Source organism: Bradysia coprophila, unplaced genomic scaffold, assembly GCF_014529535.1.
Source record: "Bradysia coprophila strain Holo2 unplaced genomic scaffold, BU_Bcop_v1 contig_24, whole genome shotgun sequence".
Classification (NCBI taxonomy): Eukaryota; Metazoa; Arthropoda; class Insecta; order Diptera; family Sciaridae; genus Bradysia; species Bradysia coprophila.
Genome location: NW_023503501.1, coordinates 2,983,103 through 3,090,569, shown reverse-complemented (window position 1 = coordinate 3,090,569; position 107,467 = coordinate 2,983,103). Strand labels below are relative to the sequence as shown.

Genomic DNA, 107,467 nt, shown 5'->3' with positions numbered 1-107,467 from the left:
CGTTACAGTAGCTTACGATTTGGCTGAGATATTGAATTTCAAAATTTTGATTTTTTTATGAAAATAAGCAAAATTTTGTTTTTTCAGATAACTGAAATCGCCTACGATAGCTAGTTAGTTCCTATGGAAAAATGGATCCAGCAACTCCTAAACGTTTCTATAGATTTTCCTGAAATTTTGGTTATACAGGCTTTAACATTTCAAATGTCTCACTGTCATTTTTTTCAAAGAATGTCATTGTGAATTCGCAATGACACCGTGACCGTGACCGTGACATATCAAGAGCTGGTGCCTGTGCACATAACCAGTAGAGTTTGAACGTTGAATCACTTACAGTGGGAGTTATCCACTTGGATCCCCCTTTTTACTCTCCGGTTCATAGTAAGTGTGCATTGTATATTAAACAAATCACGTTTACTGTGAACAGCGCTGGATCGCTACTCGAGGTATGTTGAAACTTAATCTAACAACAATCACCGTCGCTCGACAAAGTGATCGGACTATCTACGCGGCAGTGGGGAGATGAACCGACCACCTGAGCTCTTTCATTGCTCGAAAAACATTGAGTTATAATACAATACAATGTGACACAATATAATGCCACAAGGAGAAATCAATTACCTGATAACGAACTAGTTGTCCGAATCTCACCTGTTATAACTTTACAATTACCTGTCTTATGGAGACTCTCACTAATCTCACCATTGTCCATTCCGTTTGTTCAGCTCAGTATTTAGATTTCCATAACAGGACCTTCAACAGTCTCAAATTCGTGCACCTCCAACGGTCAATCAATCCTCGAACGTTCTTCGCAGCAATCGAATCAGAGTTCTCCAGGAAGTCATTAGGTCAAAGTACATACGATGGAGATAGTATTAAATTAGATGCGTATATCTTCATATCTTTCTCTGAGTGAACGAAGGTTCAGAAAGCGGTTGACGAGGCAAGAGTTGAAGGGTGAAAGCGAAGACTAAGACAACGAACGTAATCCGGTGTAGAAAAGCGGACGAAAGTCGGCTACTATCGAACGGCTTTTTTTGTCCTAGGGACTTCTCCTTCTACGAAAGGTAACGCAAAGGCTTTTCTAGTCCTAGAGAACTCATCCTTATACGAAAGATCAGCTTGATCCTACGGAACCTATCTTCCTACCAAAGGCTACGGAAAGGCACCTCGCTCGACCCTAGGGAATTTCTCCTTTTACAAAAAGAATCAGAAAGGCGTTTCCCGGTCCTAGCGAATTAATTACCTCACGAAACGCAACTCAAAGGCAAAAGAAACGACACAGCGAGTTCAACCAAGTGGTCGACTTAAGGTTAAGCCCGCTAAAACAACCATTAAAAAATTCGGAGCAAAATTCTTTGCTACTTGCCACTTCCAAGGCACATGTGAACTCAACAGAAGATTCACCCTTTCATGTAACACTTCCACTCTCTCGCGTCACTTCCAGTGCATCAGTCTACACATTCCACTAATCAGGGTCACACAACGAGTTAGAGACCAGCAAGTCCTTCTTCAACTTCTGTTGACTTAACAGACGTCGACAACAACTAAAATCAACAACAGACTGAAACTCGAAGCGCGCAACATTACGGAAAGAAAAAACTCTAGAGCAATCACAAACAAATGCAAACCGTGTACAGTTGCGCACGAATGTAGAGCGTAAACAAGACTAAGGCTTCTAATCGTACCGGATTATCCGTGAAGGATCTGATTGACAAAGCTGGCAAAACATCACATCAAGTCTAAAAGCGCAAATGCTCCTCATAAGAAATGACAAAGAAAAATTGTGAGAAACGACGCATTCAGAGAATGGAAATTGGGAAGCATCAACAATTCACACACCAAGTTACATCACACGTACCGAAACCGTTAACAATTACAAACCGTATCTGCTTCAACTAGAGTCAGAGTTTTCTCCGAACCGTGCTGCACTGTGTCCCGAACGTATCAGTTCAGTATCATATGCGGTACAACCCGTATTTGCAACATATTGATACTAGAATCAGAGCCTTTGTTCATCATTGAGTTTCACTGTTTGATCTGGATACAGTTCATTTCGATATCCATCCTGTTAGTTTCCACTTTAGTTTCCACATTGGCATTCGGCCCCTATTTCTTGCCATTTCCCTCAAATTCATGAATTCCATTGAACAGCTTGTTGACCAAAAAATGCTGGTTACCGTCCTGTTTCACCGCCCATGAGCCTACGTCTCCGTCCGTCGTAAATTTCATTCGGGAAAAACCACAATCGCTCGCGAAAAAAATCGGACAACCGTAAACAACTTTGGAAGCAATCCACGAAAACCAATAAATAACTTGCAAAATTAAGACAAATTCGGCGAGCGAAAAATTTTCACGTCCAGCCATTTTCACGGCGCCTACTATTATTCTAGGCATCCACACGAGTTCAACGAGCTATCACACGTTACAGTAGCTTACGATTTGGCTGAGATATTGAATTTCAAAATTTTGATTTTTTTATGAAAATAAGCAAAATTTTGTTTTTTCAGATAACTGAAATCGCCTACGATAGCTAGTTAGTTCCTATGGAAAAATGGATCCAGCAACTCCTAAACGTTTCTATAGATTTTCCTGAAATTTTGGTTATACAGGCTTTAACATTTCAAATGTCTCACTGTCATTTTTTTCAAAGAATGTCATTGTGAATTCGCAATGACACAATGAAATTCTCAGAAAAATTTGACATGGGATGACAGATGATGCCTCTCTTCCGTCTGTTTTTTCGATGGATTTGGGCTATTTTCGACATGAGTGATGTGTTACAAGGTTGGTTCCTAAATTTTGGGATGACAGATGATTCCTCTGGCGCTTCCCAACTCCATCAGATTTTTCGTTGGTTTTGAGTTATTTTCGATATAAGTGAGGTGTTCCAAGATGGTTTCTAGATTTTGGGATTCAGACTGATTTCTCTAGAATTTTTCTATTTTCATAAGGATTTTTGATGTTGTCAAGTATTCATCTTAAAAATTGCACATAGCGTAATTACGAAAGTCAGTGTGAAGTACCCAAATTTGAAACTTTTTTTTATGTCCATATGAGGGATTCTTGTAAAAAAACGACCTGCCTTAAATCGGTCGCATTTTAAAGTAGACTTTTTGATATGTGCCTAGATAGATACTGGTCCCTAGAAGCCAAAAATATTTTTTTTGAAAATTCTTCGATTCTTCTTTGGTGATCGAAAACAGAAAACATGCACTTTTCATATGGAAATTTCTCCGGCTACATGACAGCCTCATGAAGGTGTGGGGTGTCATTGAAAGGTAATTGAATGTTTCTTCGGGACAAATGGTCGAATGGATTGAGTCGAAAAGCCACAAAAACCACAAAAAAATGGTTCTCCTAATTCTTACAAGTTTTAGCTTTCGAATGACACCACACATTCAAGGGTACTGGTCTGATGACCGCAAGCTTGACGTGCAAATACAGCACTAATCTTTTCACACGTGATTTTCATACATCTAAGTAAAAGAAATCGATCTTTTAACACATTGAACATTGTTTATTTATTGACTTCTTTGTTCAAACAAACTACTAAAGCTCAACGGCAGCAAGCCAAAGATGCTGTTGATCAGAGGCTCAACGGCAGCAAGCCAACGATGCTGTTGATCAGAGGCTCAACGGCAGCAAGCCAAAGATGCTGTTGATCAGAGGCTCAACGGCAGCAAGCCAACGATGCTGTTGATCAGAGGCTCAACGGCAGCAAGCCAAAGATGCTGTTGATCAGAGGATCATCGACGTGCACTGCAATGAACTTGATCTTGATGGATGGTGAAGTGATCGAAATGGTTGAAGAACTGAAATATCTGGGAGTTATAATAGACAACAGACTAACGTCGATTATGTGTGCAAAAAAGTTTCAAAAAAGGTGGGAGTGCTATCACGACTGGCTAAATTTATTACATTGGATGGTCGAATCAACACATACAAATCAAAAATCGCTCGACATTTCGATTATTGTGCAACTATACTTTAACTCCTCTGTGACGAAACATCATTCACCCGGATGCAAAGGCTAAAAAAACCGTGCAATGAGATCTATCCTGATATGCAAAAAAAAAACTGACATCAGTACGTGCGATGCTAGACGCTAGAGTCACTGAACCTATTGAATATTAGGCAGCGAGTGCATGAAACGGGGTAGGGTAGTCTCGCACACCACACAAATTCATGGTGTGCGAGACTCACCTCTAAGTAGTGAATCTCGCACAATCATGACTTTTCGTTACATGTCGTATAAGGACGCATACTATGATTCGCGTGTGCGAGATTCCCCGACACCCATGAAACTACCTTGAAATTCATTCACAAGCTGAAGTTTGGTGTCCTACCCATTTATCTGAGCGAGATGGTGACATTAAACCAGTCGTGTCATCATTCTTTAGGACACGGCCTACCCGCATCTCGTTCTGTATAATAAAAAAAAGCAATAAATTCGCCTTCCACAGAGAGTATTTGTTCAGGAGCACTTTCCCCCTCATAACTTGAGTATTCCTTACTTTTATCTGAAGAGGAGAACTGATTTACTACCATGTTCGGCCATTCAACGGAAGGTGTGAATGAATGTGAGGAACGACTGCATGGAATGAGTTTGGCATTTTCATATCTTTGATGTAAATTCACCTCCGCTGCGATGGCTTTTATTCCTTCCTTAGAGTCTTATAAACACACAGCAATTTCAATTTATCCGATGCAAACTTTTGGTTACAAAATTCGTAGAACTCGAATGGAGTTGTTATTTTTTCGCTCATTTCCGGCAGGACAATGAATGTTAACAAATTTAAAATATTCTCGCTGCATTTCAACTGGTACAAAACAGCACCGCTGTAACAACCGAATCAAAACGATCACGACTATCACAATGGGAAGAAGAAGAACAACAAAATATGTACATTTTTCCATACGTTTTACTTTTGTAAAATTTTCACATTAAAAGGATTTTCTTTCGGGAAAAATTCAGCTTTATATTGGTATATAATTTATGAAAAGTGAGCGTTTAGTTCTCTTTTTTGCAATAACAAACATAGCTGTACAAAGTAAGGTGAAACATTTATATTAACTCGATGAAGGCAAAATGTACGGAAATGTATGGGAATCACCAGAATTGGAAGTGACTTTTCTGCGGTTCTAATGCACAGTTTTTAGTGATAAATATAGCTTGTTGAACTCGCATTGATTTTATTTATTTTCAAATGGAATTTTTTAGATTTTGGACAATTTGGAAAAGTAAAAATGTGCGCCTAGTTGCCTTGTTCGTAGCGCTGGTCGCTTCCTTCTTTTAGGTACAAACTGCATCAACTAAGTTCATAATCTAAGCGTTTAACTGATTCAAGTAGAAGAATGAACATACGGAGCTGAAATATAAAAACAAATTGGAGTGGCATAAACACTTAGGGTTGCTAAATTAGACTCGCACATAAATTAATGTCGCCATTTTTTTACTAACTCAATTGCAATCTAAAAATTGATCTAAGTTAATAAAGTGCTAGAATTCCGACCGATAACTTGTTAAAGTTAACTTGCTAAACTTCGCAAATAGAACATTCGATATTTTAACGTTGCGAATTGATAGGTGTTACATGGAACACGAAGGCTCTACACATACTTGTATGAATCTTACGATTCATTAGTTTCATGCGAGTCTAAAAATCAATGCTAATTTATGTGAACAAAAATATCCCAGACATACCATTCCTTCGAAAGCTTCATCAGATGATGCGTCCTTTGTAAATTTTGACATCATACTGCTTACTTCTTCAGCAACTTCTGATGGAATAACGGCTGTTAGTTCTGTTTTCAATTTTTCAATATCTTGAAGTGTGACGTCGTTCTTGTCCGGCCAAATCTGGCAGATTTGTTCCAGCCTTTCATCAAAATTTCGGATACACTTGATTTTTGAGCTTCAGTCAAAGTGATTGTCTTTTTCACAGCAATATTTTCGATCACCAGTGTGAATATTTGGGGCTGCAAAAGTTAATTTTTAACCTAATTTGGTTCTTCGAATTCTGTTGTTCAGGATAAACTAACGAGGAAAATATTTTTCTTACTGCTGCTGCTTGAATCATTGGTATCGGCGTCACGTGGCAAGCGAGCTGAAAGGGAAACCTGGAACATAAAACATGAAGTTCACCTTTTGCAACGAACAGCAAAATTCAAGCAAAGTATTAACTTTCTCAATGGCATAACTTTATGTAATTCTTCGTCGCTTAGTGATAAGAAGTACATCTCAGCATATCAATGCAATTTTGCTTAAAAAAGTGTTTTTTCGAAAGCGGTGTGTCAACGTGTTGCATAATATAGTTATTTATGACACCGAGTGCAAAGTACATCATTAGGCTCTGCAATTTAGTCCTTTCCACAAACAATATTCAATCAACAGATTTCATGAGGACATTATTTATTTTCGTCACTTTCACGTACCTAGTGAAAATGTGTGGAAATCGATGAAACAAACATAATTTTTTACAGTAGCGCCACCCTCATTCGAACGAAAATTGTTTGATGACTAGGGATGAGCGGGTTGAGGTTTTTTCAAAACCTGACCCGAGCCGTTATCCATTTCTGAAACCCGCCCGAAAATCGGCCCACCCAGTAAAATCTGTATAAAAAATTTCTGTCGGCGCTGACAGACTTCACACTATTGAAATAAAGTTAGATCGCTGAACGTATTAACGACTCAGTTTTGTGGTTAGTTTTTCGCCAATTGATCAGAGATAAATTTATGAGTATCATCAAATATTGACAGAATTACACCTAACTTTAATATATATTCACGCCATAGGCTCAAAATGCCGTTCAAAATGTCAACCGTCATCCACAGAGAAGCCAACACAACCTCACTTTGAAGTTTTAGCTAACAAATTTGTTTAAGTTGCGGTTATGTTTGCTTCTGTGGATGACGGTCGGCTGTTTTCGGCCTGTCAAAATTCGTTTTTACCGTACGATGGAAGAAACCTACAAGTGTGACTTCTATTTCAAAACGTACCGCATGGCGGGGTCATTTTAACGCTTAGTGTTTGACATATTTATTAGACATAAGCGGAACATCGTCCAACTGTCCTGTCACTTATAAATATTTACATTTTTAGCGCCCTAATGGCGTGAATAATAAGGGTATTCCCAACCCGAGTTTAGTTGTTATACACAAGTATACAAGGTTAAAAAATGAAAGTTTCTGAATTTGACAGATGTGTCGACTGTCACCGCAAACAAACTGCTAATATTTAGCTCGTGATCTCAGGACTTCGGTAAGGTAATTAATTTTTCAATTGGACCAATATTTTTTGCGCTTAAAGACTGAGATTCGACGGATTTCGACATCATCTACCCAACACACAAACAAAAGCATAGCTAACGCCGACCCGTACGAAACACCTATTCGTATCAAAAGCCTTTAATGTGAAACTCTTCATTTCTCTTACTTCATTTTCTTCTCTACTGAAAAACTATTCTTCCTTTTAAATCACTTACATTATCCACTCTTTGCCTTGTTATCATATACAATTAAATTGCCGGAGGCAATATAGACAGCCCCGTACGAAGTCAAATTTCATAAATTCCTATTTAAACAGCTATATACCGCTATATTTACCTATATTTCACTGTAAATAAACATTTCACAGAGGAATATGCTATTATATAGCTCTATATGCCTGTATATAGCTCAATATAGCTGTATATAGGTATATATGGATGTCCATATATGGAATCCCTGAAACCCCTCACACTTAACACATTATTTCCATGTTAACAGAAACTCTCTTAGTACCATTTTCCCCAAGATACTTCAATTTTACTAAAATCCAATATGGCCGCCGGCAGCCATTTTGTTAGGAGACCGGAAATAGTACCGACGCTTTACATTCGTTAATACCTTTCAAACAAAAAAAAATTCATGAAATTCGGTCAAAATTTACTTGAGATATTGTCAAAATACACCACTTTCACTGTACTTCCGAGTAGCCAGATAAGAGCTCACTCCAAGAGACCTAGCTCACGCTCCGGAGAACATAATTTCATAAAAAAAAATTTCCCTGATTGGTACGGTCAATACCTATCTAATAAAGCTAAAACAGACGAAATATGTTCAAATGTGGCCGACCTACAAGCAAAAACTGCTTGCCGCCCTGTGCCTGTTCCACACCAAGGGGTCTAACTCACGAGTCGGTCATCCGATTTCCATAAACTTTTTTTTTGTCGATCGGTATTGTAAATACCTTTTATTTGACGTATCACTTACAAGTTTAACGTTTAAATGTCCGGAGATATCTTCGAAAAACCGTAAAGCACTTATTGGGCCACAGCTCGGGAGGGGTCGATCCAAAATCACTCATCTTCGAACTTAGCCTGTCTTTTGACATTACCAAACGGGAAAAAAAAGAATTTTCAAAATCGGATGCGTTTTACTCAAGTTATCGTGCAGACAGACAGACGGACAGACAGACGGACAGACGGACATTTTTTTTTCGTGGATTTGGCATCTCTAGACAACCACAATAGGTTTCCCCTTACTCAGGGAGTCCAATTCGACGTGTTACAAACGTATGCGTAAACCTATAAGACCCCAGTACTTCGTACGGGTCTAAAAAGAAAACAATGTTTGATCCAATGCCAAAACTTTCACAGGGATGAAACCGTTCGCCTACTTTTTTCCTTCTTTAGGCCTAAAATGATCAGGAGATCATTACAAATAATAATTAAGAAAAAAATTACTTGGCATTATACTTTGTTCAACCACACAGTGCAGTTGCAAAAGTAAAAGTGCAATTCAAGGACCCACATTAAAATGAGGCCGCTCAATAAATTAAAAGTTTAGGTCAATTTTAAGTTTGTGTTAGATTGGAAGTACGAGTATTACATTTACACATTTCATAATAATTTTATTGCCTGCCCCATGCGAAAATTGACTATTACACGGCTGTTTACCCCCTGCGAAAGTGATCCATTACACTAGGGATATTTGGGGTTTATTTCAAGTTGACAGTTCTTTCAAGTAAAATTTGCCTTGCTTTCATTTTATCTTTTTTGTTGAATGAATCTATCGATCGAAAAAGAATGTAAGAAATATCGCTAAAATAACATTTTTTTGATAAAAATATTGATCGATGAACACAGTTATTTCAGAAAAACTTGTTACGCAAGTAATCTGGTTACAACATACTTTTAGAAGAATTCGCAACACAGAATTGTCGGCCATATTTATTGTAACAATAATTTTGATGTTCCGAAGTAACACTTTATGGCCACACATTTCGTTGTATTTTCCACTTGTAACACTAATTGCTTTTGCTTATAGTACAAACACTACACTTTGTTGCACATTTTTTTGAAAACATCAAAAAGGACTAACAAAATGCACAAACAATGCGTCTTCATCGATACTATAACTGCGAAAAACTATTCAATGTCAACATGTCACCAACGCAATTGTAACTACTGTTGCGACAATACTAATGTAACATGGGTGCTGTTTTCGGGATCAATTTTTTAGTAGACGTGTAGCGTGTGAGCCGATTTCGTCAGTACACTAGATTTGTTTGTAAACGTTTTATCGGAAGAACAGATTTATTTTTGTTTTGTTGGTGTTGGTTTATTGAGGTACTGAATTTATGTAGAATTTCTGCAGAACAGCCGTGTAATAGTCAATTTTCGCATGAGCAGGCAATAAACCAGAATACGTTGGATGCTGCGACGTAATTCATTGCTCTCGGACACAATTTTGTAGAACTCGCGAACTCACTCGTGTTTTCGAGCAACAAGCTTCGGTAACTGTTTTCTCGACAAGTGTAGTTGCATACCTCGCCTTCTCTACACTTGCCTCGAAAACAGTTACCGAAGCTTGTTGCTCAAAAACGTACTCGTGAGTTTGCTCGTATCACAAAATTGTGTCCTTGTGTAATGAATTACTTACGGTCAAAGTAGGTTGACAGACCCACTAGGGTCACGTAAGCCATAGAGTTATTCGTGTTCGTACGGGTCTCAGTCACAGCAAACGCTCCGACTATTCTGATGGCTCGTTTTTATTAAGTTGACATTTCAAACAATCTGTATTGAGTGTGTTCAACAAAATGTATGTAATTGTCATTTCGTGATTTATACACAGACGTATCTTAATCCGTTTCTTTCAGAACCTTGACTATTAGCCGTATATTAACAAAATTCAACTTGCACGCACTATCTAAATTTTTGGCCGTATCACAAATAGACAAACATTAAACGATAAAAATGTCCAGGGATATTTCTGACTCACTTTTCTAAATTTTTCCAACTATTTAGAAAATATGAAAAAGTGAGCAACTTATTGCACTTAAAATCGTAAAATCATATTTTTTCAAATTATTAGGCGTATATTTTTACGTAAGTACGTAAAATTTGTGGTCCCGACATGAAATACGTAATATTTGATAGTGTGAGTTTTTCTCTACTAAATATTATATTTATTTTCAATTAGTTTTGCTATTTAAATCGTTTCTACAAGATTACAGAATTTGAACTTTAGGTACTCAGTTTAGTTCTATGTATTCAAGTAAAAAATGCACAAACTAGTAACATCAACACGTTGCTGAACACATTTTCCACTTAACTATGCTCCTTGTACTTAACATTTGAACATTTCTCGTCAATATTCCTTATTAACAATTGTATTTTGAGTGAGCAAAATTTCAAAATCGCGACACTCGATTTGCAAAATTGAAACTTGACAACTTATTAATATTTTCAAAGCCTACGTGGGTTGGTGAAAAACTCTGCATAAAATTGTACGAAATACCACTCTAGGTATGATTTCTCTAGTGTAGAGATTGCGATTTTATTAGGATCAAAATGTTTCGAATTTGGTCATTGCAAGGCACAAAATGTAGAAGAACTATTCAATAGGTATTTTGCTAACTATTTAGTAAATGGGGTTGTTTTTGCGTACTAGATGTGGAGTTTACAATAGGCAAAATGTAGTTCCGTTATTACATTGAATAAACAGCCTATGGCAAAAATCGCGAGCACTTTGTTCATTTTCCTTGATACTTTTGTTTTGTTACACACGGTTTTTAATTCTATTTTTACTGAACTGAACAAAATTACCAGTTGAGATTGCAGTTTATATAGCCGTTCTAAATCAAATAAAATTTCGGGTTATCGCCTTACGGGTGCGAATCTTAAAATAATTTTGCGATACGAAGTAATGATGATGGGAATGGGAGAATATTCAGCTGGTTGCTAAAAATTTCGCGCCGCGTCATTCACAATAATTGACAAAATGGCTGTATAAGGAAAATGTCACTTTGTGGCTTATTCTGAATGACACGGCGCGAAATTCCTCAACACCACGTCCTGTAAACTGTCTACAGCTGCCAAAAATTTAATATAACATTTAAATCTGAGCAAAAATTGTTCTACTGCAGCTGTAGTACAGCTGCTGTACGAGGGTTAATCCACTTATAAAAAACTGTTCATTTTCGACGCACATCGTAGAACAACTTTTTGCTAAGATTTTCTTATTATGCCATTATAAAAATATAAAAAAGTCGGTTTCCCGGTCCATTAAGTGATACCGTGCATGTCAATTGCGTAACCACCAGTCTTACTTTTTATTTCATTTTTTTTTGTTCGTTGGTCACTCAATAATTACTTTTAGCAAATTTCGTTATCGTCTTAGGGTATTTCCGCCAGTTAAGGTTTCAAAATAGAAGCTAAGAATTAATAAATTTCTTCAATGTTATTCTCATGGTTTTGTTCTTAAGAGACATCTAGAGGTGAGTGGGCTAAACCGAAGTTGACCAAAAACCCGGCCCGATCCGAACCAGTACCCGATTAAATTTTAACGGGCTTCCGGTTATCTGGTTTCAGTGTCTTTCGGGCTATCGGGTGTCAGTATCTGTCTGGTTTCGGGTTATCGGGCCTCAAAAATTTAATTCTGGTCTGATTCGGGTTTCAGTATCTGTCGGGTTTTGGGTTCTCGGGTTGAATAATCGATTCGGGTCGGGTTGGGTTTTGAAAAAACCTCGGCCCTCACACCTCTAGACGCATTGATGCTTAGCCAAAATTGTAGCCTACATTCGCGTGTATCGTATTTTATTTGTGATTTTATTTATTTATCGTATGGCGTATATATACTAGGGTGTAGCGTTTTGACGAAAGTATTTTGTTTTTTAAGGCCTGCGGGTAAGTTCGATGCAGAATGGCTCCCTGATCACGAAAGCAACAAAAAAAATTTGAAGTTCGAAGCTCCCGACTTTTTGGTCCCAAGGCCATAGTGAGATCAATTATGCCGACTGTGTGGAAAAAAATTTGTTAAGTGTGCATGATAATTACTCGTAGAGACCGTGACTTCAATTTGGCATACTTAAAAAAAAAGACTCACCGATGAAAAAGTACAAAAAGTGCTCCCGACCATGAATTTTTCAGATTTTTTTTTGGATGTAAACCTTTCTAAAATCTATGACTGGAAAGCAATCTAGTCGTAGCTCATTTTAGAGGGAATTTCAAGAGCTTTCGAACGAAAATAGACGTAAAGTTTCACTGGGTTGCAGATTCGGTGACCTTCTAGTGTGTAAGAAATGGTACTAGAAAAACCATATTTTTTAATTTTTCACAGAATTTATGCAAGAACGGTTCCAAATTCTTCTCAGTATTGCTGGCGATAATAATGCAGCAACTGTCGAATCTTTATGAAAATTTAAAAATCATCAAAACGACATTTTTTTTAATCTCTTTACATGGCTCATTTATTTTCTATTCGACGAATTACCGATGAAGCAACGAAGGTTGACAAAAAGTGATAAGCCTAACTTTTAACTTAATTTTGACTGCGACATTTTTTGTTATCGATTGAAGAATTGACTTCACTTTTATTTGCAGTTTATCACAATTTGCGTTTATTATTTGAGTTACGTAAATTTGTATTAGATTAAGGCTAGGAATAAGGTCATTAAGGTTGGGAAGAGTTTTCTGATTTGGGAGTTGTTGTGAAATGCGGCAGGAAGTTAGAATCATCCTCCTTTTACGAAATCGTTAGGACAAACTGGAAATACCCGAATGTGAATCCTCTGAAACGTCGTTGACAAGGCGAATTAGTTATAGTATTGACATGGATCTGCCCAAAACATTTAGAAGCCAAGAATGATTAGGCAGGACAATTTGAATTAGTGTTTCAGCTGGTTCTGCTCATACAAATAAAGTGCTGATGTGTACGCTTATATCGTCCGGTGAAAGTTTCAATCATATGAAGAAACTGCTGATGTTTCTTTAAACTTGTGGAATAATAACACGCGCGCGCGTTGGGCTTGTTAAAGTGCATAAGGACGAAGTAGTTTTGTATGTACGAGTGGAAGCAGCTGGAAAACAGCTGAAGCAAATTCACGAATTTTGACTGGCCTTCGCTGTATGTTTGATTTTAGGCATTTTTGAAAGCGAAATCGCCTAAAAACATCCATGTGAAACAAATACTACTGCAACCGACTTTTGGCTTCCGATCTTTTATGAGATTTGATTCGTTTGTAGCGACTTTTAAATTTTGTAATTGACCCGTCATCAATACGACCAGTCGTCCGCCGAAAAGAGTCGGCTACGTCTTAGCTGCCAACTGTCCATCGACTGAACGGCGCAGTGCTCTAGATTTGGGATTGATATAAGTGAGGTGTTCCAAGGTTGGTTCCTAAATTTTGGAATTACAGATTATTCACCGGCACTTCTTAGTTTCCATCGGATTTTTTGATGGATTTGGGTTATTTTCGATATAAGTGAGGTGTTCCAAATATTGGAATGACAGAATATTCTTCTGCTACTTCATAACTTCAATCTGTTTTTTTTTTTTGGTAAATTTGAGCTGTTGTCGACATGAGGTACTTACAAAACTGAGAAATATAGACGATGAAACGAAAGATCTCTTTTTATGGTTGATACCGTTGATACTGAACAGGCGAATCTTTATTGAAGTAAGCTTAACCGTGGCTTTCACAGGACTGACTGTAACAAGAGCAAAAGGCCCTTGTGTATGTGTTTGACTCTACGTTATACAAACATGCGATGTTTATAAATCCCGTTCAACAAAAACTAGTGACCCCTTACCCCAAAACTTCCAAAAGAACTGATATTAGTCAAAAACCATGAGGGTAAAAGTGACGCAAGTCCAAATACTGCGTCACAAAGTGGCAGATGTTTGAGGACATATTTTTCTCTATTTTAACTATTTTCCTAACAGTAGTTTCCTCCACATCTGCCACTTGTAACGCATTTTTTTTGTAAAATTTTCTTTCTTAAATTTTTTGGGTCAATTTTTTGTTGCTAAAACTTTTACGAGGCGCAGAATGCGTCATCCTTTGCGACATCAGTTATATTGTAAGTCTACCCAAGGACTTGCGTCACTTTTACCCTCAGAGTTTTATGACTGATTTTATTTAAGAATAAAATTGTTGTTGCTGTTTTTCTGCGTTCAGGTACAGATATTATACAACCAACTATATATGGTACCTCCTGCTGTGCCACAGGACATGTTTATTAACCATTTCACGCTATTTGGCAGATATTATGTTGTGTGTGCATGATATGCAAAGAATATGAAGAAAAAGAGTGAAAAAAACGGCAAATAAAATCAAATAAATAAATAAATATCAATTTGCGACATATTTCATTAGCGCAAATTTGTTGTAATTTTGGTGACAATTTTACGAGTTCGTGTTTGTATTTATGGGCAGTCGTATTTCATTTAAAGGTTTATTTAATTGGAATGATTTTATTATTTAATCTAAATAAGTGCTAAATGGATTTGGACGAGAACAATTTATTCAATTTTTAAATATTTGCGTTAATTGAAAGGAATGGAGAAGTGGGAGGGTTTTGCATTCACAGAACTGAATTGGTTTTACGGAATCGAATACGCTAAAAAAGACTTTAGTCCGTGGTTCGAATAATACTTTATTGGAATTCAATCGAATGTTTCAAAAGTTTTTCAGTTGCGCTGTTCTGATTGTATAATACATAAAATTACACTCGAGAGATGGCATGGTGGCTCTGTCTTTTTTACACATGTCTGGATGCCGATTTGTATCAGCTCCACCATGTCCGAGTATAACTATATTGTATAATACATTTAACCTTGCAAAATCAGTTACGTCTACTATGAGTTGCGGGAAATGGCAAAGCTGTAGAAGTTGAAATGTTCAGGTGTACATATTTCATCATAGATGCATTCAAACTTCATAAGACCCTAATTGGCCCAAAAGCACATTAAATTACCTTTCAAATGATACCCCACACGACCATGTACGTTTTGTGTACTTCGAGAAATTTCAGTAAGAACAGTGTGAGTCTTCGGTTGAAAACTTCAACTGCACATATTTCAGTGTCGATGAATTTTAAACACAACAAGTCCCTATTCGGCTCAATAGTACGTGCGATTACCTTTCTAATGACACCCCACAAGACCCTGTACGGCTCGTGTAACTGGAGAAATTTTTGTAAGAAAAGTGCAAGTTTTCGGTTTTTGATTACCGTTCACCAGCCACACAAACTTCGAAGAATTTTTTTGAAAGTGGTTTTGGCTTCTAGGGTCGAATACCTTTCTAGGCACATATAAAAAAGTCCACTGGAAGATGCGTCCGATTTCGGTAGGCTGTTTTTCAAAGGAATCCCTCCGCATTTAAGATCATCACGTGAATCAAACATAACTTTGTCAATTATTTTTGGAGTCATTTCGATAACGTGATGGCACTTCGAAAGATTATTCGATGGAGCGAAAGTATATGAATAAAGAGGACTTGTCACATTAGCGAATTATAAGAAAAATGAAAGTTGATTTTTGACTGCTGTCGGCACAGGTACTTCATTTTTTCTTTTCAATCAATAATACCGAACGACATTTACATTGCGTATTGTTCAAAAGAAGCAAAAATATTTAATTTTCGTTTTCCTTATAGTTCGCTAAATTTATTGATGTAAAAACGATGTAACTGATGGCAGTGAGGCATTCCGGTGAGTGTCTCTAAAAAAAATTCTCCTACGTTTCGGTCAGGGCCTATTTTAAGTAATTACTTAAAATAGGCCCTGGTTTCGGTAGTTTCTCTTGAAAAACTATTTTCATTTGATAGTCGCTAAAACTATGAAAGCCTCAAGTGTGACAAAGTTGCGTTTACCTAGAGAAAAAGTAGAAAATTGTATTTTTCCGGGTCACTTGTACGTTAAGAGCGCAGCGAGGTGCACCGTCGAAATACCATTTTCATTTTTTTTTCTTGGTGAACAAGTAGCTACGTGGATATCAGGAATTTGACTTTGTTGTAGATTTGATTTTGAAATGCCGTCTCTGCTTTGCATTTACAATTAAATAAATATTTCAATAAAATCGAACGGACGTAATGACTTTGAATGAATTCTCGTCGATTTCTTTTATCCATTAAATCAAGTCCAATTGCGAGTAGAAATGTCCATTCAGTTAATATATATTCAATTTCATGCTTCATTTATTGCTAAATAAACACACCATTTAAATAAACTAATCGCAGCTTCCTAACAAACTATATAGTATACATCCAGCCGAGTGCATAATATACACCTAAAACAACGAACGCCTAACAACATCAATAATTTCAATATTTACTTTTATCCTTCTTTTTCCAATTCTTTTCCTCTCATCGACATGCACGAACTGAAACACTGATTGAATATTCTTTGCTCGCAGTGTGGCCAATGAGCTTCTTAGCGCCGCCTTCGCATTCATTTGATTCATTTCGAAAACGGTTTTGTGTGGTCCACGAGCAATGAACGCATTGATGGAACTTCATCTTTTTACATTTTTTTAGTGCTCTGCGAGACTTTATACCGTTGTGAATGAGTTTATTGGATGTGAAACGATAGTTGCGCGCACTATTCGCTTCTGATGTTTATGAATATTGAACACACGGCCGGTGGTGTTACCATATCCATAAAGCAAAAGTTTTATGTACAAAATTGTAAGATTTTATTTATATTGCTGATAGGATTTGTGTGAAATTAGTGATTTGTGATTATTATTATTGTCTTAGTGATGACGAAGTATTGTTTGTGACCATTTGGACGGTTGTAGCTAAAAAGTGATTTAAGGCTTGTCCTTTCAATGAAGGATTTTTACAGAAGGTTCTGCACCAAAATCGGTCTTCAGTTATTCTATTTAATTTATATCAAAGCGCCTAGGACAGTGGAGAGTATTACCTCTTTTAACTTAACATTGTAAAGTAGGGCAGTTTTTAGTCGAGTCGAGCTTCACCTGTTATCCTTTGCAAAAACCAACGAAATAGTTATTTGTTTACCGAGTGATGAAAATTGGAAATTCCAACAAGCCAAAACAAACGAGAGCATCCACAGAGCTATAACTTCAACGCTTTAGCGAACATTCCTTCATCAGACAAAACATGAACAAAACGCAATTTTGTTAATGTTGATGAAGATTAATTGACCAACGCACTTCAAGCTAAAGTGCTATTAATGATAGCTGTCAAATGTAGTACTATTTTATATGAAAAAATTACCCGACATTGACAAATTACCCGATTACATTGGCAAAATTTGTTCGATACACTGTCCAAATTCAGTACCCTATTTAGAGTACCACTCATGCTTGAAGGAAGTTGAATTTACACAATTTAGCGTTGTGTATATTCGTCTGAATAAAATACAATAAGGTTAATTACACCGGAAGTGTGAAACAGTACTTTGTTCCCCTGTCAAAACAAGAGTGTAGAAAATAGACATTTTCTCAATGCAGTGGCGAAATGATAAACTTTCGTTGCGTTTTTTGAAGAGCGGTGGTAAATGAATTTTTAGACTCACGGTGTGTATTGCCTAGAAAAGCATTTATCAATCAGTTCCGTAAATTACTATTTCTCCCCCGAACTGTCATCAGACAAATCATCAACAAAACGTCATTTTCTCATGGACAACGAAATTTTCATAAACTGCTCACGTTTCTCCGAGCCGGTCAAACTGCTACAACCAAATGTATTTTCTGTTGAAAGCTACCACATTCGTGGTCGGAATTGCGGTTGTACATTTTTCAAAAAGAATTCTGATGGAAATCTTTCAAAAGCAAACTAAAATCGCCCTAATGTATGCTTTTCAGCAAAGCACCGATGCCTCTTAGAACTACTGAAAATTAGGTTTATTTTGGGATTAGTAGTGCACATTATGTCATAATGTCTACAACAGGCGAATATTCTTTAAGGCTCGACGTTCGATACTACTCACTAGATGTTTTGATCGAAAAGAATTTTCACGGAGACCAACCTAGTTCCGATAACTTTAGGCTGAGACCACTCCAAAGAATTTGACAAGTTTTCCTTAGGGCTTGAGCGGAGTACACTTAATCTTGGAGTTTGGAGTAATCAAGTCCTCAAACTTACTGGGTAGGGAACTGGAAGTGATATATACCTTATACCTCTGATATTTAGTATTTAGCGTAAAATTATCATTTCTTTCATCGATAAATCGGCCTTCGACTTTCAAGCCACAGAAAACCAAATATAAATAATTGAATCTATAAGATAACTTGTATAGATTCTGATGAATTCAATTGCGAAATTGTTGAATAACTTACGGTTCCTTTCCATCGATCTTTCTTTATGCTGGGCCAAAAAATAAACTTCATGCATGCACCAATGAAATGGATTCATCTCTATCTACACACTCTGTCTGTTCAGTTCCCAAACAGCGTGTTATTTACGAAAAACAGAACAAAACAACAACAACAGGCATCAGTTGTATCGATTGTATTATATAAACAATTTAGAGAGAAAAGCCACACACAAAATAAAATTAATCTAATCGCTTAATCTCATCTCACAATTTATCAAACGTTAATTATTTTAACCTTATGATTTTCTAATTTCAAATTCAAATACATTTTTATTAATAATTATCCCATAAACGAAATACGTACGCGACCTAATAGACTATATTGGTACGCAGCAATTGATGGAGCTTGAGAACTCAAATCATAATCTTTACATACAAAAAGTTTACGATTTACGATTTACAATACATCGAAAAAACAACAACCAGTCTTCATCGGCATTCTAGCTTCCACACCGGACAATTGCGAAACTTTTATACGAGCTTTATTGCTGAAAACGATTAAACATCCTAGAGAGATATGTTCCGTTCGCTTGAAGATTTTTTTTGGAGGAGATTAGTAAATCAGTTCAAATTTTTTTGAGCTGTTTTAGGATTTTTAGTACACAACGCCTGGGGAATCATGTATAGGCACAAGGTTAAGTAAGGCTCAAACTGGTCAGGTTGATCGGAAACCTGAAATTGCGAAAACAGCGAACCATATTCGCCGAATAATTTTAGTTTCACTCTAATTTAACCATCCGGGGAATTTTTTAGAGGAAAACAGAGTGTCCGCAGCGGACCTCTGCTACACAGTATTTTCCTTTCATATCAGGGCTTATTAATCGCAATTTCATTTCTACAAAATTACTGAAAATTCTTAAAATTTTCCAACGATTCTTAAATTTATGAATTTTAACCTGTCACCGACGACAAGCATATTAACAGTTTTACTATCTTATCTATTACTTCATTTGATCGAATATTTTCAAAGATTGATTTCGGAAATCTTTTACTTCGTTTGAACACGCTTTTTGCTTTATAAGACCTCATTAGTTGAAGCTTGTCGTTTATTATTGTCGCGTCGATAGCAGATGACAGGTTAAAGAATTTCAAGAACTGATTTCTAAAAAAAAATGTTTTGAAAATTCCTAAGAATTCCCGAAAAGATTCCGAAAAACAAGCTCGGTTTAATATATAATTGTTTTGACTTTATGACCTTTTACACTTCGCCTTCAAAATATCACCATGTGACCAATGTGATATTACCCACCCTTCTAGAGTCTCGACATTTGATTGTAGAAATTATCCAAGACGATCGAAATCTTAAAAATGAATAATAATGCAGTTACACGTACAAATGGTCTTCAATAATTCATCACTAAACAAATAAATTTAAAATGTTCATTATCTCTCTGATGAATCAGACAAATAAAGTCCAAGACGAGGTCCAAGAAGTAAAAAAGAAAGAATCGTTCTAAATCAATACATTAGCCTAAGACATCGTTGAACTATAACCGGAGAAGTGGAATAAATTTGATTGAACACAAATTACCAGTGGATTGTAATAAATTATGGCAAAAATTCAATAATAAAAACGTAAACGGACAAAGTTGAAATGTGTGCATATTAATAACAAATAATAAAACCCACAAATGATTTCTCATAAATAACAATAAAACAACGAGTAAAAGGGATAAAAAAGAGAAGAAAGAAAAAAATTGAACACTAAATTCTTACAAGAGTATAACGCACAACATAAAGCGCGCGAGTGATTTCAAAACAAAATTATATTTTAAGATGGATTACTCAACACTCAGAAATATAAAAGCTGAGTTGAAAACGCCACAGGAACATGTTGCCGACGGTATTGATTTATCGAATAATTATGCTAATGATAACGATCAACGAAAATTTTATTCAAAATATTTAAACAATCACAAAATCAATAACAACTGTGCCAGCGATTGTGATGAAGATCAGAAAAATGTGACTGACCTGGCCAAACAGACCAAAATCAAATTGAATTTCAGTGTTGATAGAATTCTGGGCAATAGCCATGTGGATCATTGCAGTGATGGCTGTTCCAACGACAAAGCGGTCGTGGATCGAAATGGAATGTTTGCAGATAAATTCAATCAGAATTGTTTGGACTGTAGCACCGTGCCGAATATTCCGTCAGCAGTGAACAGTCCGTATTTTTCGGTACCATTTTCGATGGCAGCTTTACTAAATTTGAATAAATCAATCGTTCGACCGATGCCAGTGAGATATATGACCCGGTCACCCACAGGTAAATTAAGTTTCAGTTACTCTATTTAGATGTCGCATGTACAAACACTATTTCCCATTATTCCATTTTCAACAATAGTACATCAATGTCTTGCTGAGATATTTCTTGTTGAGGGGTGTGGAGAGGTTGTATTTCGAGCTGAAGGCGAGGAATGCATCCCACACGCCTCAAAAAAATTCCCAGCAAGAGAGTATGGTGCTTTGATGTCTTGTGTCCAGAAAATGCGAATAACCAAGTTTTGCTATTTGTTTACAGAGGGATAATACAATAAGAGCGAAGTCTTGCGGCCAGATGCGAAGCGATTCCCTCAAGTAGGAATTTCCCATTTTTTCCTGATCTGAACACAACGTTTTTTATGTATGAGCGTGATGTGACGAATCGAAAACACCAATTCGTTGTAATAGTTCACCGGAAGAAAAGTAGGAAAATGCATTTCGAGGGTGTTGTTTATGACAATGCAATTTCCTACTTTTTTTCCTAGGTCACAACGTTTTTCACAACAAAAACTTTCGAAGTTTCAACGGAGGAAAAAAACAAAGTGACAATTCGGGGGAGAAAATTTCTGTTTTGAAAATACTTATTTCATCATCGAAGGGCAAAAAAGTTGGAAATTTCATTTCGAATGAGGGGTAGGGAGGGTTTCAAATCAATTTAAAAAAATACATTTTCCCGAGGTCAATACAACGTTTTTCTCAACTAACCCTTCCAAGGTTTCAGCTGAGGTGAGAAAATGACTATTTTCGGGCATCGGGCCTGCCTGCGTTGTGAAAAAAAACTTTGCCATTAGTTCTTGAATTCTAGATTTTTAGAAATTGATTTGGAGTTATTCCTTCACTATTTAAGTAGAGTCCAAGGTGCCGAAAGTTGACGAGTTGTAATTACTTTGAATGTGTTAATGTCCGTATCAAATATGAACTATTTCAGGCGGGTAACTTTCTACGTTATGTGCAGTTTGTTTAGCTGCAAGTAATCTTCAGCGAAAACATTTGTTGCATCAGGTACTGTCGTACTATATATGAATGACTTTAATCATCAAGTAAATGAACTAACTAACTAAGTTAAGATAATTGACCATGATTGGAGGTACTGTGATTTTTTTTTTGACTTTATACATCATTTTCTTTGGTCCTTTTGATATCAAAGAGCAACACTGAATAAGAAAGAGTTGAAAGTCTTACCTATTGCAGGTAACTTTGTCTCCAGGTAACCTACAATAGCTGGCACATCTGTAGCTTTACAAACACCAAATACAACTGTAGCAGATAATGTAGATTACCTACTTGGAGACAAAGTTACCTGCAACAGAACGTTTCTCGTTTGCTAAACTTTGGAAAAAAAATAAAGAGTTTGCGCAAATGACGTATAACTTAGATGTTTACAATAAATAAAAATCATCAATTCTGTTACGTCCCAAGGTCCCTAAAATGCAACTAGAATTTCTTCGTTGAATCGCAATGGAAACCTTCTGTAGCAGGTAGTCCATAGAGCGCGGTTCCCCAGAAGCCTTTTGCATTAATGATCCCAATTTCTTTATAAATGTCTTTGTCTCAGGACCCATGCTACCTAGTGATTCAAAAGCAATAGATGTGAATAAATAATTATCTTTTAAACAAATGTAATGATTGTGCTTAAATCTTTCGACATTATCAGCAATCGAACCAGCTTTTTTGGATGACTGATTAACATAAGAAGGGATCAAAAGATCTGTGTTTCGAGATCTTAAATGATCGTCCCAAACTGATAAATCTAAAACATAAGAAGGGGCTAGGTGGTCTCTAATGGTTACATCCCACAAAATAGGTCTACCGTGACTCCATGGAATTAGAGTCATACCATACGGTCTTTTCTACTAAATTCGGAAACCCTGCAGAAGAAAATGCATGAGAAAAGATTTTGTTAACTTCATCATGTCCAGGAATCCATCCTCCGCTTTTATAGCGAGATAAACCATGTACGCCATCCTTCTTAACGTTTTTACCGCAAAGACATTTATGTTCTTCGCATAATTGACAACCTAGACGAAGACCGACAGCAATTCGTGCAGAATTGTTATCTAATAATAAGCCTAACTGACTCTACTTGATAAACCTACTTGCAGCCACTTTGAAGATTCTTTAGTCATTAATTAGAAACTTAGATCTCAACTTATAAGTTGGAAATTATCAGTAACATTCGAGAACGTTTTGTATGAAGGTGGGACATATAAGTTATACGTCATTTGCGCAAACTTTCTAGTGTCTGTAGCAGGTAAGCCTGCGAAATATTGTACAATTGACAGAAAATCGTTTAAACTTTGAATTATATTTGTAATTATCGCTCTAATATGCAGATTTTTATAAAAATAATAGAAGTAAAAGGTGCAGATTATAACCGACTTGTTTTCATTAATATGAGAGATGATTTGTTAAATATGGCAGTATCACGCTCAACTGAATTCATTCTCTCCAATTTGTAACCAATCTAGAATCCACTTAAACTCAATTTTATTTACGACTATTTACCTAATAAACAACATCTTTCTGAGCCCATAACCAATATAGTTCAACCGAATTATATCAATTTCTAAAAGCATTTAGAAAAAATAACATTTAAATCTAATGAAACTCAATATACAAAATAATCGAAATGTATACAAGATTTTCAACATTTTTATATATAAATTTTCTACAAGTTTTTGTAAACATTTTAATGATGGAAAATATAAATAAAAAATAAAACCGGGTGGAAGAAGTATAGACAAGAGAGGAAAAAAAACCTAAATAAAAACATCTCGATGAGATTATTTCATGTAAACAATTTGCATCCTAAACACAAAGTTATGGTGATGATAACATGATACATATGGGCCAGTTACAATATTATATGAGTGTGGTAAATGTCATTGAGAACGGTTTTGGATATTTAAATGTTTCAAAGGAACTTTTTACCGAGATTTATTTATTTATATTCATATTTATACCCTTGTATAAATACCCTATCGTCGTATAATATGGTGAGTGGTGCAGTATACTTGTTACTTCCTCAATATGATTGAGTTTATTGTATTTATGATATTCTCGGATAGGGTGGCTCGATTTCAGGTGGCAGGAAGACCTGTTTCTCTGTTTTTCTTACTTAAAAAAAAAGTTTTTAGTTTCAATCTGTACATGTTAACAACTGAAAAAATTGACCTTATTTACAGTGGGTTGTTCTGAACATATTTGAGATTTTTTAAACTTGTTAAAGATGTTCCCAGTCAATAAAGCGTTTCCAAGCTATGATATTTTGACCCAAAAATTTGAAAGTCCAGTAGCGAATTCAAATTTAGTGTCAAAATATCAATCACTTAACTGACTGGGAACGTAGATGACTTTTAAAACTCTAATTAATCTAAAATTGTGTTTCCTAAAGGTGAACAAACTGTATTGTGTGTTGCTATAAATCATCAAAAGAAAAAGTCATCAGCATTACAATGAAACGCAGAGGTATTGGGGAGGTTTCGACGTTCACTTATAATTATAAGTTGACGAAAAACCTTTGATTCGCCATATATTTTGTATTGACCAGTTACTTTACAGTTTCCAAGTAGTTTTACGTCAACGTTTTGAAAATCGCAATTTCGCTATTGGTGTGCACTGTGTTGTGTAAACTGGATCTTTTTGCAGCTCAAGTTATATGTCTTACATACAAGCGAAGCGAGAATGAAATTTTTACATTTGCAATAGGGGTGGGTCGTCCACAAGCAATTCTAGTGGTTCATACGTCGAAAAACTATTTTTCACAACGCAGGCGAGAAAATAGTCATTTTCTCCCCTCAGCTGAAACTACGTTGTGAAAAACGTTGTTTTTACATCAGCAAAAAAAAATGGAAATTGCATTTTCTCGGGTGACTTGTGGCCCTCGCTTTTTTTCCCTCATCTGAGGGAATAACTATTTCATACTATAGTCTGGGCAACGCACTTCAAGCAAAAGTGATCATAGTTGACAACTGTCAAATAGAGTACTATTTTGTATGAAATTATTTTTACAAGGTTTTACAGTTTTATGACACACTGTCAAGTTTCAGTACACCATTTGGAGTAACGCTCATGCTTAAAGTGCGTTGGTCTGGGCCAAATTCAGGTGACAAAAAATCAAAACCTGATTGTTTTCTAGTAACTGTACATTGGACCATAACGGTACATTGGACCATTTCCACCTTCACCAAAAAAGCTTTACGATGCTTTCGTCCGGTTTTTTGTTATTTCTCCTCTGTACAGTCGACACTATCATAATATACAATGAAAAAAGTTTAAAAAAACGTAAAAACTTGACTTTGGTATGTGACCAACGTTCCCGATGGTATATTTTTAGAGCAAATCGGAAACTTAAATAATTTTAAAATGTAGTCGAAAATAAGTGGAAATTTTGGTGTGATAAAAGTAAAAGTTTAAGTTCGCATCAGTTTCGCGTCTAACCAAACCTGAAGTCGAAAATGTCAGTTTCAAATGGTAGTTCGGGTGGCATTTGACTTATGTACTATTATCCAAACAAATCATACCCTCTTAGAATAGCGACACATTTCCTTTTCACATTCAATTTGTAAAAAAATCCATCAAAACAGGATGAATTAGTAAATTATATTTATCTAGATATTTGATTAAATTGAAAATTCCTGCCTGGCTAAATTTATGACCGTTTTAACACTGTTTTTTGTTTTAGAATGAGTCTGTTAATTTATTTATCAAATTCTTAAAATTTACATTACCAGCAGCTAAATGTGTACATATATTTCACAGATCAATTCGCTAATATAAATTATTCAATTTTGCTCGCAGATGGTTTCTGTAAATGCAGTTAAAACATCAATAATATACCGTAATTAATTGATATATAAACAACTTTACGAAAATAAAATTGCATGCATTGCATACCGATATCCGTTTCAAGAAATGAACGATGAAGCATCACACCAAAATGCAAAGACAATATCGGAAAATGAGTTGATGATGTGTAACCAACACAATTTATGTATTTTGTACTAAATTATCGTTGCTAGGCAGGTGGAGCTCCTAGAACTTTTACTCCGAAGATAAGTAAATTTAAAGCCTGGGTCGAAGATTCTTCGTGTTTCTTCACAATATCTCTGCGATTCTGCTTGCTTCAAAAAATTACTGTTCTGTACTACCTAATAGTTACTCTAAGGTTCTGTACTACCTTTATTGCAAAAAAGTTGGAATCTCAGTGATCCTTTGTGAGATTTTGTAGAAACTGCTTTCATAAGATCAATAATGAGGAATAGAGGAAGATTCTCGACTTTTTAGCAATATCGCGGTGTTGGTAGGTTGATTCCTAAAATTCCATGGTCCACCATGTGCGAGAATTGAAGGACTTTTGAGATTATTGGGGTGGTGATTCCATGGTAAGGTACGTTTGGTATGATAAAGAAATCAATGAACGACTGGATTAGGTGCTCGTCAGCAAAGAGTGTTGTTTTCATTGTAACTTCGTAATCAGTCAAAAAAACGTTGAAGGTGACGCAAGTCCTGCTGTCTTTACTTATACATTAAATGATTCGTTGATGGTGACGAATTCTGCGTTGGTTACCAAAAAAAATTGTAACAAAGAAAATTTTCACAAAAGACGTTGCGCCACAAGTGGCAGATGTTGAGAAGGATATGAAAATAGAAAAAAAAATAAAAAAATAATAAATTTTTTAAGATTGAAGCCGAACTATCTGCCACTTGTACTTGTGACGCCGTTTTTTGTTAAAATTTGTGAGTTCTAACGAAGAATGCGACACCATTATCGATATCAGTTATTTTGTAAGAACACAAGAACCTGCGTCACCCTCACTGGTTAAGTTTTTTTTGAGTAATTCTAAATTTCAGTGAAACCGGAATCGGAAGCTGTTATAAAACCACCCTACGTTGCGATATAACTATTTTGAAATCCGATCTGTCAAACAAATTTGCATGAGAAAACCCAAATCGATTTGTGAAATTTCTTTTCCAATTTTCACTACAATTAAATAAAATATAAAAATTCTATTTATTTTCACTTAAAATTTTAAGTGGAATTTTTATTATGTTCGTATTCTGTTATAAAATAAACATCGAAAAAAAAATTGTTAAAACGGAATCCAATAAAAATTTATTTCGTAACTATACCCAAACAAATACGCGCCTCTCATTATTAACATACAATTAACGATGGAAAATATATAATAAAATCGCTTAATCAAAGATTTTTCATTTGGAAAATTTTTATTAGAAAATCGTCTGGTATTTTATAGTTTTCACTCTGATTTAGAGGATAGAAATGAAGAATAAAAAAAATAGGCGAGAAGAAGAAGAAGTAATTCGTTCCTACTTAATTCTGTTTATAATATGAATTTATACTTTTCTAAATATTTAGGTTTTCTTCAAAGAAAATTTGGAAAAATCGTTCATCGTGATAATGTGTTCGAATAGCTCAATTTAAAATGAAAATGGAAAAATAATTTTTTTTTTCGCTCAGATCGATGTTGATAGATTTTTTTTTCAAATTTTCAATTGTTTACATTCGTTCTGTTGTTTTAAGAATTCATTGTGTATAATGTGTATGTGTGTATAGTTAAGACACAATAAATTATTTTTGTTACCTAATTAAAGATGGTAGAAACACAAAAAAAATTGATTCAATGCATTTGGATAAAAATATATGGAATTTGCCACTTGTACAGTATTTTCTGTAGAAATGGATCCAACAAAAATTAATGATCGCTCAACATGAAACCAAACACAAAATAGTAAAACAGAAGCTCTTTCGTTGTAAATATTTGGCATTGTGTTATTAACCTGGGCAATTGTTTTCTTTCTTACATTTTCATTTTGAAAAATAAAAACATCCAAAAAGCTTAGTGTTGTCTGTTTAAGCACTGTACTACTTCATTGATAAAATCATTTTTTTACATGCTTCACGTGTCGAAAACCGTACTTTTCATGCTTCAAGCACTGCTTTCGACGCCCCCAGCACTGAGCTTGTAATAATTATTTTCCTGACGGATGCTAAAATGTTTTTTAGCCAATTAGAGGTTTCCAGCTCGAGCCGGAGGCGAGTACTGAAATCGAATTTGCTAAAAATTCCTTTTAGCATAACTTAGGAACAACGTTTTACTTTACTAGTGAGGTAATATGGCTATTCCCACACTAGTGAAAACCTTTTCGCTCGTAAAGTAAAACGTTATACTTTACACGTGAAATAATTTGATATCTTGTATCACGATGAGTAACAGTACCTCGGATCGGATACTTTTACTCATCTGGATACAAGATATCAAATTACTTCACCGCTATAGTAATGTACTATTTCCTAAACGACGTGCGAAATAAGCGACTAAGTTGCGATATTTTAACACTAGTTAGGAAAAATCCATATTCCATAACTAGGGATAAAAATAAGTATCGATCTTCGATCATTGCTGACATTTGTATTACGGGGAGCCTACTCCTCCTTGATTCCTTAAATCTCCTTGATTTTCAAAAATCCTCCTGAAACCTCCTTAATCTCCTCAAACTCCTTATTTTTAGTTTCCCTTTAGTTAAAACATCTAATATTTTAATTCTGACTATGGAACCATATGGGTAATTCCAGCTAATTTGTGACTGTTCGAAATATTTTCACCAATTGAAATGCGATTTCGGCAAACTTATTTTTCCTTGAAAGCTGTTGACCAGACGCGTCGTTTAAGCCCCATATTAGGTTGGTGGCCAAAAATCTCGGGGAGAAAGTTCGTGAGTAATGGCTATTTCGTAGACTTTTATACATAGGAGAAATGTCAAATACGAAAGATGACCAATACACAGCAATTTACCCCCTGCGAAAATGTTCCATTACATGTGGACTATTTTCAACTCATTTCTTTGGTTTTCCTATGTCGAAATCAACTTTCACATGGGGCACATGGGGAATACATTGGCTGCGGCTACGTACTTTATTACTTTGGAAACAACTTTGTGAAACTCCCAAACTCAGTCGTGTGCTTTATTGAGCAATATGCGCGTTGGCAACTGTTTTGAGACACTTATCGAAAAGGCAACTGCCGCAGCTTATTGATCATGTAATGAACTACTTTCGCAGCATCCATTGGAACCTACTTTAGTTGTTTTATTGTTACACACAACGTTGTTGTGAATGTATCAGCCGTTAAGAAACGTTTTAGAGAAAAAATAAATCAAATTACCACAAACGGATAGTCCAAGATAAACGTGTGGGACTAGTTCAAACACTTCCTAGTCTACCACGTAGACTCTACGTGTAAAACTATGAAGACACGAAAAGCCTTCTAGGAAGAATTCTCCACATTACGTCAATCGGCTGGAATATCTCATTAGCAAAATATGTTTGAAGCCGATCTCAACGGATTTTCTCCGGTCGACTATCGATTTATGCTTGCGGCTTTATTATCGATAACTAATCATCGAAACGTGCTACCGCCTAGAAAATTATAACTGAAACATAAACCCGAAACTATAACCGAAAACCTTAATTTCAACATAACACACAGATTTACTCTATAATAACACACAGGAAAGTCATTCTTAAGTATGTTTATTAGTCCTCACGGTAAATTTGTTTACACAATCGTTCTGTATGAACACATTTTTGTGCTACATAACGAAAACCATACTTTTTCATTCATTTTAAAGTGATTTTTTATTTTCTTACAAATTCCTTTCGATATCTCTCCGACTTTTGCCACGATACATGGGAGGAACGTTCAAGTGTTAGATTTGGGTGCCGATTGATATGTATATCGTAGAACAATTTTTTTTTTGTATAATAAACACATCTTCGATTCGAAAATGTTCATAATAATATTGGAAATTAATAATGGTTATTTCGTTTCGTCGGGTAATGTAATCACATCGAAAATTTATGAAGATTTAATTAGGAAAAATGTTTTTTCACGCATGTGGTTAATTAAGTTGAATATATTTTACCTACTGCGCTTCGAAATACATTAATTTAGTGGAAAGGAGATGAGTAACATTGCGAAAATAAAACCTTTCTTAACGAAGTTATTTACTTTTACAATAAACGAAATGCCGAATGGTTGGTAACGGAATGATTAGTTTAGCAAACATACCAATACATCCCGTTGTGAATCTTATTGGTTCGATCGAAATGTTCAGATGTTGAGAGTCAATAGTGTTGCTAGTGATGATAATAACGTGATGAATCAATGGTACCTTCACGACGGAGGAAGAAGAACAATAGAGAAGTTCCATTTCTCCTTTCGTTTTCCACTTGCGAGTTGGCTCAGTGGTAGCGTACTAGCCTTCCACCAAGAAATCCCGGGCTCAAATTTTATATAGGATTTTACTTCAATGTATAGCATGAAACTAACGTTCCCATGCCCACCAAGCCTCATAGTGTACAAATATCTGAGTCTAATTTTAGGCGGAGATATAATTAGCACTAGCAATAGGCGTAGTTCGGAATTCATGTTAAGGTTAAGCGTGTGGTCCATCAACCATGATCTCATCCAAATGTCCTACTAGCGTAAGTACACACCCCACACACGAGCTTGTTCAGAATGTGTATGGTTCTAATCACCAGAAGAGCTAGAAGATGCATCGTACGTGTGTGTATGTGTGCTGTCGAAGAGGGTTCACTAAGTACAAGTACAATACCTTCGTTGGGATAGTTGCAGGTGATCGAAAACGTTTCTTATGGGTGTTTCTCCAAGTACACGAAACGTAGAAGGTCGTGTGGGGTGTCATTAAGAAGATAATTACATGTAGTTTTGTGACAATTATAGACTTATTGGGCTAAAAATTCATCCAAACTGAGTTATGAGCAGTTGAAAAAATGTCTAAAAGTTTGACTATTTCGGTGGGTTTCTAACTGTTCCTCCGAATCCGAAACCTTACTAAAAAAAACTTTCTTCCTCAGTCACTACTGGTCTTAGCTGTGCAATAACACATGGGTGTGTTACGATGAATGTGCCTTTGCGAAAATTTGTGACTACGTCCGATTTTGGTAGGCTGTTCTTTCCTTTTCTGAACTTGGACTGAATCTTGATTTTTGTTTGAAAAGCTAAAGAAATCAAGTTCTTGTTATTACTACCACACTCTCTAAACTACATTCTCTAAAATTACAGTTCATTCAACATCAAACATACCCTCCCAATCACCATTCGTTAAATTTCACCAGCACAATACCAATTCATCGCATCAACAGTGCACTTACAGCAATGGAAAACCACAAACCAATCCGAACAGCCTACAACGTCCGCACATATCGATGGCAGACAATCAAACAATGCAAACGAATAGTGGAAATTCGAAGCGAAAGCGTTCGTGGTCCCGTGCAGTTTTCAGCCAACTGCAACGGAAAGGTCTGGAAATCCAATTTCAAATTCAAAAGTACATCACAAAACCAGATCGACGAAAACTGGCTGCACGGTTAGGTCTAACGGATGCACAGGTAGCGTGACTTAATACTTTAGATTTAGCAAACGGACGACTAATTTGGATCGTATGTTTTAGGTGAAGGTTTGGTTTCAGAATCGTCGAATGAAATGGCGACACACCAGAGAAGCAAAATTGAATCAAGATAAATCGGCAAACGGTTCGAAGAAGTGCGAGGATCAACTTAATGACAATGAGACCAGTAGCAGCAGCGATGAGGACGAAATCGATGTAGTTGCTGAATGACATTCTTCTGCGTATTACTAACGACCAACGGTTGGACAACGGCAGTCACAGAGAACGGACGTGTTTATGCGTTGCTCTCTAAAAGTGTTTCTTTTGTGTGGCTGTGTGTGAATTCATTTTCGATTTTGTCTAATTTCTGTGCCAACTTTTACGGCTTTGGTGTTTTTATTTTGCTGTAATGTTTAAATGGTGAAATTATTTTAAAGGTTTTATTAACGAAGTCAAAGTGTTGTTCTCGTAGGTCATTTTCTCTTTGATCAATAAAGTCGTTCTCGCCTCATTGTGCGATATCAACAATTGTGTTATTTCCTTTGTTATTTAACATGTGCTTCGTGGCGTCGGTTTACGGATTAACAATCGACTCTACCAGAAGCTAATGCTAAATTACGTGCTCGATTAATGTACGAAAATGACACATTGCCGTATGGCATCTGGCAGTCAATTTTAGTGCAGGTAAGGTACAAACGCTTCGGGTTCTCATTTGACACCCCAAAACCACATAGCAAATTTTTACAAATTTGCTGTGGTACAATCCCAAGATACAGAAACTATCTTGTACTCCAAAATGACCGCGAGGTTTAACAGATCTATTGATTGATACGTTGTATGGATGTCAAGGGATATGACGAAATACGAATCATTCAGACGCTACAACCTGCAACGCCAGAACGAGTTCAGTCACATGGTGGCATGGCGATTTATACGAAGAGGCAACTCATGGCCTATGGTGATTAGACACTTGCTATTACCTAAAACTAATAGCCGTAACCGTAACAAAGTCGGAAATATCAAAAAACCCAACATTCGCTTTCTCCATAAAAGAAACCATATCGACATAATGTCAATAGTAGAAAGAGCTACAACATGACAATGTTGATAGCGCCATCTTTGGGAAAATGTACAGGTCAATTAGTGATGGTTGTGGTATTCGCATACCACCCACGGCTTGGAGAATTCACAACGTATGGGACGTTAACACACGGTCGATTTGTGAACAATCTAAGTCGGGAGAGATATGATGTAAAATCACAGTCCATATGATCAAGAGACTTGTACAATAGCACAACAGGCCCATCTGAGGCTTAGGTGCTGGGCTTACACCCTCCCATCTAATCTAATCTATTACTAACGACCCACCTTACTCATTACATGTTCTAATTGTAACAGAAAAGTTACGAAGAAATTAAAACGAAAAAATTGTTATATTCAGCGTCATTGTTTCTCTTGGTTCCATATCTTCTCAAGAACATATTTTCCACATATTTGTCCAATAGGGTTGAACGACGACATCATCACAAAATAGGTAAAACATTATTATCGTTGAATGGTAAAATACAATTCACGCGAGATGGTAACAACAAGCATGCATGAGAGTAAGTGATAAAACACTACGTTGCGAGAGTAAAATGATAATGCGAGAGTACACAGACAAAAAATCGGATCAAACGCTTTAAGTGGACTTTCAAATCTTTTCAGTGGTTTTGTCTTTTCAAATAAAGATCAGTTGAAGTTGCGAAGAAGCACGTTTTTATGACAAATGTGTCGAAATTGCTCCATTGTTGCGGAAAGATTTTTGGCCTGTTTTGGTGATTATTTGGTATCGCAAACAATTTCAACAATAAGTGACAAGCACTGAATAATGCGGTTCATACAGCAGAACCTGGTCGTAGAAATGAAGTAAAAGATTTGAAATCAATATCTCAGAAAGACTTGGAGCACCTGAAGCGATAGATCCGATTTTAAAATTACTGATATATTTGTCGTCTGTTAAAGGTTAATACCAATAAAAATTGTTTCATTTTGTATTACACCAGTCTAATTCATACATGCAACATATACTATACTGAATTGAAATTAAATGATTTGAATATACTTGAAATACTCGGTAACCCATATCCGTCCAAATCACCTTACTCGTTTTTGAATTTTACATGCTTCTGCACGGTCAAGTGCACTTTAGATCACTGTTTGCGACAGGGAAAATGCACTTACCGTCCACAAACATGTAAAATGTGTCACGTCACTGCTTGTAAATGCTTGTTTAGGCACGTGTGATCACTCCACTCGCCTTCGGCTCGTTCCGCAAACCTCACACTTGCCTAAACAAATATTTACAAACAGTGACGTAACATACTATGAATACACTTCAAGCATGACTGGTACTCTAAATAAAGTAAAGACCCGACCTGAACCAATTTTTTGGTAAGACTGTCAGGTCAGGTTAACTGAAATTTTCATACAAATTTTTCAGGTAACTCAAAACCTGACTTGGTGAAACCTGATATTTCCTGACAGGTTTCAGTTCAATTCAGTTGAGACTACGCGGAATATTTTGTAATGCAATTAATTATTATCTTGAAATGAGTAAATACATATACCGGTCAGGTCGAACTGAAACCTGAAGCTCAGATTATCTGAATCTGATTAGAACTGTAAATTTTTACTCGCCTTTAATTTACCTGAAATCAGGAAAAGTTCAGGTAAGTCCAATCAGACTTCAGGTATCCTTGAAAAAATCCCAGACACACATGAAATCTGACTTGATTTATCTGATCTGACTTTACTTGATTTTCAAATTTCAGGTAAGTTCAGGTCAGTTTAGAATCAAATATTCAGGATCAAAGGTAACCTAATTACATATTATATTCCGATTCTTAATGAAGGTCAGGTCGACTTCCACCTGACCTGACTCCAAGCCTTACTAAATAGATTGTGACGCTGTTACGTTAGGGAAGCCCAATTTAAATTTGTTTTCCCGAAAATGTCGTTCCCCCTTCGAAAGTCGAAAACTAATAAAAATGAAAGAGAAGAGAACTATAAAGACAACAGTTTATTACCATACAGGTTACAGGTGTACACTGTACACATTATCTAATTTTTCCTATGATTTTCTTTAGTATTTTTTTGTTGTTGATTTTCTCCGATTTTCTACAGTACATTGATCTTCAGGCGAAATCTCCGTCATCTTTTGCACGAGTTGATAAGATGGGAAAAAAATGACAAACTATCAGAAATAAATTTTCCTCTGTGTATACCAATAACTTCATGTTAATATAGAAATTGTTATCAATATCCCGAAACAACGTGATTGTGTCAAAGGTTGTAAAGAAAAGATTAACAACACATTCATAAAATTGTTTCTTTTCTAGGTTAGATTCGAGATTATCATTTCTCGAGTAAAAAAGTTTTCGACATTTTGCTGCGCTTATCAAGTGAAGTGTATGGCATTATAAATATCCCATTCAAAGTAATCCAGCGAACACTTCTAGTCAGTAACTTAGAAAGAGCTGATACCAATCGAGTGAGCGGATTATTGTATAAAAGACGGATATTCTGTTGTTGTGGCATCAAGCGTTGCTAGAAGAGTTAACTAATTTTCAGTTTATTTGAATATTTGAGTGAAAAAATAAAAGTGCAAAATGCGACTTCTCGATCAGGTGAGAGTGTGAGTTACACATTAAAAAGGAAAAAATTGAAGAAAATTGTAATTTTCAATTAGAAATCAAGTGTCAACTGCATCGACCCATCTGAATTGATGCGACCGGAACCAGCATTTGCCGATAAAGAAATATCAAAGTTTCGTGATTACACCATCGATCCTACAGATCCATTAAAAGATCGCGTACAGCGTACTTATCGCGAAATGCATCTAAATCAGACTGTGGATTTTGTTAAAGGTTGGTATGTGTGTTCGACGTTCACTAACGATTCGTCTCACTATTGCTCCGTTATGTCGAGTCGTCCTTTTCTTATAATTTTTCGCTTTTCCGTAAATTTCTAAGCGGTCCGTCTCTTGACCTTGATCTTGCCACATACGAACTTTCCCGAGAGCTCGAACGTGCAAATACTAATAATGAAATTAGCACTGATATGCAAGGGCCGTATTGGCTTGAAGGAGCCTCTCGGAGTTACAAACAGCTCATTTGTAAAATGCACGGCAGAGTAAAATAAACCAGGCAGGAGCGGTTCATTTTCGAAACGTCAAATAAGGGACCTAATACACTGGATGAAAATGAACTCAAATGAACACTGACATAAATTGAAAAATTTTATTCGCAAAATATCAAGGGCTACTGGATTATTCAGGTCCCCAGTCAAACAAGCGCTCCTGCCTGGTTAACTTTACTCTGTCGTGGTAAAATGGCTAAAAATTAAAAATTTTCATACAAAATCCACAAGGTCCTTCGGGAATCGCCCAAATTCACAGAATGACCAGTTCGGGCCTGCTCATATGTACCTTTGTAGAAATTTATAATTTGTATATTATTGTGGGCCATTAAATTGAGTGGTATATCACATTTTCAATAGTCTCTATCGGTAGAAGATAAAATAGCCGCAACACACACCCTTCAAATTGTTATCAGACGAACGAACTTCTTAATGATAATTGGTTGAGAGTTTTATTGCCGACGAAATTAGTTATTGTTTTGGTAATTTATTATTAGCTGCTTAATGGCTTGATCATTTTTTGATTCGATTAAATGTTTTCGTTTTGCGTTCAGCAAATATTATAAATTTGTTACATGAAATGGAGACACAAATACAGAGACCCGATATACAGAATTGCATTCAAAGTGGAGAAGTCGTAACTTTTATGAATCGTATATCTCGCATAGTTTCATTAGAAATTGTTTGACGAACACAACTACCCTACAACGCATAAAAAACTAAGTTCAAAAGAGATGCAAAATCTTGCGAGAGTAAACGTATGAAATTCTCTCACAAAATCGTGCTTGAAATCGAATTTGTTCTAAGTTTTTTATGCGTTGTACGGCAGACGACACCACCTAATATACAGGAAGTACTAAGTGTTATGCAGTAAATTACTTCTTGCACCATCGAACAGTTGTTTAAGTTACACAAAAACCATAAAGTATAGTTTCCACTTAAAAAGAGCACTCCGTTTAGCCTCCGTTTTCATGACAGTTGTAAAATAGAACAAAGGAACTGTCACGTAAACGGAGTACAAAATTGAAATAAATTCAATTTCCACTCCGTTTGCGTGACAGTTCTTTTGTTCTATTTTACAACTGTCATGTAAACGGAGGCTAAACGGAGGCTAAACGGAGTGCTCTTTTTAAGTGGAAACTATACTTAAGTAAAAGGGCACTTTTGGTGAAAGCTCCCAGGCTCCTTTTTGTTCGAAAAATCACGTTATTTTCCAGAGAGATTCATCTCCCATGATTGAAAATAGTTATCCAGATTGGAATTGTTTTTTACCTGGAGCGGTATTACGGAATGAGTTTTATATTCTAATCTCTTTTCTATTTCTGTTCTACCGTCGATTCGCTATTTCAAGCAAAAAAGCTATAAATCGAAACAGGCATGGATTATGTCCTATACTATTTCGTAAAGAAATAGTATAGGGATGTTACCGTCCGGGATACCATGGCTGCATCATATATTAATGATTCATCAAAGAAAGCACGGTCCATTGCTGAAAAAGCAGAGAGACATAAGCATAACCATTACGTTTCGTTGAAACAAAACTATTTGCTAACCCCACTTGCTTTCGAGACTTTAGGTTGCATGGGTCCGGAAACGAAGAAATTTATTGATAAATTGGGCTCTTTAATGAAAAAGGCAACGGGTGAGGTAAAATCAAAAGAATACCTTCTGCAAAGAATTTCCATCGCAATTCAACGTGGTAACGCTGCTTGTATTTTGGGAACATTAGGGAAGAAGAAGAAGATCGATGATATTTATTTACTGTAGTTTTTAATTTTTGAGAAAAGATCGATGTTTTACCGGCTGCGCCATAATTGTGAGCAGTCTTTTTTGTCGCATTTAAAATAAATATCACAATCTTGGCTAAATTTCGTAAAGCTTCTGAAATATTTTTTTTTTAACTTTAAAAATCCACCGGTTTCGAACCCGTATGAAGAAAAATAAATTCAGACAAGTTGCGCATTAAACTTTTGATGCCAAAGGTGCCAAAAATGCGCTTCTGACGAGAGAGCTTATCATAGTTTTGTTGACGAAATTCACTTTAATCTACATTACAGATACCAGATTCACTTACACTAGCTATTTTATTAAAAAAATATTTTATCAAGTTCAATGAGTTGATAATTGACGTAAATTACCAGCTTATAATCAGTTTGATTTTATTTTTAACGTAAACATAAACAAAATTGAGCCATAACACTTTTTATAATCTCATCTCTGATTATTGGCATGTTATAAGCACAATTGTTTTTATTGGCGCTGTAAACGAAAGTACTGCGCCATTTTATTTGGAGATGCGCATCGCCAGTGCCTCTTATCAGAATTTATTTCTACAATTATTAAAAAGGATCCTTAAAATGGAAAATATCTTTCAACAAAGAATTTCTGGATTTACCAATTTTGATTTTTCCTTTTAAAAATAATTTGAAGCACCTTACCCGTTACCATCCGTTCTTACGTACCAACATTTCTTAAAATTATTAATCTTAGAACGGGCGTAGAATGTCCTCTTTTGCCTTTTTTTAGTAAACCAATCACTATTAATCCCTGACTCCCGAACATCCAACAGGAAGACATGCCGATTGGCTCCAGTTCAATCATTTCACAGCAACAATACGCGAAGCATTGGAAAAACTAAACGATTTGGTGGACGAATCCGATCCGGATTTGGATTTGCCCAATATCGTTCATGCATTCCAGGCTGCCGAAAGGGCACGTGAAGAATATCCCGATGATGATTGGCTTCATTTGACTGGATTGATTCACGATCTTGGCAAAGTGATGGCATTTTACGGTGAGCCTCAATGGGCTGTTGTGGGCGATACGTTCCCGGTTGGGTGTCTCTGGTCCGACAATATTGTCTATCGAGACACCAGCTTCGCTGGTAATGTCGATGGAGATAATCCAAAGTACAAGTTAGTATTGAGGAAAATATTATTTGATTTTCGATCTGAGTCTAATCGGATGTACTAAAATTTTTAGCACCAAATATGGAATGTACAAACCGAATTGTGGTATTACCAATATAACAATGAGTTGGGGTCATGACGAATACTTGTATAATGTCTTGAAGCATAATAAATCAACCCTACCAAATGAGGCTCTGTACATTATCGTGAGTGAACGATAATATAGACTCACGTAGCACCCGTAACGAGAACGTTTTTTTTTTACAGAGATACCATTCATTCTACCCTTGGCATACATCTCGCGATTATACGCATCTCGAGGCACCCGGCGATGAAAACATAATGAAATGGGTCAACATATTCAAGTAAGTGCTTAGTACAACAGTGATAATTATTCCTAAAAATGCCGGCAATTTTAGCTGACTCATTTTGATGATAACAAACATTTCTTTTTGCAGTCGCTATGATTTGTACAGCAAGAGCGCGAAGATACCAAACATCGATGAACTTTGGCCATATTATCAAAATCTTATCGACAAATACTGTCCTGGTGAATTACAGTTTTGAAGAAAAAAAAAGGTGTCTGCCGACGTCTCTACTACACTCAATTATATTATGAGATTTGACTTTTTATCTGCATTAATCGGTTGTATATTGGAATTTATTGTTTTTTTATTTCATTGTGGTGGGGTCTATATGATTATTGAATAAATAATGTTGTTACAAGAAAAAGAAGAGAAGAAGCTGGAAGTGATCAATGTTTTCTAGATGTTCCTACATTTTTATATGTCATGACTAATCCAATACAAGGCCTAGATACTATGACGATCACAGCTAAAAGCAAAGTCATAATAATTCATTATTTATTAAGACAACAAATGCGTCTGGCACATCGTCAATGGTTAAGTCAATTGACCCAATTTACGTTCATCGATGAAATATCAGGACACTTGCATTTCGTATTTAAATTGGTAGTTGCTTATTGCACCCGGGTGCAAATAGTCTTCATTACACTATTTGCACCCGATTGAGCTTAATTAAAGATGTAAAATAGTACAGCACTGCTCCTAGCATGAACACTGAATTGACAAGTGTGAAATTTAAAGGATTTAGTGATAGTACTTTTAACTCGTACAATGAATACAAGTCATCTATCTTAACAAAAGAGTTGCAGTGCCCACTGTAATTTCATCAGCCTCTGAATATGTTCATGCTAGCTAAGAGCAGTGCTGCGGAAATAGTCATGATCCAACTAAAAAATTAAAATTTTTCTGTATACGCGAGAGTATATTGGTGAGCTATGATATGAATCGGTCGGGCTTCGCCCGCGCGTGCACACACACCTTGTGTGTATTGGGGTATGTTGAAATATACTATTTCTGTAATAGTGAGAGTGTGTTGGTGCATTCCTTCCCAACCGTTACTTTCCTTCTCGACCGTTTACTTTCCCTACCGACCGATTCATATCATAGCTCACCAATACACTCTCACGTATACAGAAATAGTATATTTCAACATACCCCAATACACACAAGATGTGATTGCACGCGCGAGCGAAGGCCAAGCGAAAACACACATCGAGTATGTATTGGGGTATTTTGAAAGATATTTTTCTGAAATAGTGACAGTGTGTTGGTGCATTCCTTCCCAACCGTTACTTTCCTCTCGACCGTTTAGCGCGTGTGCAAATTATGTGTATCCGCGGTATCCAGGATACCGGGAAATTTTTCCGGAAAAAATTCGGATACCGGGAAATCGAATGATAGCTGAACAAACCAGCGGGAAATGTATGTGCGGGAAGTCACTTTTACATTTTTGGATACCGGGAAATTTCGACTCGGATACCGCAAACATAAGAAAACATAACTTGCATACGCGCCATTTAGTTTCCCTGCCGACCAATTCATATCATAGCTCACCAATACACTCTCACGTATACAGAAAAATCAATTACCCTAACTTTGTCAGGCTAAGTTATAGAAGAAAAAATCAAGCCCAAGCAAAATGATAACCATTACCCCTTTGCCGTAACAACTATATGTCACTTTGCCTTTGTCGTAACACCTAATTGGCATTGGCAAGCTAAATTGAAAATGTAAAGACTTTTACTGTGATGGAACACGGCATTTTTGACAAGGGTGCGAATAGTGTACAATAGACTATTTGCACCCGGGTGCAAATAATGGCTTCGTTTTAGAGAAGAAGAAAATATTTTGATGATAAAATTTATGCTAATTTAAAGCAACTCATCGTTATTTGTTCAGCTGAATTTTGATCCCGCGAAAGCAAAGCATCTACTCATCTCTATTTTTTAGCCTCATTATTTACGTCACAATTGCATCAGTTTGTCATCGCTGTGATAATTTTAAGATATAAAAGGAAAAGAAGACTGGGAAATCACAACAAAATACTTTCTCAACTGAAAGAAACCACTAGATTTGCAATAATTCAAATTACCAATCAATTATAAAATGCATATTTTCATTGCTTTGCTGTGCATTGCTGCCGCTACGATCGTCGTAAGTGATACTCCACCGGAGAAACCTGAAACCGATCCAGATGAGCCGTCAGCTGAGCCAACCAAAGAAGAGAAAGAGAAGGCAATCAAAGAAGTGACAGCTGCTGTTAATAAAGCCAAAGAGGAAGCAAAAGATGAAAAACAAAAGAAAGAATTAGATGAGTTTCTAGCTAAATTAATCAAAGAAATTGAAAATGGTAAATTACCCAGCAAGCCACCAAATCCACCTAAAGGAAAAGGAAAAGGAAAAGGAGATTAAAATACGGAATCTAAAATGACTCCTCTCATTCTTCCGCTCATGGAGATTTAATGTACTTACGACAATTTTGTTTTCTTCCTTTTTTTAAATAAATTTGAACTCTAACACCTGCGTTGTTTTATATGCTACAGTCGGAGAAATATAGATTTCGGCTTTTTTAGAGATGTCATCATTTCTCTAATTCTCTCAATTGCCATTTGAAATAACATGCGAAATGAGAGAATACAGAAAAACGATGATGTCTCTTTAAATCCCAAAATCTATCTTTCTCCGAATGTATTGAAATACTTTCATTTAAAAGTCAATGATGAGAAGGTTCCCGTTATATCAATTGTTTTGCAACAATCTTGATTGAAATTGAAATTGAGACTGAAATTTGGATATTTGGCGTGGGGTAATTTGGCACACGGTGCTACAACAACGCATTTTTCAACTACGTAAAAGGTGAACTCGCACACGATTTTTCGATACCAAAATTTTGTAAAAGGAGTCGTTACATCAATGCCATGGCTAAAAGCATTTGCGGCAATATACTTGCGTGTGCGAGTTCCCTTTTTACACAGTTTAAAAGTGCGTTCTTTTGGCACAGTGTGCCAGATTCCCCGATACCGGATATTTGTCCACATGTAATGCATCATTTTCGCAGGAGGGAAAGTACTATGTAATGGTCAACTTTCGCATGGGACAGGTAATAAAATCTCTTTTTTCTTTATCTATTTCACTCTATTTTATGATGGGTTACAAAAGTAGACTATAATAGGGTAGGTCCCGAATTTTGTAATGTCTGAACACAAATTTTCAATATTTCAGTAGGTCTGATTTTGTTTATACGAATGGAATTCTATTTCACATTTTCTATTTTGTGGTTGAATGGTTTTTTAAATGAATTTTGGATGTTTGGAGAAGTGCAAAAACTCTTAGAACAGAAAGTGTGTCGGCTTCAAAATTCCATCCTTGTATAAATGTCGCTTCTTCTTACATTAGAAAATTTGCCTTTTTGCGTTTTATTTCAGTTCAAAATAAAATACAGTTTTAACACATAAGTCAAACCGAGAATCTTTAATTTTCTGAACTAAGTTGAATCTGAACCCTTGTACATTACTGTCTCTAACTGCAACTGCAAGATTCTTGCGACCCTGGATATCCGTCTCCCTTGTTAATTGGCCTATTCACATGGAAGGTGTCACAATGCTCCTTACTGTTACTCTGTAAGCAACAAACGATGTAAGGCCAGATATCTGCGTTGAAGTTGTCCTTGTACGAATTGAACTTATTGAAATAGTTCAGCCAGCCAGCTTGATATGGTGATGTGACTGCAAGATCTCCAGTCGAAAGGATATATGAGCAAGTCTGTGCGTGTGCTGTTCTGGTAGAGACCTCCTCATAAAAGAGCACGTGATCATTCAGTGCACCATTTGCCAACTTAACAATTTGTGAATCGTAATTCGTCTGAACAAAGTTTGCATCTAATTCAGCCTGGCATAAGCAAGGTGGACATGGAATAATTTCCGCCGGAGTAGGAATTTTTGCGAGCTGACTCCAAGTGGAACACGTCTCCTGAGCCAACGAATCAGTCATCCCTAGCGTGGGTGCGAATAGAACCGAAGACAAATAAATACTTAATTTTGTCCCTACCGTCTTTAAAACATAGAAGTATGGATAACGAACATTAGAAAGCCTCTCTAAGTTGGGTGCCGAAATTGAGACCGTTGCAGTGCCAGAATTGAGTCCCACGAGTTGAACGATCTGCGACGCAGTGAAGACTGGCTCGAAACCTTCCGAAACGTACACAACCAATTGTATCATAAAGCTTTGACCTGGGTCGAAAAACTTTGCGAAGTATTCGTCATCCCAAATAAAAGCGATCTGATTTGTATCCCAGTTCTCGTCCACTTTAACTTCAGTTCGTGTGGTTCGTGCTCCTGAATTGATGAACAAGGTTTCGGTTAATATCGTTGTGTTGGTCGTGATTTGTCCTTCATCCATTACATACTCGATAGCCTTAGTGGTTCTTATCACGTTTGCGTTTCCACCATACCAAGTCAATAGGACCAGTAGGAGTAATGACTGCATTTTTACTATTCGTTAAACAAGTTGCCGTATTCAAAAGTTAAATTTAAACTAAGTCACGGGGAATAGAGTAAGTGTAATTTATAGTCTAGCTTTAGACTCAGCTTTATCTACGGTTTTTCACAATTTATTTTTCGATCATTTTATCGTTGTTGTGATCAATGATTAAATGATAATACGTAATTGCAACATTTTTATTTTGTAAGCACAGTCGCACCCCGAACTGCCAAAACTTGAAATAGTCAGTGTCAAACAATTACGACACTGAGAATAATGAAATATAGAAAGACATGTTCTGTTCAAGCTCGTTTTATTTTTGCACATATTTTTGACGTATCGTGATATTTGCTAATGGTGCTTTAAGCTTGGACCTAAAATGCCAGGTAAGAGAATTTAGTTTTTCATGCTATCGATACGAAAATCCTTATTTTGTCCACACTGAAGCGTTGGTGAAAATGGTCATTCTAAAGCGCATTTTAGGTGAGAAAATAATCAGCCACATTGAGTGAGAAATAAATATTTCTTAACACACACTGACAAAAAAGTTTTCAGATTATTACCTGTGACAGATAATCTTTCCCCAGGTAATGTAATTTCTCATACAAAAACAGAATTACCTGTCACAGATAATGTGATTTTTATATGAAAAATTACATTACCTGGGGACGGAACTGTCACCTTCTTTCTCAAGACACACTGGAAAATGAAATTTCCGACTCTTCTTCCCTAAGTCAACACCGTTTTCACAACAAAGGGTTCGAAAATTTCAGATGAGTGGTGAAAATGAAAATTTTCTCACCTGCGTTGTGAAATTAATTAATTTCTCACCTAAAACGGCTGAACACCAAAACACGCTAAATATTTTATTTTATTCAAAGTGGAAAAAAATGGGGTAGGGTAATCTCGCACACCACACAAATTCATGGTGTGCGAGATTCACATCTAAGTGGTGAATCTCGCACAGTCATGACTTTTCGTTACATGTCGTAAAAGGACGCATACTATGATCGCGTGTGCGAGATTCCCCGACACCAAAAAAATGCGGATTTTCGCAAAACGCAAGCATGAAATACGTTGTGTTCACCTAGGGGAGAATTAGGAAATTTCACCTTGAGCAAAATTACGGCACTCGCTTCGCTCTGGTCGTAAAGGGATCGTTCGTAAAGTATGTCTTATTACTCGAATGTCATGGTTGTACAATGCACAATTGTGCAAAATTGAACCCGATGACCGAGTTTACGGGTGTTAATTAAACATCAAATTCTTATCATGAATTAGATTTTCATCGCGGTTTTTTGGAACGAGCAATGTTATCTTCCTATCATTGTTTAATTGCAATTTGTTGCTTCTATAATAGACACAACATTTAAACTTAGACTTGAAAATTGCGCTCAAGTAAAATGTCGAATTACTCACTATTATGTTGGGTCTATTCTTTTTTGTAATATGACCAGGCGAACATGGCGATCGAAGGTGTAGATTAGGACATGAAGTGTGCAAGCATCCAAAAATGATTGGCATTTTTAACTCTCTTGTAAAACAGAAAGTGTTGCATTTTGACTACTGATGGAAAGTTAATGACTTAAATTGTATAAGCTCAAATTGATAACTAAGTTAAAATCACAATTCAGTCAAGGGACCTCACCCACCCATGTTGAAAACCTAGTATGGCAAGATTTAAAAAGTTTCTGTTGAAGGTAGCTCCTTTGAATTGTCAATGTACACGGTTCATTGTATTAGGTTACTTTTTATCAGAAATAAATGAAATGAGTTAATCATAATGAATTGCATTCTTCAGGGATTAGAAAAAAGTGCTGGAAAATCGGGCGAAAACTCTTCCGGTAATGACTCCCTGAACCTCTGTAAACTCTTGAACTCAACTGTGAGCCAGATCTCATGAATTTGATTCTTCAACAAAAGAAACAAATGTATTACAGATCGATTCAGAGCTAACCAAGTCTCATCAAATTTAAAAAAAAAACGGTAAAAATTCGTATCCTCCGAGATCTTTACACCGATATTTTCCATCTACTAACTTTACCTAAAAGATGTTACATCCATGCCTTGGCAGTACCCTCTCTATATAGAAACCTAACTACATTTATTAAGATGGTAAAGCCTTTGCCTTTTACATGTAAAATTAGAATCCAACAGTGTACGGTTCTACAACCAAAGGAATAAGGTGGTATTTTGACAGCGTCAAAACGAAGTTTGCTTGCTAGAGAGAGTATTGCTCTTGGGCAGAAATTTCAGTTGTGTACGTATCTGTTGTGGACGGTAGATCTGAGGCACTTTTGAATGACGCCCTCAATTCGTTCGGGCTAAAACTCGCTAAATTACTCGAGGCCGACCACAGCACATATCTGCTAATTATTCTCGTATAAAAAACAGCCAGTTATGTGTATGTCGAGTTAATGTTTTAATAAAATTATGAAAATTAATCAGACCACAAAATACGTTTTGTTTTCTCAACAAGACTTTGTTTAGACAATACTCTCTCTCTAGTAAGCAAATGCACACCTTATTTCTTTGAATTCTACAAACAATATTCTACATTTTGACTGACTACCCTGTAATTTACATGTAAATTCTAAAGGTTGCTTGACACTTTCACCACCTTAATGAAAGTAGTTTGTTTGCCAGAGAGAGTCAGAGTATTGACTGAAACCATTATGAAATCATTTACTGCGAAAAATATATTTTGATTAATGAAATACGAAATTTCCCGCCTCACTCCATATAAATATCAATGAATCATTCACAACAAAAAATTCTACAAAATTCATTGAAACGCGGAATAAAACAATAGACATACCGAACAGCTGATATGATATTTGACAAGCACATGACTCCCCTTCACACATATCCAACTTCATTCCACTCTTTCATAATCTTTCATGTGTGCAAAAATCATGGCCGCTTTTATTCGTAAAATTGTAAGAGACTTTTTCATATTGAAATTTCACTGGGTGATTTGATAATTCCGTTTTGTCAGCTGTGTTTGACTATTCGATAAAATTGACGGTGTTCGTGTGACAAATTGTTGTTTCATTGCATCCTAAGTTATCCCTTTATTTTCCGTGTGTTTGCTAAACTGAAAATCCAAATTTCGCATGAAAGATGTCTCAAAGCATTCGCGAACTATTTCAAATTGTTGCTAAAATTTTCAACCAAGTAATGTTGTTATGTAACTGATAATGAGTAGTTGATTAGACCGTTTTCTTGTTATTGTTTTCTGTTTTTCAATGTGCTAGAGTACCATTCAAACGAACAATCAATTTGTTATTGAATGGGAAATTGTCTATGAAGGACATTTGGGGTCGACGATGATTTACATAACCTCGAAGGGAAATTGAAATTGATTTTTCCGTACTTTGATTTGAGACTTGGAATGTTTCAGTCGCCCTAAGCCATTCATGAATATTGATTTCAGATTCAATTAACCGTTCCATTCCGCACAATTTTCTCATTCATAATTTGTTTGCTGTTACGTAATGGATGTCAACCTTGGTAATAAACGTTTTCCATACGAAATTTCCAGGTCAGCTCACCAGCAATTGCTCCAGCAATCACTACCAGAAACTATGCTTCTGATGTACGCAAAATTACGCTAATTCCTGGCGATGGTATCGGTCCAGAAATTTCAGCTGCAGTGCAGAAAATCTTCCAAACTGCTGGAGTTCCAATCGAATGGGAAACGGTTGACGTAACGCCAGTTAGAGTACGTAAAACATATTCAAGTTCGAGTGAGACCATTCACGTAATAACGTTTCCCTTCTCAGTATCCAGATGGCAAATTTGGTATACCTCCAGCTGCTGTCGCATCGGTCAACCGAAATAAAGTCGGTTTGAAGGGGCCGCTGATGACACCAATCGGCAAGGGTCACAGATCGTTGAATCTTCAACTGAGAAAGGAATTCAATTTGTATGCGAACGTTCGACCGTGTCGCAGCCTCGAAGGTTACAAAACATTGTACGATAATGTTGACGTGGTGACCATTCGGGAAAACACCGAAGGTGAATACTCGGGTATCGAACACGAAATCGTTGACGGTGTTGTGCAGAGTATCAAATTGATCACCGAAGAGGCGTCCACTCGGGTAGCTGAATATGCCTTCCAGTATGCTAAGGACAATGGACGTAGGAAGGTGACGGCAGTGCATAAAGCTAATATCATGAGAATGTCCGATGGCCTGTTTTTGCGTTGTTGTCGCGACATGGCCGAGAAATTCCCGGAAATTCAATTTGAGGAGAAATACTTGGACACCGTCTGTTTGAACATGGTACAGAATCCGAACAAATATGATGTGTTGGTAAGTTGAACGGGATTGGATCGCCAGTGATGAGAGTGTTAAGAGGAAAATTTTTATCGAAATTACCTTCCAGGTCATGCCTAACTTATACGGTGATATTTTGTCTGATATGTGTGCCGGTTTGGTTGGTGGCTTAGGTCTAACACCATCTGGTAATATGGGACTGAACGGAGCTCTTTTCGAATCGGTAAGTGGACCTTCACTATTATCAATTGTAATGATTCATGGTTTTGAATGACCAACTCAACACAATCACGTGCATGTAAACAACGCCTCTCGTATCGACCTTGGTTGCTTGTCAAACACTGACACATGATGACGTATCTCAACGAACAATCTATTTTGGATTGAACGTTACGAATCCAGACTTAAATCGGACATTTCACATAAATGTTAGACGATTTTATCGCATGCGGTGTGTATGTGTGTGTTGATGCCTATACACGACGTAAATGAGAGTAAACAAATTTACCCTGGAATGCTAAAGGTTTTGAAAGTGAAATGTTTGCTCACTGTGATAAACTATCTCACTGATTTAAGGATGCACATAAGAAGAGCCTGGTACTAATAATCGCGCAAGCTCATGTATGCGTACACGACTCGTATATACATCCTTACAGCAGTGTATATTGTTATCATTGGTCCCATTCATTCGACTGTGTGAAATTAATTTGAATTATTTTCTGATTGCAGGTTCATGGCACCGCTCCTGACATAGCCGGTAAAGATCTAGCAAATCCGACTGCTCTGTTACTATCGGCCGTTATGATGTTGAGACACTTGAAACTAACATCGCATGCGGATAAGATCCAGCAAGCTTGTTTCGCTGTTATCAAAGAAGCCAAATACTTGACCGGCGATCTGGGTGGTAAAGCGAAATGCTCAGAATACACAAATGAAATATGCCAAAGGGTTGCCTAAATGAACGTCCGATATTAATATACTTAAATATCGTCAGGCAGTCTTACGAGCGAGAAAAAATTTTATTGTTGATTTGCGCGACAACCACAATGCATTGATTACCACATTATACGTTTAGGTCTGTTAAAATAGTCGAAATCTCTTTCTATGTCATTTTGTTTCTCTTACATTATGTTACTAACCACCTCACACTATGAGCGGGAAATAATTTTTAATTTTTTTTTAAATTGTCACTCGGTTCGTTATGGCTGGCTTAAGATTCACTTCGGACTGGTTTGGTTTAGCGAAATTTCTCGGTTTTAGCAATCCGAATTTAATTCAGAGTGTGCGTGTGAGAGTGTCATTGTAATTAATTTATTTATTTATTGTACCTTCATTTCATCCAGCAAAACAGATATGTAGTAAACACCAAATAAGAAACGTAGACAAAATTCGTATTAACCGGAACGAAAAGGGAGTCAATTGACGCCATTTCCTTTTTGATTCATTTTTCTTTCTTTCATTACCGTCCGTTGATTTAGTATTTAGCATTTTTGTTGTGTTTTAGAATTTAACATTTACCTCAAAAGTATCGCTTACCCGAGTAACGTGCTTTGGTGTAAATATATTGATTTGTCGAACTTTTGTTACCATAATTTACTCTCACGATTAATTGACTCCTTTACCTAATATCACTCGAATACCGCACTATCAGCGATTTGTTCTATTAGATTTTCGAATCGTTTGTATAGCACGTTGTAAAGTCATTAATCGGATATCATAACCAGAATTATTGTAGGTTATCCGAAGCAATTTAAATAATAACAAAGAGCAAAGGTTGCAACAATAAAAAAAGAAACATTTGAATAAACTTCTTGAGACAATACAACCATCTTTTCTCTTTTATCTTCTGTTCAGTAAATGAAGACGGAATTTTTCATTTGGCTCGAAATGCACAGAAGCTTAGTAGCAACACAACGCCTTAAATTGAGAAATTGAGATTGTATTTACCGACGTCGGTAAATTTTCGGTAAATAGCATCTGTAGGTCAGAGTATGAAAATTATTCCATTTACCAAAATTACCGAAATTTACCAAAATTACCGAAAATTTATCAAAGTTTAACGAAAATTTCCGAAGTTTTCGGATAAATTCCGGTAATCTATGGCTCAAAATCGGTAAATGAATAATAGGTCCCGGGTCAGAGCATATAAATTAACGTCACATTGATCATCAAATTGTCATCAGCTTAATAACATCTTTCGTTAGTCATTGTCGTAAGAAATTCTTATCAAAATTACTGCAAAATTTACGATAATTTTTCAGCAAATTCCGCAGTAGTTTTGACCACAAAATGTCTCACGACCATGACTCCACCGAACGATATTAGTAATATGATGCATGATGGATGACACTTGTATTATAGCAAAACGCGTAAATGTATATGATCTGACCGGCAGATGCTATATATCGAAAATTTACCGAAGTCGTTCAATGCAATCACTAATCAGAAGACTAATGGGAAGACTAATAAATATCAAGTCTGCCTTTTGATTTTTGACTACCTAGTTTACGTTATTAGCACTTCCAGTTGAGCGGACAGCGGATTAACACTTCACGGAATTTATGGTTATTATTAGTGTAACAACATGTAACCTCTCGGCAACGTCTACCAACAACTATATATAGCATCTGGGGCTCTGACAAGACAAGGCTCGTCACTTGATTCATCACATTTCGCCTGAAAGACGACAAAAACTCAAACCTATTCACTCTACGGAAGCTGTGCACTATCCGCTATGCGGGAGCGGATTTATAATAATTTGGAGACACTTTTAATGGGATTAAAATCTGAAGCCAGATCAGGTCCGATTTTTGAGAATTAAATTCCTACAAAATCCTACATTAAACTCCTCTTAAAAAATTCCAAAAATAAAAAAAATCCTAAAACTGAAGATGTTCAGGAACTTTGACAATTTTAAAAATTTTGAGGATTTAAAGTCTAAAAATTCCAAAATTCTTTCTTTTTAATCGTAAAAATAGGTCCTGAATTCCTTCAATCTAAGCAATGTTGTCGTCAGAATTACATTAACTAAATTACTGTCAATTGCACTCCAAAGGACGAATCAATTTAGTATTTAGTCTAAACGCAACTAAAGTGCCGAGAGGTATCACACAGCTCAATTCATCACTACTTATAATAAGTAATAGTAAAGACACTTCGGACGTAACTTCAATTTTACTTTAATCGATCATTTTCCGTATAATTCATCCAACACATTCTTAACCATCGGAAGTATTTGCTTCCTTGATGCTTTCACATTCTTTTGAGCATAAAATTTCCCATCCAAGAAATCCACACTCTCGTCTGCTACCAACGATAACGTTGATGTTTCATCAATAAGTCGCTCAACAATTTTATCGAATAAATGATGATCTTTAAAATTAACAATTCCCAAGTCACGTGACACCTGGCCATCGACAACTTTCATTCCCATCAGTACGATGACATCGCATCGATGAATATCGGAAAATTTTAATAGATTTTCTTTGGCATTTAACATGTTCGTGTACTCGAGCACAGATATTGGATAGCCGGGAATGGCGATAACTCGACGACCATCAACGCTATAAATTATTTTCAAATCCTTCGACAGTATCTGAAGAGAGTCTAGCGAACTGACATCAGCTCTAGCTTCAACCAATTCATTGAATAAATGGTTACGATTTTCTGCGTCAATGTCGAGCAGTCCTTCGATTTTATCACATATCGATTGATCTAACGGTTTAGCTTTATCGGCATCCTTTGAGAAATTGACTGTGTCGAGGACTATCGGTGCGTGTAGCATTCTTAGTGTTTCTCTTATCTGATCGCAATTGGTATCGACATTCGATGCGAATATCAAATCGGCAATTAAAGTTGCACAAGAACCCACTTCACTTATATTCACTTGACAGTCGGCAGGCAGATTCGATCCAGAATAAAAGGGGCGATGATCGATGACCTTAATTGTTTGTTTGTTGAATGGACTGAGATGATGGTCCACTAGAATAAATTTTGATGTGTCCAATAAACTAGCAGCCACTTCATCACTAAAATGTTGATTTTATGATGACTATGTCTGCGACTTTGTTTCAAGCAATTTCAGACTTTACCTGCAAATGACATCTTCCTGGGAGATTTTATTTTTGTTGAGAAAATAAGTGACTTCAGTCTTCAATGGCAAATTTGTACGTGAAGTGTTCAACACGGGTACGATGGGAATTTCTACTGGAACCAATTCGTCAATTAATTTCGGATACTTTGTGTAGAAAAATGCCAGGGTTAAGGCACAGACGGCTGAATCGAGGTCACAACTATCATTGCCGATTATTATGCATAATGGTTTCTGTAAGAGAAGAGATGGTTTCAAGGGATAGGTCGACAAACAGGATGATGTTGTACAGAACATTCGTTCCGCCGGTGCAACTCGTTTATTTGATATTCTATAGAAATACTAACTTTGAGTGTCAGACACTTTCGTGCCTCTGACAGAAACTTATTCATTTCACTTTGCGAAAAAGTTTACGGAGAAAACAATAAATGAACCGTCGCTTTACCCGCTGATTTCGCCAGAAATGTTTTATTTGCAGATCCCAACAGCTGTCAACTGTCAACGAAACATCTTTCCACTCTTTGACGTTTTTTCACCAAATTGAACACTTTCTCGCCTCTCCCCTCTTGTCACGATTATTTTTGTTTTCATCAACCATTTGTGACATTCACAGAAAGATCCATTCAAAACAGTGAAAAAATGTATTTAAATTGGATCAAAATAACTGAAAGGTGTTTGAAACTCATAACATCCTGGCTAGACAACTTTGCTAAACATTGAAATCTTTTCCAGAGCTGCCGAGGGAATAAAAATCATAAATAAATTGGATGACGAGGTGTTTACGACGGTAATCAGTTATGTCCACAAAAATATGTCTCCTGATGAAACGGATGATGATAACCGTGGTCTGGAGGAGCTGGAACAATTGGTGAAGGTGGATCGGCAAGATTTCTTGCTGCTAATCAAAACACTGTCCTACATTTTGAAGCGAGCCTCCACATTCATCATGAATCCGTCAAAGTTTCAGCAGGAACTGAAACACAAACTCAAACTGCAGGACAGTAAAATCGATGTCATCATGAAGTTGTGGATCAAAAATTTGAAACCGATATTGGATAATTTGGAAATTGAAGGCGGCGGATCAAGGGAATTGGACGATGTGAATTGGGAGTTAAAGGTGCAATTGTCGTCGGAGGCTCAACAAAAAGAAAAAACTCCCATTGCTATGCTGCAGCTGGGAATGAATGCAGGTGAGCCAGTAAACCTAGAAATTAATCATTCCGAACTGCTTAATCTATACAATCAATTGGAAACGATACAGAATGAATTAGATTCGTTGCGAAGCAAGTAATGTTAATGAGAAAATTGGAATTGAATAAACAAGACAGTAGTTTAAATGAAACCTCTAGATTTGCGATTTGCGACTACTTTTCTGACCAAACCAAACAAAATGAAACGATACGGTGTTTAAGTAGAGCGATATGGAAAATCAACTCGGGGTCTGCTGTCATAGATAATACAAGAGAATCTCACAGCAGACCCCGAGATGGAACAATATCGTTTCGCCATCTCTCTCACTTAAACACTCTGTAAGCAAAATACACGATCTGTTTGCTCGATGCAGTTGATTTGAATCGCGAAGATGTGCGCTAGGGTGGTCCAAATTTTATGATTTTTTTAAATTGCTGGTTTGGCAGCCCTAGCAATTATGTCACTTAATTTAGTTTTTAACTTTGTTAAATGGTCTTAAATTATGTAAAGGGGCCAAGAACGACGTGCTAAGGTCAAGATTTTTTTTGACAAAAATGTACAGTAAGGCGGTTGTTGTTATTACCGGAAATAATAGAGGCTGTAAAGACACATGCCAAATTTGTTTATCCTATGCAGACATACAGTTAGTTTTTCTTAGTTTCGTACCCAGTCACAACCGGCTTACCGATTCGGGTGAGTCATATTTTCCATTTTATTTTATTTTGAAACTCCTCTGGTTGCATTCAGGATGTTCCAGAGAATATTTTATGGAAGAAACTTTTTTTTTAAATATGATCACACTTCAGTGACAGGTTCGGCTACCAATGCTGCTATAGCTAATGAAGGCATTTTGCATACATGGTATTGTATGACCTATCATTGGGGACCAAATGCTTAATGTGTATTCCGAACAAAGTATTTAAAGCATACGTCGCTAAATGGTTTTTATGACATATGACGGCAATTTGTAGACTCTTTATGCTCCCTCGAGGAGCAAGACGAGAGCGATGATGATGTAAGATGTAGGCATTACTATTGACTGGAGTTAATAGCTGAAGAATTAGCTTTAAAATGACACTAGCATGTTGCAGATCGAAGTCTGAATTCAGCAATTGTAAGCAGGATTTTTTTCAGAATGTTATTTCTGAAAGTTCCAATAAAGTCTCGAAAAATTTCAAAATTTAAATTCACAAAAATAGGAACAGTCAGTTTTCTCAACAATGACGTTTCGACAGAAAATTTCGAATTTACTTGCGGATAAAGTCGACAAATCTCATAGAGATCATAAGACAGGTAAGATTTTCGAATTTGTTTAAAAATACTCGGGTGATTGCTTCTTTCTCCTTGCACATAACGTAAGCCCGTTTAACGAACACAAAGTGTTTTTTGGACCACCCTAATGTGCACTTCTGAACAAATGGAGAAAAGCAAGGTAAATATAGTGAGGAGGTAATGCCATATATAACCAAATGAGATGTGCGATGGCTCGAAAGTTCGGTACAAACACCATCTCATACCTTCGTTGAAAGCAAAAAAAGGGAATAGAAAGTCGGGACATCTGTTGTGAGGTAGCGAAAATATTTTTGTGAAATACAAGTAAATCGTAGTCAACCATTTAAAAAAAAAAAGATGTCAGTGGCATCGAACTTATATGCCAGGACGCACGTCTGAATGGCATTACCTCCTCACTATATTTACCTTGGAGAAAAGTAAGTCCCTGCTCGGCAATAATAGCACTTTAAAAGACGCAAAATGAGAAGGTAAACCGCAGTTCAACGAATTTATTGTGAAATTGAGACGTAAGTACATTGAGTTTTTAGATGATCCATGATGAATATCTGTAATCAAATCAGCTAATTTGAATGAATCCACCACGCCAAGCCGCATGGTATAACAGTTTTTAGTAGGAAGAATAATGAAAGTTAGTTACTGTCGAACGACGACTACCCTCACGTCCTGGGAGGGCCTATTTTAGCGAATTAAATTCCCAAAAATTCTGGAATTCCGGTCTCTCTTAAATATTACTACATAAAAACAACGGAGGAACATCTATCTATTGGTATTTTCGAAGAACAGGGAAATTAGGGAATTTTCGGGAATAGTTCTTCTAAAATAAACTCTTAGACCTTCTCTTCCTCTTTCATGCTGACGATTGTTATCCGAACGTTTTCAATTCACTGCGACAAATTGTTTACATTAAGGCCAGTTCATGGTCGCATATATCGCAAAAATCTATGCGAGTATGAACTGGCCTTAACTGAGAACTTTTGATTTTTATTGTTTGTTTTTTTCTTTATTGCTTTTTATTAACAGAAACAAATAAATACAAATTACAACAATGGAGTTTTTGCTTGAGAGTACAAAATGAATCTCGTTCACTTAACGTTGACTTAATATCATGTTAGTTAAGTGGTCAGGTTTTCGATTCATTTTTCAAGTCTTTTTTGAAGCAATCAAAGTTAATCGTACATTTAGGACCTTGTGCGGAAAGAAAATGATTAGAAAATGTAAAATTAGACACACTGTAAAGGAGCGCCACAATCCAAAAAGAATTGACGTCGAAATTGACTCGATAAAGTATATAGTCTGAGCATAAATACAGTTAGAGGCAGTGAAATTACAGCATGAATTCCCTTCAGCTGTTTTTCGGCTGATCCACACAAACAATCAAAACTGTTTACATGTCTTTATACGGTTTTACCACTACCACTCGCGTGTAGCACCTTCAACCGTATAAACAGTTTTGATTGTGTGGATCAGCTGAAAAACATCTGAAGCAAATTCATGCTTAAATTTCACTGCCTCTGACTGTACACTCGTTAGTATAAATGGAAGTTGTTTTGTTTTTCACCGATACGACAACAAACTACGTTCATCCTGTTTGTGTCGCGTTGCCTGATACGATTCTCGCTCTTTGTCCGGATATTTTGTTGGTAAGTTTGGAGAATGTAAATTGACTTTTGCAGGATATCTTTAAGAGAACTCAGTGTCAGCATAACACAAACTTTTCTCAAAACATAAACAAAATCGGTTTTACTTACTTGATGCCCGCTATTTCAACCTCATAGTCACCGCTCAGAACGTATTCATTAGTCACCTTCTGCGATACACCATTTCTGTCAATGTTTTTGACAAATCCCAGGCACACTTGCTTCTTAAACGTGTATCCATATCCGGTCGTTGTTGTCTGTCCGCAGTAGTAACCATTTCGATAGATTGGTTCATCACCCCAGCTCCACAGATCGATGTCTGGATCGTGATCGTTCAGTAGAAGTTGAACGTACATTCGACGAACGCCATTTTCGCGTTGCTCCAGCAGTGCATCACGTCCAATAAAGTCAATATTTTTCTGATGAAAAAAACAAGAATTTCGCCGATTCAAATCCGTTGTTCCATTCTACTCTCAATCAAGACTTACGTTAAATTTGACGCGCCAGCTGCGGCCGCACTCCAACGGTGTGGTAAATGTATCTAGATCCTGTCCCCAGTACGCATAAAACTTTTCAATTCTCAATGTTCGTGTGGCATAGTGACCAGCATGTTGAATACCAAACTTCTGGCCCGCATCCCACAATTTACCATAAACATGCAATGCAAATTCATTCGGAATGTAGAGGACATAGCCCAGTTCCCCGGTATGCGTCAAATTCATAGCCCGTATGCCGTTCGCCAATCCTACGTCCAGTTCTTTGAAAGTGAAGAATGGAAAATTTTTCGGCGACAGATCCGTATCGGTAAGTTCGGCCAGCAAACTTCTGGAAAATGGACCCAAAACGCAAATTGCTGTGTACATGGACGTCACATCCGAAACGTTCACTCTTGCACCACGTAAATTTTTCAAAATCCAGCTTCTGCATCGCGTCTGCTGAATGGTCGGCGCTATCATCATAAAGTGATTCGGTGCTAATCTTGCCAACGAGCAATCATTCTCGTAGCCACCGTGATGATTCTGCATGCCGGTGTGGATAATCGAGCCCACTGGCACATCAACATCATTTGAGCATAGATATTGCAGGCAGTCTACAACCTCATCGCCCTTTGACCATAGATCCAATTTTGTGAATGAACTGTAATCGGCAAGACCGACCTTTTCTCTGCAAGCATCGTACTCAACCGATACAAAGTCGAACCAATGAGGTTTGCCAAACGTTTTCGTATCCGATATACGAAAGGAAAGATTTTCCGGATCATTTAGGCCTTGTTTGTCGAAGTAGTTGGGTCTTTCGTAGCCCATCGTCTGTCCGAAAACCGCGCCTTGTGACTGAAGTGCGGGGAATATTGGCGACATTCGAAGGGAGCGTCCAGTTGAAAATTCCTGGAAAGGATATGGAAGACCGTAGTGCAAACCTTAAAAGAGGACGAAAGAATACTTCAAAAAATTGTTAAATTTGCAAGATAAAATTAGAGATTCACCTGGAACCTCTCTGACTCGATCCATTAGAAACCGCCGGTTGTTATGTAGTCCCAAGAAACGTGAAACATCCAAGTCATATAAATCAACAGACGAATATCCTTTGAGTATAATGTCGCATATTGCACGCCCCACTCCTCCAACGGCTGAAATACCGACAGTCTTCATTCCAACGGCAATTAAATAGTTTTGGATCTGTGGAGGAATCCATCAAAAAAGATTGTCAATCTCACAGAGGACCACACTCACTTCAGGACTTTCGCCTAATATCCATTTACAATCCGGTGAAAATGCTTCGGGACCATTGCACAAACGTTCCAGGGAAGCATCTTTTAGGCTCGGTACACGTTTCAGTAGCTGTTCTGTAATGAATCGTGTTTGATCAGAATAACGAATTAATCAGCAAGATATTTGTAACACCAACGAACCAAATAGAACGTGGAAATGATCCCAGTCAGCTGGTTGTTCTCGTTCGTTTATTGAATCTTCAAATTAAGTAGTAATTCAGACTGTGCCAAGAAGCAGATAATGATGATTTCACTTACCGGGAATAGTTCCGCTATCGAATGCCGGTTTGGCTTCCAATTCAAATCCGCCGCACAGGATTCGTCCATCATTTTCGCGGAAATAAATCTGTCCATCTAAATCCCGGACAACTGGTGTCATTGGATCCAATCCTTCAATGACCTTTGTGTGCAAATAGTAATGATCGGCTGCATGTAGCGGTACTTTCACAATCGGATCGGATAGTTGGCCAATGTTACGAGCCCAAAATCCCGAACAATTCACAAAATATTCACAGTCGATGCGGCCGTTTTTCGTTTCGACCGCCTTTATTTTACCGTTTTCCTGAATAACCTTTGTTACTGGATTGAATTCGACGACATTGACGCCCATTCGCTGAGATTCTGAAATTAACGACTTGCAAACCAGATGCGGATCACTGGAACCATCTTGTGGTATCCAAAAACCTATTTTTTGATAAACGTTAAACGATCAAGTTCCTAGCTGTACATTCGAATATGTCTTCTGAAACATTACCACCGAGCACGTCCTTCACTTCCAACAAAGGGCATTTCTCTTTACACTGCGCTGCTGTAAGTAGTTCACATTCAATGCCCCAACCACTTTAACAACGGGAAAAGAAGGTTTTTATCATATTAGATCGCTATCAAGTCAATTCATTCTACTTACACACTTTGAGACTTCATTCGTCGAAAATGAGTCATTCGATCCCGATTCCGAGCTAAATGCAATGATCCACACTGCTTCCAACCAGTTGGCAAGCCTTTATCGGTCAAACTTTTCAGCAATTCAATGGACTGCTGAGCTAACTTCACCTGCGAATGGGTCGGTTTGAAGGTGGCTACCAGTCCACTTGACCGCCACGTAGTTCCTCCTCCAATACTAAAATATCAGATAATCAAGATGACAAATAGAGACAGATACAACTAAGTCAATCACGTACGCTGCCTGCTCTACGATAACGGTTTCGCTTCCTAATCCGCTATTAGCCAATTGGTATGCAACCGCTGCTCCCATCACACCACCGCCACAAATAACCACTTTTGCTTTTCTCGGTGGGATTCGTAACATCTTAGTACCTGAGTTGTCGAGACTGTCCACATCCGAAGCAGTGATATTTAAGTGCCGAGAAGAGCTCGACATTATCTTCCAACGACATGGCAGTGTCAAATAGCTTTTGGTTTTCAAGGATGACAACATTTTGTAATTGTCAGTCTTTGGAGATCATCAAGTCGACTTGAATCCAAAAATGTCATCAGCAAATTTTCTTGAGCAACAATCCTGACTTAATGGCAGAAATTCGTAGATTTGGGATAATGAGAATGAGTGTGATGATTAGTAATGATTGTCAGATGCCCAGATAGGGGAAAAGTAAACACTAAGCTGGATTACCATGACAGCGATGACAGCAGAAGAACCTTCCTTATCCGACGTTTTGTTGAGCTGGTTCACCTCGTTCACCTAGAGAAATGAAAAGCTGGTAACGCCCAAGGTAAATATAGTGAGGAGGTAATGTCATTCAGACGCGCGGCCTAGCACATAAGTTCGATGCCAATGACATCTTTTTTTAAAACGGTTGACTACGATTTACTTGTATTTCACAAAAATATTTTCGCTATCTCACTACAGATGGCCCGACTTTCTATTCCATTTTTTGCTTTCCACGAAGGGATGAGATGGCGTTTGTATCGAACTTTCGTGCCACCGCACATCTGATTCGGTTATATATGGCATTACCTCCTCACTATATTTACCTTGGTAACGCCTGCGACGAGTTAGAATGTAAACATGTAAATGGACAGCTGAATCAGGGCCTATTTTACGGAAACATGTTTCTCAAGTTTTTGAAAGTTTCCAAAATGTTTCTGAAAAGTTTCTTAAAGTTTCTGAAGTTTGTTAAAGTTTCTAGAAACGTTTCCTTAAAAAACTTTAAGAAACTTTAAGAAACATTTCGGAAACTTTAAGAAACATTTTCGAAACTTTCAGAAACTTGAGAAACATGTTTCCGTAAAATAGGTCCTGCAGCTGATACTTATTGGAGAGAATGGAACCAATTTTGTACGAAATTCTCTCGCATTCTATTCAGAGAAATGTTAAGTTGGTAGGCATGTAGCGAGATAGAAGGAACATGTGAGTGACAGCTGACACCTATCAGAGACAATTTAACCAATTTTGTGTGAAATTCTCTCGCACGTTTCTCGTATTTTCTCCCATAGGTGTCATTTTTTCTGTCTTCTACATGCGTACCAACTTAACATTTCTGTTATTCTCTTGCCAGCTGTCATTCACATTATGTCCTTTATGTTTATTCTATCTCGGTACAGGGGTCACCAAATTATCAATTCTCTGAGTTCGCCACGTTCGCCTCATTCACCTCGGTAAAACAGTTTTTAGGAAAAATGGCTGCCGATGACTGCATTTCGACTCGAAACTAAACGTCAGATGACTGATACTTATTCTCCTTCCAAAATGTCTGCACTAAACTTGACGGTGCGTGTTCATCCGCTGGTTTTATTTCAAGTTGTTGACGCCTTTGAACGTCGGAATGCTGATTCGCAGCGTGTAATTGGAACGCTTCTCGGTAATTGACATAAATCATCCATTATTTCCGAGCAAAACGCTCACTAACATGCACTTTTCAGGATCTGTTGACAAAGGGGTCGTTGAGGTTACGAATTGTTTCTGCGTGCCACATAAGGAACACGATGATCAAGTCGAAGCTGAACTCAGCTATGCGCTGGACGTGTACGAATTGAACAGAAGAGTTAATTCGTCGGAGAACATTGTTGGTACGTGCACAGTCAGGTGTGGTTGCTGTCAATTTCTTATGCTACGTGTGTTATTTTAGGTTGGTGGGCCACCGGTCATGAAGTCACCAATCACAGTTCTGTCATACACGAATACTATGCTCGCGAATGCAACAATCCGGTCCATTTGACTGTTGACACGTCGCTCCAAGGTAACCGGATGGGCTTGAAGGCATACGTTTGTGTTAATCTTGGCATTCCGGGTGGCAAAAGCGGTTGTATGTTTACACCGATCAACAGTGAAGTGACGTGCTACGAACCGGAGGTACGATTTATTTACATTGAATAAGAGATTCCAATTCTAAAAATGCTTGGTGATTGCAGGTTGTGGGTCTGCAATTGTGCGAGAAGACCATTGCCGTCCAAAGTCGTCATCAGCCCAAAACCGTGTCGCCAATGTTGGATCTGGCCCAAGTAGCTGAGGCATCAACGAAACTGTTGGCATTGCTCGATCAAGTGGTGGCTTACGTTGAGGACGTCATAAATGGCAAACAGCAACCCGATAACTCTGTCGGCCGATCGTTGTTGGATTTGATCAATTCCGTTCCGCATATGTCAACCGACCAATTTGCTGCTATGTTCAACTCGAACGTCAAAGATTTGCTTATGGTGGTCACGCTGTCTCAGCTAATTAAAACTCAACTTCAATTGAACGAAAAACTAACATTCTTAACAACAAATTAAGCTGCACAAGATGTCAACGCATTTTCAAATTGTAATAAAATTTAAATTCAGACAGATCGATGGTTTTCTGGAGGACTATGCTACGATCATACTAGTAGCAACCGATGCCACAAGTGCAAAACCTCAAATAAATTCAAATTTTAGAATTTATTCATTGTGCAGGATAGAGCTTCCTGTTACTGGCTCTCAGAGCCTTTCTAAAACTTCAGTTTTTTTTCTCGAGGCTTTTCACCGGGCGATAACTTTTGGTGGACAGTCGACAATTTGAGTCTCATGGAGATTTATAATCGTACACAGTTTGTGTTTAATCAGACTGCGGGAGTTGATAAAAAATAACTTTTTTCGCGACGGCAGTACATTTTTCTCTGACTCAAACCCATCAAGATTCGAGAAAAAAATGTTGTCCCACGAAATTCTCACAGTGAAACGATGATTCATTTAAGCCATAAGTCATTGCTGATGGCTTGAATTTCAATTCTTCGAAGATTTTTGCGACTTCACCAATAAGTGGATGCAATCAATTGAAAAAGGTTTTTCTCAGAGAGAACCTTGCAGTATAAAACGATCAGTTAAGCGATTCCATCTCCTTTGACTTACCAATTTCTATTTTGCATAACCGTCACTCATTTAAGCAAGGCTGCAGAATTTACTGGCGCAGGGGGTTTTGCAGCCGGAGTTGTTAATGTACAGAAAAAGAAGTTGAATCTCTAAGGATTTGGTACTGGATCAATTCACGCCGTAAGTGTGCCTAAAATTTGCCAACTGGCTGATCTTTGCAGATTGAGTGCTGGCGAGTCATTCCCTGCAAATGGAGTTTCGTCATCCAGAATTGTTTGCCACACTTCACTCACTAAGAGATTTTCTTTTACTGATTTTGCTCAGTATTATTACTTCACAGAAGGCTAAAAAACATTTTCAGTCAAATTGACTTCGATCGAAGTTTTTTCGCGATACTTTCGCGTTGTTTTTCCGTTTCGTTGTTTGTGGATTGTGTAGTTTTCGCTGGCTGGACCGGTATTGTGAATGAGTGTATCGGACGGTTGGTGACTGGATGGATAGCGTGGAAATCGTGAGTACGGTGCTTTTGGAGCTCAGGCTCAATTCTTTTCTTTTCTTTGCTGCATTTTTTTGGGTGATTTCTTAGCATGCATTCTTGGGTTCATGGAAAGTTTTGCTGCTGTCTTGTGTAAGAGGCTAGCGGAAGCAACTGAAGATGGTCAGTCCACTCTGACCTGTGACCGCCGCTAGTTCTCGAGGTCGAAACATCTTTTCTTTTTTATTTTTCGCCACTTTACGTGATGTGCGGGAAAGGAAAGAGCTATAGCTTAATTGAATGTGAAAAGGAGTCTTGTTTTTGTTTTTCTGTGTACGGAAATTCGGTTCTTGCAATTTGCGCCCCTGAGCTTTTCGTCTGAAAGCAAAATTGGTATGTACGAGAAAGATTTTGAATTTCGACCGCACTTACGGCGTGAATTGATTTTTTGACGAGTTCACTGTTTATATCCTAGTAATTTTAGCTCATAATTCACCTATTACAAGACGGCCAACTTGAGATGCCTTGGTTGTCGTCAGGCCATTTTCTGTTTCTGTGTTTTACTTGAGTTTTTGTCTGATAAAACAGGCCCTGGTATATATCGAAATCGGACGCAATTTCCGAGGGACGTTTTTATATGCACTCTGAAATGGAATGTGTATGTTCGAGATTTTCAAGAATTGCATCTACAGATAGTCTATCATCACATCGATGATCGTTTCATCGTTGGTTCTCTAATCGAATTTATCTCCTTGCACGCGCACCAGGAATGAGATGTCTGTTTTGCTTCAACGTTGTCGCAGAAATTTGCGTCAAAGATATTTTCGGTTTCCAATAGCTTGGTTGTTAGTTACTGATCAATAAACCATTGTAAACTTGCTACGCTGCAACATTACAGAAGATCACACCATTCTTACAAACTTCTCTACGTAAACTGGAAGACGTAACAAATTTCGCATCCGATGAGATAACTGCTGTTAATGGTGAGATGACCTTTCACGAATAAACCGAAACCAGAATAGAAAAAGGACATCCGGCAATTAATACAAGAAATAAGAGGAGATTGTGGAGAGATGTGCCAGCAGACGGAGAGATGTTGATGGATGGGAGAGAATCTGTTGTTGAAGGAGATAACGAAAAATTAGGAAAGGAAGATGAAGGTGTTGGCGGACGAGAATTAGGCGTTGATGGAACAGCTGGCAGAAATGAAGAAACTGATAAAAGAAATAAGAAAAAACGTCGAAGAAGAAGAAGAAGAAGAAGAAAATGGTACGAGCCGGGGATTTTGATGGGTTATAAGACTAGGTTAAGGGTAGGATGTCTGTTACCATATGCCCACAACCAGTTATTTTAGTGCAGAGTTTTTCAACTCGCTAAGTTATACACTTCCCTCTTGCCTCTCGCTTATTCTGTAGACTCTAGTTCGTTAGTTCACATTCAAATTTCATATTCCAGAATGAGTTTCCTTAGCGTGTAATGCTAGGAAAGGCTCGGGAAGTTTCCCCCTCTAACTACTGTGAGGCCGAGTACAATTGAATTCATAGAAAATCAGCAATTACTTAAAACAAAAATATATTTTCTCTCAACTTTCAATATCACACAAAATATGCTGCAAAAGCATCAACCTACCGTGCAACAATACAATTACTTCACTCCTAAACAACACTGTGGATCCAATTCAACGCATTCCGTATGTACTGTAGACGGGCTCGCATCAAAAAACTCGAAATTAGTAAATACTCTGTATAAGTACGACGACCGATCTGATAGCCGAACGCATCCTTGCCGCTACCATCAACACCGCCCATTAATCGATCGTCGACCAATACTTTTGTGGTCAATGATAGAAGCCATTGTAAGATATCGGACGTATTTGGTGTCGTTCCTTTGCGGATCCAAGACGTTGGCGCCCATAGAAACAGTTGCATTACATTGGCGGCAATGTCTATAATGTTTTACGCGAGAAAATCAATGCTATAACGAGCCGGATTCATCGAGCATTCTGATTTTTACCTGGATTGAGACGTTTGTTGGGATTTCTTTGTAAAATATTTTCGATCAAACGTTGAACGATGATGGGAACATTTGATCCCAATGCTGGCAGTTGGTTGTCTTTGTAGGATGCATTCTTCAATTCATAGAACGGATTGGATTGACCGAATATCTCATAAGCTATGGCTCCGCAAGCCCATAAATCGGATTTTGTATAATTCAAAATCGAAAATGTTCCCGGAGTTTTGGTTATGATTTCTGCAATCGGAGACAGTTAACGTCTTTAAGTGTTCAACGGTTCAATTTCTAAAAAAAAGTGGAAAATACCTGGAGCCATTAGGGCAGTATTTCCACCCTTGTCGGTGTCGATCGACGTATAAGGCAATTGCAAACCATTCGTTTTGTCAGCCAGACTACAACCGAAATCGGACAAAACGAGAATGGGATGAACGTCGTTGTTTAAATCGATCAAACTATTGAAACGAAAATCAGAATTTCATTAAAACGTAACTGGCGTCACTTGGCACATTACAACTTACATATTGTCGGACTTAAGATCACGATGTGCCACCCCTGAAAGCGATTAAATTGGTACAGATTAAGTCTCATCGTCCATGTCATTAAAATTAATCAAAATCACCGTATCGATACAGATGCGCTACAGCCTCCAGAAGCTGTGCGAACAGCAACAGTCGAGTTCGCATCGATACACTGTTTTCTTCCAGATAATCACACAAACGGCTGTTGTAGCGTTTCATCAACAAGAAAAGGCTCATGTTACGACCGTATCCGTTCGGGTTGATACGCAACGGAAGAGCCATCGGATAGAGAGTATCGGACAGTGGTAGATTCGGAATTTGATCGCAAAAAACGCCGTACATGGTTACAATGTTTGGATGAGGTGGAAGATGAACAGTTTGTTCGCGCAATCTAAGCAACGGGAAATTTGGTTTATATTAACGCTGCGGCTGAATCATTAATCAAAGAGTACGACCAACAACGATCACATTAAAATGAGTCTAAATTGTACGAGGCCTTACAGTTTCTCCCATCCATCGACATCTTCGTTCGAATGTTTACGTCGGGCCGGAATGGTCTCCTTGTACATAGCTTTGAGTATGGCCATGGCATTGCTTTGGATATCGTAGTTGAACATCATTTTCAAAGCCAAGGGATATTGCGCCAAATCGGTTGACTGCGGAGTCAGCTGGAGCAAAAGATTCAAATTCAATGAATTCCCTTGTGAAACCATCTTATCGCATGGACAAACCTCAACTGGCGATTCCTCGTCGGAAGACGATAAACTTTCGTTTCGCTTCGAGTGGATAACATTTGATGCGGTATCAAATCGGACTGACTTGACCCCATGGATGCTGGACACTTTAGTTGAATTGGTTTCGTTGCTGGTTTGGCTTGTTGGCGTCACGAATTCATTGTCAACATTCGGTCGATTGAAAGACAGATTGTCGACGCTTCCTCCGAAATTGTGTACGAATCGACTTGTGTTTTGAATAGGTGACATCATTTCGTTCCGCGGTGACAGTGGCAATGTTCGTGGTTTAACTTCGGTCACATTCAATGGTTCAATGTTCGTTTGGTCGCTTCTCTTTAGTGCAGCTGCGTAGACAACAGCCGCACAACCTTTAGCTATAGGGGGTCCGATGTCAATAAGAGACAAATTGAATTCGTCGTTGATTTTCTGCGTGATGTCCTCTTCATCGCAATGCGACTGATAGCGAGACACTGCTTCCTGGAACGCAATGTGACTACAGTTTAGATTAGTTAACATTAGTCAAGAGCCTACCCTGATTTCATAGCAGACGCCTTCGAGTTCATCATCCTTTGTTAAAATTCCGGATCCAGTCGCAAGACTTACACCAATCAAAGCAAACAGAGGAGTCGAATCGCCGTAAAGGAATCTGTGGAGTGAGACGATATTCTTATCTGAGTCTGACCAAATACCTACAATGATATCCGCAACGGGACTCACTTCTTCAATGCGTCAGTTCTCAGATCCGAAGAATATGTGGTGGTCACCCGATTAAGAATGTTATCGACGAAAAGACGACGGGCATGTTGACCGAATCGAAATAAAGTTGTATTTTTGAAGACTGGATTGGTAGCGGCCTTTGTCACACTAACCGCAGTAGCACCTGGTTGTAATCGTGTTCTCGGTCGTTCCAAAATGTTGTTGTGTATGTTTCGCTTACAGTAACGTTTGACAAAATATCGACCATGGCTGAATAGTCGATTGGTAAGGAAACGAAAAGACATCGTTTTGGGGGCTTATTTTGCAAGACAACTATAGATTGTAGGTCTCTACAGCATCGATTAACTTTCAAACGTATTTTATGCAATATATTTCAGGCCTGAGCCGGTGGATCAGATAAGTTTTCAATTTTTATTTCACTTTTTATTGCGTATTTTCTCTCGACTTTTGATGTCTATTTTGAACAGCTGACGTAATTGCTTTGTAGTAGATTTTATCGAACCGTACTGGAATGAACATAATTTACCGCTGAAAGTTTTGAAATATTTTTTTAGAAAATATTTAGATGTTTTCATTCATTTCACGGCTTATAAACGATCAACGCTTACAGAGATCATCAAGTACCGAGATCTCCATTCATACATATTGCTAGCAAAAATACAATTTTATGCCGCGATGACTTTAAAGTTTCAATACTTTGATGAAATGTCCTTCAGCGGTAACGAATACTTCTAAGAACTCTACATGAATCAAGACCCTATTCCAGGGAAAGACATTAAATAGTTGTTTGACCACATAGCCTAAACAAAGAGCAAGATTTTTTTTGACATTTCTCATAAAGGGGTTCATATGAAAGTGTACCAAAAACCAAGGTACATATATTGTTGGACCCTAAAGTTTACAGCCTTGCCCAAAAAAGTCACATTCTTTTCACCAGATAGATAGCTAAAACGGAAACATTTTTTCCGACTTTTTCGTCTCAGCTTTTGTGTGAAATGCGCAATGTGACTTTGAGGCGCCTGAATATAAAATAGTATTGTGTTAGTCGGACCTAAATGGCGTAATTTTTAGGTCTTTTTTCCATAGGAAAAAAAGACCTATTGTGGGCACTTCATCTGTCCGTCCGTCCGTCCGTCCGTCCGTCTGTGTCACAAATAAAATGTGATTGATAAAAGTTAAAATTGCAATGCTACTATGAACAAACCAACACCAGGCAAATCAATTATTATTTGTTATCTGGTAACCAATCGCTCATAGCAGATATAGCAATTTGAAAGTTTGGTAGTTGTTGGTAGTTGGACCCCCAAAATATTTTGCAGCAAAGATGTTTACCGTTTGAGAGCTACGCACCGAATGACGAAATTATTCTGCCTGCTTGCCTTTTTATAACTCAAATATTTGGTAGTTGACTACCACGTTGGTAAATTGCAATGCTACTATGAGCAAACCAACACCAGGCAAATCAATTATTATTTGTTATCTGGTAACCGATCGCTCATAGCAGACATCGCAATTTGAAAGTTTGGTAGTTGTTGGTAGTTGGACCCCCAAAATATTTAGTAGCAAAGATGTTTCTTCCTCGAAAGATGCACACCGACTGATGAAATTATTCTGCCTGCTGGTCTATTTGTAAATCGAGTATTTGGTAGTTGACTACCAAAGTGGTAGTTGACTACCAAAGTGGTAGTTGATTACCAAAGTGGTAGTTGACTACCAAAGTGGTAGTTGACTACCAAAGTGGTAGTTGACTACCAAAGTGGTAGTTGACTACCAAAGTGATAGTTGACTACCAAAGTGGTAGTTGACTACCAAAGTGGTAGTTGACTACCAAACTCATACGGAGGTTGTAGAGATGTTTAATGTTTGAAAGCTGCACACCGACTGATGATATTAATCGGCTCGCTTGCTTATTTATAAATCGAAAATTTGCTAGTTGAATACCGAAGTGGTACTTGAATAAATACCAAGCTGGCAATAAACAGAAACCATACTTAATGCTCTTAATCTATACTTAATGCGAGACCCGACCTATTTTCATAATTTATTGCTCGAAAGTAGTGACATTTAGTCTTTAGGAAAGTTTCGATTAGGGATAGGTGGTTGGGAATGATGGTTAGATTCAAAAACGATGGTGAGATTCAAAAACGATGGTGAGGTTCAAAAAGAAAAAGAAAAAAGACTCACTAGGCGTTAGCCGGTACTATTCTTGTTAATAACATTAGTGAAGATATCTGGGTCACCTGGGTCAAAAATTCACCTTTTTGGTCCTAGTGAGAAAATACACTAATGATGTAATATCAGCAAATTTTCTCAACTGAATGCAGCGCTATTGTAGCAAAAGTTCACGAAACGTCCGTATTCAGCTATAGGCTGACGGGGAAAACTTTGAAGGGGAACTGTGGTTTGAACAAAGAACTAGCGGGAAGTATCAAATGGTTATTTGTGTACCTGTTTTGGACGATTGATTTTAGGCAATTTCGCGGATTGTAGGCCGAACGAAGTGAGTAGTTAGTGTAATGAAAATTCTTTTTCATGCTTCGGGGCCGAAAATGAGGGCAGTTTTTCGAATTTTCTCGGGTTTCCGGCCCTCTGCATGAAAACTTACATGTGCACCTGTTTGGGACGGTTGATTTAAGGCACTTTCGATTGTAAGCCTCACTTCGTTCGGCCTACAATCCGCGAAATTGACTAAAATCAATCGTCCAAAACAGGTACACAAATAACGATTGTGTAAGCGTTTGAAAGTTCCCGCAAGTTTTTTGTTTTAATCAAATTTCCCCTTTAAAACACTTTCCCCGCATAATGGTCTATAAACTGTTTCGAGGGGGAAATTGATTGGTGTAAGTGTTTTGACAGCTTCTGAAAGTTCTTTATTTTCTTCAAAATATTTTCCCATTATGACGGGAAGTGGTTTGAGGGAGAAATTAAGTTTGAACAAAGAACTTGCGGGAGCTGTAAAACGTTTACACAAAAGAATTTCTCATCCGTTTGACACTTCCCGCAAGTTCGAACAAAAAAAGATTTCCCCGTCGTAACAGTATAGAAAATATGTAGAGGTATCGCTTTTGTAGTTTTTAAGTATAAACTAGTACTAAGTGTCATGCGCTGTTCACCCTAAATTATTAGCTCCTTTAAAAGCACACAGATCGGAGGGATTCTTTTGAAAAACAGCCTACCGAAATCGGACGCATTTTCCAGTGGACTTTTTTATATGTGCGTAGAACGGACTTCGACCCTAGGAACCAAAACCACTTTCAAAAAAATTCTTCGAAGTTTGTGTGGCTGGTGAACGGTAATCAAAAACTGAAAACTTGCACTTTTTTTACCAAAATTTCTCCGGGTACACGAGCCGTACATGGTCGTGTGGGGTGTCATTAGAAAGGTAATCACATGTACTATTGAGCCAAATAGAGACTCATTGGTTTTAAAATTAATCCACACTGAAATATGTGCAGTTGAAGTTTTCAATCGAAAACTTGCACTTTTCTTACCAATATTTCTCCAGTTACACTAGCCGTACATGGTGGTGTGGGGTATCATTTGAAAGGTAATTTTATGTGCTTTTGGGCCAAATAGAGTCTTATGGGGGTCTGAAAGCATCTACGATGAAATATGAGAAGTTGAAATGTTTAAGTGCCCATATCTCATCGCATATGCATCCAAACCCCATAAGACCCTATTTGGCCCAAAAGCACATAAAATTACCTTTCAAATGATACCCCACACCACCATGTACGGCTCGTGTAACTAGAGAAATTTTGGTATGAAAAGTGCAAGTTTTCTGTTGAAAACTTCAACTGCACATATTTCAGTGTGGATTAATTTTAAAACCAATGAGTCTCTATTCGGCTCAATAGTACATGTGATTACCTTTCTAATGACACTTCACACGACCCTGTACGGCTCGTGTACCTGGTGAAATTTTTGGCTTTCGATCACCTTTCACCAGCCATAAAAGCTTCGAAGAATTTTTTTGAGAGTGGTTTTGGCTTCTAGGGTCGAAGTCCTTTCTAGGTACCTATACAAAGTTCCACTAGAAAACACGACCGATTTCGGTAGGCTGTTTTTCAAAAGAATCCCTCTCGGCAAATATCTCGTGCAGATCTGTTAATGTTAGGAACCGAATTCTGTGATCATTAGATAAAATTGTCAATTACACTTTAGGGAAATGCTGTTGAGAAACTAAAGTTCAAGTTGGGACAAGTGGGTTGGCCTATAGAGGCGCCACATTTTTTTCATACTACTTCATTCTCTGCGGCTTATTTTCATGTGAACCAACTTCACATTTGTCATTACAGAACAAATGTCACCATATGAAAAGCATATGAAGTTGGTTCACATGAAAATAAGCGCAGTGACAGCAGTAATTCTATGACAAAATGTACTAAAATATGGGAAAACTCCATTTCACTTCTTCTTCTTCTTCTAAGTTTCTAAACATCATTCTCCTACATGGATGTTTCACAAGAAAATAGAGCGCAAAGAATGAAGTACCGAAACAAATTGCGGCTCCTCTAACGGCCAATAGAGATTTACTCTAGAAATTCATACATATATTTGAAATAGAACAGAAGAAATTCGATACGTATAACGTATGCACGTCTCTGTATGCTAGGTTCTGAAAGAACAGGCTAAGACCAAGGTTCTGGAAGAACAGGTAAAGACCAAGGTTCTGGAAGAACAGGTTAAGAGTCGATGACGAAGGCGGTGACACACAAATTTCGTCAGTGGCTACGAAGTTTATATGAAAAAAGCAATTTAAAAGAAAAAACATTTACCTAACTACGCCAAAAAAAAACTTTGAACCTTTACCGTTAAAATCAACTATCACACGTATCTCTCCGTTTCACACAGCCCTGTTAATAATTCGACAAAGACACCTCTGCACTTAAACTTTGAAGGAGTGGAGGAGGGAAGGGTGAGGTGGAATTTTTTGTCTCTTTTTCAGAAAACTATTTCTTCGATGTCCACAACAACCTCCAATCACTCGTTTGTCGGAACTCGCTCGGTAAACGTTCCTTAACAAAATTTGCGTTATTGACTACACTACAAGTTGATTTCACACACAATCTGTACTGAGTGAGTTTATCAATTTCGGTGTCACCCAACTTCGTGGCTGTCTTAACCTGTTCTTTCAGAACCTTGGCTATGGGAAGCTACGGTAAGGTTGTTATTAAGAACGTGATGATTCGCAAACATTCAAATTCAAAAGGACGAATTTAAAAAAAAAATCTTTGTAGACCCTAATGAAATTGCCATGCACATTTGTTATACTAAAAACTCGAATCATCAGAACTATAATTCGAAAAAAAAACATTTGGGGGAATTTATAATTCAAGAAATTGTTGAAACTACCTCTTTTATGCCGAAATTATACGGTCGATCTTATTAGATCATCTATTAATAGTCAAAAAATAGATCCGAAAATTTGCATGCTTAAGAGAACTGAATATGCAATTGCTTACTGGTATGAATAAAGCTTCCTAGCTCTAGCTGAAATTAAAATGTTCTGACTAAAAAAATATTTGCTGGATTCAAATGACTGTTTCTCCACACTAGTCTGCATAAAATTCAGTGATCACGAGCGCTCAATTACATTTTGATAAAAAAAAAATTAATAAAGTGGTCAGGCCGTTGTTCTCTGGTACCTATTCTGTAGCAACAAGCGAACTGTATTTTTCTCATCAAGATACTCACATTGAAATTGAAATGAGACAAGTGTTTCTCTAGATGTTGTTTATCATGTTATTTATGCAGTATTAGCATTCGATTTGCATTGCATACGTACAACGGAATTGAATAATTCCAGTACAATTCTGCTATAAAAGCCATCGGCCTGGAAATTTATTAGCCACATTGTGTGAGAAAGTGTACCCCGAAATGAAAACCTTTGCCGTTTTATTATTGGTTGCCGTTTTGGCTGTAAAATTGATTCGAATCGATTGTTGTTTCCAATTCTAAATTTATCTTGTTATCCTTCAGCCGCAATGCTTTGCAACATGCGTTAAGAGTTACCCACCCAGCTGTGCGTACATTGACACTTACTCTGGAACCGCCAAATTCCCGTTGTGCTTCAGACAGGGATGGCCAGCAGGTTGTGCCGTACCCGCTTGTGGTTGTTACGTTCCTGGTTGGCAGGGCAGTCATTGCGATCTAAATACGCCATGCCTTCCACCAATCATTAATGGCAGACTAGTACCACCATGTCAAGGCCAATTTTTGGTTGTCCAACAAAGTCACATCGCTAACACTTATTACTAAACATTGAATTGCAAAAAATTCTTTCAATAAAAACGTTGTTTCATTAGACCTTTCGTTCGTCTTATGCGTATACATCAGATTCGCACATTATTATGGCCAGACCAGTGTTCGTCTGTTCCTCTCTATCGCTACGAATTTAATGCTGTTCTACAGAATGAAAAACTTATTTCCGAGTAGTCCATTTTGTCGATTAAAAATGTATTTGATCTAAATGACGTCAGTTTTATAAACGTTTCTTGGTTTAGGCTTGGGTGGTCCGCGCAATTGCTTTTCCATTTCACAGAGAAGTTCACCTTTTCCGCCGCAAGTGATCTCGAATTTCTTAATCGCAATTGGCAGCAGCACGCTGCTTAAATAACTCTTGTTCCTGGTCACAAAGTTGGGCTGCACAGAGAACGACATTATCAAAAAAAAATCCAAAAAAAATCCACTTTATACACTCACATCGACTGAAGTTGTTCCAGACGGCTTACATTCATATTGTGCCAGAAACATATCTCGCAGCAACATCTCAACATTGATCTTCAACGTTTCATTTTTCGCCAAGCATCCACAACTCTCTGTAACACTGAGAAAATGTCGACAGAAATTGACGGTTGTTTGTGTTAAATTGATCCAAGTGTCGCCAGTGACCTGTGATTGCAGGTCGATGCCAACAGCATCGAGCTCACGCAACAACGATTTGAGATGCGATTTGGTTTGCAAATTGTACGGTTGCCACAAATCTTCGGTGCGTCCGATTGTTTCCACTAATCGAATGCGAGACTCTTCGACCAACTTTTCGAGAGTGTTTCGCAGCAAGCCTTCCATGTGATAGGATAGATCTAATCCGATTTCTGTCAGCTATTCAAATTTTTGTTTAAAATATGTTTTTCTTGATCGAATTAACAATCCTGTACCTGTGCACAGGGCTTCCGCACGCCTTCAACGCATTTAGCCACTGTCTCCAGTTGAGTTCCCTTGGTTAGGTAATGTTTTATAAGTTGAGAGGCAAAGTATTGCAATTCGGTGTTACACCAAACGACAAGAGCTAGCAAATGGGAAGTAAGCATCCAGTTTCAATGCAAACAAAAACGGAGTGTTAACTGAGGAACTTACTGCTGATGCACGCTCCTTTGCTTCGGAAAGCGTTCAGGAACTCGCTGCTGACTTGGGCCAAGTCACAGAAGAAGAGTTCGGAAATGGCAAGATTATTTCGTCTAGCTTGCCGTTGTGCTGTTCTGTTTGTGAAAGAGAATTATTTGATTGGGTTTGTTGTTGTACTATTGAGCCCAGGGTATGGCAATTATACCCGAGACTGATTGGTGTCGATTAGAATTGATCACCCGGGGAATTTTGAGGATTATGGGAATTACTTAGTGAGGGCGAACAATTCGGATTCAATTGTTCGATGTGTATGCAACAGGACAGCAATGCATTCTTACCTAATTGCAGCACTGCAAACTTTCAGCAATGTGCCGCAGGCTTCACGCTCTTTTCCCATTTCAGCCAACAGTTTCAATGGTCGTCTGGACGATCGTAGCGCTGCATGCAAACTACGACTCTGACAATTGGACAATTCCAGTAACAAAACGTTTGCGAGATTTAGCTTCAACTGCTTGATCTACATCAAAAGTTAAATTTCGTTCATTTTGACTTCGAATTCCATTTCAACGCATCCTACCTTCTCGATGACTTCAACGGAATTATGGAATGTCGAATCACGCGCGAAATATTCTTCACATTTTATGATCATTGCCAGCGAATCTTCGAAATGTCGTTGAGCAATCATGGCCAGTATCTCTTCCGGTGCCATCAACAGCCAGTCCGGTCCCCAGTTGATTTTTACTGACTGAGAATCTGGACTGAGAGTCAAGTCACTGGCAATGGATTTGGTTTCCACCAGCGATTTTTGTTGTTGCAATTGAGTGGGCGGCTTCGGTGCCGGTCCCTTTTTCGGTTTCAATTGATGGAATTTTATGCACATTTCGAATTTTTCGATCCATTCGGTCTGTCGGTTCAATTAAAACGTTAGGTCGATTAAATGTTACGCTCGGCAATGTTACCTTCGTTGATGGACTGATGCATTGGAATATCTTCGCACCGTCCGGTGTGATGATGTTGATAGCATTTTTCACGCCGTCCAAATCACGAATATTGATCACAGCAATTTTGGACGAGGCATACTGGGTGCTGAATTCCAATTTTCTAAGCTCGATAACATCGCGATTAAAGTCATTTCCAACTGAAATCATCTGCGTACACTTACTTGTCATGCTTGACCTTTGCGATGATCAACAAATCATTCAAGAGAAACAAATAGACCCGACAGATCGGTCGATAACTGTCGGGATCTAATTCGATTACGCCACCTTCGTGTAGTAATGTCTTATTGTCGAGACTATCCGTATAGTTTTTCATCGAATCCTTAACCGTTTGAATGGCTTTCTTGTTTTGTTCTTCTTCGTTCACGGGTTCATCTAAGGAAAAAATCCGAATTTTATTCGCTAAACATTGCACCCGTTCCAACCATTATCGTACCCTCATTCCCAATCACATTCTTCTGATCGTTCAGACTCTCTTCTTTCAATGTGGCCAATATATTCCTCTGTTCGATGAGAAGATGCGACAGCTGATACATCTCGGACTCAAGATCTAAAAGTCACGATCAAAATGTGTTTCTAGTGGTCACAGAATCTGATTTGGAATATTTACGTGATATTTCCTTGGCTGTCTCAATGAATTGCATGTAATTTGCGTAGACATGTTTCTTGAGTTGAGTGGACGTTTGGTCACTGAAATTTTGAATTTTTGATTTTCTGTGCTGAAGCTCCGAACCACCAACACATTCCTGTACTAGATCTTTGACATCTGAAATTAATTGCGTTTCATGAAGCATCATAGGCCATTAACCTCAGCGAACTGAGCCACAATGACATCATTTTGAACAAGGCAACTTATTGGTTTGAAGTAGGGCCTAATAAGGCAAGTGCAAATAATGGGAAATTTCTCTCCCGTAAGGCAAATGCTCTCATCTATCTGGCTCAAACTCTCGTGTAAGGCAAATGACGTTGTTTGATTGAATTGTTTATTCTCTTTTGCTCTCTGCACCTACTTTATATTGAGAAATGTTTTACTATATTTCAACAAATTTAACTAAAAAAAACTCACCAAATTTGGTGCATCTTTTAGTGAAATTTGGTAAAATACATTCTCAACATTAGGCCCTGGTTTGAATCACAAATGTTCAAAGAAAACAAAACAAAATCTCTACGCCCCTTCATCAACATTGGATTTGGACATTGGGCATTCAGTACTTACAGTCATCACATTTGAAATTCTTTGCATCAAATCCATTAATGCTGGGCTCCGTCATTTTTAAGGACTTTGTGACTCGATTAAGGACTTGACTCAATAAAAATAATTTGAACAAGTCTTTGGATGATAATTTATAGGTGAAACAGATGAAACTTTAACTCAAATGTCATAATATTTCATTGGGCGAAGTTTGCGCATGTATGTGTGTGTGAGTGTCAAAAAAGTGTCAATTTCACTCATTCACCTCATTCACACAAAATCGTCAAAGTGAACTACTGCATTAGTTTCGCCGCAAAACACATCTAAATTCGCCGTAAAAACAGCTGAGCTGCACAACTGTCATTCGCACGTTTCTCTACCTGTTTACAGATCCAACAATTTCATTCAATAATTTGTTGTTCTTTTTAGAAAACCATAAGAAACATGACTGAGAAACGAGATTTAAATAATGAGGTGAGCCAGGCGTTACGTATTCCTTAACAACAAATACTAAACCAATTTGTGTTGCAGTTGATTTTGATGAAAAAGACCATTCAGCAAGCAAAAGTGTGTGTCATCGGAAAATTGGTACGAAAATTGAAAAATCTTACCAACCGTCCCGGCAAAGAAGTGACTGGTTTAAAGTTGATTGTGAAAAGGAAACGATTGACCGAACAAATCAATTATTTGAAGGTATTGGTGTCCTTGGTTGATTGTATCGTGACTTCGATTAACGATTGTTTCTTCTTCCAGAAAACTCCAAACTTCGAGCTTGCCACCTTAGCTTTAACGTTCGACAAAAATCCTGCGAAAATTATCACCAGCCAATTATCGTCCATCGAAGATGCATCGTTGGCCATCATTGTGACATACAAAACGGTTTGCGCCAAGGTAAACGAAATTAAAACCAAATTCGGTCTGAACGATGGCGGTGAAGAGTGGCGACAAACAGTCGGTGAAATCGGCAAAAAGAAGAAAAAGAAAATGGACCGCGAAACGAATAAGGTACAGAACAAGGAACGGAAAGAGGCGCACAAGAAGCACAATGAATTAGTTAAGAAACGCGATGAATGGCTGGGCGAAAATATGGAAGCTAACGGCGACACATCCGGTACTGACGATGAGGAAAATGTGTTGCCAAGCCCAAAAGTTAAGCGCGAGAAGCGAAAAGCAACCGATTTCATCGTCACAGACATCAAAACCAAAACTCCGGCGAAAAAGAAACCAGCTCCAGATAACCTTAAGACAGCCGATCCATTTTTCCTCACAGGAACCGGTGAAACGTATCTAGCGACGAAAATAGTCGATCGTATACAGCCGCATGGACCAAATGATGGTTTGGATCGAAAGGAACGTCGTGCACAACAGTTCGGTGGAGCGCCGAAAACCATTCCGAAAAGACATGGTGTCCCGGCAGGACCGAGTACATCACAGAAATCTGTCATAACGCCAGACAATCTGCATCCGTCATGGGCGGCGAAGATGAAATCCAAAGGCATCGATAAGTTTGAAGGCAAAAAAATGAAATTCGACGACGATGAAACGTCCAATGTAGTTAGGAAAAGTGTAGCTCCTCAGCCCAGTCAACCGAAAGAAGATCAAGAGAAAATTCATCCGTCGTGGGCGGCCAAACAGAAACTGAAACCGGTCATATCCGAATTTAAGGGAAACAAAATCGTGTTCGATGATTAAATGTTTGTTCAAACTCAAGTACAAAACGTGTTACATTTCACAATTACTACTCTGGTGCATAAGAGCCACGTTCACTAGGTGTTTCACTTGATTCATGTCTGAAAAGGTCAAGCGAAAATACCGTTGGCACATATCTGTTTGCATTAAGATCAAGAAGAACTTACTCCTTCGTGTCGCTCTTCTTGGCACGAAGACCCTAATCAACCAAATCGTGAAAATTGAAATCATTCAAAAGTAGGGATGGGAGGCGTTCAAAATTATCGATAATATCAATCGAAAGAAATTATCGATAATCGATTAATCATATCGTTATCGATAATTTAATAATTATCGATAATTATCAAAATATCGAAATTCGATAATTATCGAAATATCGATATTTTGATATTTATCTGAAAATTCATGATAATATACCGATATATCGGAATATATCGATAAATATCGGATTTTCGGACCGAAATATCGATATATCGAATTATCGATATCTTGATAATTATCAAAATATCAATAATTATCGATTATCGATATTTTTTTTGATAATTTTCGATAAAAAAAGTCAATAATTATCGATTATCGATAATTGATAATTATCGATAATCATTTTCATTATCGCCCATGCCTATTCAAAAGTTCTCTGGCACTATCAAAGCAACGCCAGCCAATATAATCGTATCTCTCGTGACGTCTGTTCGCATTTTCAGCATACAAAGTAGGTGCTCACGCGACGAGTTCGAATACAGTGGCAATTCAATCACATCTTTCTCGTGGACGTCACTGTTAACATTGAAGTTTATGGAGAAATCCGGTATAATATTCGATTGGGACGACGCGAGTTCATCGGCCATGACCACCTTGTTGTTCCTGAACGAAGCGCCGTCAATCTGTAAGTAGACAATGATCTCTTTGATGAATTTGAGCGTTTGTTTCGAACGGTCCTGATGTAAGATTTTCAGTGCTGCCAGCAAATTTAAATCAGGGAAAACTCGCTAAATATGCAATGAGTGTTCCGGCCGTTCTGACTCACAAAAATGCATATTTACCGAGTTATTAATGATTTAAAACTGCTGGCAGCACTGCAAAAACGGATGTTATTTTTGAATGATCCTTGCACCTACCGCTATGGAACCGATTTTCGGACTGACTAAGTTAGCAGTTTCAATTCTACCCAACAAAGTAGATCTTAGATCGATGTCACAGGTAGACAATCCCAATTCCCTGGAAAATAGGAAAATCTTAGTCCTAATATCGTATGAATATGAAGCGCAACGAAACGCACTTAGCATTGGTCAACTTCAATGCAGCCAGATACGATTCAATATTGAACACGTCAACGAAATTAATTTCATCACCAAAGTCCAGATGCATCATTGTCTTGTATCGCCGTTCGGCTTCAATCGATCGCGAAACAACTCCTTTCATGTACTCCGTCAATGCTCGCGATCCCGTCCACAATTGTCGCCACTTCAATGGGACAAGATTCTCGCAAATTGAATCCATCAGCTGCACATCGTCCACATGCAATGAAGTGTTGTCTCTGGCTATGGCATGCAAATGTGCCAAAGTATTGTGAATCGATTCGAATAGTCGACCAGCCAGACGGATTTCCGATAGAATAAAGGATGTCCACGGTGTGTTTGGAGATTCGTTTGGTATGGATTTGTACGACTGGATTATCGATGAGCCCTGAAACAGGTTGCGGTAAGACAAATTCGAAAAGAATGATAAAATCACCCAGTGTTACCGATGTTAGCTTTTTCCACAAGTGTAAAATAGGTTTTAGTCTCTTGTCATAGGCTCCGTTGTCTTTAGTGGAGAATAAATTGCCTGAGAAAGCAAAGACGAAAGATCATCAAACCTCTCTTCCGAGTTCCTTTCTCGAACTTACTTTTTAGCCGCTTCAGCAGATTCCTGCAAAAAAGTAGCTCCTTCGATGTGTTCGTTGATGTTGGCATGCCGAAAATATTGGGCAGTTCAACGTCGGCAAGCCGTGATATGGCATTCGAATAGTCCATAATATTAGACGATTGAGGAATCGAAATTTTAAATTGCAACGGTGACCAGTTGTTGCTGAGTACTTGCTCGTCAAAGAACTGCTGTAAATGAACCAGAAGCAATTGAAGATCGTGCTGATTGTCGATTCGTCCTCCATATGCGATGTGTTGACACAGTCCTCTTATTACCGACCAATCGATCTTATTGTTCGTCGACTTCTCCATCCAGCTAATGATCGACATCCCCGTTCGCAAATCAGATTCCGAAAAATCGTACCATTTGGACCAGCCTTGCGGTATGTAGGATCTGCGTTCTTGCAACACCGAGTTCAGAATGAAGACAATGACGTAGAGCTTCACAATTTTCGGTTCTCTTTTCTGCGCCAACAAGTGCGTCCATTGTTGCATAAGTCGGAGCAGCTTATTTTTTACGCCATTGGGTGATTCGTACATGATCTGATTGCATTTCACTAATAAAGATTCCGGGAAGTTGGCAATGGAATCGCAAACCAACCACAGGCGAAAATCTTTATTTAATTCTAAGACATCCAGTTCTTGACTGAGACTATCCAACCAATGTGGCACAAGATGAACGTTTTTTATACATAGCCACAGACCCTCTGTGGCTGCTTTTTTCAATAGTGCCAATGATGTACTCTCCTGTCCCTTTCCTATCGATATTTCCAGAAATTTATTCGTTCCCCACTTCTGGATTGCATAATCCTGGATTTCTTTAGCCGGATCCATGCCACCAGTGGCAATGAACAAAAGTGGATTTTCGTTTTGACTTTCTGCGGCCAGTTGTTGAATTGTTGGCTTGGTAGCGAATGAATTATTGATCTGCAGTAACTTGGCCACACTCGTTGAAATGACGTTGATCAACCGATTGGGATGGAAAATTTGCGTCACCAAGATCTTTTGAAACTCGGTGACATTCGACGACGGAATGGCCATTTCGTTCGAATCACTGGCATATTTCAACCACACAGAATCGTTGTCGAGTCGAAGCGTTTCGAAAAATTCTGGATAGGCTGTTATGAGACAGGAGATTTTCGGATGCAATTCCTTCTTGATCCAGGACGGTATGGTTTGCGAACTGTCTTCACTTGACATAAAATTCGTGATGAACAGTTCCCATTCCTTGTCGGGAACCTTCTGCGGATATGCAAACTTGCATATATGCAGACCCAACATCAATTGATCCGATGTGGAAATGGCTCTGCTTAACATCGAATAGCAAAGCTGAATCAAATGTGTGTAAGAATTGTCTGCAGCGAATGTCTGTAAAAGAAGAGTTAAAAGAAGAATATGATTCCAACGTTCGATACGGTTGTCATTTCCGAGAACTCACATCATGATGGGAAATGCTCTTCAGAAACAGATTGGTGAACACCGTCACTGTGATTTTATAAATTTTGTTTATTCCCTCAAAGAATTTGGCAGCATTCTCACAAACGGTCCGGTATTGATCGTACTCGAGCATCAATTTACGGCGAATCTGTCCCGATTCTATTAACGACAGATCAATTGAAGCGCTGCTTTCCTTCACTTCGTTTAACGTTTTCAAAAGTAACTGGAAATTCAGAATTTTCATGAACTTTCTCGCGAATTTCCTTCAGATAAGGCGCGGAATCAGGTCAGGTTGTTATCAACGAAGCAAGGTTACCTGAACCCTGACCTGATCTGACATGACCTGGCCTGATTTTTGAAGTAAAAAGTTTCCGAATTCTAATCAAAATTTACCTCAGATCAAGGCAGTTCAGGTTAGATCAAGTCAACCGGCCAGGTCACGTAAGATCTGGTCCAGGTAATTTTCGTAAGGTTTCACGTTCAGGTCAAAATCGACCTGTTCCAAGTCTTCCTTTCAGTCAATCACTTACCTCATTCTTCAGAATATCTCCTGTCGCCGACGATAACTCAACAAGTAATTTGTCTTGCAGTTCCAGTTTCTGTTTACCGAGTTGTCCTTCATTTTGCAAGAGTTGCAATCGCTTTTCTTCTAATTCTGGTTGCTTGAGCTGTATGGATTTGGCCATCAATTGGTCTGTAATGAAGGATTCGAGAAAAAAATCCATCAGAAAGAGCGGAGGCAGTCGATCAAACATTGAATATTGACTGAGTAAAGCTTACCGGGAAAAAAGCTTACCGAGAAAGCTCAAAAATAAATAAATATTTTGCTCACCCGTATACCCAGATACAGTTGTTGTAAACGGTATATTTGTCACAAAGGCGCCAACTTCCATTCCCACATATACGTTACTCAAACGGCTCACCAGCACCAATTTAAAGTCTTCATGAAAATCGACCAATTTACTGCCCACTTGCAAATACTTCTTATTGAACCGGCATTTCAGTTCACCGTAAAGCATCGACAGTAGTGGTGGTTTCATCAATTGGACATCTTGAATAATCAAACATTTTCCGAAACGAACAGCCAGCTCCAATGTGTACGTGAACCGATCGTTATTCTGACTACACATCTCATGAGGTATTGACTGACTGGACAGGTATTTGCTGAGCCAGCGATGTGCGCAGCCAGTGGGGTCGGTCAGTAATGGGATTGGTGCGGAACCGAATGGTAATTTTAGAATCTAATGTGAACATGAACAAGGAAGTGGATGAAAACTGTTAGGCATTCAACTGTTTCGATCTAACTTACTTGCGACAATAAGGCTGCATTTTCCATTGATTGAATATCAGCTGTTAATCCCATACTTTCCCACATAATGATTTCTTGATCTGTGATCAGGTTTTTCATCACATTGAATTCACTGATGCCCAATTCGTCGATGATTTTTTTCATAAAGGACCTAGAACGAATTTTGAATTGATCAAGATTCAGACTCCACGCACAATGTATTTTGCTGTGTGAAAGAAAAGAGCTTTCCCGAGAGCTTGACACTGTATTCAGTAGTCGGATTGTGAATTCCATGCTCAGAGAGAGTAGAGAGACATTGTCCAAATGAACCCACAGCACTTAATAAACTTAAAAACTTACATTCGATTTTCATGTGTGTACTGAGACAAGTAAGTTATGTTCAGCGCGATAAGATAAGCCTTTTTAACCAGGTTTTCCAGTTCACTATTTAATGCATCTAACTGAGCCGACCAACTGGAATATTCGGAGTTGAGCTTTTGCACTAGCACTTCAGCCGCTTGCAGAGTGTTCCTACAAAAATTTTTTGGGTCATATCATATCCCGACCCCTGTATTCAACATTCATCTCACCTGGCCTCATTCAATTTAATCTCCAGAACGGCCGCTTCTTGGGTGTACAAATTCAATTGTCCCGATAATTCTTTGACCCTCGCATCGACGTCATCCAACCCAGATGTCAGCGACACAATTTGTCCCTCAGCCTCTTCCAAATTCCTCTTTAACAAATTTTGTTCTCTCTCCAACGGTTTAATACTCTGGACCACCTTCGAATACTTAACGTTTGCGATAACCCATGTCGCTAATGGTGCTGCTGCTACCGATGCCCGTTTAGCGTTTTTTTGCTCGAATGAGTCAGCTTTGCTCAGCAGTAATTTTTCAACGGCTGCACAGTTCTCCGAACTAATTCTAGCTGGATCCAATGAACGGATATCTTCTTTAACGCCACGCTTAGCCAGGAAGGATTTCATGCTGTTCCATGACGTATCCCGAATTCCCATTAATCGTAAAACGCCTTCCAAAATATCACGGATCACATCCGGCGGAGCTCTCAACGAACGAATCTCCGACAGAGCTTCGCCTTTGATTTGACCAACAGCAGCACTGGCTTCCTTTAGAATCGGCTCGACATCTTTTAACTCAATTTCGATGGCTTTTTTCCGTTCCATTAATTTTTGACTACTTTCTTGCGTCTGCTGCTTTAAGGCGAGCAGATCGGTACGTTGATCGGTGGCATTTCTCATCGTTGTCGATATCATTTCCAACGCCTGATTTGCCAATTTTCGTTTTTCCGCTAGTGCGGTTTCTTGTTCCTGTGCTTCAGCCTTCAACGTTTCAACGACAGAATGGGCTGACGAAAGCTTATCAACACCGGCTTGCAGTTTCAGTTTTTCTTCCTGCATTTTTTTGAAATAATGAACATAGGTGTGACCATAGCACCTAATTAGTTGATTATATCTTAACGGCGACGATTTCCAAATGCCAATCGTTGTGAAGCTCGTCAGTGGAATGTCAACGCGTTGTTGTGTCGACATTGATTGAAGTATGGTTTTTGGTATCAGTTCCTGACCATGCAACTGCCTTAAATAAATCATTTCCGTGTTCCGATATAAAGACGGATATTGGCTGAAGAGTTCGTTCAAATTTTTGGTGGACGTCTCCAACGTAATGACAACGTGAACATTGCGTTTCACTCCTGAAATGGAAAGTTGACTGTAGTTAGGTTCACACAAAAGCCGGAGCTCAGAATCCCTTACTTTTCCAAAAATACGACGCAATAGATTCCTGGTGACCATCCAATTGGGCGGCATTTCGCAAAGGATTTGCAATCGTTTCGATCTCATCACCAAACAGTTCTGGTATTTCGCTTCCTTCTAAGATAGCTTCGATGGGCTTCATAATTTCGGGCAGATAGCTGATCCAACCGTGATCAATGTGGAAAACCGTTACTTGATCGTCCAAGGCGGATGATTGCATGACCTTAGTTAACGGAATAGGAATAATGTAAAGATTAATTAGGGTCTATGTCCCAAGAAGAGCGACACGAAGAAGTTTTTCTTTTAAACTTAAAGCTCTGATAAGGTCGAGTGTGGTCAAAAGATTGTATGACTCGGAATTTCAGGTCAGGTCAGGTTTTTGCTTTGAAGCAACCTGATTGACCTGATCCTGCATTTCTCAATTTTTCATACAAACTTGTCAAAAATTTTGGGTAAACCTGGAATGTCGGACCCGAAACAGATTCCAGGTCTTTTCCGGTCAGGTCAAAATTCATTGAATCAGGTTTCAAATCAATCCAGGTAAAATTCATGTTGACCTGACCTGTTCCGAGCCTTAAATAAGTTTTTGTACTTCGACCAAAAGAACTGATCGAGCTATTCATACCGTGCGAAGATCGTTGTAAAAATCTTCAATTTTGTAGTTCTTAATCGGAATCGGAGAAAATATTTTGATTTGCAGAAATGTGCACCCAATGTGCAATGATTCCTTGCGACCGGACCCATTCAGTCCACACAGCAAAAGGTTTTTCCCGGGTTGAGACAATACATCACACACGTACGACGTCATACGAAGTATATCTTTTGTGATCGGTATTTCTATGCAAACATCGTCAGAGCCTGGAATCAATTGGCAAAAATTTGTATCTGGAGCAGTTCAACTAATTTGCCTTTTTGCTATATTACAACAAACAGCCACATTTCTGGTGACTATATCGTTCCATTCCTCCTCGGTCGTCAGAGCAAAAGATGTTGATTTCGGACCCGACGGAACAAAGTACGAAATTGGACTATCGATGTCAACAGATTTCTGAAATTGACCGCGAACAATTTCGTTGAACTGCTCCACATTACTTTCGTCGACTAAACGATTGCCAAATGTGTTGGTCAGTTCGGTGATGAGCGCTTCCCTGAAATCTTCTTTCGGGTAATTCACTAAGTTAACAATGCATTCGGTTAGCATCTTGGGTGTAAACACGTAGTGACCGTATTGGGATGAAGTGAATCGTTCAGAAATCTGAAGAGGAAAATTACATTTTCCAACGTTCACAGATCGTAAGTGGATTGACTTACATTTGAATGTACTGTTATCAGTGCCTTAACGGCATCATTTATCGGCATCTTCTTAGAGTCAATAGTAAATGAATTGTACACCGGCATCAGTTGACTCTTGATGATCGCATGCATATCATCCTCTTTGGGGTAATCCATAACCAGTAACTGGACAATGGCCTTGAATCGTGGTGATAGAGTCGCTTTGATGCCGCTCGTCAGCGAACATCCAATTTGCAGATCATTTACACTTATCCATTCTAATGTATCGGTGGCGTAGAATCCTTTGCGATGTATCAGTTGCAGTAACAATTCGACAACTTCACTGGTTCCATAGTTGTCGATGTAACAAAGATTGATGTTTTTGAGGTACAATATTAGTTTCGTCAATTTTGGCTTATATTCTCGTCCTCGTATGCCCGAAATGACCAGGCAATTCTGATAAATGAAACAAAGGGCAAAATGATTCAATTGGATATCTACTGTACCATAGCACTGCTACGCTAGTAGCAGAGCTGTGAATGTACTCTTAAGCGCGTACCTGTTGTAATGAATGTAAAACCGACTCAGCTGTTAACTGAGCGCTACAATTGATCGTAATCAGCTGTGTTCCGGAAAATTCACTTGATACCGTTGAGACCAGTAGGCTAAGGACCAAACTTACAATAAAATCTTCTTACCACTTCCGCCAGAGCCAGTTGACTTACCTTCTACCACATCCAGAAGGACCAACAATCATAAATGGTAGATTTTTCTGATTCTTCATAAATTGCCTCACAACGTCAGCATACATTTTCATATGACCCGTCTTAATAAGCAGGTAGCCGGGCTTGTTCATTTGATCATTATCTGAACCATGATCTGTGCTGTAGTAGTCGATTTTGTTCTGGAATGTGTTATAGGTGCAGAGATCTGCTTCGTGTTTGTTTGGAACATAAATGTCGGCAGATTCGAAGAGCTGCAGACGATTAACTGGTAGAGTGAAAATCGAAACAGTTTCGGGAATTCCTACTCACATTCAAACAAAATGCGTTGCGGTCCTCCTGTCGTAAAGTACTTCCCAATCCGTGAGCGAGACCAACACAAAACTGCTCCTTATTCGTACAGTTGCTGACAAATTCTAAACCAGCCCTGATCAGACCCACTTTTGACGACATTACAGCTTTGTCCTTCAGCTTTTCAACATAATCAATTGATCGATGAAAATCATCCATCAAATATCGAATTCCATCCGGATTCGCTTGTTTCGTCAGCCAAGCTTCGACGATGATCGAAGCGTCCAGATCGGCTTCGCTCAAATTGACAATACCCATACGGGAGATTGTTGCCGGTGAGGCATATGATAAGTCATGGGTTTCAAAGACAAAATTCACGTTGTTTCCAAACTGAATTCGCCATCCAGACGGGAGCGTTAGAAGTCTGGGGAAGAGGTTAACTTTGTAGATGAAAATGATTTTTTCTCTTCAAAATTATTGGCTCTACTTATTGTCATCTAGCACAGAATTCAGTGCTTCTATCCATTCTGGATCAACGTCTCCATCACATATAAACATATGAGCCACAGACGCTAGAATGATAAGAAAACCTTTTGTTGGTTATTGGTCGGTTGGTAGATTCTTTAAGCAAGAGCACCTGATTTCTCAGCATTTATTGCTATTGCTGTCGTCGTCAAAACACCGTCATGCCATTGCCTGGTGTCTGGATCTAATCTGCCAAGAAGTTGTGTTCTTGTCATGGACTTTGGAGCTATCGTATAAGTTCTTATCGTTTTCGACATGGATGTTAGAGCCTACGCGCAGACAGGATTAAAATTGCATAACGAAATCTGCTCCCCTCATCAGATCTATTTACCTGTTTCAGCACCGAAATAATGGTGGACTTTCCACTCCGTGGAGGTCCCAACACAACAACTCCCATACGCTTTTCCAATTGCTCGTGAAGTTGAATGCATTTTTCAATCTGCTTGTCATTGCTCAGCAGGTCCATGCTGGAAAACGCTTCGTCGATGCATTTTCTCAGCTGTTCTTGAGACGACACAATTTTATTTGTTCCCGGAAACACCTGGCCGATCAACATGTCGAACAATTTGCAATCGGATTCCACCAATTTTGACATCGTATTCGAACGCAGAGCTTCTACAGCCAATTCCATCTCATTGTCGCTTTGCAGATTTCTCTTATTTTCTCTCAACGATTTACCGCACGCATACAATACGGTTTTCATTTCACGCAATCCCCATTCATAGTGACGTTGAGGTGATAACATATTTCCTGCCAAACGGAACAATTCAACCATCCTGTTGCCTATTACATCACCGGTCTTAAATCCTTCAACGAAGAGCATTACTCTAGCAATGTCTTTCGGTTCGGGTTGTTGCATAACAATAGGGCGAAATAGCGCTTGAAGATTGTGTGGTAGATTCTGTCGGCCACCGTAATCTTTTCCGGCAGGATTCAACGTCACGAACATACCACAGTGATGATTAAGTGGTATCGATTCGTCCAATATTGTGACGGTTTTTTGTGTTTCTTTGATTGCGGTCTGCAATGGCTGAATTATCATTGAAATAGCAGACAGAGTTTCCTCTTTCAGGCGATTAAATTCGTCAAAACATCCCCATGCTCCGCATTGCGCTAAGCCGGAAAGAATTAGGCCGATAGCGTTGGTGTCAACGTTCTGTGAAAGATTATAAAGAAGCAGAGCGGTATGAACATCTAAGCTTATAAGATCATAGTTTGCGTGGTCATACCTCGCTACAATTAAATACGAGAACGAGTCGTCCTAGCATAGCCCCTAAAGACTTCACACACTCAGTTTTTCCAGTCCCAGCTGGTCCAAAAGGGTTTCCTAAAATTACAGAATTCGCAAAACCGTTTCCAATAATCTCTCGAATCTCACTCACCGCCCAGCCCCAAATGCATGGCTTGCGTTAATGTCAGATAACAATTGTGGGTCAATTTCGTGTTCACCAATTTGTTGGGATTGCCCAGAAATTCGTAAGAATATTCGAACTCGGCGTAGACCATTTTAACAACCACCGTTTGAGTTGAGTTCATGTAATACTTGATTTGTTGCAACCAACACCAGTCCTGGACATTTGTCACATTATTCGCAATCAAATGTTCAACGATTGATACGTGATGCACTAAATCAATTAAAATCGATCGAATTTTCAAACAAAACAGAGCATCGGTCGCTTCAATCAGCATGGCAGAATATGATTCCACTTCATTTTTTACGGTTTTCAAATGCGATTGCAGGGTCATGGCAGCAATACTTTTTTCCGTAATTCTGGTAAACGACAAAGCTTTCACGGTGCATAAAACTTGGATCGGATAACGTTGAATGTGTTCTTGCCCTAGGTATTCTACTTGCGAACATGTTTTAATTGCGTCCATCAGAGTCACTCGTATTTCCACCACTAATCGATTGAGCCAATCCTCTACCAATCCGTTGATTTCTACTTTGTTCTTCAGAACCACTTCGTCTCCTTCAGCGCTGAATATTTTTTCAATAAAAGACTTTTCATTCGTCACACAAACGCCGATTTCTTGAATGCCTGGCACGATTTTCTTGATATGTTTTTGAATGATTTCGATTTTAGTCGATTGGCCCAGCATTTCCAGCAGGTCATCATCAGCAAGGAAATAAAATCGCGGAAAACTGTTCCGTTTCGTCTGTAAAAATTCGATCAAGTCCACTAAGTACTAAAATTTCAGTTTAATCGTGTTTTACCAGTATGAATGACTTCAGTGTAGACTGGCATTTAGATAGTTGATTTTCGAGTGATTCGATTATGGTAGAGAGGTTACTGATTTTCGTTATTGATAAAATACGAAGGTCATTTGATATGTCTCGCATGATGTATCGAAAGTCCTTGTCAATCCGTTGGAATGCCGCCATTTCCGATTTCAATGTACCAATGCCAAAAATGGGCTCCAAATAGATCCACCTTGAACAACGTTGAAAATGAATGATCGGTGGACACACAGTCTAATTAGAAACGAGTGGTCAATGGTCTTCAATGGCTTTAGCGGGCCTGGAAATAATTTTTCTTCCCGGAAACCAAGTCAAAACTTCCCGGTATCCAAAAATTAGGACCAAAATTTCCTGGTGATTTGCAACCAACTTCCCGGTGGCGTCAATATGATTTCACTGGCCTTTTCGTTACTTTTAGTGAAGACTTTAGTGTGAATCTTGGTATGACTATATTGACTTTAGCGTTGCAATCTTTCTAATTGTGGCTTTTCAACTTGCACTCTTCAATTTGTATCAGAGAAACTTGGCTAAGGAGCTAATTACAAATCGTTAAAAGTTCTGTCTTAACTCACTTAAATGTTAATTTAGGGAAAAGCGAGGTGTGACGCAGTTCTGGATTAAATGATATTAAATGTAAGCGAGTGGTGACCCCTTGGGAAAGTTCAATTCGCGAGCGAAATTGATTTTCTGAAGATTGGTTCTTGATGATTTATCCCCATTTGAAACTACACAAACATCAAGTAAGAAATACGCCGCAAGCTAATAAAGACTTCACAAGTTATTTTCGCTGACAAAGACTTCCCTAAAAGTTCTTCCCGCTCAAACTTCCCAATAATGAGTTCTTCCCGTCGATAGAGTGAAAAAAAATGAAATTTCCAATTTTGTACATGCCCGGACTTTAGTCATGTGCTTCCTTTACTTACTTTCTTTGAATTTGATTTAGACTGGTCAGGTTACGATCTAGTAGTGTTAGTCTATTCTCCCAAATATTTGCTTGATCTGAAAATTCATCAGATGCAGCGGAATTCATGGCAGACTGTAAAAGACATTGATGGTCTCCAATTTTGTTTAACACGTCCTGGAAATCTCTGATCAGTATTAGCGATCCGCTTTTCGTGTCCGTATGTGTAATCGTTTTGAATGTTGCAGTCGCTCCCCATTGATCGAGTTCGGTCAGAGCTGCTCGGATTATTTGCTCGGATGACGCTTGCCGAACCATATTTACGATTGCCGTTTCGTTTTTTATCAAGGCTGGGACATTGTTGAACAGGTGTTTCAAACAAATGTCGTGGTATGGTATCGGGCTCTGATCGGTTAAATTTAGTATGCGGCTCCAGTGCTTCTCAGTAAGTCCATCTGATTGCAGATTTTGAATTATTGGCAACGCTGACTGATAAGCATCCAGTTGTAACTGGATTCGATTTGATGCAGTGGTCTTGGTGCCGTTGGTCAAACTGGTCCACTTCGATAGAAAATCGGTGAGAATGTATGGGCGACGTCGATAAATGCTTAGCTCTTCATTTGAAACACTTTCGAAATCTTTCTCAAAACTTTCAAACATCTCCCACTGCTCTCCGTTCACCTTGACATCGGAATCGATTTTGTCAAATGTTTCTGTAAGTTCCCCGGGGAAAGTTATGTTGTATTTCAGAGCGTCGGCTTCCAACAAATTCCGTTTCTCTTTCAATCCATTCCAAGTGAGCTGACGATCTTTAAAGACCTGCAAGTTTACCGTTTCGTTTATCTCGAGATCCTTAATCGTTGACTCCCAACGAATGTGAAACTTTTCCGCTTCTTCTTGCAGATTACTCATTTGAGACTCGATGTAGTCTCTCATGATACCAATTTGTCGTTGCAGAACGGCGCTATGATTTTCAATCAATGGTTGTAGTTGATCCCATTGTAATAGGATGTTAGATAATGAGCTCACACGCTCTTTACACCATCCAGCAAGGCAGGTGTCTTTGCCTTCGACAGTTTTGAGAAGTTCGCTCATCTGAAAAGATTTTTCGTTTTATTGAAGCGAAATTAATCAGCAAGTGCAGTACCTTTGGTAGCTCAGTCACGATTCTATCATACTTCGCACCCGCTTCGGCTATACCGGTGTCATCGAGAACTACATTTTGTAGGACTTGCAACGCATTGTGTAGGAAATCTTGCAGTACCGAAATGTCCTTCAAAATTGATGCTCTAAGGGTGCTCACTAACGTCTCCCAGTATTTTCTCCCGATGAATTCGATGTCCGATCTTAATGGTAGCAAATCAATAACGAAACAATCTAACCGATCCTCTGAACTGTGGAGATAGAATACGTTTGTCTGTTATCGGTTTTTTTGAATTTTTTGTCAATTTACTTTTGAATTTTAGCAATTTGTTGACTGAAATGCTTGCATGCCTTAAAGTTCTTATCCCAATCGTTCCAAGTGATCAGATGTATCTCACATAAGTCCTCCAAATTTATTTGCCCGAGGGCAATCCAAGGCATCCAGACATCTAATACGGCATTGAGCTGGGAAAATAAGTTCTCCGACTTTTGATACAATCCAACGAAACGGTGCCGATTTCTGTTCATCTTTGAAATTTGAATTTTGTCCACTAAACAGAACATGTTGGAACTTACCTTTCGACCATAACCTTAAATATCTTTGAACTTTGATCCGAAAAGCCTCTGAAGCGCAATGGACGTTCCAGAAATTTTCTTAGTTGGGAATAATATTTGGATTTGATCTCTTCGATCGGTGGTCGAAATTGAAGCTTCTGCTGTCTGTGATAATATGTCTATAGTCTGTCATTAACTGCCTGGCTTTCAGTGTATTTCTTACCTGAAAACTATCTCGATATTGATGTCTGGAAGTCTAGTGTTGAGATCTGTTAGCCCTTCCAAATATTGCTGTTCGAGAACTTTATACAACTGATGGTCCCAATGGAGCTTAAACGCTTGCAAATTGGTATAACCTTTAGCTTCCAAATTGGCAATTATTTCTCGAAGACGTCTCATTTCGTCTTTCCATATTTCACCTTGCCGCAGCAGATCAACGTTCATCAGCTTAATAATCTGAAACCCGTCATTTCGTTACTTAGAGTCAAAAGCTCCGATTGATTTCTATCTTACAATTCTCTTAGTGTCTTCATGTTGCCCCGCCAAGTAAGTATTATCCCTGGACAAATTACTCACAGCATTTTGAAGTACGGTCACATATCGATTAGTAGATTCTTCGTCATTCCATGCCACCGACTCACTACGCACTAACTTACTCAATTCCATTGCATTTTTAAGCAAAATTGGCCTCTGGCACGGAATAATTCGATCGCCGATTGTATTGTGAAAAGTGGCAATTTGTTGTAATCGTCGCGCACAGGCCATAAACCTTGTGGCATGTTTGGCCGTGTCACGAAGCTCGATTGGTATTCGAAAGCCAAGCGTTTCGAACTCACGTACATCGTGACAGAATGTGATAAGCTTCGGTTTGAAGGTGACTTGCATCAATTGACGCCCATCCCGTTCAAATTCAACCACCGGTTTGTCGTCTTTGAGACTATACAGATGAAAGGAAATTTTGTTTTTTGATCAGACTTTTCTTTTCGTAAATCGACAGTATCGTAATCTTACCTCAGCTCTCCATTTTTAACATTACCTGCTGACTCTTCACGCCAAAGTTCAAAATTATTTTTCAATAAATTTTCCGTTTCCTCTTTGGTTCCATTCAACATTTTCTTCAGTTCTTCATAGCCATGCCTTTCCTCAATCAGATGACTGACTTTAATGATCTCATTAATCTGAAGACCGAAGTTCTTTAAGTCAGAAACTGTTCAAGACAGTAAAACGTAGTAGGTCTTCATACCTGATGTAAGACTACCCTCAACCATCGACATTCCCAGCATATTGGTGACAGATTGACATTGCTTTGAAAAGAGGTCTTCTGATGCAGCGATGATTTTATTTCTTTGACGTAGTCGTTTATTGATTGAAAAAACAACTCCCTTTCGGCTGTTAGCAAGACCATCACGGATGGTCGTCGAAGAATGGAGTCATATTGTGAGAAAATATGAATTATCTGTAAATAGGTTCAAATAAAATTTGGATTTTCCAGTGCGTTTCGTCTGTTGCTCGAGCACGGGCTTATTATATTGGAAATTTTAATCCTTTTAAATTCTTAAAACTTCTAAAAAACAAAATTCTGAAAGTCTTAAAACTCTTGAATTTCAAAAATTTATCCTCAAAAATTCTTTAAATTCTTAAAATTTCTAAAAGTTCTTAAATACAATTGTTAAAAGTTTCCTGTGTGCAGAATAACACACATCGTATGATAAACCAAGGTAAATATAGTGAGGAGGTACTGCTATATATAACCGAATCAGATGTGCGGTGGTACGAAAGTTCGATACAAACGCCATCTCATCCCTTCGTTGAAAGCAAAAAATGGAATAGAAAGTCGGGCCATCTGTAGTGAGATAGCGAAAATATTTTTGTGAAATACAAGTAAATCGTAGTCAACCATTTTAAAAAAAGATGTCATTGGCATCGAACTTATGTGCTAGGTCGCGCGTTTGAATGACATTACCTCTTCACTATATTTACCTTGTGATAAACAATCAAAACACATTCTGAACAATTTGCTTACTTCAATCATACATGTTATGTGCGCGCACAGATGACGTTAACGTAGAAATGCACTGTGTAGGCTGTCTTTGAATTGTTTACAATACAAAGTGTTTTTGTGTGTACACCAGCTGGTGATATTCAGCTGGTGCTTATTCAGCACATAGTAAACTTTTAACAATTGTATTCCCAAAAATTTCTTAAATTTATTAATTTTAGAGAATTTTCAGAATTTCATTCCTTAAAATTCTAGAAATTTTCTACCAAAAAACCCATAAAAATTCTTAAGGCCAAGTAAGGTGTTTATTATCGCACAATCTTTACTTTGTAAGCACCTTCACCTGGCCCTAAAAGTTAAAAAAAAAAATCGGAATAATAAACTCTGTGCTTGAGTGGACCGTAGACTATAGACAATGCCCATTAGACCCACCTGTCTCGGATTGCTTAAATGATTATTAAGTTTCGGTTTCAACAATGATGCCATTTTTTCATCGACTGGTTGAAGCTTAGCTTCAAATTGACCAACGGCTTTCTGCCATCGTTTTGCACCGAACGGACTTACATCAAGGATATTTATATCTAAAAGGAATATGAATCAGCAAGCCACATTTTTAATAACAAAAAGTAAAGGAAACGTACCAGCAAATGGATGAAACATGGCCATGATAACTTTATCCATACGATCATCCTCATTAAAGATCGTTGCTATTTGCATATACAAATTTTTGATAACTTTAATCTCATTAAGACGTTCTCGAAACAACTTAGCATTCTTCGGTATATGTGGACCACCTGCCCATGGATTTGCAGCATTGTTCGGCCAAAACAGACGAGTCAGCGAGTCGCAGATGTGTATCCACGAATCAATTGTGTCCATACTCTCACTAAGAACTTGACTTGTATGAACGGAATTTATGTTCCAAATATCAACCGTACTGAGGCCATCGATGCAAGCATCAATCACAATCGATGATAGTATGTTCATTAGGTCAACCATTCGGTTTTGAGGATATGAATGCGGCAGACGCCATAATTCGTCTAATGTTGTGTGAACGGAGTCCAGAAATTCGTCTAGGCATTTTGTTGAGTTCACTTGAACAGATCTGATGTACGGAAAGTTGTAAAACATTTACTGTAATTGCAGATCAACGATCATACCCAATTTGAACATTTAGATGTTCGACGATGTCAACGATAGCTTTGGCCTTATCCTTATCAGTCTTGGTCGGCGAGTTTAATAGATTCTGTTTCCAAAAGTTGATTTCATCCTGAACTGTGTGAATTCCTATTAGAGACAAATCGTTCGATATACAGCGTCTAATAATAGGTTTCAAATAAATGTTACCAGAATGTGATAAGCCCAAAGATGCTCCAAGGGTGGTGTGTAAATTATCGATAATTTTTTCTATGTCCGATGAATAGTCGACTTTTTGCTAGAACATAAATGAAGGTAGATGGAAAAAGTGAGCACTTGCAATAAATCTCGGTATTTGAGTACAAGGTAATCAGAGCTTATTTTAGTGAAATAGTTTCTCTAATTTCGCTAAGTTTCACGAATTTTTATTTCCGGAAGTTTTGGTAAATCCATAATTTAAAGAAGTTCAGTAAGATTCAGATAACAAATTTCTACCAAAAGTCGAATTAACTCAACATAAAATTGATAAATAATTTATCAAAATTGTAGAAATTTAAGCGAAACTTGGTGAAACTCCACAAATATTTTTTCTAAATTTCATCTAAAAATTGTCTAAAATATGCTCTGAAGTTAACTGATGCTATGATGTAAATAAAGCAGAAATATGAAACCTAAGTTCCAACTGAACTAGAAGTACCTACTCCAACTCAAGAAATAAAGTTTTACGACAGAGTTCATTCTGAAAGCCTGTACCTTTGTAACATTTGGAGCGTATACTCTCGACACCGAATTGTATATTGATTTCACTAAACCACCTTCCAATGTCAGTATGCCAATCGGCACCTCTACATTCGCTTGCATCGCGCCCAGTTGCGGAATCTTGTAGAATAATATCGAGTTTTCGTCTGTTGGTACGGTATGATGGAAACGTAACGCATTTTCTGAATGTGTGATTGCTAGAACATTAATTTCGTCATTCTGGAGGAATTCCTGAATTGAACCGTCGTCACTGGGTTGAGTTGCCGAATTGTGTGAGAAGTATTCGGCTTTTAAAAATAAAATCGAAGGTTCTTCAGTTAGTATGTGGCTTAGGATAATTTTAGAGCATACAAACCCGATGTGTTTAAAATGAATTTAAGTTTAGTTCGATCGGACATTTTTGCACTTTACTAAAAATAACACATTTTATGCAGCACTTGGAGGAACCTTTTTTGTTTGTGTGGCGTTACCAAGGGTTTCCAATTTGGTTTTGACAAATCTATATCGATCGAATGTTTTCGTTATTGGTCATGCATAACATGTGGACTCTAAATAACTCGTTGGCAAGGAAAACAAAGTTCGTTTGTGATCCATAAATTCGGACCATAATTTACGTAAAGCACCACAAGCGCTACAATTCAGCTGGTTCCATTCAAATGTTGAATGTTTTTGCTGAATATTTTGCTTACATGATTTCAAACAGTGCACAGTTGCCAGGCAGGAGCAATCTTTTTGACGATGGGCCTAAATGCATGAGTAGAGTAGGTCTGATTTTCTGCGAAACGCTTGAGTAATCGATTTTAACGGGATTTGGGGAGGTTCGCGGTATTCTAATTAGTCATAATCAAAATTTTGAACCACATTCGTACTGTGCTTTACTTGATTAGGCAATGTAAATGCATATTCCAAATCAGCCATTTATATTGCCGTAACACGAGAATGTACTTGTGTTCTCTGCTCCTGCCTGGTTTACTTTACTCTGCCCAAAGCACTGTGCTCTGCCCCGTGTTTCAAAATAATAATAAATAAACTTGAACGTGAACTTGAGAATTGGTACAGTGTGCACAATTAAAAGGATCAAAGCAACGCACTTCGTTGATCAAAGCCTATAAATTCAAAAATTTTGAAAATATTTAATCTGCTACTTCTTTTGATGTAAGGATTTTCAACGTATCAATCCTTTAACGTAAAGTATGGTTTCAACTCAACAAAATATTCAATTTTGCCTCTCACACGGAGTACTTTTTTGGTAAATGAAATTTCAACGGTGGAAAACAAGCCTAACTATATTTTTACCATATTTTGTGTTATAGCGCAATCTCCGCTGCCGCTAACAGATGACTGTAGTCATTGCTCATGCCTTATCATTGATTTCAAAATAAAGTTCCTTTTGATCCGTAGAAAAATGTACTATGGAAAACTGATACTAGGGTGTTTCTCAAATGGAATTGGTTCTCTGAGAGAATTTCTTTCATATCCTCGTAAATCCCTCCGATATCTTAAAAAAATCCGATTTTCTTTATGGCATATAGAGGCCGTATATGCTTACCACAAGTTTTGTTTGTTACATAGTCTATACTACTCTTTAGTGACTTGAGTCATTTTGAGATCCTGTTGATGAAAAACCTTTATTTTCACTAGCTTTTAGTTGACGAGGCTCTAAATAAATGAATTAATTAAGGGATGCAGAACCTGAGAGGATTTTCGACTGGGGTGCACTTTTCGCTAAAAGGCGCATACTTTTAACGAAAAGAACGTACATATTTTCAAAAAGAATATTTTCCCTTACACTGAGGTTTCGGTTCTCAAGATACCTTTTAAGGTATCACATATCTTAGTCACATTTCTTAATTTCAGAGTTTTTGCATATCACCTACCATTTACCATAGCACCACGACTAAAAAATTTACAGGATAAGTTCGTGAGTGTGAAAATGTAAGTGGTGAGCGCAGCGAACCAGTCTTAATTTTCAGAGAGCTATTTCGCCAAAAACATAAAATATATATTACACACTTGTCACGAAGAAGTCGAGGCTTGCCGAGACTGATAGTGACAAGTGTGTACTCTATTTTATTACATAAGCGAAAACGAGACAAAAACATAGAACTGAAGTGTAATTTTTGAATTATTCTTCTAGTTACGTAATTTTGACAACTGAACACCGTGCGTATGTGAAAAATCTAAATAATCACGCGGTCAACAAGTTAAAAGCAATTGATTTGAAATAAACATAGTTTTCATTTTTTTTGCTGGTCTCAAAAATATTTCTTTTCGTGATATTTTTCTAAATATTTTTTTAGACGAGACATAAGAGGCGTCCTCCGCCGGAGGACGGGAAGTGGTGTTGGTGCACCTCAGAGGGCGTCTGGTGCACTTTCTCCCCAACGATGTATGTTATTTTAGGGTCTGGGGTCTAGACTATGTAACAAACTTCCAGTAAGCATATACGGCCTTTCTTTATATGACATGCCATTTTTTTAGATATTGTAAGTGGAGGGGCTTACGAAAGTGAGAGAACCAACTGCATTTGAGGAACACCCTCACGTGATCTATTGCATTTTTGTTTGTTTTTTCAATGAAAATTAAAGAAGTCAATTTTAATTGTGCCTAAATTACTCATGTGAAGTACCTAAATGGCGACACTATTACTAAAACCTCCTTTATTTGGCATATACTGTCGTTCTAGCAAGTTTTTATAATATCTATTTAAAGTTGTACGTATACTATAAACCTTATAATTTGTTGCGTTGATTCTTACAAATACTAATAGTTGTAGCGTTTAATTGTTATTACTATGAGAGTGTAATGGGAAATGTGAATATAGCAACAATAAACGTACTTTGAAAACGTATATCAGACTTTGTTGTTGGCTCAGTCGTTTTATCTTCAAATTTTTGACTAGACAATTTTTGAATAGAATATTTTTCTAGAGAGAGAGAGAGAGAGAGAGAGAGATAGAGAGATTCTCTTTGAAAAGAATAAAAACGAAAACTACATATATTTGCTTCCCAACTGAACTCTCAATTAAAAACAACATTTTTTTGTAATTTTGAATATTCCGTGCTGTTTTTCTTCATATCGTGTTGTTTCTTCTATTTACAGATGGCACTTGTGTCGACGATGTGTCAAAAAAAGACGCACCGAGGTTTTCCCATTTTTTAATTGTGGGATTGGCGTATTCTCTTATTATATATGTTCCTAAATTTTAATATTTTTGCCGGATAAATTTGTCGCCATAAATTAAAAGGCATACGATCGCAAAACTTAAAAGCAAAAAAAATGTGTCTCAGTAAAAGGGCGTCGTAAGTACCGATAGCAAGTTCAATGTATAAAAAGTGACTCAGTTGCAGCACCGTCGAAAGAAGGAAAAAAAAACTATAAGAAAAGAACAAACATTTTGACTCACCTTGTTGCTTAGAGGCAGAGAATTTTCATCCGACTGATTTAGTTTTCTTTTCAATAAATTATTTCCATTTTCGTCTATCGCCGATCGGTTTTGTGATCAATTTTTATTATTTTGTTTTCATTTCGGTGTACAAAATAATCGCAGTTTTTATTATATCGAGTTGAATCCAGTCCGGTGTGTGTTTTTTTTTAATTGTGTGTTTCGTGTGTGTGAATCAAAAATTGTAAAATAAATTCCAAAGATCAAAAATCACAAATAAAATGGAATACAAATTGGTTGTTGTTGGGGCTGGTGGTGTTGGAAAATCGGCATTAACAATACAATTAATACAAAATCATTTTGTCGATGAATACGATCCAACTATTGAGGATTCATACCGCAAACAAGTAGTTATTGGTGAGTAACATGTCGATGTCAAATTGAATTTTTTCTTGATCTTGAGAAGATTTGTTGAAGATTTTCGCTTTTAAAAATGTATATTTATACGAAAACCCTTAGGAAAATGAAAAATATTTTTTTTTTTCATCAATGACCAATTTGTGAGTACAGCGTATGATGCGTATATATATGAAATTGTCTGAAGAGCAAGCACAATACAGATTGTTTGAACAAAGAATTCTATTTATATATCGACAATCCACTTATGTTTGTTTTTTCTCTGCTTCACTAGTTTTATTATGAGAGACAAATTGAACAGGTAATTTATAAATTCAATTGTATTTTGGAAACGTACGGCTGCCTAAACCGTTCTATTTATAACTTTGATCTCAAAGGCATTAGCAGTGTTACTTTTACGTTCAACTGATAACTACATAAGTAAATAGATGACCTCCTCCGTTCAACGCACTGATTTTTCGAAGCATCTGTTTGGTACAGCTATGACCATTTTCCAAACGAATCACAATTATTGCGTATCTTGCATATGACTCTAACTTCATTGGGCACCACTTTTGATCGTAAAAAATGATGCAATTGGCTACATATTCAAATTGTTATGTCCAGTTCAACTTTCTTCGGCTAGTTCAATTAATAATCAGAAGAAGACAGAATGTTCTAGATTTTAAAGATTAAACTAGACGCATTAAGACTTTTAAATTGAAATGGTTCATTCAATGTCCCTAAAATAATTCCAATTCAAGAGGCATCGATACTTAGCTAATATTGTAGCCTACATTTGCTTCTCTCATGTTTCATTTTTTGGTGATATCTTTTCATCAGAATCCTTTTTGAAAAATGTACGACCGCAATAACGACCATGAATGTGTTAGCTTGTGTGTTAGCACACGTTGCCGGTTATTGCGACTTGTCAACCCTAGGCACACCGGAAAAGTGCTAAGGGAGTTGAAGAATACCTCCAAATAAATCTCTAAAAATCAAAAATTTTACTTTTGATTTTTAGAAATTTATTTGTAGGTGTTCCTCGACTCCCTTGGCACTTTCCAGCGTACCGTTTATCCCCTACGTGTTAAAATAATAATTAGTTTTGGTTGTAGTCGTTTGACTAGCTCTGAGACAAGTCAGCAGTTTTACGAAATTTTCATAAAATTCTCAGTTTAAGCATAACCACGACAGAGTAAAGATAACGTTTATTTTACTCTGCCGTGGCATAACTGGTCGAACCTATATTCTGTTGAAAGCTAACACACTCATGGTCGTTATTGCTGTCCTATATTTTTCTAAAAGAATTCTGGTGGAAAGATATCATCAGAAGTAAACTAAAATCAAGTATTTTCATCAGAGAGTCTCTTAAGAAATAGTGAAACTGTAAGTTTATATGGTAGAGTTCGTTCAAGTTCCGGTCTCATCTCCTTAACTATCGACTGAGATAAGTCCTAACCAGTTCCTTATAGCCTTGATACAGTAAGAGGCAGTAAAATTTCAGCATTAATTTGCTCCAGCTGATTTACAAAAACAATCGAAACTGTCTACTAGATACGTCTTTATATGGTTTTATCTAATCCACTCGGTGTAGCAGCTTCAATTGTATAAGTTTGATTTTATGTGAAATTTCACTGGACTTAATTTTAATTATATGTGCAAGTCATAAGTCAAGAGTCTCGACACTGGCACATTCCAACCGGCAAAAATGGACAAGCTTTAGCTTTTTAAGTCAGCTATAAATCGGCTGAAAATTCTGCTATAAATTTTGTGGATGAGAAAGTTTCTATTATAAGATTTCTTACTGAACTTGAGCCCTCATGTCAACGCCACTATTTTTGGATGGTCCACGTTTTAACCCCCATCGACAAACTTCAGCGATTGTATATTACAACAACCCTAACATCTGCTACAAATAACTGATTCATTTAAGGAAAGTCAAAGTATTTTTTTCCATTTTTAAAATGCTGTTATCTACCTGATTGTACATGTTCACTGATCTGATGTTTAGCAGGTAGAACGGTAAAAAGTCACCCTATCAAATGGCATTCTTGACTGTTTCTCTTCATTTTAAATAAGGAATGCAAAAAGTTCCAAAGTCAAATTATAGGTTGTTCATCGTTCGAAGATTCATATTTTTCTATATCTAGTTTAGAATCTGTATATCCATTTTCGCATGTTTTTCTACCCGTTACTCACTCCACATGTTAAATAATATATCAGCAAGTCGGCGCCCGTATACATCACCACTATAACTGTAAGTTGACTAATCAATTGAAGATATAAAAATTCATTTTTCATTTTATTACACCAATCTGGATCGAACGACTAGGTAATAACATTTTGAAAGAAATTTTTATTGTTTGAAAATGATAGTCGCAATTATCTGCCAGGAATCCAAAAACAAAAATTTTTGTCGAAAATAAATGTGCGCCAAACTTGAAAAATATTTAACACATGACTCAACGGCTGGCTGTGCATGTGGTTTGTCTACAATTATATCAATTTATTTGATTGGAAACGTTAACGCTTATACTGGAATTTTCATTGTGTATACGCAGTGCTTGATGATATCGGCTGTGCACATTATACTCAACCAGTCGAAAGTATATTTCTTCAAATGCATCCACGACGAGTACGGTTCGAATGAGATGTGTTTAAATATGTGAATCTACTCGAGTGAATATTAGATTAGATGACTGGGTTATATAAGGGTTCACAGAGTTCATTTCGGTAGTAGCTAATAGTTTTAATTATTAAATACCAAAAGGAAATTTATTCCATCATATGGCATTTGAAATGGACTGTAAATAAGATACTGTCTCGAATGAATGTTATACAGAGATTAACTTTCTTCGTGACGAAATAATTTATAATTGGTTATGGTTACTCTATCAACCAGAAGAATTGTTTATCTCATATTCATCCTACGCTAACAATTAGATTAATTTAGGTTTTTTTTTCTCTTCTCCTTTCCCCAGATGGAGAAACATGTTTATTAGATATTTTAGACACCGCCGGTCAAGAGGAGTATTCAGCAATGAGAGATCAGTATATGCGAACAGGTGAAGGTTTCCTGTTAGTATTTGCTGTGAATAGTGCCAAAAGTTTCGAAGATATAGGTAAGATTTATCGGGAACGTTTATTTACGATTTTAAACTTAACCGAAACAAAATTCATTATAGGAACATATCGTGAACAAATTAAACGAGTGAAGGATGCTGAAGAGGTTCCGATGGTGTTAGTAGGTAATAAATGCGATTTACAGGCGTGGGCTGTGGATATGACTTCGGCAAGAGACGTAAGTTTAAAAAAATTGTTATTTTTATAGAGCAACTCTCATAGTCCTTACAATTTTAACCATACCATAAATAACATGCGTCTAGTAGTCTAACCAACTCTATTATACACATGTGAACAAACAACTCAGACTAAAGTGTTGGCTTCAGGTCGTAGCTTTTCCAGCCGTAGAAATAAACTATTTTCTCAGAACTGAGTTCATTTGTCACTTTTCCTAATATGATGAAATGACTTTCATGAAAAGCAGACTCTAAATAGAAGAAATGTTTGTCTGGAGTGGCTGCTTAACTGATCGTTGATATCGGCTAAGTTTGTATTCGCAATGCATAACAGCCTCAGACGTTACTTAACAAGCATGGGAGAGTTCCAGTACTGAATACAATTTTTAAGAAGGCATTGTTACACCTACTGAGCTTCGAGGTTTCACAAGTTTACATCGTAGTGATCAAGGTTTTCTTTTCGATTAAAAGGGTCACGATGGTTACTTCCACCGAAACAGCCCTGGCGGCCATTCGAGATTCTTGCACAATATGTTACTGTGGTAACGAAGAACAGATGCGCTGCTACTAAATTGGTAGTATCAGTTCATTATAGTCAACCCGGAAATGAATTATCTTCCCTCACGCCGATCTTACCACATCTTCATAAATGCAGTGTTACCATCCGAACGATGTGATTTATACTGACTTAATCCCGGAAGTCAAAAGTTCTTCTCCTTCATTGTCTTGTGACAGTCGTTATAACCAGATTTGTCTTTCATATCCTAAAAGGTATATAAGAGCGATGAACCCGTTGCAAATTTGTAGCCTAGGCGGAAAAATATTCGTTTTTTGATAATTTCTCTGAGCCAAAATCTTATTTTGAAAAAGTAAAACCATTAAGGCACGCAAAATGCCGTAATTTTAAAAGAAAAATTGGTTTGTGAGTCATAACTTAACCCACTTGGAGAAACCTACGCAGATTACATAAATTTACACAATCTGCAAAGGTTTCTCCAAGTGGGATAAGTTATCTCTCCCACAAACCAATTTTTCCTTTAAAAGTAACACGTTTTTGCGTATTTTAATGGTTTTACTTTTTCAAAAAAAAAACACGGAAAATAGGTGGAAAAGTACAATAACAAATAGCTTCTTTTCACGTAACAGACATATCCTCCCACATCTACCAAATTGATCCATTGCCAATTCCGTTTGCAGCAATCATATAAACGTTGAACTAATTTATGTTTATAGGTAGCTAAACAATACGGTATACCATTTGTCGAAACATCAGCCAAAACACGAATGGGTGTCGATGACGCCTTTTACACTTTGGTGCGTGAAATTCGACGTGACAAGGAGCAACGAGGTAAAAAGCTTAGAACTCGATTAGGATCACGGCGTCGTTTTAAGTGTACGTTGCTGTAATTTTTCTTTCGATTTAAAAAATAACACAAACAAAAAGAGAACACTTTCTATGTGGACATATATACACAACATATTCGTTTGTATAAACAATATTTTACAGTTTTTATTCATCAAAAAGAAGCAAACACTAATCATAGACATTTTATTATTTAAAGTTAATCAAAAAAATGCTTATCCTGCATTAGATAAGAACAAAAATGTTTAAGCAAAACGACTACATCGACTTTTATTGATATTTGTTTTCTGTTCGTAACTTTCTTCAACGACTGTTTCTCTTCATTTTGTTACTCTTCGTAACACAGAAAAGCCAGGCACATGAATGTTAAAATAAGACGAATCAAAACAATTTGTTGCTACATAAGGCTCACACATTTTGAAACAAAAGATGAATGAAAACACAAAAAGCTCTGATCAGAATAGGTTGACCGATTTTTTACCTGAATTTTAGGATATCACCCTGACCTGAACCTAATTTCATTGTAATCTCTGCGGTCATGTTTAAACCCGTAAGGTGTGGTTTTATGTAAAATCTGAAAGTTTCGTACAACTTTTTCAGGTAACCTTTCAACGACATATTTCAGATTACACTTTAACTGATTCTCATTATTTAGTTTGAATGTCAATTCAGGTCAGGCCAACATTAGTTCAGATCAAAAATGGTTTAAGTATTTTCATATCAGGTTCAGGTAAATCTGAACTGTTCGAAGCTTTATAGGGAGCAAGCTTCTGTAAGATTAAATTCAATTTCTTTGATTTAAACAAAATGAAAGAATTTAGCAGAGGAAAACAGATTTTGTCAGCAAATAATATCTAGTTTAGACACTTTGCCACTCACTTTGCCAGGTACTTCAAAACTTGATCTACTAAGAACTTTTTAACGGAAAATTTCGATTATTTTTACTTACAGTTGGGAAAGGGCTGACAAGATTTTCATCACCAAAACAGGGAAACGTCTTGTCATGCTAACAACGCTGTTAGTTTTAACTTTAAAATTTCCGTAAACCATAAACGTAGCATGGACGTCAGCACAGGCGTTGCACTGAACTATTTTTTATTACATCTGCAGTGTTTATTCAGTGTAAAAGCTCAAAGGGTTCACATGAGCTCGACTAACTGGTATACGCGGGCGGGCGCACAAGCTCGATTACAGTATGATTTTCCAAAAAAATACGTTCAGTTATCGATTTGGCGCTTAGGATTTTGTAGTTTGAAAATCGAACCCTTTCCGATCGTAATAACAGTCTTCAATGATTTTTGAAAAAAGAGAATTGTTTAAAGACTGGAACACTTCGACATTTCATTACATTTAAACTAAAGTAATCGCAAACTAAAGTACTAGATTTTATACATCTCCTTTTAGATTTGATAAACTCTCAAAGTAGATATATTTGAATAAATTCTGTAAAATTTCCACTCGCCGTATCTTTGAACACATGCCGGTATATAGCTGTTGATACAGTTGTTGAAGATCTGGAAGAAATTGAAATGTTAGTCTCAGAAGCTTTTACTCAAGACACGAAAGAATATAGACAGAATTGAAATGTGAACACCGTTTTCATAAAATTATGGTTTTCATGCAATCAATCAATTAAATTTTTTTTGTTATTGTTGGTGTTACAAAATTTAAAATTTAACAAAATAGTTAAACTCATGATAAACAAATTCAGTAACCATAGTTCTTCCTCTTATTGAGTAATAAGAAAAAATAAAATAAAAATAAAACAAATTTCAAATGTAAAGCTGTAAAAAATTTAATTTGTTGATAAAAAAAGTGAAGTCATCGTGAAGTCTTTTTATTAGAATGAAAGTTTCAGGTAACGATGACAGAGAAAGTAAAAATTTAAGTAAAACAAATTATATTTTCATTAACAAATTAAAGAAAAGAAAAGCATTTTTGAGCATGTGTTTCAGTACATTATAATATCGTGTAATCATGAACAAAAGAGTACATTGTAATTATTATAAAAAAAAAACTAAAAAGAAAAATATGAAATTTTACTTACGAAGCATATTTAAAAAAAAAGTATTACTTAACCCACATTTGATTCCGTATAATCAACAATATGCCACAAAAATATAGAAGAAGAAAAAACATATATTTTTGAAAGGATAAAACAAATTTTATACCGTACAATATATGCATACAATTACGCACAGAATATAAAAAAACGGTGTACCTTCAACCAATAAACTTTAAAAATTTAGTTAAAAAAGATATAATAAAGACAAATTACCGCAAATTACTACATATATAACAACATTTTATTAAAAAAATAAAAATAAAAAATAAATAAAAATTACAATACAAAATACGATGGCCCTATTAATTCAAGATAAAACACAAGGTCCTCAAAAGGAATTATCATTATTAAAATTGTGCGAAACATTTAAATGAAAAATACAAAAAAATTTATTGATTAAATATATTAAACAAACGAAGAGAAAGAAAGAAAAAAAAAACAAAAAAAAAAACAACAGAAAATTTAATTGATTTCTATTAATTATTTGTAAATATTAAAATATAAAAATGAAAAGAAAATTTTAGGATAAAATTAGCTGATTCTGAACGGCTTACAAATCTTTATTCGTTTTGTAATTTGAATTGAAAATAATATTTCATTTTTTGAAAAATTGAATTGAAAAGTTTAAAAAAAAAACAAAAAATTTACTGTAAACTGCCTTTTTTCAAAATAAAATTTCTATTATTTTAAACGTACAAATCGATTGATTCATATCAGAATGTAATATCAGAGGAAGAGTATCGAACGTCTACATAGACTACGTAGTACTTAAATTTGCATCATCAACGCATTGATGCATTTAAGTACAGAAAAGTTAAAATTTTACTGCTAAAACTCTTAGACTTAGGAAAAATGATACATATTTTCAACTCATTACTTAAACTGTGCACGCATGATACTTACTTTAATGAATGTCCCCTACGGAAAATTAACATTACATGTATGTTGGCCCCCTCGAAAATCGTTTATTTCCTATGTACTCATTTTGTGTCCGATCGGAAAAGTTTATTACATCCCTAGAGAGGTAATAGTTCATTACATACATCTTACATACATCATTAAAATTCTCAAACACTGAAATAAAGCCGGTTGTTGTTACTTTCGTGTTGATGCTAACAAATTTGGCAGCAATTGTGGCTTGAATTTAATGCACAACAAGCAAGCACTTTATTTTTCAAAAAAAAAACAATTTTTTGAAACGCAGAATTGAATATGTCGGTCATATTTGTTTTAGAAATTGTTTCAATGTCGTTAACGAACGCTAATGGCGAAACAATTCAAATTGCGAGTTTTTCTCTTATTTTCTAGATTAGGTCTCTTCACTTCACTGCAAAATTTATTTTAAAATCAACAGAATTAGCAAAACACAAAACACAAAATTTGCATGTAGCATCTTCGCAAAACAATTCAATATGAAAATGTTACAATTGATTTAATTGTGTTATTGTTACGATATTGTTATAGCACATTGTGACAACTGATTTTTTGGGATCAATATTTTTAAAGAAGTGTGTGTGTATGGTTTGTGAGCCAAT

General features: G+C 37.3%; 12 protein-coding genes and 3 long non-coding RNA genes across 19 annotated transcripts; 8 read left to right on the top strand and 7 right to left on the bottom strand.

Annotated features, from left to right (window-relative positions):
* Positions 1 to 5,192: 5,192 nt before the first annotated feature.
* On the bottom strand, positions 5,193 to 11,110 carry LOC119077935. Its single transcript, XR_005087896.1, has 4 exons — positions 10,981 to 11,110; positions 6,046 to 6,123; positions 5,708 to 5,982; positions 5,193 to 5,372 (listed from the first exon to the last, which is right to left on the bottom strand). It is a non-coding gene; the product is annotated as an uncharacterized LOC119077935 (long non-coding RNA).
* A 5,707-nt stretch (positions 11,111 to 16,817) lies between these two features.
* Positions 16,818 to 32,776, top strand: LOC119077904 (homeobox protein H2.0-like). 3 transcript variants are annotated; one of them, XM_037185276.1, is made up of 5 exons: positions 16,818 to 16,955; positions 20,016 to 20,881; positions 30,987 to 31,312; positions 31,375 to 31,567; positions 32,676 to 32,776. In XM_037185276.1, the coding sequence occupies exons 2-4, from the start codon at positions 20,389 to 20,391 to the stop codon at positions 31,540 to 31,542; spliced, it is 987 nt and encodes a 328-aa protein (XP_037041171.1). In that variant the 5' UTR covers positions 16,818 to 16,955; positions 20,016 to 20,388; the 3' UTR covers positions 31,543 to 31,567; positions 32,676 to 32,776. The 3 variants fall into 3 exon arrangements, with proteins under 3 accessions (XP_037041171.1, XP_037041172.1, XP_037041170.1); XM_037185277.1 differs by lacking the exon at positions 32,676 to 32,776 and having other exon boundaries at positions 20,083 to 20,881; positions 31,375 to 31,668; XM_037185275.1 differs by lacking the exon at positions 32,676 to 32,776 and having other exon boundaries at positions 31,375 to 31,668.
* Positions 27,383 to 39,131, top strand: LOC119077909 (inositol oxygenase). Its single transcript, XM_037185284.1, has 7 exons — positions 27,383 to 27,395; positions 34,942 to 34,979; positions 35,042 to 35,219; positions 38,060 to 38,405; positions 38,473 to 38,605; positions 38,667 to 38,764; positions 38,858 to 39,131. The coding sequence occupies exons 2-7, from the start codon at positions 34,962 to 34,964 to the stop codon at positions 38,964 to 38,966; spliced, it is 882 nt and encodes a 293-aa protein (XP_037041179.1). The 5' UTR covers positions 27,383 to 27,395; positions 34,942 to 34,961; the 3' UTR covers positions 38,967 to 39,131.
* Positions 33,928 to 50,646, bottom strand: LOC119077946. Its single transcript, XR_005087907.1, has 3 exons — positions 50,636 to 50,646; positions 34,228 to 34,231; positions 33,928 to 33,972 (listed from the first exon to the last, which is right to left on the bottom strand). It is a non-coding gene; the product is annotated as an uncharacterized LOC119077946 (long non-coding RNA).
* On the top strand, positions 46,079 to 49,345 carry LOC119077899 (probable isocitrate dehydrogenase [NAD] subunit alpha, mitochondrial). 2 transcript variants are annotated; one of them, XM_037185268.1, is made up of 5 exons: positions 46,079 to 46,182; positions 46,788 to 46,967; positions 47,029 to 47,559; positions 47,633 to 47,746; positions 48,253 to 49,345. In XM_037185268.1, exons 1-5 carry the CDS (start codon positions 46,144 to 46,146, stop codon positions 48,478 to 48,480), a joined length of 1,092 nt encoding a protein of 363 aa, XP_037041163.1. In that variant the 5' UTR covers positions 46,079 to 46,143; the 3' UTR covers positions 48,481 to 49,345. The 2 variants fall into 2 exon arrangements, with proteins under 2 accessions (XP_037041163.1, XP_037041162.1); XM_037185267.1 differs by lacking the exon at positions 46,079 to 46,182 and adding an exon at positions 46,209 to 46,420.
* A 39-nt stretch (positions 50,647 to 50,685) lies between the features above and the next one.
* On the bottom strand, positions 50,686 to 52,167 carry LOC119077898 (exopolyphosphatase PRUNE1). The gene is made up of 3 exons (XM_037185266.1): positions 51,961 to 52,167; positions 51,615 to 51,847; positions 50,686 to 51,551 (listed from the first exon to the last, which is right to left on the bottom strand). The coding sequence occupies exons 1-3, from the start codon at positions 52,003 to 52,005 to the stop codon at positions 50,711 to 50,713; spliced, it is 1,119 nt and encodes a 372-aa protein (XP_037041161.1). The 5' UTR covers positions 52,006 to 52,167; the 3' UTR covers positions 50,686 to 50,710.
* Position 52,168: 1 nt separating this feature from the next.
* Positions 52,169 to 52,958, top strand: LOC119077920 (COMM domain-containing protein 10). The gene is made up of 2 exons (XM_037185301.1): positions 52,169 to 52,284; positions 52,346 to 52,958. The coding sequence occupies exons 1-2, from the start codon at positions 52,253 to 52,255 to the stop codon at positions 52,902 to 52,904; spliced, it is 591 nt and encodes a 196-aa protein (XP_037041196.1). The 5' UTR covers positions 52,169 to 52,252; the 3' UTR covers positions 52,905 to 52,958.
* Positions 52,959 to 55,644: 2,686 nt separating this feature from the next.
* LOC119077851 (pyruvate dehydrogenase phosphatase regulatory subunit, mitochondrial) lies at positions 55,645 to 59,125 on the bottom strand. The gene is made up of 10 exons (XM_037185178.1): positions 58,684 to 59,125; positions 58,410 to 58,622; positions 58,257 to 58,342; positions 57,761 to 58,186; positions 57,644 to 57,700; positions 57,465 to 57,577; positions 57,218 to 57,410; positions 56,223 to 57,151; positions 55,846 to 56,153; positions 55,645 to 55,775 (listed from the first exon to the last, which is right to left on the bottom strand). Exons 1-10 carry the CDS (start codon positions 58,938 to 58,940, stop codon positions 55,652 to 55,654), a joined length of 2,706 nt encoding a protein of 901 aa, XP_037041073.1. The 5' UTR covers positions 58,941 to 59,125; the 3' UTR covers positions 55,645 to 55,651.
* A 924-nt stretch (positions 59,126 to 60,049) lies between these two features.
* Positions 60,050 to 61,285, top strand: LOC119077912 (eukaryotic translation initiation factor 3 subunit F-1). Its single transcript, XM_037185287.1, has 4 exons — positions 60,050 to 60,321; positions 60,383 to 60,529; positions 60,589 to 60,812; positions 60,872 to 61,285. Exons 1-4 carry the CDS (start codon positions 60,150 to 60,152, stop codon positions 61,229 to 61,231), a joined length of 903 nt encoding a protein of 300 aa, XP_037041182.1. The 5' UTR covers positions 60,050 to 60,149; the 3' UTR covers positions 61,232 to 61,285.
* Positions 61,286 to 63,819: 2,534 nt separating this feature from the next.
* Positions 63,820 to 66,723, bottom strand: LOC119077862 (probable serine/threonine-protein kinase samkB). Of its 2 annotated transcripts, XM_037185199.1 has the most exons (9): positions 66,247 to 66,722; positions 66,061 to 66,175; positions 65,527 to 66,006; positions 65,297 to 65,463; positions 64,897 to 65,186; positions 64,796 to 64,829; positions 64,584 to 64,729; positions 64,278 to 64,514; positions 63,820 to 64,209 (listed from the first exon to the last, which is right to left on the bottom strand). In XM_037185199.1, the coding sequence occupies exons 1-9, from the start codon at positions 66,528 to 66,530 to the stop codon at positions 63,920 to 63,922; spliced, it is 2,043 nt and encodes a 680-aa protein (XP_037041094.1). In that variant the 5' UTR covers positions 66,531 to 66,722; the 3' UTR covers positions 63,820 to 63,919. The 2 variants fall into 2 exon arrangements, with proteins under 2 accessions (XP_037041094.1, XP_037041093.1); XM_037185198.1 differs by having other exon boundaries at positions 65,297 to 66,006; positions 66,247 to 66,723.
* A 5,296-nt stretch (positions 66,724 to 72,019) lies between these two features.
* On the top strand, positions 72,020 to 72,534 carry LOC119077934. Its single transcript, XR_005087895.1, has 2 exons — positions 72,020 to 72,168; positions 72,229 to 72,534. It is a non-coding gene; the product is annotated as an uncharacterized LOC119077934 (long non-coding RNA).
* Positions 72,385 to 75,981, bottom strand: LOC119077864 (exocyst complex component 8). Its single transcript, XM_037185209.1, has 11 exons — positions 75,808 to 75,981; positions 75,202 to 75,357; positions 75,028 to 75,141; positions 74,756 to 74,966; positions 74,553 to 74,694; positions 74,171 to 74,497; positions 73,932 to 74,110; positions 73,606 to 73,727; positions 73,407 to 73,537; positions 72,952 to 73,350; positions 72,385 to 72,891 (listed from the first exon to the last, which is right to left on the bottom strand). The coding sequence occupies exons 1-11, from the start codon at positions 75,860 to 75,862 to the stop codon at positions 72,715 to 72,717; spliced, it is 2,013 nt and encodes a 670-aa protein (XP_037041104.1). The 5' UTR covers positions 75,863 to 75,981; the 3' UTR covers positions 72,385 to 72,714.
* A 120-nt stretch (positions 75,982 to 76,101) lies between these two features.
* LOC119077895 lies at positions 76,102 to 77,496 on the top strand. The gene is made up of 3 exons (XM_037185262.1): positions 76,102 to 76,257; positions 76,315 to 76,476; positions 76,537 to 77,496. The coding sequence occupies exons 1-3, from the start codon at positions 76,228 to 76,230 to the stop codon at positions 77,473 to 77,475; spliced, it is 1,131 nt and encodes a 376-aa protein (XP_037041157.1). The 5' UTR covers positions 76,102 to 76,227; the 3' UTR covers positions 77,476 to 77,496.
* On the bottom strand, positions 77,464 to 95,862 carry LOC119077843 (cytoplasmic dynein 2 heavy chain 1). The gene is made up of 40 exons (XM_037185162.1): positions 95,777 to 95,862; positions 95,416 to 95,708; positions 94,873 to 94,960; positions 94,686 to 94,812; positions 94,167 to 94,630; positions 93,958 to 94,106; positions 92,770 to 92,982; positions 92,538 to 92,704; positions 92,040 to 92,463; positions 91,750 to 91,982; positions 91,548 to 91,691; positions 91,282 to 91,491; positions 90,976 to 91,222; positions 89,851 to 90,923; positions 88,904 to 89,120; positions 88,071 to 88,845; positions 87,918 to 88,015; positions 87,020 to 87,844; positions 86,801 to 86,957; positions 86,651 to 86,735; positions 86,185 to 86,587; positions 85,876 to 86,126; positions 85,710 to 85,815; positions 85,190 to 85,606; positions 84,803 to 85,133; positions 84,504 to 84,736; positions 83,879 to 84,101; positions 82,695 to 83,817; positions 82,465 to 82,635; positions 82,126 to 82,276; positions 81,649 to 82,057; positions 81,347 to 81,510; positions 80,818 to 81,039; positions 79,361 to 80,747; positions 79,217 to 79,299; positions 78,752 to 79,158; positions 78,591 to 78,690; positions 78,107 to 78,356; positions 77,640 to 77,711; positions 77,464 to 77,573 (listed from the first exon to the last, which is right to left on the bottom strand). The coding sequence occupies exons 1-39, from the start codon at positions 95,817 to 95,819 to the stop codon at positions 77,704 to 77,706; spliced, it is 12,471 nt and encodes a 4,156-aa protein (XP_037041057.1). The 5' UTR covers positions 95,820 to 95,862; the 3' UTR covers positions 77,464 to 77,573; positions 77,640 to 77,703.
* Positions 95,863 to 98,544: 2,682 nt separating this feature from the next.
* LOC119077923 (ras-like protein 1) lies at positions 98,545 to 106,355 on the top strand. Its single transcript, XM_037185304.1, has 4 exons — positions 98,545 to 99,223; positions 102,187 to 102,327; positions 102,391 to 102,506; positions 103,738 to 106,355. Exons 1-4 carry the CDS (start codon positions 99,088 to 99,090, stop codon positions 103,909 to 103,911), a joined length of 567 nt encoding a protein of 188 aa, XP_037041199.1. The 5' UTR covers positions 98,545 to 99,087; the 3' UTR covers positions 103,912 to 106,355.
* Positions 106,356 to 107,467: the final 1,112 nt, after the last annotated feature.

What these genes read in the sequence shown, in the direction of transcription:
- LOC119077843 (XM_037185162.1), bottom strand. Translation starts at nt 95,819, where the DNA reads ATGTCCGATCGAACTAAACTTAAATTCATTTTAAACACATCGG. An exon ending in ATTTAAGCAATCCGAGACAG is followed by an intron (nt 92,983 to 93,957) that starts GTGGGTCTAATG and finishes ACCTATTTACAG; the next exon opens with ATAATTCATATTTTCTCACA. An exon ending in AATAAATGCTGAGAAATCAG is followed by an intron (nt 86,736 to 86,800) that starts GTGCTCTTGCTT and finishes TTATCATTCTAG; the next exon opens with CGTCTGTGGCTCATATGTTT.
- LOC119077920 (XM_037185301.1), top strand. Translation starts at nt 52,253, where the DNA reads ATGTATTTAAATTGGATCAAAATAACTGAAAG. An exon ending in TGGATCAAAATAACTGAAAG is followed by an intron (nt 52,285 to 52,345) that starts GTGTTTGAAACT and finishes AATCTTTTCCAG; the next exon opens with AGCTGCCGAGGGAATAAAAA.
- LOC119077864 (XM_037185209.1), bottom strand. Translation starts at nt 75,862, where the DNA reads ATGACGGAGCCCAGCATTAATGGATTTGATGCAAAGAATTTCAAATGT. An exon ending in GCAAAGGTCAAGCATGACAA is followed by an intron (nt 74,695 to 74,755) that starts GTAAGTGTACGC and finishes TATCGAGCTTAG; the next exon opens with AAAATTGGAATTCAGCACCC. An exon ending in TGCGGAAGCCCTGTGCACAG is followed by an intron (nt 73,351 to 73,406) that starts GTACAGGATTGT and finishes AAATTTGAATAG; the next exon opens with CTGACAGAAATCGGATTAGA.
- LOC119077851 (XM_037185178.1), bottom strand. Translation starts at nt 58,940, where the DNA reads ATGTTGTCATCCTTGAAAACCAAAAGCTATTTGACACTGCCATGTCGT. An exon ending in TCGAGTCAGAGAGGTTCCAG is followed by an intron (nt 57,152 to 57,217) that starts GTGAATCTCTAA and finishes TCCTCTTTTAAG; the next exon opens with GTTTGCACTACGGTCTTCCA. An exon ending in GTTGAAATAGCGGGCATCAA is followed by an intron (nt 55,776 to 55,845) that starts GTAAGTAAAACC and finishes GTTCTCTTAAAG; the next exon opens with ATATCCTGCAAAAGTCAATT.
- LOC119077909 (XM_037185284.1), top strand. An exon ending in GGAGATAATCCAAAGTACAA is followed by an intron (nt 38,406 to 38,472) that starts GTTAGTATTGAG and finishes TAAAATTTTTAG; the next exon opens with CACCAAATATGGAATGTACA. An exon ending in ATGAGGCTCTGTACATTATC is followed by an intron (nt 38,606 to 38,666) that starts GTGAGTGAACGA and finishes TTTTTTTTACAG; the next exon opens with AGATACCATTCATTCTACCC.
- LOC119077895 (XM_037185262.1), top strand. Translation starts at nt 76,228, where the DNA reads ATGACTGAGAAACGAGATTTAAATAATGAG. An exon ending in AACGAGATTTAAATAATGAG is followed by an intron (nt 76,258 to 76,314) that starts GTGAGCCAGGCG and finishes TTTGTGTTGCAG; the next exon opens with TTGATTTTGATGAAAAAGAC. An exon ending in AACAAATCAATTATTTGAAG is followed by an intron (nt 76,477 to 76,536) that starts GTATTGGTGTCC and finishes TTCTTCTTCCAG; the next exon opens with AAAACTCCAAACTTCGAGCT.
- LOC119077912 (XM_037185287.1), top strand. Translation starts at nt 60,150, where the DNA reads ATGACTGCATTTCGACTCGAAACTAAACGTCAGATGACTGATACTTAT. An exon ending in TGTAATTGGAACGCTTCTCG is followed by an intron (nt 60,322 to 60,382) that starts GTAATTGACATA and finishes TGCACTTTTCAG; the next exon opens with GATCTGTTGACAAAGGGGTC. An exon ending in TGACGTGCTACGAACCGGAG is followed by an intron (nt 60,813 to 60,871) that starts GTACGATTTATT and finishes TGGTGATTGCAG; the next exon opens with GTTGTGGGTCTGCAATTGTG.
- LOC119077899 (XM_037185267.1), top strand. Translation starts at nt 46,367, where the DNA reads ATGTCTCAAAGCATTCGCGAACTATTTCAAATTGTTGCTAAAATTTTC. An exon ending in TTGACGTAACGCCAGTTAGA is followed by an intron (nt 46,968 to 47,028) that starts GTACGTAAAACA and finishes TTCCCTTCTCAG; the next exon opens with TATCCAGATGGCAAATTTGG. An exon ending in CGAACAAATATGATGTGTTG is followed by an intron (nt 47,560 to 47,632) that starts GTAAGTTGAACG and finishes ATTACCTTCCAG; the next exon opens with GTCATGCCTAACTTATACGG.
- LOC119077862 (XM_037185198.1), bottom strand. Translation starts at nt 66,530, where the DNA reads ATGTCTTTTCGTTTCCTTACCAATCGACTATTCAGCCATGGTCGATAT. An exon ending in GCGTCTGCTATGAAATCAGG is followed by an intron (nt 66,007 to 66,060) that starts GTAGGCTCTTGA and finishes ATTGCGTTCCAG; the next exon opens with GAAGCAGTGTCTCGCTATCA. An exon ending in TACTGCCCTAATGGCTCCAG is followed by an intron (nt 64,515 to 64,583) that starts GTATTTTCCACT and finishes CTCCGATTGCAG; the next exon opens with AAATCATAACCAAAACTCCG.
- LOC119077898 (XM_037185266.1), bottom strand. Translation starts at nt 52,005, where the DNA reads ATGAATAAGTTTCTGTCAGAGGCACGAAAGTGTCTGACACTCAAA. An exon ending in GAAAGTGTCTGACACTCAAA is followed by an intron (nt 51,848 to 51,960) that starts GTTAGTATTTCT and finishes CTTCTCTTACAG; the next exon opens with AAACCATTATGCATAATAAT. An exon ending in CAGGAAGATGTCATTTGCAG is followed by an intron (nt 51,552 to 51,614) that starts GTAAAGTCTGAA and finishes TCAACATTTTAG; the next exon opens with TGATGAAGTGGCTGCTAGTT.
- LOC119077923 (XM_037185304.1), top strand. Translation starts at nt 99,088, where the DNA reads ATGGAATACAAATTGGTTGTTGTTGGGGCTGGTGGTGTTGGAAAATCG. An exon ending in CCGCAAACAAGTAGTTATTG is followed by an intron (nt 99,224 to 102,186) that starts GTGAGTAACATG and finishes TCCTTTCCCCAG; the next exon opens with ATGGAGAAACATGTTTATTA. An exon ending in CAAAAGTTTCGAAGATATAG is followed by an intron (nt 102,328 to 102,390) that starts GTAAGATTTATC and finishes AATTCATTATAG; the next exon opens with GAACATATCGTGAACAAATT.
- LOC119077904 (XM_037185276.1), top strand. Translation starts at nt 20,389, where the DNA reads ATGGATTACTCAACACTCAGAAATATAAAAGCTGAGTTGAAAACGCCA. An exon ending in TATGACCCGGTCACCCACAG is followed by an intron (nt 20,882 to 30,986) that starts GTAAATTAAGTT and finishes CTAAAATTACAG; the next exon opens with TTCATTCAACATCAAACATA. An exon ending in TAGGTCTAACGGATGCACAG is followed by an intron (nt 31,313 to 31,374) that starts GTAGCGTGACTT and finishes CGTATGTTTTAG; the next exon opens with GTGAAGGTTTGGTTTCAGAA.